This window comes from Neovison vison, chromosome 13 (genome assembly GCF_020171115.1).
Source record: "Neovison vison isolate M4711 chromosome 13, ASM_NN_V1, whole genome shotgun sequence".
In the NCBI taxonomy this organism is placed as follows: domain Eukaryota; kingdom Metazoa; phylum Chordata; class Mammalia; order Carnivora; family Mustelidae; genus Neogale; species Neogale vison.
The window spans coordinates 14,518,574-14,640,469 of NC_058103.1; the positions used below are offsets into that span (position 1 = coordinate 14,518,574).

At 47.6% G+C, this 121,896-nt stretch overlaps 3 protein-coding genes across 5 annotated transcripts; 1 reads left to right on the plus strand and 2 right to left on the minus strand.

Moving 5' to 3' along the window:
* Positions 1-7,304: 7,304 nt before the first annotated feature.
* On the plus strand, positions 7,305-47,839 carry DNAL1 (dynein axonemal light chain 1). The gene is made up of 8 exons (XM_044230055.1): positions 7,305-7,422; positions 14,960-14,998; positions 18,838-18,947; positions 22,411-22,466; positions 23,756-23,811; positions 36,366-36,492; positions 38,436-38,576; positions 42,818-47,839. The coding sequence occupies exons 1-8, from the start codon at positions 7,420-7,422 to the stop codon at positions 42,856-42,858; spliced, it is 573 nt and encodes a 190-aa protein (XP_044085990.1). The 5' UTR covers positions 7,305-7,419; the 3' UTR covers positions 42,859-47,839.
* A 1,943-nt stretch (positions 47,840-49,782) lies between these two features.
* PNMA1 (PNMA family member 1) lies at positions 49,783-51,921 on the minus strand. The gene has a single exon (XM_044231053.1). It carries the CDS (start codon positions 51,670-51,672, stop codon positions 50,611-50,613), a length of 1,062 nt encoding a protein of 353 aa, XP_044086988.1. The 5' UTR covers positions 51,673-51,921; the 3' UTR covers positions 49,783-50,610.
* Positions 51,922-53,140: 1,219 nt separating this feature from the next.
* MIDEAS (mitotic deacetylase associated SANT domain protein) lies at positions 53,141-120,655 on the minus strand. 3 transcript variants are annotated; one of them, XM_044231565.1, is made up of 13 exons: positions 120,483-120,655; positions 74,726-76,418; positions 73,207-73,506; positions 67,105-67,450; positions 65,120-65,186; positions 64,487-64,629; positions 64,279-64,382; positions 63,716-63,791; positions 63,054-63,142; positions 60,565-60,714; positions 59,206-59,418; positions 57,069-57,265; positions 53,141-56,661 (listed from the first exon to the last, which is right to left on the minus strand). In XM_044231565.1, exons 2-13 carry the CDS (start codon positions 76,184-76,186, stop codon positions 56,481-56,483), a joined length of 3,327 nt encoding a protein of 1,108 aa, XP_044087500.1. In that variant the 5' UTR covers positions 76,187-76,418; positions 120,483-120,655; the 3' UTR covers positions 53,141-56,480. The 3 variants fall into 3 exon arrangements, with proteins under 3 accessions (XP_044087500.1, XP_044087502.1, XP_044087503.1); XM_044231567.1 differs by lacking the exon at positions 120,483-120,655 and adding an exon at positions 95,069-95,425; XM_044231568.1 differs by lacking the exon at positions 120,483-120,655 and adding an exon at positions 90,838-90,919.
* Between the last annotated feature and the right edge of the window lie 1,241 nt (positions 120,656-121,896).

Below are 121,896 nucleotides of genomic sequence, written 5' to 3' on the forward strand. Positions count from 1 at the left end.
TTTTCCGAAGCACATAGGAAACTTTTGGCAACAAAATAATTATCTTAGCTTCTGGTCAGATCCTATTGGATTCCCAGACTTTGGAACCCTCCTTTCTTCACTGCCACCCCTTTCTCCCTGAACTTTCCCTACCATATAGGCTTATCCATAGGATCAATCCTAACCTGAAATACGAGAAAGGTGAGAAGTACCTGCCCAACTCTTAATTGCTGGTCTAGCTTTGACCTGTGTTCTGGTTTTGAAGACTGAGCATCTGTATTGCTAAGAGTTCTGTATCCCCTGGGGCGCCGGGGTGGCTCAATGGGTTAAAGCCTCTGCCTTTGGCTCAGGTCATGATCCCAGGATCCTGGGATGGAGCAGCATATTGGGCTGTCTGCTCAGCAGGGAGCCTGCTTCCTCCTCTCTCTCTCTCTCTGCCTGCCTTTCTGCCTACTTGTGATCCATGTCTGTCAAATAAATAAATAAATAAATAAATAAATCTTTTAAAATTTTATCTATTTATCTTTTAAAAACATAATATTTAGGGACGCCTGTGTGTCTCAGTCCTTTAAGCTTCTGCCTTTGGCTGAGGTCATGCTCCCAAGATCTGGGATCAGGTCCCACATCAGGCTCATTGCTCAACAGGGTGCCTGCTTTTGGCTCTGTTTGCTGTCTGCCTACTTGTGTGAGCTCTCTCTCTCTCTCTCTCTGACAAATAAATAAAATCTTTTTTAAAAAGTTAAAAAAAAACCCCAACCGTTAAATTTCATGAGGGAGAAGTAATGGATCCTACAAAATCTAAGTGGGGATTCCAACTTAAGAGAGAGGGCATAAGGGCCTTTCGGGTGTCTTTCAACTCTGAGATTCTCAGAGGTGCTGGATTCCAGAACTTTGGACTTGTTCTTGCATTCTGAGGTTGGACATGACAGTCAGATTAAATTTAACCCTCTTAACTTATTACCCAGTTCCAGTCTTCTCATAGGGCTCATTAGTTACCAACTTGGAGTATATCCTTCCAGAACCATTTTATATGCATGTACATGCAAATATTTGTATGAATGTAAAAAAATATGGTTTTATTTTGTGAGTCCCGGGGCTTTTTCTGGAAAACAAGGACAGTCACGATGTAAATTTTTCTGCATAAAAAAACACATTTTTAATACTTGAGCCAGGCCCCAGGACAATAACGATTATTTCCATAGCGTATACATCTGTAGCGCTGCCTCATCTACACGTTTAAGCTTTAACCTTGGCAGTCTTTCTTAATCCCAGGCAAAAAAATTTCAAGGAAGGAATTTGGCCAAAGGCTATTATTACACGTAGCCTCCTTCAACCAGGTTTAGGGAATTGTGACCCCTGGTGGCCAGGGAGGGACTTTCAAGAAAGAGACCGGCCAGCATTCTGTCAGATCAGTGACTTCTCTTCCTCGCCGCGTGGAGAAGTAGGTTGGGGAGGAGCTCCTGCCTCTTTTAAGCCGTCCCACGACGAGGAACCAAAAGCATGACCGACCCCGGGTCCTCCTAAGTCGCCTCTTTCAGCATTTTGTTGAGCGGCGCCCCAGAGGGACCCGTGGAGGGCCCTCCTGCCCTCCGGAAACGCGGATGTCGCACTGGGACCCTCCGGTCCCGGCGCCGCTCGGCTCTTACCGCGCGGGCTGCCCCGCCCCAACCCCCGGGCTGCCCCGCCCCGCCCCGCCCCGCCCCGCCCCGCCCCGCCCCGCCCCGCTCTGCCCCGCCCCGCCCCGCTCCGGCCAGCAGCGCCTGGGGACCACTGACTCTTCCTCCTGCTGCCGCCCGCCTGCGGGTGTCGTGTCCGAACCAAAGCCGCGAAGATCTGCGAAGATCTCGGGGTCATGTGGAGGGCTGCCCAGGCGGTGCTCGGAACCCCCAGGAAACCCCCTCCTGCCCCGGAGGTCGATGTCCCCATCGACCCTTCACTCCCAGAAGTCCGCGGCCCTGACTGTCACGCCTAAGACTGGGCTGGCCGACGAGCTCCTGCACAGTAAAGTGGACGACTTAGGCCCGAGGGAGCGGACGACCCTGCGGCCGTCGGCCGTCAGCTACCGAGGCCGCCCCTTCCATTCGCTGGCGCACTACGAGGCGGACGGCCGCGGGCGCTTGGACCTGGCCAGGGCCCCGGCTGTGGGCGGCGACTTCACGGGCGTGGAGCCCTTGGGGCTCCGGTGGAGCCTCTCGCCGGTCGGCTGCGAGGATCCCTGCTTCAACCAGGTGCCGAGGGGCGTGGTGAGAAGCCCGCTGGAAGTGGAGGAGACCGTCCACCGCGCGCCGCGGCAGCCGGCGGTGTCGCTGGGCCCGGCGCTGGCCTCCGCTCAGGTGCAGCGCTGGTTCTGCAGCCCCGAGCTGCGCCGTGCTCGGCTGCAGGCCGGCCGCCTGCGGGGCGTCTTCTTGCTGCCCCCGGGTGCGTGAGGTCTTTTCGGCAGAGGGCTGCGCAGGGATTTGGGAAATCGATTTAGGAAAGCTGACTTGCTTTGCTGGCTAGTTTATCTCCAAAAAACCAAAACGAGTGCCTTAATTCCTTGATTTTGTCTCCCTAGAGTCCAGGTGGGACAGTCACTCTCCCAAATGGTGACTGGGATTTAAATTTAATCTGCTCGGGAACCCCTGTTCTGCCAGCTGCCGCTCCCTTTTGGGGTTGCCCTAGGGTTGCCCGCGCTATTCCTTGCGAGCATCTCTGCTATAGTAAGCACAACGCTGCGGTACAGTTTCTAGCCTTAAGTATTTGGTTTACCTCTGTAGTAGGCGGAGCTTTGTGTTCATTTGACTTTTCCAGTTATTCCTTGTAAAAATGACGAGAACAGTGGATCCAGATCTTTCACTGGTATCGGTTCAAGCTCCAACGTAACTGAAATCCTATTACACACATTGTTCACTTTTTTTATATACTGGTTTTACGTTAGGATACAGATGACCCTTTCTTTTTTTTAAGATTTTATTTATTTGACAGACAGAGTAGGCCGAGAGACAGACAGAGAGAAAGGAGGAAGCAGGCTCCCCGCGGAGCAGGAAGCCTGATGCGGGGCTCGATCCCAGCACCCTGAGATCATGACCCCAGCCGAAGGCAGAGGCTTTAACCCACTGAGCCACCCAGACACCCGCAGATGACCTTTTTGTTGTTATTTTCAAACATACTCTGATTGCTTGGAGATCTTCATCATGATGAAGAGACTTCGTTGCTTGTTTCATAGATCAAAGAACAATTTATTTTACAGATGAGGAAAACGGAGGCTTAAAGTGTTTTATCCAAATCACACAGCTAGATGGTGCTAAAATCTGGACGTAGTCTAAAATTCTTTGAGAGCTACACTCACACCGAAAACAGGCTGACTGAATGAGTGAAATAGGTTTTTGTTTTTAAAAAAACTAGTCTGGCTTATTTTCTACTCTTACTCTCAGGATCCTTGGAACAACTAACAATCTTTCAAATGAGAGATTTAAAACATTTCATAGTTGAGGGTGAGTGCCTTTTCTTTTCTTTCTTTTTTTCTAAAGAGTCTAAAAGGTAGTAGCAAGTTTACATACTGGGGATCAAATTGCTGAATTGAAACAAAATTAACAAATTCTCAGTTATTTTAATGTTGTAAACCTGTCGTTGGAAAAATCCATTGCTGGAATAATTGGAGGGCCTATGCGTTATGTCTTTTTCATTGTTTGCTTTAGGCTTTCTAAAAGTAATCTTGAATCCTGAGATGCTTGAGATTTATCTAATTTTAAAAAGAGCAGATGAAGATATGTCGAGTTATCTGAATGTTAAGATAACTATACTGTAAAAACCGCTACCTAAACATATACATCCTGGCTTTCACTTTGGTGACTAGGTGTGCCTTAATTTCTTTCTAGATTTGAAAATTTAGAATGGCCTTTGGCACTGGAATTTTAGATTTCTTAGTTTGGTTTACATTCTAATATTCTTGCCCCTCAATCCATCTTTATAGATTTATCTGGGACTTTTATTGGAATAACACAGAAGAATATATCTGAAAAATACTAGGAGGGAATTGGCTGAGACATTCCTCTCGGAATGGTGAATGAATAACGTAATCTACCACAGGAATGTTGAAAGAGAAATGACATCAACATCAGAAGGAAATAGTTTGACACTTTACTCTCTTTCCACTGTGAGGGAGCAAGAATTTACTGTCCCCTTCAAAGTCCTTCTAGCTGGATTAAGAATAAAATTGACATGAGGCAGATTAATAGGAGAAAATGAAACTTAGCTTTTTATATACAGGGAATCCACACAGACATGGAAATTCCAAAGACAGTCAGGCAAAACGAAGTATATATGTCATCCTGAACTAAGGAGAAAAGGTTTGGGGTCTAGGACTTTGAAGGGAAGGAGTGCAGCTCACAGGGCAATAAGAAGACCAGATGTTTGGAAATTAGATTTTTGCCCTGCCATATGGATGGCACTCAGATAAAATTTATCTCTGGTAGTAAACCTCATTCTGGGAAATACCCCTAATGTAGATTTATCCACATTACTGGGGCTCCTGGGTAGCTTGGCTGGTTAAGGGTCAAACTCTTGATCTCAGCTCAGGTCTTGATCTCAGGGTCATGAGTTCAAGTCCCATGTTGGCCTCCATGCCTGGTGTGGAGCCAAGCCTATCTACAAAACAAAAATTAATTAAATTAAATCTAAATAAATAAATAAATATTCACATTCCAGAATAGAATAATCAGAAAATAATGAAAAATTAATAAATCTAAAAAATAAATCAAATAATTTAAATATTAAATTAAATATTAAACTCCATTAATATTTAAATCAATTGTTTAATTAGATATAAAATATTAAATAATTGAATAGATAAAAATTTATTTTATGTATATATATGTGTATGTGTGTGTATTCACATTCCAGAATAGAATAATGTGAAAATAGAGAAGCAAAGTGTACACCATATTAGTCTTCTCAGGCTACCATAGTAGAATACCACAGACTGGGTGGCTTAAACAACAGAAATTTATTTACTCACAATACAGGAGGCTGAAATTCCAAAATCAAGATGCCAACAGTGTTAGTTTTGGGAGAGGCTTCTCTTGTTGACGTGCAGGTGACCATCTTCTTACTGTGTCCTTGGATGGCCTTTCCTCTGTGAGCACCACTCCTAGCATGTTTATTCCTCTTCTAAGGACGCTAGTTATATTGGATTAGGGCCCCCCTCTTATGGCCTCATTTAACTGAAATTACCTCCTTAAGAGCTCTCTTTCCAAGTACAGTTACAGTGGACTTAGAGCTTCAACATATGAATTTGAGTGGGAGGACACAATTCAATCTGCAGCAAACATTAGATTCTCATCATATTCTTTTAGATATATGTTTGTATAAATGTGTGTACAGTATATAATTTTTTTAGATTTATTAGAGAGAGTGTGTGTGCTCAAGTGGGAGCAGGGGCAGAGAGAGAGGGAGAGGGAAAAAATCCCAAGCTGGCTCCATGCCAGGATGAGATCCACACATCCCCATCCCCCACCCCCCTCCCCACCCAGATCATGACTGGAGTCAAAATGGAGAGTCAGAGGCTTAATGGACTGAGCCATCCAGGCATCCCTGCAGTATATCATTTTTAAGAAGATTAGACCAAGTATTTTGTTTGGTAGCTTGCATTTTAAATTAGGACATCATGACTGCATGTGAATAGATGCATTTCAACAACTTTTTTAAAAAAAGGATTTTATTCATTTATTTGACACAGAGAGAGAGAGCGTGCGGAAGTGAGCAGAGAGTCAGGCAGAGGGAGAAGGAGAAGCAGGCTCCACAGTGAGCAAGGAGCCCAATGTGGGGCTGGATCCCAGGATCCTGGGATCATGACCTGAGCCGAAATCAAGAGTCAGAAGCTTAACTGACTGAGCCACCCAGGAATCCCATTTCAGCAACAATCTTTTTTCTTTTTTTTTTTTTAAAGATTTTATTTATTTACTTGACAGGTCACAAGTAGGCAGAAAGACAGGCAGAGAGAGGAGGAAGCAGGCTCCCTGCTGAGCAGAGAGCCCGATGCTTGGCTGGATCCGAGGACCTGAGATCATGACCTGAGGTGAAGGCAGAGGCTTAACTTACTGAGCCACCCAGGCGCCCCTTTTAGCAACATTTTTTAAAAATATTTTATTTATTTATTTGACACAGAGAGAGATCACAAGTAGGCAGAGAGGCGGGCAGAGAGAGAGAGGAAGCAGGCTCTCTGCTGAGCAGAGAGCCTGATGCGGAATTCGATCCCAGGACCCTGAGATCATGACCTCAGCCAAAGGCAGAGGCTTAACCCATTGAGCCACCCAGGCGCCCCTAGCAACATTCTTAATGGAAGTATATTATTTCATTGTTTGGATGTTTGATAATACCAATTTTTTTTCCTTGACATTTCGGTTATTTTACTTTTTGCTATTAAAACCTTCAACATAAATCTCTGTGCACTTGTCTGATTATTGCTTCAAGATGAAGTCCTAGAAGTCCAACTGCTGGGTCACAGAGGTGCACACGTATTTAAAGCTTTTCATACTATTACCAACAGCTCTCCACAAAGGCTGTGTCAGTTATAAAGAGCAGTGTATATACACAACTGCATTTCTCCACACCCCCAGCAACTCAGTATTTTTACAGTTTTTGTCTAATTTAATCGCAGGAGAGGAAGGGAGGGCATCTCGGTCATCTAAAACCACCGTTTCATGCTTTCATTCGCCTCTGGCTCCATGGAGGAGGTTGGGGAAAGGCAACCGGGGAAATACAGCTGAATTTAGTTTCAGTCATAAAAAGAACAACAAAAAAAGGAATTTAGTTTAGGTCGAACTACAGGTGAATTACAACAGGCGATAAAGACAAGGATGCGGATGAGCAATCTGCAGGAGAAGGGAATTTTTTTTAAGATTTTATTTACTTATTTGACAGAGAGAAATCACAAGTAGACGGAGAGGCAGGCAGAGAGAGAGAAAGAGGGAAGCAAGCTCCCTGCTCAGCAGAAAGCCCGATGCGGGACTCGATCCCAGGACCCTGAGATCATGACCTGAGCCGAAGGCAGCGGCTTAACCCACTGAGCCACCCAGACACCCGGGAAAAGGGAATTTTTAAAGTTATTTACGGGAATGGCAATTTTATAGCGAGGTTTTCAATTTAGGCACGCACGTCACTGCAGAGCGAGTGAAACCGCTTTCGGTAGAAAGCATCTCCTGACCACCCTGCATGGCGAAGCTCTCGCATCCGGCGAGAGCCCAGCAGCCCCGCCGCACATGCTGGGAAGCGAGCAGCTGACCCGCGGGAGGACGCAGGCGGCGGCCGGGCGGTCCCACAATGCCCCGCACGCGCCACCCGGAGGGCGGAGAGAAAGGACCACTGCCGGGGGTGGGATCCACGGAGGCTCCGAGAAGTGCGCACGCGCACTGACCTCGGCGGGCCCTAGCAACCAGAGCAGTGACAGTAGCAACGGCCGGAATGGTGAGTACCCTCTAGGCCTCGTCGTCAAAGAGGAGAGGAGACTGGAGGTGGAAAAGGGTGACTGTGGAGGGTTGAGGGTCGGGGCGCTTCTCGGTCAGCGGAAGGAAGCCGGTCACCGGCGCTAGCTCCTCAGTCAGAGGCCTGAGGGGAAAGAGAAGCCCCCGCACGGGGTGGTCTGGGGCGCGGGCGGCCTGGGGCAGATGGGAGGTTGGTTCGTGTGGAGGGACTCTGACAGAAAGGGAGCGCAAGGAGCAGGAACTTCTCGAAAAAAGAGCGGACTAGAGTGGGAAAGGTGTTGAAGGCGGAGTGCGAATAAGGATTTTTCTGTGCAGAGCAGTCATTTTCCCGCTGGCGAGACGGGGCGCGGGGAGCTGGTTATGAGCGGCGTTTGTGTAACCCCGACTGCCGCGGTGCTCCTTACCTGTGAGGTGCCCGGGTTGTCCTCTGACTGACTGTAAGTGCAGTTATTAGGGAGCACTGTAAAGCCCATTCGGATAGACTGTATTAGGAGATGTTCCTCACGTGTAAGAATGCGTACGTATCGTCGGCTGCAGACTGAGCTTGCTGGAATGCAGATTATGAATTCTTAATGCAGTGCGATTCGGGAATGTGCAATGTCCCACTTGAGGACGGTGCACCTCAAGTGATTCCAAAATTGGAGGGCGTCCCAGCATACCTTGAGAAAGTCTGCTACCTGGGATTTGAAATCTCTCCGTGATCTATCCAATCAAAGACTTTTATGAAGGAGTGATTTTACTTACTGATGCTCCTCAACTCCTCCTTAAAATGTGCAGTGTTGGGACACCTGGGTGGCTCAGTCGGTTAAGCCACTGCCTTCAGCCCCGGTCATGATCCCAGCTTCCTGGGATCAAGTCCCGCATCAGGTTCCTTGCTGGGCAGGGAGCCTGCTTCTCTCTCTGCCTCTGCCTGACACTTTGCCTGCTTGTCTTCTCTCTCTCTCTCTCTGACAAATAAATAAAATCTTTAAAAAAGAGTAAAAGGTTTAAAAAATGTGCAGTGTTGCTTACAGATTTGGTCGTTCCATCTAGCAGTTTGAAAAGGGATGTTGTTGGTTGATTACAGAGTCAAAGCTGTTTAGCAGCGTATGTGATTGTCCTGTCGGGTAGAGGTGTTTATGAAGAATAAGTACAATTGGTTGTCTTCTTTTTGTGATTCCAGTGCTGTGTAAGTGGGCAGAAATTGAGCCCGGGAAATTGAAATGATGACGAAGTCATGCTTGCCTTCCACCACAGGATTAAATACCACTTTTAAAAGTAGTTTTCCCGCACACTCTCCTTACTTTATTCTACAGGCATTTAGCTGAAAACCACTACCAAAGAAAGTAAAAAGTTCTGGAATCCAGGTTTATATTCAGGTGAAGAAATAATCAGCCCTAAACGATTGGAGAGCGTGATCCATGAGAATTACTGAAAATCGTCAAATAGAGACTCAGAACCAGTAATTAGATGAAGCTAGCTAAGGCTGGAAACCGGTAGGTTCAGAGCCTTCCAGAAATCAGGCCAGCATAGTTTTTTTCAATGAACAATATGTTTGCCTCTGGGGCGCCTGCGTGGGTCAGTCACTTAAGCATTTGCCTTCCTCTCAGGTCATGATACCCCTGTCCTGGGATCAAGCCTGCTCTTGTGTTGTTGCTCTCTCTCTCTCTCTCTCTCAAATAAATAAATAAATATCTTTATTTTTTTAAAAACTGCCTTAGCGTCCATTGTCCTTAAATGATTGTATTTCACATCAAAACCCAGATTTATGGGCGCCTGGGTGGCTCAGTGGGTTAAGCCGCTGCCTTCGGCTCAGGTCATGATCTCAGGGTCCTGGGATCGAGTCCCGCATCGGGCTCTCTGCTCAGCAGGGAGCCTGCTTCCCTCTCTCTCTCTCTGCCTGCCTCTCCGTCTACTTGTGATTTCTCTCTGTCAAATAAATAAGTAAAATCTTAAAAAAAAAACAAAAACCCAGATTTATGGCCTATGTAAAAAATCAGAAATATATTTCACCACTGGACACATTTTCACCCTATTTTTGTATTACTAAAATATGATGGTGTTATATAAATGGCAGCCTCTTTACTTTCTTAGTAAAGGGTGTTATTTTCAGTAATGGAGTTTTAATGTTTGGAGAGATCTTGTCCCAAGTCCCACCTGCCAGCTGTTTTCTAATGCCAGAGGTAAGGTTATTCTCTTTATATGGCCAGCTTTACCCATTAAAGATGTCCACTGGTCCTTTAGGCATTTCAGTTTTTGACTTCTATCTATAGGGGAACTAGTAACCTCATAAACCAAACTGTAGACAGCCAGATTGCTTCCAGTTTGAAAGTATTATTAGATGTAACTTTTCAGGATTTTTTTGAAAATTTGCCCAGCAGTGGGACTTCCGAGTCATAGGGCCTCTGCATTCTTAATTTCCCTAGGTATTGTCAGACTGCTATCCAGAAGTCTGCTAGTTTGTTTTATTTTGTTTTGATTTTAAGTATGCTTTACCCCCAACGTGGGTCTTGAACTCAGCACCCTGAGATCAAAAGTTGCATGCTCTGCTGACCAAGTCAGCCAGCCACCCCTGTCTCTCCTAGTTTGTACTTCCTTCAGTACTGCCTGAGAGTTCTACGTTCTCACCAGATTTCTCACCTTTGCCAATCTGAAGATGTATTTTAGTATTCCATTGTTTTACTCTGCATTCCTCTGATTTTCAGTGAGTTCCAGTACCTCATGATATTGTCAGTCATTTGGATTTCAATCTCTTTTTTTATTTTTTTAAAGATTTTATTCTATTTATTTGGCAGACAGATCACAAGTAGGCAGAGAGGCAGGCAGAGAGAGGAGGAAGCAGGCTCCCTGCTGAGCAGAGAGCCCCTATGCGGGCTCGATCCAAGGACACTGAGATCATGACCTGCGCCGAAGGCAGCGGCTTAAACCACTGAGCCACCCAGGTGCCCCTGGATTTCAATTTCTGTTAATTCTCTATTTATATTTGTTTTGCTAACTTTTTCCATTTTTTTTTAAATTTTAGGAGTTCCCTCTATATTCTATATTAGTCTTTTGTTGGTTTTATGTTAAAAATCTCTTCTCCCAGCTTTTCTGTTAACTCTCTCAACAATGTTCTTCACTTGCTGAATTCCATTTGTTCTATTTCTCAGTTTGTTCTATGATATTTCCTATGTAAATGATCATGTGCGTATAGTGTGTTTTATTTCTTCCTTTAAATCATTCCAATGTGTATTTTCTTTTATTATAACATTGATAAAGATCTCTTGTACCATGTTAACAGCAGTGATAGTAGGGATCTTTGATGTATTGGGGATCTTAAAGAGAAGACTTCTAGTGTTATCTTCCCAATTTGCTCTTCTTTCCACGTTATTTAAAATACACATACTTTATACACATAAACACACATCCTGATACCTCTTCCAAATTCAGCGTTTTTGTTTTTGCTTTTGTATTTTCTTTTTCCTTAGTAATTGTCACTTTCTAACATACTATAAAATGTATTTATTTAATATATTATTTACCATGTGTCTCACGCCAGTGGATGTAAGTTACAGAAGGTGGTAATCTTTGTTTTGTTCCTTGATATATCCCAAGCATGTAAAAGTATGTTTGGTATATAATAGACACTTACTGAATATTTGCTGAAATGAATGGATGTCTTCATTAAGCCTGGCGTTTATGATAGCTTTTGGTATGTAGCTTTTATCAAGTAAAGAATTTCCTTATAATTCTTAGTTGAGAGCTTTTAATGTTAGGTGTAGAATTTTTTTTTTTTAAGATTTTATTTATTGAGAAAGAGAGAGAGAGAGAGTGCACAAGCAGGGGGAGTGCCAGAGAGAGGAAGAGGGAGAGGGGGAGGGAGAAGCGGGCTGTGGGAGAGGAAGGGCTCTATCCCAGGGTCCAGGGATCATGACCTGAGGTGAAGGGAGACTCTTGACTGACTGAGCCTCCCAGGTGCCCAGATGTACAACTATTTTATAAAGTACTTTTTCCTCACTTACTGAAATAAATGTGATTTCCCCCCCTTTAATCCATAAATAGATGATTTACATTTATAGGGTTTTTTGATTAAACAATCCTTATGCTCCTGGGATCAGCCATTCTTGACCACGATTATTATTCACCATTGGCTTTGGAGATCTAATGTTATATCTAGGATTTTCAAAGCTGTGTTGAGAAGTAAGGAGGGCCTCTTATCTGGTTATGACATCAAGGTTATTCTAGCCTCATAAAATAAATTGGCAGCTTTCCCTCCTTTTTTGGTTTCTAAAACAACTTGTCTGTTAACAGAGAATACCTGTTCCTTGAAACCTAGTTAGGATTTACTTGTAAAATTATCTAAGCTTGGAGATGTAGGGGAGGAGGATAAGGGTAAATCTCTGGTTATCTTTTTAACATTGCAAATAATTACTGGTCTATTCAGATTTTCTGATTCTTCCTGTGACAGTTTGACACTTTTGTGTTTTTTCTAGAAATGTATTCTTTGTCTAGGTTTTCAAACTACCATATGTTTGCTTATGATATTTTATTTTTAAATCTTTGTGGTATCTGTTATTTCCTCTGATTCTGTTTTTGTCGTACAGCTCTCTTTTTGCTCAGTCAAGCTTGCTAGAGATTTAGGAACCAGATTTTAGTTTTGTTAAGCCTTTTTTCTTCAGGTCTGTTTTTTATTGACTTATTCCTTTGTATTTTCCTTAGCCTTCTTTGTGTTTGCAACGATGTGCTTTTTCAAATATTTCAAATACTTTGCTGTTTTCTGTTTCTTATTTTCTCTTAATTTTTGAATAGATAAATATATTTGAAACTGTAAGTTTCCTTTTAAATGTTATATTCCTAAAAATTTTATATTTCTTCTTTTATCTTTTTTGTAGTTGATAGTTTACATTTTAACCCAAGGATTATTTATTACTATGTCCTTGCTTTCTAAAAAAAAAATCTGTTTAAAAAAAAAATTTATTTGAGAGAGAGCACATGAGTCAGGGGAGGGGCTGAAAGGGAGGGAGAATCTTTTTTTTTTTTTTTTAAGATTTTATTTATTTATTTATTTGACAGAGAGAGATCACAAGTAGGCAGAGAGGCAGGCAGAGAGAGAGGGGGAAGTAGGCTCCCTGCCAAGCAGAGAGCCTGATGTGGGGCTCCATCCCAGGACCATGAGATCATGACCTGAGGCGAAGGCAGAGGCTTAACCCACTGAGCCACCCAGGCGCCCCGGAAGGGAGAATCTTGAGCAGACTCCACGCTGAGCCCAATATGGGGCTCTATCTGTCGACCCTGACTGAGGTCATGACCAGAGCCAAAACTAAGGGTCGGATGCTTAACCTTACTGAGCCACCCAGGCACCCCCTTATGATTTTCATAATAACATTTTCTTTCTTTTTTTTTTTTTTTTAAAGATTTTATTTATTTATTTGACAGAGAGAAATCACAAGTAGATGGAGAGGCAGGCAGAGAGAGAGAGAGAGGAGGAAGCAGTCTCCCTGCTGAGCAGAGAGCCGGATGCGGGACTCGATCCCAGGACCCTGAGATCATGACCTGAGCCGAAGGCAGCGGCTTAACCCACTGAGCCACCCAGGCGCCCCCATAATAACATTTTCTTTTTCGTAGTTTACTTGATTGTAAGATTACAGTATATAATGCATGTGATGAGCAAAATGTGCATTAATCAAATGTTTATGTTATTGGTAAGGTTCTGGTTGATAGTAGGCTTTTAGTAGTTTTTGGCAAGTCAGAAGTTATACTCAGATTTTTTACTGTGTTGTGGGTTTGGGACGGGGGAGGTTGATGTCCCTAATGCCTGTCTTGTTGGAGAGTTAACTGTACTTTTAAACTTTTCCTTTTGTTATTGTTTAGGGTTTTTAAAAAAGATTTTATTTATTTATTTGACAGCCAGAGATAACAAGTAGGCATAGAGGAAGGCAGGCAGAGAGAGAGGAGGAAGCAGGCTCCGCGTGGAGCAGAGAGCCTGACTAAGCCATCTAGGTGCCCCTGGTTAGGATTTTCTCTAAATGAACTCTAGCGGTAATGAAAAGATGTCTTCCTTTTCTCACATTTAAAGTTTTAAGTGTTTGGGCACCTGGGTGGCTCAGTGGGTTAAAGCCTCTGCCTTCGGATAGGGTCATGGTCTTGGGTCCTGGGATCAGGCTCCACATTGGGCTCTCTGCTCAGCAGGGAGCCTGCTTACTCCTCTCCCTGCCTGCCTCTCTGCCTAGTTGTGATCTGTCTGTCAAATAAATAAAATCTTAAAAAAATAAAATAAAATAATTAAGTTTTAAGTGTCATACTAAAATTGAATCTAAGATACTATTGATTATAAGGTGCAACGTTATTTTATGTTTTAAGAAAGAAAAATAAGTAGTTGGAATTGAATCATGACACGTAATTTCTTATCACTTAGAATTTTTATTTTGTGCCTATTGACAATGTTGTTTTTTTTTTTAAGATTTTATTTATTTATTTGACAGAGAGAGATCACAAGTAGGCAGAGAGGCAGGCAGAGAGAGACAGGCAAGCAGGCTCCCTGCCGAGCAGAGAGCCCGATGGGGGGCTCAATCCCAGGACCCTGGGATCAGGCCTCCAGCTGAAGGCAGAGGCTTATCCCACTGAGCCACCCAGGTGCCCCGACAAAGTTCTTTTTTTTTTTTTTTAAAGATTTTATTTATTTATTTGACAGAGAGATCACAAGTAGGCAGAGAGGCAGGCAGAGAGAGAGGAGGAAGCAGGCTCCCCGACGAAAAGAGAGACCGATGCGGAGCTTGATCCCAGGACACTGAGATCATGACCTGAGCCGAAGGCAGAGGCTCAATCCACTGAGCCACCCAGGCACCCCCCCCACAAAGTTCTTTTAAATGTATTTAGGCATGTAGGTTTTTATCCTAAGTCATTATTTGCAAACATAAAAAAGAATATATGTATATAAAATAAATTGCTTAGTATTTTTCTAGATCATCACCACTGCTACCCGACCACAGTAATTGTAGATTGTACCCGGTTGTAAAATGCATCCAAATTTCAAAGATGTTAAAACATAAAAGTTGTTGATTTTAGAATCAATGAAATAAGATATATTTTTTTAATTTTATTTTAAAGATTTTATTTATTTATTTGACACAGAGAGAGATCACAAATAGGCAGAGAGGGAGGGAAGCAGGCTCCCCACTTGAGCAAAGAGCCCAAGGCAGGGCTTGATCCCAGGACCCTGAGATCACGACTGAGCCAAACAAAGGCAGAGGCTTAACCCGATGAGCCACCCAGGTGCCTCATAAGATCTATTTTAATATCAAATGTTGAAAACTGTATCTCTTTTGTAAACCAAGTGGGAGAGAAGTATACGGGCATTACATGATGATTTCCTTAATTTCTCTGAGAGGCATTTAAATAAATCATCCTGATTTGAGGAAATTAAAACACTTCGTTTGCATGTAAGGTCTCAAAGAAAGAAGTTAATCTTTTCAATGGTAGATGCTGAGGCTAATAATCATTGCGTGAAAATTGAATCAACAAATCATACCAATAAAGATACTCTTGTTTCCTTTCCTTTTAAGGCAAAAGCAACAACAATCAAAGAAGCTCTAGCCAGATGGGTGAGTATATGAATTTTTTTTAATTTTTTATTTTTTATAAACATGTAATATGTTTTAATCCCCAGGGTTACAGGTCTGTGAATTGCCAGGTTCACACACTTCACAGCACTCACCATAGCACATACCCTCCTCAATGTCCATAACCCCACCCTCCTCTTCCAACACCCCTCCCCGCTGCAACCCTCAGTTTGTTTTGTGAGATTAAGAGTCACTTATGGTTTGTCTCCCTCCCAATCCCATGAGTGTATGAAATTTTACCTCTTTTAGAAACCATACAAGAATTATTGAATAGTTATTTAAATCTGACAGTCAGCACAAGGAACCTTTGTGGTACTGGAACTATTTAATTGTCTTGACTGTGGCAGTGGGTACATGAACCTATATAGGTGATAAAATTGTATACATTTAATACACACATACAAATGCATTCACACTTGTGTGTAAATGAGTACTACTAAAACTGGGAAAGTCTGATTAAAATCAGTGGATTATATCAATATCAAAATCCTACATGTCCCATCAGTGGGTATATGGATAAAAAACATTGATTATCTACATAGTGGAATATTATTTAGCCACAATAAAGAAGGAAATCCTTCCATTTACAACATGGACAGACCTTGAGTGCATTATGCAAATGACATAAGTCAGACAGAGAAAGACACATACTCTATGATCTCACACCTATGTGAAACCTAAAAAAGCTGAATCCAGAAATGAAGAGTAGAACAGTGATTGCCGGGGATTTGGGTGTGGGGGAAATGGGAGATGTTGGTCAAAGGGTACAAACATCCAGTTATAAGCCAAGTCCTGGGGATCTGATATACGGCATGGTGACTATAGTTAATAATATTGCATTATATACTTGAAAGTTGTGAAGAGAGTGGATCTTAAATTTTCTTAGCAAGCCCCCCCCCAAATTAGGTGATGGATATGTTAGCTAACCTAATTGTGTTAATCATTTCACAGTATATACAGGTATCAGATCATCACCTTAAACTTATAGAATGTTACATGTCAATAACACTGGAAAAAATACTAAGGTATATATTAACATAAGAAAGGAAATTGCCTTATTAAAAACATGAATTAAATATAAACTATAGATATTTTGAATAAATCATTCTATAAAGTTTGAACATTTGTAATTCAGCATCATAAATAGAATTTCCTTAGACTATTGACATAGCTCCTCAATTTCTATGCCCAGTGATAACATTTTTGGTGGATATTATCAATAGTACTTTGTATAATGGATGTCTTTGCTTTTGAGGCTGAGCTTTGAATCAAAGTCTTTCAGGAAAAAGGAAAATCTTTCAGCAGACTTGTGTGTAGGGAAAAGAGGGTGGATAGAATAATGAAATATTTGAATTCTTGTTTTGGTGCTTATAAACTTCTCTGTATTTCACATTTATTTATTTATTTTTTTAAAGATTTTATTTATTTATTTGACAGAGAGAGATCACAAGCAGGCAGAGAGGCAGGCAGAGAGAGAGGGGAGGAAGCAGGCTCCCCGCTGAGCAGAGAGCCCGACGAGGGACTCAATCCCAGGACTCCGAGATCACTACCTGAGCTGAAGGCAGCGGCCCAACCCACTGAGCCACCCAGGCGCCCCTGTACTTCACATTTAAAAATTCATTTCTGGGGGGCGCTTGGGTGGCTCAGATGATTAAGCATCTGCCTTCAGCCCAGGTCATGTTCTCAGGGTCCTGGGATCGAGCCCTGCATCGGGCTCCCTGCTCACCAGGAAGTTTGCTTCCCCTTCTCTCTCTGCCTGCCTCTCTGCCTACTTGTGATCGCTCTCTCTCTCTCTCTCTCGGTCAAATAAACAAATAAAATCTTTAAAAAAAATTTCATTTCTGTTTGGTTAATGAAAAATCTGTTTTCTTAAAGAAGAAAAGTAAATATGGAATAAGCTTAGTATTAGATTTTCCATGAATTAGATTTTAGGACTTAATTTACTTATAATAATAAGTGGTTGCTTTTTTGTTTTGGGTTGTAGGTTCTATTTCTAGATTATATTGTGGCCATAAATCTTTGACTTTAAGATGAATCGAAGACATTAAGCTCGTTCTTTCACTGATTAACCTAACATTTATTCAGGATCTACTATGTATCAGTTTCCATCTCATAACCTACAAATGTATGACACAAAAATAAGTATTGAGTGTATGTGTATTAGATATTTTTCTTTCAATGTACTGTGTTTTTTTTGTTGTTGTTTTTTTAAATTGAGTATTTTCTAGTATTGACATGGTACCATTTGAATTTTAAAAATAAGCCTCTGTATGTCTGATAGTGCACTGTTATAGAAAATGCAGGAGGGAAGCCTGGGTGGCTCAGTTGGTTAAGCAGCTGCCTTCGGCTTGGGTCATGATCCCAGCGTCCTGGGATCGAGTCCCACATCAGGCTCCTTGCTCGGCAGGGAGGCTGCTTCTCCCTCTGCCTCTGCCTGCCTCTCTGTCTGCCTGTGCTCGCTCTCTCTCCCTCTCTCTCTGACAAATAAATAAATAAAATCTTAAAAAAAAAAAAGAAAGAAAGAAAATTCAGGAAAGCAAAGGAAATGGTCCTGCACTTTAGGAGCTTCCTGTTTTGTTGGAGAGAGAGAACTAACTTTAAGTATGGAGGTACTTTGAAAATATTACTAGGCAGCATATATTGGTAATATTAAATTGTGTACATAGTACTGAAAATCTAAGATAGAATTTAGTAGTAAATTATTATAGAGTAAATTATTTTCTTTGACTTCGGATGTGTTGTAAGGATGACATCTTCCCGAATTCTTGGTATTTTGGAGCTCTATCTCAGACTGAACTGTGTGCAGAAAAAACATGAAGAGGGACACCTGGGTGGCTCAGTCAGTAAAGTGTCTGCCTTTGGCTCAGGTCATGATCCTAGGGTCCTGGGATGGAGTCACGGCATCAGATTCCTTGCTTGGCTAGAAGCCTGCTGCTCCCTCTGTCTGCCGCTCCCCCTGCTTTACTCTTTCTCTCTGGCAAATGAATAAATAAAATTAAAAGAAAAAGAAAAAGCAAGATAAGATGACAAAATAGTTGATCTTATAAATCTAAATCTGATATTTAAGAAAAGGGTGCTTAGGGACAAAGAACTCTTCCCAAGAACATGTTGTTATTGCTGTATTTTTCCTTATTGATAGATTTTTAAAGGATTTTTAAAAAATGATTTTGTTTGTTTATTTGTTACAGAGAGAGAGCAAGTACAAGCAGGGGGAGAGGCAGGCAGAGGGAGAAGCAGGCTCCCCACTGAGCAAGGAGCCAGATGGGAACTCGATCCTGGCACCCTGGTATCATGACCTAAGCTGAAGGCAGATGCTTAACTGACTGAGCCATTCAGGTGTCTTGACTCTTAACGGATTTTATTTTATTTTAAAGATTTTATATATTGATTTGTCAGAGATTACAAGCAGGGGGAGCAGCAGGCAGAGGGAGGAAGCAGGCTCCCCTCTGAGCAAGGAACCTGATGTGGGACTGATCCCAGGGTGCTGGGATCATGACCTGAGCTGGAGGCCGATGCTTAACCCACTGAGCCACCCAGGCATCCCAAGGATTTTAAATATTACGGAAATGAAAGTTATTTTCTTTCCTCTTCCCTTCCGCTTGGTTGGGACCTATCAGTAAATTATCTGAACCAGCCATGTAGAAGCCTGGTTGTCAGGGTCAGTTAGTAAATGTCAGTAAGTGAATTGTAAAGAATGCAGAGTTATCAAATTCTAAGAATTGTTTTGAAATAAACTTTGAAAAGCCTTAGGGTAGTCTGTACTTTTTTAGTTCTGTGTTACAATCAGGTTTCACTTTCTTCCAAACTAATTTTTGTCACAGGAAGAGAAAACCAGTCAGAAGCCATCCGAAGCCAAAGAGATTAAGCTTTATGCTCAGATTCCCCCTATAGAGAAGATGGATGCCTCCTTGTCCACACTTGCTAATTGCGAGTAAGTTCTCTTGTCTTTTTTCCCTTTCTTTTCTAAATACACAAACCAGAAAAAAATGTGTTAGTTTCCTATGATCTTCATTTCTCTTTTTTTGTTTGTTTGGTTAATGCAGTTCCCCCTTTGGCAAGGCCAAACATAAGAGATTACTGGTTTATGGGACTACTAATAAAGTAACACTGAACAATGTAGTATTTTTATACAGTAAAATTTGTATAATGTGCCTGGAGAATAGAGGTTTCCTTGTCTCTTGGGAGAAACTACAAAACGCAGTAATACTATTATCTTGGCATAAAATCTAATAATTTCTTTTATAAGATTAGCCAGTCAGCACTATACTTAGCAGAGGACTAAGAGATACTACTGTAAAATTTTTTCAAATTATAAAAATACATTGTAAAACCTCTAGAAAATACAAAAAGCACAAAGGAATGAATTAATATTAACCAAAACGGTCCCACCTTTTGAGAACCAGTATTAGCATTTTGATATAGAGCCTTCTAATTTTTTTTCCTAATTGAGATCAAATTATACTTATTATTTTGTAATTCTATTTTCCCATGACTTTAAGTACCAAATCTATATTAATTCCTCTAAACTTCTTTTCTTTTCTTTTCTTTTTTTTTTTTTTTTTGTTTGAGAGAGAGAGCAGGAGAAGTGGAGAGTCAGAGGGAGAAGCAGACTCCCTGCTGAGCAGGGAGCCCCATACTGGACTTGATCCTAGGACTCATCCTCTTAACTTATTTTCTAAATACTTACATACTTTTTGGCAAGCTTCTGTGGCAAATTTGAGGCAGTTAAACCATGACCCCTTGTGACCATGCTCTCTGGCAGCAATGTCTCTTCTCAGAGCTGTAGAATATTGTAGAAACACCTAGGGTTCTTTCTGCTTTCTCCACCCTGTGTGCTTCGAAGTATAGTGCACTGACCACCAACATAAGAATCTCCTTATACAGGAGATAAGCCCCATCCCAATTTACAGAAACAAAATAGCTACTGATGAGATCTAGGAATCTTTTTTTTTTTTAAGTTTATTCATTTATTTGACAGAGACAATAAAAGAGTGAACACAAGCAGGGGGAGTGGGAGAGGGAGTAGCAGGCTCCACATTGAGCAGGGAGCCTGATGTGGGGCTCGATCCCAGAACCCTGGGATCATGATCTGAGCCGAAGACAGATGCTTAACGACTGAACCACCCAGGCACCCCAATCTGTATTTATAATAAGCAACTTGAGTATCTCTTAGACACATAATTTGTGAACCCATGCATTAGGCTAGTATCTGTCTTTGGAATGAAAGGGAAAAGCAAACATACTTAGTTATTGTATGCAACTTGTCCCTTATGATGATAGCACAGTGTATTATATAAAATTCCATCTTAGATTTTTTTTTTTGCTTCAAAAGCATGATTTCAAAGAGCACTGTTTCAAAATGGTCAGATATCTTTTTATCATAAAGACATCTCAAAGGCAAACATTTGAGAAGGTTTTGTACCTAGTACCAGAGTACTAGGAGGCGGCTTGGAAAGAGTCAGCCTATTCATATTTTTGCTGACAATCTCTTTGGGTAGGTTGCCTAGACACCAATTAAAGAATTCATCCCCAATCACATTCCCACATTTAAAGCACTCCATTTTATACTGGTAGTAGTCAGGAGTTGGGGATTATTGGAAAATATACAGATTTGACCAATAATTTACACTGTATAGTAGTTACTTTTATTAAAAAAAAATGAAGAATTCTTCTTCAAGTCATATCAGAAAGGATAAGACCACATGTTTTAGCGTCAGTTTTGGAGGGGTTTAAATTAGTCCCTGCCCCTTTCTGGCTATGTAATATTAGGCAAATTCCTTAACATCTTTGTACCTCAGTTTACTCATTTGTAAAATACGGGTGATCATAATAGTACTTATTTCACAGGATTGTTGTGATGGTTAAAACAGTTTATGTACTTGGAAGAGTTCTGAGCACAGATTTTGTTCAATAAAATTAGCTTTTATTATATTTTTTGCATAAAGTAAACTAAAATATTAAATGTTTTTGTCAAGAAAGGATGTCTAATGAAAAAAAAGAAAGAAAAGAAGGGATGGCTAAGAATGTGAGGTTATGTCCCTGTACAATATTTTTTTCTTTTATTTTTTTTTCGGTAAGGAGCCTCCACACCCACTGTGGAGCCCAATCCAGGGCTTGAACTCATGACCCTGAGCTCAAGACCTGAGCTGAGATCAACAGTCAGAGGCTCAGCCAACTGAGACATTGAGGCACCCCTAAATTATTTTTTTATATAACTGAGTTATGAGTAGAAAAAATCTAGACAAATATATACAAACCACTAAAAGTAGTTCTTTCTGGGGGAATCTGTGGAGTGGTTAGGATTACATAGGACTTCCTCAGTATTCATTTCCTTTTTTTTTTTTTTCCAATTTATTTATTTTCAGAAAAACAGTATTCATTATTTTTTTCACCACACCCAGTGCTCCATGCAAGCTGTGCCCTCTATAATACCCACCACCTGGTACCCCAACCTCCCACCCCCCCGCCACTTCAAACCCCTCAGATTGTTTTTCAGAGTCCATAGTCTCTCATGGTTCATCCTCAGTATTCATTTCTGAATGATTTAACACACAAGCAAATAAATATCTTCGCACATGCACATATATAGTTCTGCTTTCTTTTTTATTTAAGATTTTATTATTTATTTGAGAGAGCGCATGAGAGGAGAGAGGTCAGCAGAAGAAGCAGACTCCCTGCCAAGCAAGGAGCCCAATGTGGGACTCGATCCTAGGATTCCAGGATCATGACCTGAGCCGAAGGCAGTTGCTTAACCAACTGAGCCACCCAGATACCCTATAGTTCTGCTTTTTATCAAAAGGGATCATATAAAATGTATTGTTCTGCTAGGTGGTTTTTTACTTGAGCGCACATCATGGACATCTTCCCAAGCTGGTATCTGGAGCCCAATTCCATTTGTATTAGTGACAGCATAGTTTTCCATTACCTATCCCTCAGTTGCTAGATGTTTACAGATTTTTCCCCATTTTTTTTTGCTCTTACAATAATACACTAAATAATCTAGCTTATAGATCTGTTGGCATTGGTATTAGCATTGCAGTAGGACGTATTCCTAGAAATGAATTACTGGGTCAAAGAACACATGCATTTAAAAAATTTAATAGGTAACACCAAATTACCTTCAGAAAGTTTTTTTTTAATTTTCTACAATAAATATGATTTAACTTCTGTAATCAGGAAAAAAGTATGAGGATTGATTTCAAAATGAAAGAATACATGCCATGTCTGAGAGGGGAAAAAAAGGATTCAGTGTAAAAAGAAAACATGACTTAAATATTATCTTGTGTGGGCACTTGATGAATTCCTGATACACGATTTATTTATTTATTTATTTGTCTAATATACCACTTAAAATTGTTTTGTATTAATTCAAGTTTTCCTTTGTTCTTTTTAAGGAAGCTTTCACTGTCTACAAACTGCATTGAAAAAATTGCCAACCTCAATGGCTTAAGTAAGTGATCCACAGTAACAGATGGTTCTTGGATTTTCTCGTTATTGGAATAAACATTCCAGAGACACTATGTAATTCCAGAAACTGGCACCTGTTCTAACCACAGTAATTGTCAGATGGCAGCGAGACTATATCCACCATGTGTCTTAAATGTGGTCATCCAAAGAACATTAGAACACGAGATCTGAACATTTTAAAGACATTTTAAAGCTTTTTTAGAGTTACAATTAAATGGAAGAATTAGATTTTTTAATTATATATTTTTCAAATCTGTCTTGTGTTTAATACTTGTAATATTTAAATTTTAATTCCTCACCATCATTGTTTTTGTTGTACTCCTTATCTTTTTATTTTTTTTTAGATTTTCTTTATTATTTGACAGAGAGAGACACAGCGAGAGGGCACACCAGCAGGGGGAGGGGAGAGGAAGAATCAGTCTTCCTGCAGAGAAGGCAGCTGGATGCAGGGCTGGATGTGGGGCTAAATGCAGGGCTGGATCCCAGACCCTAGGATCATGACCTGAGCCAAAGACAGGACATGAGCCACCCAGACACCCCACAAATAAGCTTTTTTTTTTTTTAAAGATTTTATTTTTTTATTTATTTGACAGAGAAAGGGAGATCACAAGTAGGCAGAGAGGCAGGCAGAGAGAGAAGGGGAAGCAGGCTCCCTGCTGAACAGAGAGCCTGATGCGGGATTCGATCCGAGGACCCTGAGATCATGACCTGAGCCGAAGGCAGAGACTTAACCCACTGAGCCACTCAGGTGCCCCACAAATAAGCATTTTTAAAGCAAATCACAATCTAACTCTTTAAATGTTTGAAAGCAAAAGATTTTAAAATACTAAGTCATTTGATTTCACTTTTAATCCTTTGTGGAGTGAAGCGGGCTATACATAGATATGTTCCTATTTTCTAATGTGAGTCCTCATGCTATAGTAGATTTGAAATATATATGCTTCCGAATTTAAAGTTCAAATCTTCTTTACTTATTTTATCCCTGAAGTATTTTTCCTAGCCAGCAATTTAAAACCATGCATTCAAGATAGCTGACCATTTGTAAATTTCATGTTGTCATGATGTGAAATTATAGCTGTAGTGTTTACCTTCAATGATAAGTAAGTTAGTTTCCTACTTGAATACCACTTTTTATTAATACAGCCTTTCTTACTCATTAGATAAGTATATTTATTATATAAAGTTTATTAACACTTCATTATACTAGATTTACAACAGCTGTAATATGATTCTCATAAACAAATAACTGTGGGTTTTTTTTCCCCACTGCAGAAAACTTGAGGATATTGTCTTTAGGAAGAAACAACATAAAGAACTTAAATGGACTGGTAGGTTGTTATTTATTTCTTTAAAAAAGCATGCACTTCTTTCCTTAATATACAAGCAATATTTGTCCATTGTAGAAACTTTACTAAATAGAAAAGCAACTATGAAAGGTACCTATAGATCACTTACAGTTTAAATATTGGTAACTTTTTTTTAAAGATATACTTACTTATTTGAGGGAGACAGAGTGTGCAGGAGGAGGGGCAGAGGGAGATGGAGAGCTGAGGTGGGGCTCAGTCGTGACCCTGAGCACGACCTGAACCAAAACCAAGAGTCGGATGCTTAATTGACTACCCCACCCAGGCACCTCATAAATATTGCTGACATTTTGATTGTCATCTTTCTTGCATTTTTTTCTATTCTTTGATGTAGAAAATGAAACCATACTATACATACTATTTTGGATCTTTTATTTTATTTTATTTTATTTTATTTTTAAAGATTTTATTTATTTATTTGACAGAGAGAGATCACAAGTAGGCAGAGAGGCAGGCAGAGAGAGAGAGAGGAGGAAGCAGGCTCCCTGCTGAGCAGAGAGCCCGATGTGGGACTCGATTCCGGGACCCTGGGACCCCAAGATCATGACCTGAGCCGAAGGCAGCGGCTTTAACCCACCGAGCCACCCAGGCGCCCCAAGGATCTTTTATTTTTTTACTTAATATGTAAAGATGATTTTTTTCATGTTATTCAGTCATTAAACAAACTCATTTAGTATATTTCCTGAATGCCTACTTTAAGCCAGGTGCTGTTCTGGGCATCAGAGATACAGAAAAATATGAAAGGAAGTCCTTGCTCCCCTAGAACTTCTATTACAGTAGAGGGAGGCAGACTAGAAAATATTTGTAGAGTACATAAACAATAGATTATATAATATGGGTGGTGATGAAGGCAATGAAGAAAAACAAAACATACAAAAGCATGGGTGGATGGGAAGTGAGGATGTAAGCTCTAAAGCTGACCAAGGGACTGGTGTTCCAGACTGAGGTGGGAGAGCAAAGGTAGATGTCCTGAAACTGAAGGTAATTGATATGATTGAGTAAGAGCAGAAGAGTTGAATGAGGTGGGGGCAGGGGGAAGTTGTCCTCCCTGAGGTAGGAAGCCAGGAACCAGGCCACATGGAGCCTTATAGGTCATAATAAGATTTTGGATTTTTTTTCCAAATGGCTTGAATAGTCATTGGAGGTTTTTGATCAGAGGATGTAACTTAAGTTGTTCTGTTTTGTTTTTTTCTTTTTTTTAAGATTTTATTTATTTGAGAGATCATGCCTGTGTGCACACATGCAGGGGGAGGGACAGAGGGAGAGGAAGAGAAGCAGACTGCCTGCAGAGTGCAGAGCCTGTCGCAGGGCTTAATCTCCTGACCCTGAAATATGACCTGAGCCGAAATCAAGAGTTGAACACTTAACTCACTGAGCCACCCAGGTGCCCCATAACTCAAGTTTTTAAAATAATTTTCAACCATACCCTTTTTAAATAACAGCGTAATATTCTATTTTATCGATATACCATAATTTAAGTCAGTTACTTATTAGTCATTGTTTCTAGTTTGGAGTTGTTACCATAAATGCTATTATAAATCTCCTTTTAGCTATATTATCACACATATCTGTGAGTAATTCTTTGGATAAAGTCCTTGAAGTGGAATTGCTGCGTCAAGAAGTATAAATTTATTTTAAGCCTTCTATATAACATATTATCAGGTTACCCTTTGGAAAGTTTGAAACAATTTATATTCCTACCAGTAATGTATCAGGGTTCCTATTTCCCCTTACCAAACTTGGGCATTTAAAATTTTTTAAGTTTTTGACACTGTATTTTATTCGTGTATTTATTGGCCATTTGAATTTCCTTGCAAAAATGTTGAGATGAAACAATACTGTAAAACTAGACAGTTTCAGGAATGACAAAGTCAATGTCTTTTTCTTGTATATGTTCCCCAAAAGATAAATTTTTAAATTTGTTTTAGATTTTATGTGTTTATTTTAGACAGAGAGAGAGAGAGAGAGAGAGCATGAGCAGAGGGGATGGGAAGTGAGAGAGGGAGAAGCAGACTCCCCACTGAGCAGGGAGCATGATGGGCTCCACCCCAGGACCCCGGGATCATGACCTGCACTGAAGGCAGATGCTTAGCAACTGAGCCACCCAGGTCCCCCAACAATAATTTTTTTTAAGTGTTTATTGTTAAATAATTTATAAACATTCTGAAATTTTAAAAAAGATTTTATTTTTATTTATTTGTCAGAGAGAGAGAGAAAGAGAAAGCACAAACAGGGGAAGGGCAAGCAGAGGGAGAAACAGGCTCCCCACTGAGCAAGGAGCCTGATAGTGGGGCTCCATCCCAGGACCCTGGGATCATGACCTAAGCCGAAGGCAGGCCCTTAACTGACTGAGCCAAGCAGGCATCCCAACAGTCTGAAATTTTTTATGACTCTGGCCTTCTCCTCTCACTCCCCCAGTAAGTCTAGCTTGTGCTTCCTAAGAACCAGCAGGGATGAATCTACGGAGCTTCTCGACAATAACCTCACCAAACCAGACAGGCTGAAGTGGCCGTCCCCTTGTTGCAGAGGCCACTATAATACCTGAACAGGAGTCAGTGTTCAGAGTTGTGATTTTGGAATTATCTTGAAATGTCTTTACTCACCCACATGAAGTGTTACTAATAAACTTATAAAATATTTGGAAATTCTTAGAGATTACATTTTGGGTTAAATAAAGGTAGTTTTCTCCCTCAAAATAATAACCAGTAGATGAACTGTGTGCTTGCTAGTTGGATATGATAAGTGAAATCCTTTAAAGATCTGTGAAATGAAATTTTTTTGATGTTCTAAATGATTCACAAATGTAAAGGAATTTTTCCTTCTTTCCATTCTTCTGGGCCCTAGATGGTAAAAATGTCAAGTATAGAGACATTATTCATAATGGGTACAATGCTAATTTGTCAACAGAAGTTCAGAATTTAATATATTTCAAGCTAAACATTACTTTGAATTATCTGTAAAGGAAGAGTTTGCAAGTAAACATGCCCCAAATTCTGGGGATTAATATGCCAGATGCTTGATGTTCCCCAGGTTTTTACAGAACACCAGATTCTCAAGCACTGCTATAGTATCTACCTTCTCCCATGAAATATAATATATACCTAGAAACCACAAAGAAATTATGAATACAGGATTAAAGGCATGTATATAGGTATTATCTAGCTGAACCATCACTTGCTTAGATCTCTTTACTTTCCATAGACTTCTATCAATACCACCCAGCAGTTTTCTTCCCAGGGTGTGTGTGTGTGTGTGTGTGTGTGTGCGTGTGTGTGTACATATATGTGTATGTGCATATACTATGTATACATCAAACATTTAACCAATCCACAAGTTATACTACTTATGCATAGATGAAAGGAAAATAAGTGCATAGGGATACAGATGCCAGGCTTCAGGCAGGTTCACGTACTAACTGATTTATTCACCTAGACACACCAGCCTCAAAGCATGAATTCACATAGCTGCCTCTGTAAGTTACAGATGACTAATATGTGAAACCTGGAATGTTAAATCAAAGGAAAGGACTCAGGAAAGCTAACAAGGTACATAGCAAAGCCCATTTGTGTATGTAATCTGGCCTCTACCTCCCTCTCAGATCTCATTCCATGTTACTCTTCATAGTTGGTAATCTACAGCCACTGGTCTGTCTCCTCCTTGAACACACCAGGTCTGTTCCCACCTGAAGACCCCCGTACTTGCTATTTCTACAGCCTTATCAACTCTGTTACTTTGGATTTCTTCATTACTGGCCTTCACACTTCAGCCTGGATGTCTCCTGTGCAGAAGCGTCCCAGCTGCCATATATCTAAAGTTGCCCTCTAGGCAGTAACTCTCACCACTTACAGTTTTCTTCATCTTCCTTGTTATTATCTGAAATTTTCATTTGTTTATTCTCTGTCATGTCACGTGCACACACACACACACACACACACACACACACTTGAGTTCTAAGGAGTACATCAGTTTTGTTTATCGCATGTATGTCAGTGCTGGATACGTGTAGTAGGCACTCTGTAAATATTTACTGAGTGACTCAATATGTTCCTAAGTACAGAAACTATTAGGTTACCTTTTTAATTCTAAGAGTAATATACATTAATTATAAAAAACAAATCAAGCATTTCATTAATACATGAAATACACTTTGAAAGTCTTTCCTCTTTATACCTATAGATATCTGTGTGTGTGTGCGTGTGTATATATATATATATATATATATATATATATATATATATATATATGTTATATATGTTTGTACTGATAATATACAGGCCATATTTTTTCTGCTTTTTCATTCATCAGTATATCAGGGATATCCTTCCATGTCAAGACATGAAGATTTAATGTATTTTTTTAAAGATTTTTTTTTTAAAGATTTTATTTATTTATTTGACAGAGAGAGATCACAAGTAGGCAGAGAGGCAGGCAGAGAGTGAGAGAGGTGGAAGCAGGCTCCCTGCCGAGCAGAGAGCCCGATGCGGGACTTGATCCCAGGACCCTGAGACCATGACCTGAGCCGAAGGCAGCGGCTTAACCCACTGAGCCACCCAGGTGCCCCTAAAGATTTATTTTATTTATTTGAGAGAGAGCTTGTGTTGGAGGAGGGGCGGAGGGAGAGAAGAGGGAAAGAAGCAGACTCCTCAATGAGCATGGAGCCCAATGTGGGGCTCGATCTCAGCCTCGGGATCATGACCTGAGCCAAAATTAAGAGTGGGATGCTTAACCAACTGAGCCACCCAGGCACCCCATTGCATTTTCATTTTCTTTAAGGATTGTGTTTATTTGAGAGAGAGACAGATAGAGATCTCACACAAATTGGGGGTGTGGGGGCAGAGGGAGAAGTAGACTCACGGCTGAGCAGGGAGCCTGACATGGGGCTCAATCCCAGGACTGTGGGATCATGACCTGAGCCCAAGGCAGACACTTAACTGAATCCCCAGTGCATTATTTTTTTTAATAGCTTATAAATAGCTTTTAATAGCTTATAGTTTCACATTTCAGTATATAACAATGCATTTATTCCTTATACTGCTGAGTGTTCATATTATTTGTTTCAGGAAGGGGTATCTTTTTTCTTTTTGCTATTACAAATCATGCTGCTGTGAATATCTTCACACATAACCTTCAACAGTTATTTGAATGTTTATGTAGGCTAGATTGCTGAAGTAGAATGCTGAGAATATTTGTGCATATTTAAATTTTTGGTAGGCACCTCAGATTGCTCTTACAATGCTAGTGCCAGTTTCTACTTCCATCAATGGTGTATGGGAGAGGATTATCCCCTCCACCCTCAATATCATGAGTATTATCCCTGTTTTTAATATGGTAAAATATGATGGGCAAAAATGGAGTACTGTGGTGTTGTTGTTTTTTTCAAAGATTTTATTTATTTATTTGACAGAGATGACAAGTAGGCAGAGCAACAGGCAGAGAGTGAGGGGGAAGCAGGCTCCCTGCTGCACAGAGAGCCCGATGTAGGGTTCGAGGCTCAATCCTAGGACCTCCATCTCAGGATCCTGGGATCATGACCTGAGCCAAAGGCAGAAGCTTAACCCACTGAGCCACGCATGCGCCCCAGACTACTGTGTTGTTTTAATCTGTATTCTCTAGTTCTGATTTTGAATGTCCTCCTATATTTTTGTTATGTATGTTTCCTCTTTTGGAAATTGACCAAATATAGTTTTTACCCATTTTTCTATTGGCTTTATTTTTTTCTTATTGAATTCTAATCACTCTCAATATTTCTAATATCCATTGTTGAGAATAGTATTACTATTATTGTTGTTAACATTTATTATCTATGTAACAGACTCTTTATATGCATTGTCTCCTTTGAAATTCACAAAATGTCCTCATTTTAAGATTTAAAAAAATCCTCATTTCAAGATAAAGACACTCAGTCTTAGGTAGTTATGTGAAGTGCCCAAGTGTAGTGAACAGACACTCTTAAAAACTATTGCTGAGGGCCATCTGGGTGGTTCAGTGGATTAAATATCTGCCTTCCGCTCAGGTCATGATCTCAGGGTCTTGGGATGGAGTCCTGCATTGGGCTCCCTACTCAGCCAGGAGTCTGCTGCTCATGCTGCCTGCTGCTGTCTCTGCTTGTGCTCTCTCTGTCTTTCTCTTTCTCTGACAAATAAATAAATAAAATATTTAAAATAAAACAAAACACTGTTGCTGAGACCAGCAGTTTGTAGTAGCTGTCACAGTCTTCAGTATGGGTTTTTTTTTTTAAAGATTTATTTATTTATTTGACACAGAGAGAGAGAGATCACAAGTAGGCAGAGAGGCAGGCAGAGAGAGAGAGGGAAGCAGGCTCCCTGCTGAGCAGAGAGACCGATCCGGGACTCGATCCCAGGATCCTGAGATCATGACCGGAGCCGAAGGCAGAGGCTTAACCCACTGAGCCACCCAGGCCCCCAGTATATATTTACTTTTTCCCAGCTATTCCATATCTAAGAGTTTTTTTTCATGCTCATGTATATGGCCAAAGATGTTAGATCAAATATATTATTTGCAACATAGCTTGTATAAAAAGCTGTAACACTCTAGGTGTCTGTCAATTGTAGACTAGCTACATTAAATAAATAAATAAATAAATAAATAAATAAATAACATATCAAGGGGAAAATGAGGAAGGACTTACCTTTACATGGTGGGTGGAATAATTTTCAAGGTATATTGTCAAGTGAAAAAATAAGCAATGTGTATATAGATAGAAAGATCGATCTGTATATAATATTTCTGGTGATAGCTGTTACCTCTGCAGAAAGGAAGAGGTATGAGATGTGAAACATTTTTCTTTTTATGCTTTTTTTTTGTAGTTTTCAGGGCTTTTTTGTTTGTTTTGGTTTGTTGTTATTTTGTATGTTACTTTCTATTCAAAAAACAAACTAATGATTCTCTTCTAAAATACAAGCAAATATTTGTTTACTCATGTTTATAACAGCATTATTCACAATAGCCAAAAGATGGAAGCAACCCAAGTGTACTTCAATGGATGAATAGATAAACAAAAAAGAAAATGATGGAAGAGCGGCAGAGGGTAGGAGGAAGAAGGTGGACAGGGTGGAGGAGTTGGCCAAGATAGTCAAATCTAGGCAATCTGATTGCAGGTTCCACACTTCAATTTAATGCAAAGAGTTTTGAGATTTTTTTTTAAGATTTTATTTTTAAGTAATCTCTACAACCAACATGGGGCTCACACCCACCTTCCGAGATCAAGAACTACATGCTTTTACAACTGAGCCAGCCAAGGACCCCAGTTTTCAGAATTATTAAACGTATTTTCTCTTAGTTTGTCCCTTGTCTTTTTACTTTATTTGTAGTAGCCAAGTGGAATTTTAAAATTTGTCAAATCTATTCATCAAACTTTATGACTTCATGTTTTGTATCTTATATAGAAGGTCTTCTAGATTATAAAAATAGTCACATTTTCTTCTAGTACTTCTATAGTTTTTTTAAGTGTAAAATTTTGAAGTTTATATATTTAGTCCATCTGGAGTTTATTTTTATATATTTCATTAGGCAGGTATCAAACCTTGTTTTTTTTTTTCTTTAAATGGTTAGCCATATATTGAAAAAATCTCTTTTTCCCACTGTAAGTGCCACCTACCAAACTCTGTGTATGCATGAGTGGGTTCCTGGATGGCCAACTTTCTATTTGTTGTTTTACTTATATATATACTCCAGCTCCAATATGCTGGTTTAGTTTTCTTTAGCTTTATAATGTATTTTGATATCAGTTTGGATAGGTCCTCTTTCTTTGTTCAAAATGCTTGGCTTTTCTTAAATATTTACTCTCTAAGAGAAACTTGAAAATCAGTTTATCAAGCTCACAAAAATAAATTCCCATTGGAAGTCTTAGAACTACATTGAATTTATAGATTGATTTGGAGAAAATTAATATCTTTTTTTTTTAAGGATTTTATTTATTTATTTGACAGAGATCACAGGTAGTCAGAGAGGCAAGCAGAGAGAGAGGAAGGGAAGCAGGCTGCCTGATGAGCAGAGATCCTAATGCGGGGCTTGATCCCAGGACCCTGGAATCATGACCTGAGCTGAATGCAGAGGCTTTAACGACTGAGCTACCCAGGCACCCGAAAATTGATATCTTTATAATAATGAGACTTCCCTTACAGGCAGATTTATTCAGATTTTTTTATGTCTTTCAGTAGAATTTTAATTTTAGTTCCTGTAAGGCCTGTACACTTCTTACAAAAGTGTATTCCTGGGGCGCCTGGGTGGTTCAGTCGTTAAGCATCTGCCTTCAGCTCGGGTCGTGATATTAGGATCCTGGCATTGAGCCCCACATTGGGCTCCCTGCTCAGCAGGAAGCCTGCTTTTCCTTCTCCCATTCCCCCTGTTTGTGTTCCTTCTCTCCCAGTCTCTCTCTGTCAAATAAATAAATAAAATCTTTAAAAAATGTATTCCTAGGGGCGCCTGGGTGGCTCAGTGGGTTAAAGCCTCTGCCTTTGGCTCAGGTCATGATCCCAGGGTCCTGGGATCGAGTCCCACGTCGGGCTCTCTGCTCAGCAGGGAACCTGCTTCCTCCTCTCTCTCTGCCTCTCTCTCTGCCTGTCTCTCTGCCTCCTTGTGATCACTGTCTGTCAAATAAATAAATAAAAAAAAATCTTTAAAAAAAAATGTATTCCTAGATAATTTATAGTTTTTGTTGCTATGATGAATGAGGTAATTTCTTTCTAATAACTTCCTGTTTATAATATTAAAAGCTATTTTTGGTATATTTATAATCAATTGCCTACAAACAGCTCTTAACTGTTTATGAATCAGATCTTCTTAAAGACTTCTAAGCAAAATTGTTATCTGAATTCATTACTTTATATCAAAAGCAAACACTAATAATCAACATCATCATTTTGTGTGGTCCAAAATGGAGGTTTTTATAGCACTTTATTAAGCCCTTCCCATTCCTACAACTTCCAATGTAATACTATTTATGGAAGACACCTTTTTTAGTTTGTTTGGTTTTCAGTACTTGTAATTTCATACTTTGTTGACCTCAAAGAATCATAAACTTTAATAGCTGAAAGGGATCTAAGAGAACTTCTTGTCCAACCTCCTCATTTCCTTTCCTTTTTAAAAAAATTATTGCAAAATACACAGAACATAAAATTTACCATGGTAAACATTTTTAAAAGTACAGTTCAGTGGTATTAAGTATATTTGTATTATTGTACAACCATCAATGCTATCCATCTCCAAAACTCTTTTCAGCTGGTAAAACTGCACTTCTGTACCCACTGAACAATAACTTCCCTGTCCCCTCCCCTCAGCTCTAAAACCCCATTCTACTTTCTATCTGTGTGAATGTGACTACTATGTGTACCTCATGTAAATGGAATCGTACAGTACTTGTCTTCATGTGACTGGCTTATTTCACTGAGCATAATATCCTATTTATGTGTAGCATGTATCAGAATTTCTTTCCATTTTAGGGATGAATAATATTCTTTTGTATGTATATACCATATTTTGTTTTGTTTATCCATTCATCCATCAATAGATACTTGAGTTGTTTCCACCCTTTGACTCATAAATAATGCTGCTGTGAACATCTGTATCCAAGTATCTCTTCAAAACTCTGCTTCCAGTTCTTTTGGGTGTATGCTCAGAAATGGGAATTCCAGGATGCCTGGGTGGCTCAGCTGGTTAATCGTCTGCCTTCGGCTCAGGTCATGATCCCAGGGTCCTGGGATTGAGTCCTGCATCAGAGTCCTTGCCAAGCAGGGAGCCTGCTTCTCCCTCTGCCCACCACTTACCCTGCTTGTGCTCTCTCTCTCTTTCTGGCAAATAAATAAATAAATCTTAAAAAAAAAAAAGGAATGGGAATTCTAGATCACATATTTTTAATTTTTGGAGGAACCACCAAACTGTTCTGTAGTATAGTAGCTGTACCATTTTACATTCCCACCACTATTGCACAAGGATTCCAATTTCTTTCTATACTCGCCAACACTTGTTATTTTCCATTTGCCTGATAGTAGCCATCCTGATGTGTGTGAAATGATATCTCAATATGCCAACCTCCTTATTTTACAGAGTAAGAAACTAGGAGGAGGAATGATTTGATCACATGCAGAAGCAGATCAGTTTGCTAAGTACCTGTTTACTCAATGTCCGGTTCTCCAAAGAGCCAGTGCACTTAATGACAGATTTCACTGAACTGATCTACACCAGTTTAGCCAGGTTTGCTGGTTCATAGTCACCAGATTGCTTTCCTAAAATCTTATCATTATTACCTACATAAAACTATATAGAAAATTGTGTTTCAACACCCTGAAAATTTTTAAGGTTTGATTTAGTCTTAATATACAGCTGTTTCATCTCAGCTGTGTTTTTGTCAGTCCATCTTTGTAGAATTTAGTTTCATAATTTAGACACTAGTCACTTCTCAAATGATTAGAACACATAAAAACAGTAATATAATTGAGCTGGTTAGCAAATCCTTCCATTTATGGAAGTACAGTAGCGGAATGGATTGAAAATGATTTGGAAGAACTATGCTCTGGGCATCCCAAATCTATACATTTGTGAGTCAATATACATAAGAAACTCTCATTCCGCAAAGTCATATTGCCAAGCAAAGGAAAGTCCTCAAGTGCGCTGCAATTCAGCAGTGGTAAAACAGCTACATCCAGATGGCTGAAAACTAAACTAAAACTTAATTAGTACTTGGATGAATAAAACATCACAGACATCTTCAAAAGTTATCCTAGCTAAAGAAATTTCTACCCTATCTAAAATGAATTGCTGTCATTTATAAGTAGTTGAACACTTTTTCAGCAGATCAGTGAAAGTGTAAATTCAACAAATTGGCTCTTGGAGAACTGATCCAGCTGGCTATGTGAAATTGACTGAGGGTCCTCACTCGCACATGTAAAACAAATTAACTAAGCAGCAGAACCCAGAATTGAGCCTAAATCTTCTAATCCATATTTAGTCAGTGTTTTTCCTGCTACCTCACACTTTCTAAATTGGAGACATGAGATGAATGGAGATGCGGTGAGATGAAAATGTACATTTTCAATTATTTGAAGACTAATTGCCCTCTTCTGAAAGTTAGGCTATATTAGGTCCTTTGGGAGAAGATACCAGAAAACTACTAGAGGAGGGGGTTTGGTTAAATCACAAAGTTCTGATATATGAATGAAGTTGAAAGTTCAAAGTTGAAACTATGATGAATTGTGGGAGTTGGGATGACACACAGACTAATTCAGGCCACTCCCTTCTTGGCTTCCCCCTGCTTCCACCAGTACAGAAAATGCATTAAGGATATTTACTCAGGGTACACTTATTTTCTTTAGGGGTCTTTGAAGGGAAAATTACCAGGACGTAGACCTAGGCCCCACAGTCTAGATGTTACCATGTGGTTGTAGGTAAATTATTTTGGGATAAGAGGGAATTGAGCATATAATTGATCCTGCATAGCACTTTTTTTTTTAGTGGAGGGACAGGCAGAGAGAGAGGGAGAGAGAGAATCCCAAGCAAGCTTCATGCCCAGCATGAAACATGATATGTGACTTGATCTCACAACCCTGAGATCATGACCTGAGCCAAAATCAAGAGTCGGGCACTTAACCGACTGAGCCACCCAGGTTCCCCTCATTTCTTTTTTATAAAGAGAAATAATCATTATATTTGTCTTATGTCTATAAAGGAAGGAAGAGTCTTTGTACCACCATTGATTAATCTAGCATTTGAGATCCAGTGTGATCTTTATACCATAATGGAAAGCCTGTGGGTTTTAAGCTGAATTTTATATATCAAAATAAGAAGAAAAATAATAAAGTAAATTTTGATTATTTTATATAAATAAAGTAAGAGGAATTAATGGATAGTGGATGGTTAGATGGACAGATATGTGATAGGAAAGGGATAGTAGAATGTTAATGGTAGAGTCTGGGTCGTAGATGCATAGATACTTGTTGTAAGATTCTTCCAACTTCTTGTGTTTGAAAGTTTCTGTAGTAAATACTGAAACAAAAAAACCCTGAAATTTAGACCTAGCTTTATTATTTGATAACATTGTGATCTTAGAAAATGCCTTTAAGCTCTCTATAATAGAAATCAAGTAACCTGCTTTGCCTATTTTAAATGTTATAAGGATCAAATAATAAAATGTACAGGGAAATAATTTGAAATCTATACAGTTCAATAAAAGTGATAAAATATTGCTGTTATTTCCCCTTTTGATATTTCAGTAACTATTCTTAGATCAGTTTGAAGAGAGGAAGAAAATGTTGTACTTGCCTTTTTTTTTTTTTTTTTTTGTACTTGCCTTTTTAATGAGAAAAATACTTGCACATTGCCTTCAGCTCTCCTGCTAGTGGCCAGGTGTGTTTCAGTTCACTCTAAAGGCCATTGTCAGAGGAAAAGTAAAAAAAACTTTTCCTCTGTCCCCTTTCTTATAAACAAAGGGGACAGAGGAAAAGTTTTTTTAAAAGCTTGATGTTTAAAAATAAGCTTGTAAACCAAATTGCTTTCTTTTTCAGGAAGCAGTAGGGGACACATTAGAAGAACTATGGATCTCCTACAATTTTATTGAGAAGTTGAAAGGGATCCATGTAATGAAGAAATTGAAGATTCTCTACATGTCTAATAACCTCGTAAAAGACTGGGGTAAGCTGAAGCTGGCTCTTCATTGGCTCTTCTACCTCCTATTTATGGAAAATCGCCCAAATAGAGAACAAGATGCAAAATGGGGACATTTCTTTAAATGCATACAGGGTTCCAGCCTTTCAGCTGAATGTGTAAAATTTACATTTAAATATTTACTTAAAGTGATTATAATTGAATAGATCCTGGTCCTATTCATCATGGAAAAAAATTATTGTCCAAAAGCTGAATGGAATCAGGTTTTTTTTTTTTTTTTTTTTAAAGATTTTATTTGTTTGACACAGAGAGAGAGAGCACAAGCAGAGGGAGCAGCATGCAGAGGGAGAGGGAGAAGCAGGCTCTCCACTGAGCAGGGAACCTGATTCAGGGCTCAATCCCAGGACCCTGCAATCATGACCTGAGCCAAAGGCAGCTGCATAACCAACTGAGCCACTCGGGCATCTTGCAGTAATCGTAAATAAAGTCTTTCTTTCCTAACTTTTGAATGGAATCAGTTTAAATTTAATAATTCTTGGATGGAAGATGTATTTGCCGTCTATATGACTTCGTTTTCTTTTTTTGTTGTTTTCTTTTAAAGATTTTATTTATTTATTTGACAGACAGAGATCACAAGTAGGCAGAGAGTCAGGCAGAGAAGCAGGCTCTGTGCTGAGCAGAGAGCCCGATGCGGGGCTTGATCCCAGGATCCGGGGACCATGACCTGAGCTGAAGGCAGAGGCTTTAACCTACTGAGCCACTCAGGCGCCCTGACTTCGTTTTCTTACGGTGTTATTATTCATTCAGCATTTACTAAAGCCCTGTTCAGTGTTATGGACTGTGCCAGGCTCTTATATTATAGCTATTACAGCTTATAGTTATTATAAGCTAATAATTATAAAACTGTGTAATGAGTTCTTCCATAGGTGTGTGAAGGCAGTGCCTTGAAAATTCAAAGATGAGGGGTACTTGGATGGCTTGTTCAGTTAAGCTCTGGAGTCTTGGTTTCAGCTCAGGTTGTGATCTCATGGTTGTGAGATCAAGCCCTGCAGGGTCCGTGCTCAGCAGGGAGTCTCTTTTAGACTGTCTCCCTCTCCCTCTGCCCTTCCACCCACTCTCTCTATATATTAAATAAATAAATAAATCTTAAAAAGAATAATTCAAAGATGAGGGGCGGCTGGGTGGCTCAGTTGGTTAAACTTCCAATCTTGGGGTCATGGGTTTGAGCCCCACATCAGGCTCCACACTCAAAGGAGAGTCTGCTTGAGATTCTCGGTCTCCCTCTCCCTCTGCTCCCTCCCACACACTCTCTCTTTCTCTCAAATAAATGAATATTTTTTTTTAATTTTTAAAATTATTTATTTATTTATTTATTTATTTTTATTTGACAGACTGAGATCACAAGTAGGCAGAGAGGCAGGAAGAGAGAGAGGAAAGGAAGCAGGCTCCCTGCTGAGCAGAGAGCCCGATGCAGGGCTCGATCCCAGGACCCTGGGATCATGACCTGAGCCGAAGGCAGAGGCTTTAACCCACTGAGCCACCCAAGCGTCCCTCAAATAAAAATAAATAAATCTTTAAAAAAAAAAAAAGAGCTCGAAGATGAGGGAATGGGTAGAGACAAAAGCATTTTGACTTAACCCACACTGATACAGTACAGCATAGAGAAGACCTGTTACTGTCTTTGTGATTCTGAACCTCATCTCCTTTTCTTACCCCATCCTTAGGCTAGGGTAAAGATAGAAGAGGTATGTCTTCTTTTTCCTTCCCTTTCAATAATGTCTTCAGAGAATGACTTCATATGATATAATTTCCCTTACTTTCTTCAAAATCTTAACCAACAAATCATTCTGAATGATTTGTCACACACTGAGGGTTCTGAATAGTCACAAACACATACTAGAGTTCAACCCCCAAAATTGTAACAGGACAACTTGGCATTTTAATATGGAATGTGTTCCTTGTACTTGTAGCTGAATTTGTAAAACTGGCAGAATTACCATGTCTGGAAGACCTGGTGTTTGTAGGCAATCCCTTGGAAGAGAAACATTCTGCTGATGGAAACTGGATTGAAGAGGCCACCAAGAGAGTTCCCAAACTGAAAAAGCTGGATGGTGAGTGACTCTGGGCGAGTTTGGGACAATGCTTTTTGGGTATAAGGATCGAATTTGTGACGTGGAATAATGCAAAGGAACAAAACTAAAAAAGAAATAGCTTGTCCCTAATCTCCAAAGCCATTTCATTCCATAGGAAATTTTACAGTCCAGGGTCGAGCCAGGGTGAGATGAAAACCTTCTAGCATACTGAGACTGGTATAAGGTCATCCCTAGACCAGAAACTTTTAAGAAAGCCGGTCTTGTTCTCAAGTCAGGTATTATTTTGCAGGATAACTAGACATAAGTGGTAAGCAGCCACTTTTTCACAACTGGACCCAAATTGTAGTTTTCGCTCTACCCCCACCCTCTCATTTTAGTGAACCAATATTTAAGATGGGTGTCAATGTTTGTAGATATCCCTGACTGACTGGGTTCAAGTTCCATTTCTCCCACTTAATAGCTTTTTCGTCATCGTGCTAGTTAATTAATTTCACCAAATCTTTTTCTTTTATAAGCTAAAAACTGGAAATGATAATAGTCCCAGACTTCTCTGGATCTTACCTCCTCCCAGGAAGTCAGGCAAGGATCCCAACTGTTCCAGAATCCACAGACTTCTCTCTTTCTGCCAGCCCAGGGAAATAACCTTTCTAATCTAAAGAGAATCATTTAGCCCCCCTTCTTTATTTCCACATCATTCTGCATCTTCTCACAAACTGTCTTCCAGGAATCTTCTTAGGCCTTTCAAAGAGAAAAGCCGGTAAATCTGATGGTCTTTCTCTACTTTCCACATGCACCTGTAGCAGTGATCCAGAGCCAACTAGGCTACCTGATTGAATGGAGAGAAAGAAAAATATTTAGAAGAAACAAATAAGCAATATCCAACTACGTAATCATCATCATCATCATCATCCCACGTACCAAATACATATTTGCCCTATTGTCTTTTTTTTAAATATTTTTAAAAATTTATCTGACAGAGATCACAAGTAGGCAGAGAGGCAGGCAGAGAGAGAGAGAGGAGGAAGCAGGCTCCCTGCCGAGCAGAGAGCCTGATACTGGGCTCGATCCCAGGACCCTGAGATCGTGACCTGAACTGAAGGCAGAGGCTTTAACCCACTGAGCCACCCAGGCGCCTTGCCCTATTGTCTTCAGCACCGTACCCATACTGTAGTCACATCCAAATCAGAAGGACTTGGCTGTCTGTGTTGAGGCTTCCTTGTCCTCAGCCCTTCTCTTCCCTCTTTACCACCCCGCTGCCTTGTCATTCTATCCTTCCTATATTCTTTGTCTCCCCATCGCTCCTCTACTACCTCTTTCAGAGCCTCACTACGCAACCCTTTTATCCACCCCAGCTTACTGCAGTGGTTGTTCTTAAATGGGGCCGCACCCCTATGAAAATAATTGGATATTTTAGAATCTCTGGGGAGAGAGTAAAGAGGTCTCTATTGTTTGAAAATTTTCACAGGTGATTCCGGTGTGCCTCCCTGGAAGATATTTGCTCATCTGTCCTCCAGTTGAGAATTATTGATGTGAAAAGCTCTTAACTATCTATTTTCCTATACCAAAAAGTTTTAGCAGCTTGACTGACATTTAATTGACACACAGTTAACTGCGCATATTTCAAGTGTGTAATTTGTACATTTTGTTATACATATACACCTCTGAAACCATCACCACAATTAAGATAATGTATATATGATGGTCACTATAGTTAATAGTACTGTCTTACTGCAACTTGAAAGTTGCTTAGAGAGTGGTTCTTAAAAGTTCTCACCACAGGGGCGCCTGTGTGGCTTAGTGGGTTAAAGCCTCTGCCTTCGGCTCAGGTCATGATCCCAGGGTCCTAGGATTGAGCCCCACATCGGGCTCTCTGCTTGGTGGGGAGCCTGCTTCCACCTCTCTCTCTCTGCCAGCCTCTCTGCCTACTTGTGATCTCTGTCTGTCAAATAAATAAATAAAATCTTAAAAAAAAAAAAAGTTCTCACCACACACACACACATACACACACACACACACACAGAAGTACTTATGTAAGGGGATGAATGTATTAACTAACATTGTGGTAATGAGTCCATAAAATATATGTATACCAAATCATCACTGTGCCTCTTTGTAATCCCTCCTTCCTGGTCCTTGCCATCATCCCTCCCAAGGCAATCACTGATTGCTTTCTGTCTCTATAGATTAGTTTCAATTTTCTAGAGTTTTATATTAATGGAATCATGCAGAATGTTCTTTTTTTTTTCCTGGGTGCATATGGAGGGGTAAAGTGACAGACTTGTGGAGAGGTACAGGAATAACTGGGAAGAGGCAAACAGGTTTCTAAGATACTGGTAGTGTTCTATTTCCTAAATTGGTGGTGGGTATATAATCATTAGCTTTATTACTCCTTAAATTATTTATATTGCATTTATATGAATGAATATTTCACAATTAAAAAATAAAATTGAAAAAAGGAGGTAGGGATATTAGAGTCTTGAACTTTAGCTTTTTAACATTCACCTTTGGTTGGATTCTAGAAACCATTTAAAGTCATTTGTCTTCTTTCAGGGTTGCATACAGGAAATAAAACCCTTTTCTTAAAAATGGAACAGAACCTCCCATGTAGACCTTGAATAGACCAAGCCACATTGTAGGCTTTTGGACCAAGTATTGACCTCAAGCCAATCCAAACAGCCCCTAGGAGAACCAGCTTAGTCTACCCTAGTAGAATAGACCAGAACAGAGATAGCTACAGCTGCTCATTTGCCTACTTTTGCTTCTCTTCTGTTGCTTATAAGCAGAACTGGGGAATCTTAAAAAGCTAAAATGAAAAGAATAATGCCAAATATTAGTGGGACATGGAGAACTAGAACTCTCAGACCTTGCCAGATGGTGATGTAACTTGGGATAACCACTTTGGAAAACTGGCATTATCTATGAAAGCTCTACATACATATCTGTTATGACCCCACTTTTCCTCCTAGCTATATACCCAAGAGAAAAGGATATATATGTTTACCAAATGACATATATGAGAATGTTCATAGCAGCACTATTTTAATAGCTATCAATTGGAAACAACCCAAATGCCCATCAACAATAGAATAAATTATGACATATTCATACAATGTAATATTAAACAGCAATAAGAAAGAATGAACTACAAATTTCACACAGTATAGATGGGTCATGCAAACATAATGTCGAGTAACAGAAGCCAGACACAGAATGTATATTATGCCATCCTGTTCCTATCAATTTCAAAAACAGGCAAAATAACCTGTGGTGTTGGACATTAGGATAGAATAAGCCTTTTGTGGGGGATAGTGAATGGAAGGGGACCTGAGGAAGTTTTGGCGGTTCTAATAATGTTCTCTACCTAATCTGGTGCTGATTACCAGATGTGTTCACTTTGTGTATATTTATTGATCTGTAATTTGTGTACTTTGGATGTTATACTCCAATAATACGTTCACTCTCCCCCTGCAAAAAGATGCTGTGGGGAGTACAGAGGGATGGAACTCTGCTTGCTGGCATAAACAACATAAATGTTGTTTACAGAAGGATCACAGAGGAAGAGGCAGTGGAATTGGTTTCTTACTAAGGGTGGGGTTTAGATGGAAGGAGAGTTGTGGGACATTCCAAAATGGAGGAACTCTGTCGAACAAGGCTCCAGGGTTAAGGGTGTGCACAGTGAGTTTGGGAGATGGTGAATTGATCAGTTTAGCTGGTGCAGAAGGTGACTGTCTGAGGAGTTAAGACAGAACAGTGGATCGAGGTCAAATTGTGGGCAGGCTTCAAATGCCAGTGCTCAGAGATGGGTGGCCCTTGGCCCAGTGACATCCTGCAGATGTGTCCCCGCCCCCAAATATGTCCCTATTGTTTCATATTTGGGAGAATAATATAAAAATTCAGATTCCTGGCAACACTGGGATTGTATTTTTATTGTGAAAAAATGAAGAATATTTCTTTGTGTTTAACATACAAAGTTTTTACTGTGGATTGGGCTTTATTTTTCTGCCTGGCACCTGTAACCATTTCATGTGCAACTCTATATTTGGGGAGCCATATTCATAAGTACTTATATTAATCCATTTGAGAATTTCCCTGAGGGGCTTTTTGGATAATTTGAAATTAAGATTATTTTATGAAATTATTTTTATTATGGCACACTTCCTAGCATCTCATAGCTTCTCAAGTTAATAGGCAAATATTTTCATTTAGAATTTTAACAGTCTTTTGAGAATGACCAGAAATAATTTTCTTTTTCATTTTAGGTACCCCAGTAATTAAAGAGGATGAGGAAGAAGATAACTAACACCACGTTTTCTGCTTTGTGTTAACTTATTTAAATGTCATAAGAACAACAGATAAGTTTTGTATAATTGTCTATTTTAAAGATTCTGTGTGGGGCAAAAGGTTCTTCAGATAAAACAAATCTCTCATTCCTATCTTTTTTTTAAACCTATTGAGTGTTTCTCCCCCCAAACGGTAACACCAACTTCATACATCCTAGTACTTTTTTTAGAAACTCAAATTCTCAGTTTTTTGTCTTCAGTCCCAGTTATGTACTTATGTGGCCCCGTCTACAAACCTTTTATAGACCAGTCATTTTTAGCAACAAAGAACAACAAATACCGTTCTTTATTCAGCTTGTTTAGGTTTTCTTTTTTTTTTTCAGACCAGTCATTTAAATATGTATACTTAACTTTTGAATCTGTAGACCATCTTTCTTGAAGGTCCATGTCCTTACGACTCAGAAGCACAAATGTGTTATGCCTTTGGTTCAGAAGGCACCACAGTGACAGGAAGGGTTCCTCTTAGAAGAAATACAAAGCAGTCCTAGAACAAAGACTCCCAAAGCTCGATTGGAAAAGCTGTGGTGAAAAAGGAAAAATTAATATCTTGGAGGCCTTATAGCCCGTGTTATATTTACTTATTTGTTTTTCTAAAAAAGTGTGCATTGTCAACTGGAATTTAGCTTGTGTTTGCATGCCTGGCCACTTGAGTCATTGTGCACAGTCAGTCATGCTGTGGTCCGGGTCAGTGGTGAAAATGACGGCCATGATCATTCCTTTGACCACTGCTGTGGTCATGTTATTCATGTGGACCTGACTTTAGGCACACTTTTTGGTTTATAGTCCCTTATATGTTATATAAGGGAATATATGTAAACAGTAGTTATATTTGAATTCCTAGTGTAAATGTTGGCTATTCATATACATCAAAATTTTCTCCAATAACTTTGTTCTGTTGACCCTCATGTTGGGAGAAGTGGTTGCTATAAATAAGGATATAGAACCTAAAAGACTGCATCTGATACCTTTCAGTAGATTAAATTTAGAATCTCAAAATATATTTTTAGAATGTTTCTAAGTTAGACAGCTCTTAAAATGAATTATGTAAGTGATTATGGAGGGAAAAGAGAAGAGATATTTCATTATGGGATCCCAGACAAATGGCAATATTTTTGAAGATTGCCTTCTCTATGAAGCATGGTAGGTGACTTAACCTCAAAATTGCAAAGCAATAGTTGGATACAGAGCTTAGAATTTGTAAGGAAAAAAAAAATCTTTTTGGAAAGTACCAGGTATAGTAGTCAGTAGTCAGTAACCAGAGGAAGTTCATAGCAAGTCATGACTGAATCACAGATTGCAGAAAAGAAGTCAGAGGCGCTCTGCCAAATTGTGCCTAAAGTCCCTCAACCAGAGACTGATTCTTATTTCCCCATTTACTTGTGTAAAATCAGTCAGAGGGGAGAGTCATTTTTTTTAAAAAAGTGATTGCATAGTCCTAGGTTACAGAAAATTTCAGCTATCATTTAAATGTGGGAATTACATGATCTCTCTGAGTCACTCTGATCTAAAGGGACCACTGCTTTGACAATCAATACTAAGTATAAACAGCAAGAGGAAAAATGAGTCCAACACTTTTTTTAGCTTCCTTTTTATCCTTCCTCATAATCTGATAGGAGGAAATCTTTACTCTGGCTTATACATTCAAAGCCTTTGGGTACTTCTTTTGTGAACTGTAGACCATGAGTATTCCCCGTGGTGATGTTTAAGTCCCCCAAACTAGGAGGGAAGACGATCTTCTTCTGTTGTAGTTCAGTTGTAGTTTACACTTCACCCAGTAGGCAAGCTTGAAGCCATTTTACGATTTATGGATATATTTTCAAAAGTTACTCTGGAAGTGAATGTAATAGGAAGGGATGACTTCATATTGAATCTGTAAAATGGCTTACAGTGTTGGTGTGTGGTTTTCTGAATTTTATAATATGGAAACTAATTTTCTCAGCTTCTCCTTGTTTCTTAATGTCTTTAATCACTGGTAGTTCTCAAAGAAATGAAAGGTGCTTTTCTGTGTCCATTTCACACAAAATTCATATTTAGTTTCAGCAAATATTTGAATGACTTCTATGCATCCTTTTCATGGAGTTAAAACCAGAATCCATGCCATTAGAAAATGGAAGATAGGATGTATGAGTACATTCTGAACATTCTCTCCAATCATTCCTTAAATCATCCTTTACTGGCAAATTTAGCTGATATTATATCCCTTTGGTTTATGGATTAGACACTTGACCTACTTGGAATGGCTTTTCTCTGTGCTCCTGGTTTAAAGCATTATGCCATTTTAGTGGCTCATTTAAATTTCTTCTATTCTCATAATGATGGTAGAGCTCTAAAATCAGTTCAGTATTTTAATTTTTCAGAGGTAACTTGATTTTAGTCGACAAAGAATTCAACTTTTCTGTGTTCCCTAACTCTAAGCTTATGGGTATATTACCTGGTCAAGACCTTGAAAGGTTTTTGTGTTCTCTGTTCATAGGATTTTATTCCTTTAAATCAGAGTTTCTCAGTCTTGGCCCTATTAACACGTTGGGTTGGATGATATTGTCCTGTGTATTACAGGATGTTTAACAACATATCTGGCTCCTCCTCACTAGATGCCAGCAGTACCCCCTGCTTAGTTGTAACAACCACAAATGTCTTCAGACATTACCATCTGTCCCTTCTGGCAGGGGCATAGGAGCAAATCTGCCCCTGGTGAAGAACCAGTGCTTTATACTAACATTCCTTTTGTCCAGGGTGCATTATTTTCACTCCATTGTCATATATGCCACCTCAGTTATTATATGCGAGAAGGTGCCGTATTTAATAATCATGGGTGGAACGAAAATGGTCCTTGGTGTTTTTCTCTTTGCTAATGGTCATTTTAATAATTTTCACATAACACTAGAAACTCAGGGCTGGAAGGTTCAACTTATATTTTTCAGCAGGGTCTCAACTTCTATTTCTTAGCACTCTTGCTTTTCTTAGGACAATAATTATTAACCTACCTCTCTATCACTCTAACAGAACTCAACTTTATGGTAGATTTTTCTTTATCTCTAAAGTTGAACTTTCTGAGTGTGCTTTTAGAAAATGGATCATTCTTTAAGTGTTCATTCTTTAAATGTTCCTTCATTGTCCACTAATGCGTAGAATTTTCCAGACTGTAGCAGTCATTAAATACAGAAAAGTATTGTATAAAATTTGGCAAAATTTGGTAATCAGATGTGAAAGTTAGCTGGTGTAGACACCAGTTTTGAATGTGATCAGAGGAATGTCTGATCATGATAGTTGGTCACTAACTCGGTATAGTTATAAGATACTTAAATGTGGTTCTTGTGAGGAAAAAGAAATTTTGGCTTGAATAGACACTTCTTCTTATACCTTTTACCAGTGGTCTGAAGTAGAGTAACAAGGAATAAGAAATGAATCTTAACTGTTGACTTATTCTCAAAATCGGTGATGTGTAAGTGGAATGGAAGATTGTTTATCTCTCTGACCCAGAATCTTCTACCTGGGTTTTTCTTAAGATTAAATGGAAGAAGTGTAAGGTCTAGAAAGGTTGGATTTAATCATTAACTTTTAAAAATTGATGTATGTGGGGGGAGAGGAGTGTCAAAGTATCGATTATATGAGTAGTTAGTGTCTCTCTGACTGCAGTCTGTCAGTTTGTGAAGACCTTACTTTTTAAGTATTGGTAAAGGGAGGAAACTAATTGCTGAACTGAAAGTTATTCTTTAACTGAAATTTATTCCTTTGACACACATTTTCTTTATTTAGGCTGCTTAATGGGTCTGTGCAAAGTTAAATATAAAGCAAGATTCAGTGTAATGGATTTGGTGCTTCTGTCACAGCTAACTTGACCGTATTCCTTTATCTTCACTCCAGCATGCGGTTTGGTTTTTGGTTTTGTAAAACCATAAAATAGGTGCAATAAAAAAAAAAAGGGGGTGTGTTAAAAAAAAAATCACTTAACTTTCAGAAATTCCACATCTAAATCTCTATCCCTGCCTTTTTTAAGCTAATGACTACAAAGGAGGAAAACTGAAAGAAAAAAATTAGACGGAGTCTTACTTTTTTCCTAAACTAAGAAAAATTTTCTCTTGCCACTTGGAGAAGTCATAACTGGATTCTAGTAAATTTCCCATATTGGGCTAAAATAGAGGGGAACCAGCCAACCAAATTCTGATCCAGCAAATTTAACAAGGGAGTGGGGGAGAATGAACTATTTTGCAGTAGATTTGCACTTTAAAATTATAAACTGGATGTTGGTGGAAAGTACTCCGAGAGGGCAGATGGGTGAATACCTAGCCTGCACGTGGATATTGGAGAATCCAACTTTGTCCTTGCTCGTTCTAAGCCCACCTGCGCAGTAGTTGTCTGTTGACATAATCAGAGTCAGGATTTCCCTGTGTCCCTCGTTGGTGTCATCTTCCACATCCACTACATTGACAGTCGTCCCTCTGGGGAATGTGTCAAGTAGAATCCTCTCAGAATAGAAACTTTGTGAGTTATCTTTCCCACATCTAGATTTGCAAAATTAATTTAGATGTTGGTTAAATTAAGTTGTGGCTCATGTTACAAGGGCGGGAAGTTCTTTGCTTCTTGGATCTGTCACAGGGTACCTGCCTCTGAGGTGCTATCACCTAGAGGGATCAGTTCCGTCAGGACTGGTGAGTCAGTAGCTGTGGAGAATTCACATACAGCTAGCTACTTCTCCCAGGGGGTCAGTCGTGATAACGAGCATCATTCCAGAATCTTTGGCTTCTAGAACCGACTCCATTCTGAAGAACATTTTAACATCTATTAATACTTTGGTAATAATCTTTTATATGCAGGAATTTTGTAGCATGACTTTATGACTAAACTTATTGTGTTAAATTATTTAGAAATGTTGAGTTTCTGAGTGTTATTTTGTGAGACATGTTTTAAAATAGTAATAAATTGTGTTATTTTATAAAAAAATAAATTGTATCTTTTTTGGTTATATGACCCATTAGTTTTAGCTAGTACAGAGCAACGACTTCCAATGACATTCAGTTCTGAAGAAATTTGGTCTTTGGATCAAACATTCCACACAGCTTATGTGCGTATGCATGAGAGAAGCGGGGGAGAGATTGACTCATTTCTTTATGCTTTCTTTTCCCCCTATAGTTCACCACCAATGACAGTCTCCTCTCCCAGTTTTCTAAGTCTTCACCATAAGTTCTCTGGGCACCGTTTCAATGATTAGTATCCTGGAAAGAGTGCTTCCCAAGAGAGCAAGTTACTACTGCACGTGACAAGTCCTAGTCTTCTCCTCACTAGTGGTATAGGAGGTTCAGATTGGTTAACAGGCCCCTGATGTGTGGTCGGGAGTGACCTGACATTGGCCAGCCCCTTTGTGATACACAAGAAGTAGGGAAGAGCGTAGGTAGGGCCGTAACATTATATGCTGTCTCAGCATGTATTCTGCACTATCAGCTGAATATAATTTTGGTCTCAGAATGGTACTGTAGTGCAGTTTCTACTTCTTTATTCCACAGTTTTTTGGTTTTAAGGGTGTTTCTTGCTGCTGTCCTCCTTTAAAAAGCAGATTTTAGTTTCTGAGCCTATAAAGAGAAAACTTTAATTCAGATTAGAAACAGCTCATTACTTTTAGTTCATTATTTTCTAGACTAAAGGGTGGATGTCTAGAATCCTGACATGTATACCGTTATATGTATTGTATTAAATATATATGTATGTATATGTAGATATATAATTGTTATATATAATAAAAGAATCCTAAGTGATAACCCTTCTTTCTAAAATTTAGTCAACTCTGCAGCTATAAGAAGGTGTATCCCTATGTACAGACGTAGAAGGATGCCTGCAACATTGGGTGAAAAAAAATGAACTCATTATTTTTGTTATGAATGTAGTATGTGTGGGTGAGAATGTGTGTATATGTGTGGTGGCCGGTTGGTGTGAAGCGGCAGTGGGAGCACATGTGTGTGTATGTGTGGAGAGACGGGAACGTATGGCTGCGGTGGAGACTGCTGCAGTGTATGCATGGGGGTGGGGACGGAGTGCTGGGGGGGGTGGGAGTGGCTGTGTGTGTACAGGTAAGATTCTAAGAAGTAAGTGGGGTGTGTGTACCCAGTGCCATGCCGCCAAGATGATGGGAATGAGTTGGGGAGTGGAGGAATGAGGCAATGTTTGGTGGGGGAAGCGAAGACTCAGTATCTGTTGTGAGGGTCAAATATGTGGAGATCTCTGGAGAGAAGATTGTGAGCGTGGAATAGACCTGACATGGCAGATGAGGACATAAGTGAGTATGCAGAAAAATCTGTTACTTATATCAGTATTAGCCTTTATAAATAATTTTTTGCCTTATGATTGTTAAATAGATTGGCTATAATTTTAAAGCCTTGTTACTAGGGGAAAACCCCACTGAACTCTTATGTTCATGTAACTATTTCTGGATTTATTGGGATCTCAAGACAAAACATCTTCAGTCACTGATTCTCTTCAGTCAAACATGTTTTTAAACTGTCCCTCTTTATACCATTTTCATATAAAAGGGCTGCTATAAATCTGAAACATTCATTTTAAACAGGTATGAAGAATTCCTGTAGCAAAACATTTTTACCTGAAAAGGGACTTAAAAGGGGAGAAAAAGCATTGCTAGATAGCATCCTGAGCCTCATTTCAGGATTTCCTAACATTGTATAGTAAGTTAATATTTCCTTATGTCTATTTAGCCTTTTAACATTTGCCTGGTAGAAAACGTGCAAAGATGGAATACATTAAAAAGTTCTGCAATTTAAACTTACATAGTATGCTATAAAGCTTAAAGATAAAGTAACTGGTTTGTTTGTTTGTTTTAGTGACATGGGGAAGTCTTCCTAAGAGAATATAGAGCTTAATTACAATGAAATTTTGTATACATGTCAGAAAAACAACAGAATTTTTTTTAATTCTTTTATTCATGTACATGTATTTTGATATCTTCAAATTTAGAACACTTAGAATCGGCATGAACAAGAACTACTATTCAATGACAAATATTTGAAATGGGGGAACAGATACTGTAACCGGTTCTTATTAACCTCCCCATGCAATTTATATCTGTATCTTGTACAGAGAAAAATTGATTTACATAATTCTAGAACTGCAGTATTTTTCTAACACCCCATTCCGTAGTCTCAGAATACTCTTCAATTAAACTGATCCAGATGTTTCAAGATGAAAAGTAAGAAATTCGCTTTGTTTGAATAACTAAGTAGCATCTAATTAAGTCACGTTTCTTTCCATTAATGTAAATAAGGAGCAATTTACTGTAAACACAAAAAACTATTCACGGTATTAACAACGGCTCCTGTATTTACTGAACACTTCTCGCGGTTGCCAGGCCCTGCGCTGAACATCTGAACATGCAATTTCACATTTAATTGCCTCAATGGGACGTGTCACGAATTCACATGTTTTTTTACAACTGAAGTTTGCCACAAGGACAGCTTGCACTGAGCTCCTGCAGACAGGTCTGTCCTTGGCACCGCTGCCAGTACCACTCCCTTGGAGCAGCGCAGGGTGCTCACTGGCGAGGCGGTACTAATGTTACACGAATACCCAAGCCTGACTCCCCCCGCCCCCCCCAAAAAACAATAGAACATGGCGAAGTCTTTACAACTAAGAGACACACCTGTAAGACAGCACGGAGACAAGGAAATCGGCTGTGATCTACATCTGCACTACAGCCCCACTCCAGGGCCTCAGAAGTGCCCCTCCAGGCCTAACTGCAGGAGGGCAACCTCAGCCTCCTCCTCCTCCTCCTTAGCCTCCTCCTCCCGGATCTGCACCAGCAGCTGGAAGAGGTTAGGGGCAGGCCCTTCCCCAGCCCCCGTCAGCCACAGCTGCCTACGGATGGCCCCGCTGTGGTTGGCCCCTGCAATGACCTGTTCCAGGCGGGCCTGGTTCACGTTATCTTTATCTATGGCCCCCTTCTCCACCACCTTCTGCAGAAGAGGCTCCAGACGAATGACATAGGCAGACAACTTCTCTCCCGGGTTCTGGTAAGTGTTCAGAAATCTGACCTGCGCATCCCTAGAGCTCTCCACGCTGCCAAACACCTGCTCGAGCGCCTTCAGGCATTCGGCAGTGGTTATGGAAGGGTTGTTAGTCTTGAGGATGCGGATGACATCAGCGGCAGGGCCTCTAAGACTCTCCATCAATCGCCGCCTCTTTTCTAAATCAGACACCTGCCACTCCTCTAAAACCTCATGAGTGTGTTCCAGCCAGGGATCAAAGGTCTCCTCCCCGGGCCCCGGGATGTCCCTCCCCGAGAAGAGCGTCAGCTTCTTGTACCATATGGACTCAACAAGAGGCTGAATAACGTTATCCAAAATATAGTTTAGCATCTCTGCTGGCATATCTGGGCCTGGGGCGGGAGCGGGGTTCTGAAAGCCAAGGACGCGGGCAACATCTTGCACGGTCCACCCCTCTCTCGCTAGGAAGAGGTGCAACCTTTCTAAAAACTCAGCATCGGAAGTCGGGGGTTTAAAGACCACTTTCCAGACCCCTCCTTTCCCCGGCATCTCCCTGGGGATCGCGGCGTAATCGACAGCGCCAGTGAGCTCTAACAAGGCTGCTTTCGCATTCTCTTCCCTCCAAAACATTCTCCCAAGCACTCGATAGGGCACCTGAGGCATCGCAGCCTGGAGGGTCTCTTCGATTTCAGCCTCATCACAGTTCACTGGGATCCCCCAGACCAGCAGGGCTCTCTGGGAGTTCACATCCATCCCCCTGCACCAGTCTTCCAACAGTGTCATCGCCATTTTCCCAATTATCACGGGCCCCAATTCTATAAATACGGATTAGGCTGTGTCTGCCTGGGCTCTAGGACTCAGAACAGCTGCCGATACTCGCCCCAATATGCCCGAGGGAGGCAAGCTTCACGCGATCACAATTAACAAATGACACCAGACTCCTGCTCTTGTCCTTTCGCTGCCCGCCCCCCAAGTCAGTCCGTCGGCTCGTTCTCGGAGCGAATCCTCGGGGAGGCTGAGGCAGTCGGTCACGCGTCCGCCGCCACCTTGCGTCTCCGGTCGGGGTCCGCAGCCGGGGTCTGCACGCGCAGGCAGGGGGTCGCGTCGCGGCGAAGAAGGCGAGGAGCGAGGGCGGGTGGCCAAGGCTGGAACCGCGGGGCTGCAGGGGCGCCGGGGTGTGGCCGCGGGGCGTGGCCGCCTTCTCCCTGCAGCCGGGGCGCCGGGCACCCGCTGCACCTCCCGGGAGACGATCCCGCGGCGTTTGCGGTCGGAGGCCGGCCTTCAGGCGGAGGAGCGGCTGCTTTGCAGACGAAGGCTGTGTTGTCCCCGAAGGAATAGACAGTTCTGAGGTCTCCGCGGCGGCGGCGGCGAGCCCAGCCCGCAAGCGGCTTCCTTGCAGACGCGGTGATGGCTCCAGGCGGCGAGGGCGTCTGAGGACCGAGGACACAGGCCACGCAGCGGACGCGCCAGAAGGACGGGGAAACGACACTGCAGGTGGCGGAGGCAGGGGCGGGCAGGGGCAGCCGTGCGCCGGCTGTAACCGGCTGCGACGGTGTGGCGCAGCTCCGCCACCAGGTCGTCCGACCCGCAGCCCTCGGAGGCGTTCCTGCCGCAGTGGAGGGCGGGGCCGGCTCCCGGAGCGCCTTTCCGCCAGGTCCCGCCCCCGCGGCTGAGCGTAGCCATGGCAACGGCGGCCTTGAGGACGCGAGTTCCGCGCGCTCCCGCGGTTGGCTGGGGTCGAGCGGTTGCCATGGTGCTAGCGAGGCGCTCCGGGCACAGCTTACTCTGAAGGCGCATTTCCTTTTTCACATTTTCCAGAATTTTTTTTTTTTTTTAAACGAAAATTCAGGAGTGGAGTGAAGGTGACGTCCGTCAAAGCAGACTGGCCCACCGCTGCGTAGGAAAAATACCGGCTTCGCTTCTGCCACCTGATTGCCTTCTGCGCGCTCGGTACTTCATCTCCACGAAACTAACCCGTGGAAAGTGTGCCTTGTACATATTTTTGTGTGAGACACTGAGTTGAGACTTTTCCTTGTCTAAAATTTTGTAAAAATACCTGTATCTTTTCCGGAATCTTTGTAGCCAGGCAGACGCTAGCTTGTTGTTTTTCCCGTCCTGGCATCGTTTGACAAAGAGGTGATAAAAGACAATCTTTGTCGTTCAAAACTGTCAAGTAATCCCCTGCAAGCAAAACGGGGACACCCAACCTCAATCCCGGGTGGTGAAAATCTCCCCAAAAGAACACAGAATTCAACTCTGAATTTTTAAAACCTTATTTAATAAAAGGTTTAAAGATACAGAAGAACATTCAAAAGTAAATAAGTTACATAGGTACATTACAATCACATCCGCAAGATTTACTTTAGTGTGTTATTTTTTCTTTTTTATAAAAAGCACACAAAAAATAAAATCTTCAGTCTGGTCTATCACAACTGTACAGCAAAAGAGGTAATATTTATATATATATACACTATTTTAATATGTAACAGTCTTTTTAAAAAAGGGTGCCACAGGCAGCAAACACACAAAAGGCAGTGTCTGATCATTTTTTTCCAAAATAAAAGGAATATACTTATTTATATGCTATTAAAATATTTGTACAATAATTACAGACTGTCAAGGCTGTTCCTGTGCTGTCCCCTCCAAACAAGGCCTTCAACTTAGAGACAAATGAGGGAAAGTTGAAACAGCTGCAAACTGTTAGAGGCAAATATTAACACAGCAAAATATGGGGAGGACATACAATTGTTTTATAAAAATATGCATACTTCCTGTAAACCTAAGGAGTTAGGCTTGCCAGTCTGGTAATAAATACCATTCGAAAAAAGACAGCCCCAGGGAAAATATATTTAAATAGCTGAGGCTTGAGTATGTGTTGTATTCCTCCTTCATCTTAACATCTGGCACATGAGAAGAAAGAGGTCAGGTCACTGAGGCAGTTAAATATAGGGGATCTCTCTAGACATAAGCAACATACAACCGCTGTGTCAGGGGTGGGGGGGTGGCAGAAGGGATGAGGGTGTACCTTAGCTGTGAGGGGGGCTGCTGAAGGCATGGAGGACAGTGCGCTGGAGCACAGTCTCCTTGGGTGGGTAAGAGACCTCAGAAATGGTCTGGAACACAGGCACTAGGTTAGTTTCATGCCCTTAGCTAAGTGTAGATGGAGACTGGAAGATGGATATGGGAGATGGTGTGGGGAGGGCATCAGAAAGCCGGAGCTGTTTGTCATTTAACTTCTTAAAGCCAACAGCTCTGAACAGAAGACAGTAAGAAAAAGAATTAACAAAAGACGAGCCAATTGTGTTCACAGGGAGAAAGCACCATAAAGGATATACCTGTCCCAACTCCTATGGCTGCACCTACTTTGTTCGCAGGTCACTTGGAACAATGGCATCTGCCCGCTACACGTTTTAACTTTCACCAAATATTCTAGATATGACTCCATCATGGAGCATGAGCCCTTCTAAAATACAGTGTCTGGTGGAATTAATATAGAGGTACCAGCTTGATTTTCTCCACCAACATTTACCCAGTCTGGTTTCTATGAGCTTCGAAGAGGAGAATCACTCTAAACGAAGGATGTTTCCTCTTACCATGTGTCTACAGAGGGGCCTGAAACTAAATACTACCGAAATAGAAAAAACCTTGGGAAACATAAGTAGCACTTTGGGGCAAAGCTATGAAGGCACTCTTATTACACAAGTGATTGAGAAGACAGCCTAAATTTGCCACCCTCCTGTTTCCGGAGGGTATACCAGATTTTTGCAGTCTTGGGACCATGAAGCAGCCTTTGGGGGAAATTAACTGGGAACTTGAAGATGTAAGTAGGTAGCTTCCTGGAGTCTGGCAGGGAGAAGAATTTTGTTACTCCCATCGCTGGGGTCCTGAAGAACCATATTAATGCATAAATGAATGCTGAAAAACACCTGTTAGTGCATAGTTTAGAAAGAAACTCCCTCCCCACTCCCTATTAGACAAGGCGCCTTTTGGCTATCTCATAAGGAGAGTGGCAGAATTTTTAGCTCCTTCCTAACCTGCTGACCTGTCATATACTTGCATTCACTTGTAGCTTTTAACACAACTAAGGCTGAATAACAAGATAGAAAAGTAACTCAGCCCTCCTACAGGACTGGCAAGTGCTGGGGCCCCTAGAAACTTCCAGCCCTTCACTTCAGTGACTCCATTCCAAATACGGCTTCAGTCAAGCCAGAAAACAAGGCCAGAATCCTGGCTTCCAGCCAATCCCCTCAGGCAACTTGAAAATACAGCCAGAGAAGAGGTAGCAATTAAGAACTGCCTTTGATCTCCCTTGCTTCTGCTAGTTTTTGTGTGGCTTTGGTGACACCTTACACCTTTCTACCCTCTTTCAGGGCTACTATCACTCCTAATGGCAAGAGCTTCCAGAGCAATGAGGGACCTTAGGGTCTTAGGAATGGGGGGTGGGGTGGATGCCAAGAAGGTGCCTTGTTTTGGGATAAATGCACTTGGGCCTCTGTAAAGCAGGAGGCCCCTGGTCCCTGAGAGGATGTTAAAAATTAAATATTACGAATAAATAAATAGCTCCCAAATGACACAAGTCAAGGAATGAAGGCTCCTGTCCAATCTGGTTAGGAGACCTCCCCCTCCCAGGGAAGGATCCAGAAATCTCCAGCATGAAGGACTGGGGGTTGCACTAGACCAGATGGGATGGGGATAGAGGGGAGCTGCCAAGGGCAGGAAAGAGGCAGGGAAGGAACTCGCACCAAGGGGGAGCAGGCTGGGCCCCAGATAAGCTCCCTTTGCAGCCTCCAGGGCCCAAAGGTGTGAAGCAGGAAGAGTCAAGGTCTATCAAAGAGTTCCCTCCAGCTCAGCCCCGCAGCTTCCACTCTCTGCACCCTTCCTAGCCCCTCCAGAGGAGCGCTGCCCCACCCCCATTCGAGAAACTGTTCAGCCCCAGCAGGCTGCGGGCCAGCAGCAAAGGGACAGGCACCTGTCCTCTGACCTCTAGGCATTCCAGCAGCTTTCCTCCCAGAAGAGGTGGCCTGAGGACTGGGTCACTGGAGCGGCGCAGGCCTGGCCATTGTCATACAGGGGACAGCACGGGTACCAGGCTGAGCTCCCTCTCAGAGAGGGCCGCACACTCCCTCCAGGGGAGTCCCTTTGGCCGGGGGCTTGGGGGCAGGACCTGTGCCGCCTCTGACAGGGAGGGGAACCACCCTGTCTGGCTCTCCATGACAGAAGGGGTGGGGGGTGGGGGGGTGGTGGCGGGGACACACAAAGAGGAACGGAAGAGGAAGAGGCTGCGTGGTGGCCGGCGTGGGTGGCGGCGTCGGCCCTCCCGAGGGGCAGCCCCAGCCGGCAGGGACCTTCGCTGTTCCGCGGTTCCAGGAGAGCGTGAGGACGACTTCTGACCCCGAATGCAAGAGAACTGGATCCTGCAGCCCTGAAGACTGCTCCTGGGCCTTTGATAACTAACAGAGCCGTTTATTTTACTGTCTGGTTCTGCAGAGCAGAGTCCGCGCCGTCTCTCGGCGCTCCCTCTGGCGGCCCCCGGGGGCTGCAGGAGCTCGGGCCAGCCGCGGGGCGCCCTCTCGGCCAGGCCCCCCCACCCCTGGCTGTCAGCCCCGCTCCCCCGCGCCGCTCTCCTCGCGCAGGGCCGGCTGGTGGGGAGAGTTGGCGGCTGCGGTGGCCGCAGCAGCCGCCGCTTCCTTCTCCTTCTGCCTCAGCGCGGCGGCCTTCTTCTCCTGCTCGGCGTGGCTCTTCATGTGGGCGCTGCGGCTCTTCACCTTGTAGAACACCCTGCGGCGGGGCAGGAGGGGCTCAGATCAGAGGGCCGGCCCCACTCCCCGGGACCGCCAGGCCCGACAGCGCCCGTGCACGCGTCTGTTTGTGCAGTGTGCAAATGCGCACCCCACCGGGGCGCCCGGCCCTGCCTGATGGGCTCTGCCTGAGGGGCTCGGGCCACACGGCCCACTCACTGCCACCCCTATTCTAGGGGAGAGGTGGGTTCCTGACTCAGCACCGTCATCCCTCTTCCTCAGAGCCGCCAGGTGACATCACTGCCCTAGAAACCCCCGTTGCCAATCGGAAAGCAAGGCGAGAGCTCCCACTACCTCTGCCCTTTCCCCTGGAAAGCAGCTTTCCCTGCCCTCCCCAGGGGTGGCCACTCTGCTAGGTCCCAGGGGAGGCAGAGCCCACCATCTTACCTGCCACATTTTTTACAAGGGAAAGTGTTCTCTTGATTTTGGGTCTTGTTAAATGTCTCCGGTTTTTTCTTCTTCTCTGAAAACTGTAGTGCCCTCCGTGACTTCCCGGCGCCCTCCCTTGGCTTCTCTGAGGCCTGGCCACCAGCAGACCCAGGGGCATTGGATTCATGGCTCCGGAGGATGAGGACGTCATTGGCCTGGAGAGGATCAGACAAGGACAGGTGAGACTAGGAAAGTGAGTTCCCTGAATTCCAGTATCGCAGGGAACAGAGGGCTCTTGAAGGTCCTGCGCTCCTGCCAAATGGCCTTCTAGAATCTACTTGAATCTTTTCAGTGACAAGGGACTCACCTCTTTTTGGCAGCTGATTCCAGTCTTTGGCCAATTCTTCCCCCCACTGCCCCCCCGCCCAAGGATTTTTAAATTTCTATTTATTTGACAGAGAGAGAGTGAGAGAGGGAATATAAGCAGGGGAAGTGGGAGAGGGAGAAGCAGACCCCCAATGAACAGGAAGCCTGATGTGGGGCTCGATCCCAGGACCCCGGGGATCATGACCTGAGCCCAAGGCAGCCGCTGTAACAGCTGAGCCACCCAGACGCCCCGTGGTCAACTCAATCTTTACAAAGCTGTTGGTACAGCTGTTCTGCGGGACAGCCCTAGCTGCCACAGGACTTCCCCATGCATCTACCTGACGGGGAGGCCTAGATGTCTCCATTAATGATGTCTGCATGTCTGCAGTCATTTAGCCCATTCATTCGTGCCTGAATTCCATAAATGAGATTCAAGTCCACGCGATATGCCAGGTGCTGGGGATACAGAGGTGACAGGAACCCCTGCTCTCCGAGAGTTCACGGCCTAGTGAACGGGACAGACAACAGGAGCCACCGAGGGAAATAACCAAGCAGGCAAGCAGACGATGGAGAGCAGAGGACCGTGGCACAGAGCTGGAGAGGTGCTGCTCAGGACACAGAATCATGGGCTCTGAGTCAGGGAAGCCTCAGATGGCCATCGAGGGTCATGTCTGTGCACGGGCTGACCCTCACAGGGAAGTATTCCCAGAAGTCAGCAAACTCCATGCAGCTTGAGCACAGAGCACAGCTCCCGGAGAAGGAGCGCAGCCAAGTCTCCGAAGGGAGCAGACAGCTGTGAGTCTGCAGTCTGGGCTGAAAGCGCAAGTGTACGACATACTTGTTTTTGTTTTTTTTAAACTCTCACAGTAGTTCCTTAATAGGCCCTTCCCATCCCTACTCTTTGGAGGCACCTCTCCCTGACAAGAACACCTCTGGCTGGTACGTCCTGCTTCTTGGTCTGCGACAGAGTGGACGGGGCCTCATTATGAGAACCACGGGCAAGTTACTCAGCATCTCTGAACCCAGTGTCCTCTATCTATCTTCCAGGTACGGGTTAACACTTTATGGGGTTACCATGAGGAATCAACGAGAAATAATGGGCAGGAAGGCACCATGCGGAGAACACATGTGAGGGGCCGTTCTCATGGTCTCAGCTTGTTCTTGTCAGATGTCCTTGGCAGGGATACAGCTCACTCAGGGGGAGCCTGCCTGACGTACAACTCATAAATGCCTCCCCACCATCCCACACGCCTTTAAGGTCTTCCCACAGCTTTCTTCTTGAGTCTCAGATCCAGATGCAATATAGTATAAAAATTAATAGCAGGGGCGCCTGGGTGGCTCCGTGGGTTAAAGCCTCTGCCTTCGGCTCAGGTCATGATCCCAGGGTCCTGGGATCGAGCCCCACATCAGGCTCTCTGCTCAGCAGGGAGCCTGCTTCCTCCTGTCTCTCTGCCTGCTTGTGATCTCTATCTGTGAAACAAATAAATAAAATCTTTAAGGAAAAAAACTAATAGCAGACTTTGCAGTCAGGCTGCCTACTAGCTGTCTTACCTAGGGGCCTCAATTTCCTCATCTGTAAAATGGGAATAATGACAGTACCTACCACACAGAGTTATGAGGATTAAAGGAATTAAAAGCATAAAGTACTTAGAACATTTCCTGCTGTGGCGATGATGATGATCGATGATCGCCATCACCTTGTTCCTGTTCTGCCCTCCCCCCCACACCCCCGGGCCCAGCTCCAGCCCTCCTCCTGGCGCTGGACTCCCCCAGCGGAGGTCACACTTACCGACTCATTGGCCTGTAGTGTCTGTGTGGCTTTGACAGCCGCCGCCCTCCGGCTTCGCTCTCGCCCCTCTTCCTGCTCTCCCTTCTCCGGGATCTCTGGCACTTCCTCCTCCCCCTCCTTCCTGGTCTCCTTTACTTCCCTCTTGGGCTCCATCCTCTCTTCACTTGGAGACTCTCTTCTGGGAGGAGGCACCCTAGGGAACTTCTGGGAAGTCTACAGGGCACAAGACCAAGGGCAGTGAACCTGGAGCACAGTTACACAGCCGTACTGCCCTGATTCTGACCCAGCCAGAGGCCACTAGCCCCTTATCGTCCTGTTTGCCTGGCCTGGCCTGGCCCTGCCCGGCCTCCTGTGCTACAGAAACTCCATTTCCTGCCCCCACTGGTCTACCTAGGAAGGAGGATGCAGTCTTGAGTCCTGGAGGCCCTCAGGAAGAGACAAAGCCCTTGAGACTGACTTAAAGGCAGGGAAAAGGCAGGCCAGTCCAAGCAAGACACACCCTTCAGCAAGGTGGTCTGGTGGGGCCAGGCAGCAACCTGAGCCGCAATCCTAAAGCACCTCTGTCATGCTTTCGGGACCTGCGCCCACTTTCCACCTGCACAATGGGGACCAAAACAATCTCTCCTTAGTGCAGCATGTCAGCAAGTGCGGACTTTGAACCCCAAGATGATGTCAGGTGGATACATGGCCAGAGAATTAAATAACATTCGCTCTTCAATTTTCTTTCAATCCCAACTGTGTCAAGGACAAAGTTTTGAGTCGGGTCTTAACATGTCTTTTATCCTTCTCCAGATTTCGTTAAACAGAGATCAGGCCCGAGACTCGGAGCCTTGGGAGGTAAGAGTATCTACCCAGAATTTAATAACACTGTTTGATTTTCATTATCTATTTATTTTTAGTGTACCTGCTATGGCAAACAATACTGGTTTTCTATGACTGTGATACAGTGTCTCTCTTCTGAGTAAGAAATGAGTTGATGGAAAGAAAAATATGAAGTAGCAGCACAGGTGGTGTGTGTAGTGACCCAATCAGTAGCAGCGTCGCAAAGCTGGGCAAGAGGGTTAGAGATCTGCCATGAGGGACAGTAAGTCAGGGCTGGTCCAAGTACTGTGGGAAAACTCCTGACATTCTGCACTGACACAATCTATTATTCCCATGACACTGGTAGACAGAGAGGGGAACCTAAAAGGTCCAGGTCCAGTGCCCAGGATATTAGCTCCCTGGGGCGGTCAGGGACACTGCCTTCCTCTCTCTACCCTCCAGGGACTTCCAGAGAGCTTGGCCTCAGGCTCCCAACTCGGCCCCTCGCCCCAGACACAGTCAAGGCTCAAAGCAGCGGAGGCTTGGGAAGGGAGTCACCTTAATATCCACTTCAACCTCTTCCTGGGCCGACTTCTCGTCACTTATATCCACATCCCCGAAGGTTAGCGTCCCATTGCGGCCAATTTTCACCTGCTTCTTGTAGGTGTAATAGAACTCCACGCACTGGGCCACCGTCTTGGTCTGGATCTGGTTGGAAGACAAAACGAGGTCAGAGCTCCTGGTTTAGCTCACGTGCCGGGGGATACTCCAATCCTTCCCATCCACGCGTGACCCCCTCAGCCGCAGCAAATCCTAAACCCAAGAAACCCAGGAAATACAATCATTTCTCCAATGCCTATTCAGAATAAACCACTGACCAATGCTTCAGCACTATTAAAAAAGGGGGGGAAAAAAGGTTAAAAAACAACATGAGGCCATTGGGGGAGACCTGAATAGGAATTGCATATTAGAGAGTATTACTGTATCAGCTTCGATTTCCTAGGTATTATGATGGTATTGTGGTTTTGTGAAAGAATATGCTTATTTATTTATTTATTTATTTATTTTTAAAAAGATTTTATTTATTTATTTGACAGAGAGAAATCACAAGTAGTCGGAGAGGCAGGCAGAGAGAGAGAGGGAAGCAGGCTCCCTGCTGAGCAGAGAGCCCGATGCGGGACTCGATCCCAGGACCCTGAGATCATGACCTGAGCCGAAGGCAGCGGCTTAACCCACTGAGCCACCCAGGCGCCCCTTTTATTTTCATTTTTTAAGAATATCCTTATTTTTAAGTAATATTCGGATCAAGCATCACGATGTCTGTAACTTACTTTTAATGATTAAAACAGAAAAAGAGGGAAAAAAAAACAGAAAAAGAGAAAAGAGAATGTATATAAATTTATGTATTGACAAAAAAAGAGAAAGCAAGCGTGGCAAACAGTAACAACTGGGAAATATAAGAAAGGGGTATGTGGCTGTTCACTGTACTATGTTTTCAATGTTGCTCTAAGTTTGAAATTTTTCAAAATAAAAAGCCAGGGTGAAAACAATCTGGACACCATCCACAGTCAGGGCCAGCCCAGACCTGGCAACACAAACTCCCTTCATTGAGGCGGGCAACGGTATCCTTCCCCCTCGCCCCAGGGAGCAGCAATGGACAGTGAGTCTAGAGAAACGGTCAACGTCCTAAGGCAGAGAGGGACTCAGGGGAGACTAACAAGAAAGCTCTGGAAAACCTGAAAAGGAATCAGAAGGCCCAAGTCTTCCTCCGAACTGAACTCTGCCACTAAACGGCTGTGTAACCTTAGATGAGTCTCTTCAGGTGCAGATGACCTCCAGCGGGCCTCCCAAGCCTCCGAAATCCTAGCACTCCCATCTGGCTCCGGGGGTTAGGTTCTGGAAGGTTTCCCCCACACAGCGGCTGTTTTTCTCTGACTCTGCCCTTTCTGCCCCAGGCTCCCAGACTGCTCCGCCAACTGTGGGGCTGCAGAGGGAGCTGCAAGTCCTGTCCACAGAGCTGCAGGGGTCAGTGACAATCCTCAGTGCCCGAGGAGGAAACAGTTGGGCTCCCATCTCTCAGGAATGGCCGAGTCACGATGTATTAATTAGACCCTGTTTATGCTTTTGCTATCAATTCTCTCTGCTCATCTGTATGACTAACGGTCTGCTCTTTTCATTACAGCATTAGGGGCCCTGCCGTGAATTTCACAGGCACGTACTTCGCAGAAATGTTGCCCAATCCAGGAACGCAGTGTTGCTAAAACCCAGCAAGTTGAACGTCCTCACAACAGGGCCCTGAGGAGAGTTCCTCAGCACCCGGTCCCCAGAGCTGTCCTGGCACAGTGTATAGTTCCAGGAGGAGAGAACATGTTCTTGGAAACTCTCTTGCCTCAGCAGGCCACAAGGCTCAGATTCTGTGAGGCAAGGCTGCTGGAAAGATGCAAGTCCTTGGATTAGCAAAGCTCTCTTCTTCTTCCAGAAGAAGATGGGGAGAGGACAAGAGAAATTCAATCTAGGAAAACTAGGCTTGGCCTCCTCTACCTGCTCAGCTGAGTTACTGGAAGGAAGCCCTGGGTCTGAGAGGAGGTGGGGGCAGTGGCCCCCCAGGTCAGTCACACAGTCCCTTCCCTGCTGGCTTTCAGTTCCCCTCGTTCTTAGGGCGACCTCTCCTCCATATATAATTGGGGCTTCTGAAGTACTCAGCCCCTGTGGGGATGGCTCACGTCTGCCAGCAGCCCTCCTTCTTCTCCTGTTCTCTCCCAGGGAAGTCACTGCCTCAAATCTGACCTCTCTGGGTGGGTCTGTCCACTCAGACCTCCAAGATTCCAGAGCAGGGGACCCTAACCTGAGGGAAGGAGGCCTGGAACCAAGGGGAGGAAAGGCCCAATTGTTCCCCCTTGTTTGGAGAAGTGTCTCTGAGGACACTGAGTGGCATTACCCTCACGGCTTTCTCAGAGGGCCTGGGAAGGGACTGCGGGCCCACCACTGGCAGACAGAACCCCAAATCATGCAGCCAGGTCCGCCCCTAAAACAGAGCCCCAACTTACCAGCTTCTGCACCAGGAAGAAGTCCTTCTTGTAGATAGCAATGCCCTTGTTGAACAGCTTCCTCTCTGCCATCTTCCACTGGTCAGAGCCTGCGGGGCGGAAAGGGAGCCGAGGCAGTGAGCTTGTGGGGCTGTGAGCACCGCAGGGGGCGACCCCAGCTGGCACAGAGGTGTGAGGGCGCCCACCGGTGCTCCCCGGGGGCATTCAGAGCCGGATCCACACCCTGCTATGGTACAGACTGAATGACATAAGCCCGTGGAACCCTCAATGCTTTGCCTGGCCTGGGCAAGATGCACCGTTCAGTGGGGATCGAGGACAGTGGCTGCTGTGCTTATGCCACCGGGTCTAAAGCACAGTGCCCGGCATGGGACGTGGCACTCCAGGGGCTGCCTAAGTTCCAAGCATCTCCTAGACACCTGTCCCGTGCACGTTGCCACAGACTTTTCTGCCTGCACAGGCTCCCACTGGCCCACACCTTTCCCCCTCGGCCTCCAGGGCACAGGAAGCCCCTTGAGAACTACCCAGCTTGGTATCAGTTCCTCTCTTTGGCTCTTGGCTTATCCATCCCCTCACACCCCCACCCCCCGGGCCGTGCCTCAGCGCAGAGCTGCCCCCCCCCCCACAATGCCGGAGACCCCTGGAGGCTGCAAGTCCAGGCCCACCTGTGTAGTGATATGTCGCCAGCGGGTGGTTATGGGGCCGCAGGGGCTTCTTCAGTAGCAGCTTATTCAGCGTTTCCTGAAGGGGAAGTGGGGGGAAAGCTCAGGGCCCTGCAGGTGTCTCGGTGGTCAACGGAGCATCCCAGGTGCCGGGCAGAACTCAGAAGGCCTCTTCAGCCCTCCGAGTGGTAGGGTGGGCCTTTATCCCCCTGACACACACACACTTAGCTGCTGAGGGACAAGGGGTCTGGCGGGATGGCGATGTCATGGGGGCCGGGGTACTCAGGAACTCAGCCATGGGCCTCCTCAGAGGGAACATGCGGTCCCCAGGACAGAGAGCCACAGGTGCAGAAAGCCCTCAGTGACGGTCTGAGGGTGGGGACTCACTGACCCAGAACTGGAGACTGGGGTACGTACACAGGAGGACCCTGTGCTGTGAAGTCTGCGCTCTGGAACTAAGATGGCTTGGTCAGACCCCCTGCCGGCCTCAGATCAGCTGGTCAGCAGACACAGGTCCTGGCCAGCCTCCCCGAGGGGCCCTCCCTCCACCAGGGCCGCTGTCTCACCAGGATGTCTCCCCTGGACTCGTGCAGACAATGCAGTGCCAGCTCCTGGTTGGTGCCAGCCCCAGGGAAAATACTGGAACAGGCGGCAGTCAACAAGTCTTCCACTGGAGCAAGCGTCAGAAGGGAGGAGAAGGAATCAGGTCCCGAGCCCGGCCCACCCACCTGCCCAACAGCCCACCTTCACCTCCCGGTCCCGGGCGCCTCTCACCTTGCCTCTGCTTCTCCCGGCTGCTCTCGAGGTTCTCCCACGGCTGCCACACCAAGTCAGCCTTGTGGGGGTCGGCGGCTGCCAGGGCGCGATCCCTCATCGAGGGGATTTCCGCTTGGAACCGGGAGCCCACATTGATCCGTCTGCAGGGGTGGAAAGGGCAGGGAGTGAGGCCTCGCCTGGCGGTGACCGGGACTGTTTCTCGCTGGGGGGGGGAGAAGGTGCAGGGGTAACTAGCAGAGGCTGAGCACAGTAAGGCCTCAACTGGGTGGCAGGGAATTTGGCTTCTGTGAGGACAGCCTAGCGAAGGGCACCTGGTATGGCCAGAAAGACAAGGCCCAGAGGTTGGAAAGGGGAGAAGCTCCAGGTCTCCAGATACAGAAGTCTCTTGGACTATCCCCCTAATTCTCCTCAGAGATGAAATTCAAACCGAGCTGGTCCTTTCCTTTCCCTGTGACTTCCACAGAGAAGCAGGCTGGACACAGTAAATCCCAGAGGCCACTGCAGAGTCTCAGAGACCCGCTCAGCCCTCTGCGGGCCCCACACGACCCTCCTCTTCCTCACAGGGCCCGCATGCGCTGGATCCCTCTCGGCCACCCTCATGCCACAGGCCAGAGAAAGGGCTGCACTTACGGCTCGATGCTCACTGGGGTGGCCTCCCCCATCACAGAGAGGACAGGTGGGGTGACTTCAGCGCTATCTATGGGACAAAAGGCACGTTGGTGAATGGTCCCCTCCTCCCTTGAGCAAGCACCCCCCACCCCCACCCTACATGGCTGCTCTGTTTGCGAAGAGCCACAGCAGTGACTCAGAGAGACTCACTCTAGGAAACCAGGCACCCTGCATCCTGGCTCCTCAGCCCGCGACTGTGACGGCTACCTGTGACTCTGCCACACATGCGGCTGCTTCTGCTTTCACGCCTGCTGAAAGGGGCTATTACTACCCACCCCCCAGGGTTAACGGGAGGGCTGAGTAAGTCACGTGCAGAGCCGCACCCTCGATAAATATTAGCTATTATTACTACTACGACTCCCACCCCACCCCGAGCTGGGTCCCTGCCCCAGGAGCTCCCGCACTACAGAATTAACTCCGGCCTTAGGCCGTACTTGCTCTAGTCAAGGGGCTGAAACTTCTGGCACACTAGCACGGTGGTGAAGGGGATCCCTGTTTCACACTCAACTCCTCCCTTCCATCCTGGATTCTCTGCCTCAGTTTCTCCTGAGCTAATCTTAGGTCCCACAGGATCCAGACACTCCCTTGCTCTGAAACCCAAACCCTGGCTGACTCCCCTCTGCAGCCTGAGATAAACCCCGAACTCCTCACTCTGCTGGCTCACGCAGTCCCCTTCCGTCGATGCCTCCCACCAGCCCCTCGCCTGGACCCCGGATCCAGTAGACCGCTTACTGTCGGCTCTCACTGCTCTGCCTGCACAAGCCACCTCCAGGGCTTGGTATCGCTCATTTCCTCACCCTGGTGGACCCTCCCCATCCCCTTCCCACTTGAAGCTCAGCTCTAGCCCCACCCTCTCTTAAAGGCTGTCTTAAGACCCCAGGCTCGGGAGCTCAGGGTCTGCTTCACTCGCCGGCTGCTGCTCCCACTCTGCTCCCCAATGACCCTGTACTCCCTTTAGAACAGACCATGCTGTCCCATGCACTGCTGGAGCCTTCACAGGCCCAGTTCAACGCTTTACACCCAAGTACTCAATAAACACTCCTGGATGGACAGGAGACCTCTCGATGCCTCCAGTCTGGTCTCTACAGTGACTTCTTCCTGCATAACCCAGACAGGGAGAGAAGCTTTGAAGCTTGGAGGGTATGTGAGAGGGAAGGAGGTCAGCCAGCCCAGGGTCAGCCATTTCTCACGCACAGACACCAGGGGGCACCAGAGAGCTAGGCCAAGGGCGGTCAGGGTTGGAGGTTAACATCATGACTGCGTGGCTTCACCCCTCCACCTCAGGTAGCCTTTACTCCCACTTAATCCTCCACCACCGCTAAGGGGCAGGATTATCCCATTTTTCAGAGGAAATGGAGCCTTTCATGGAGAGGGAAACACTCTTCAACAATTCACCATCCAGGCCAGCCAAAATGTCTGCTCTACGTCAAAACTACTGTTTGAGAGAGCCCGGAGACAAGATCTACCAGACGGTAAGCGCATACGGGATGCTCCAGGTATGATGTTAAGTGCTTTACATCTGTTAATGCATACGAACCTCCCCACAACCCTGCGAGGTGGCTATTAGTTTGAAACCAGGAAACTGCTATTTGTGGGTAGGAGCTGAGATTGGCAATTTCATCATCAAGCAAATACTACTAGTATCTTCAATTAAATACGGAAGAAACTGAAGCTGAGAGGGTTTGAACAACTTGCACGAATAACAGTAAATGGTAGAACCGGGATCTGAACCTGCACAGTTGGGCTTACACCTGCCTCCCACACCCCTGCCTGTTCTTGAACCAGGACAGTCTCCTTTTCCTCTCAGAGAAGGGACTGGAACCCCTTTGCCCGCAGCGTTTTAGCCCAATCTCCAGCAGCCCTATAAACAGAGTCTCATCCCTGCCCGCTGCCCTCCCCACGCCCATTCCCTGCCCCCATGGCCCCTGATGGGGGGTGTCACTCACTCGACCGGAGCAGGGTGCGATGGGCACTCTTTGGCGTGATGGGAGGAGGGGCTGGGATGCTGCTGGTTGACATGATGGCATTGAAATAGAGGCCGGAGCCCTCCCGCACAGGGCTGAGGATGGGGGGAGGCGTATAGGGAGGCAGCTCAAAGCTCCGCTCAGAGGGGTGGTCGGCGAGGCGGACAGGAGAGCGCAGGTGGCTCTGGTACGGGGTGATGTTGGAGTAGACGGGAGGGGCAATGAAGGTGCCCGCCTTGGTGGGGATGATCAGGGGCTCAGGCCGTGGCCGCTGCTTTGGTTTCCGCACTGAAGTGTCCCCTTCCAGCTTGACATTCATGTCCTCAGCCTGGAGACGGAAACAGAACCAAAATGGCTCAGCCTCCTAGGTGCTGGGAAAACTGAAGACTTGACCACTACTTGTCAGTCTCACCTCTGGAACTTCGTCTGCTCGCTACACCCACCAAGGCAAGCCTGAGACAGGGAACAGGTCCAAAAATCCCTTTACGGTCTCCTCTAGGCTAGGGGTCAGCACACTGTTTCAGTAAAGGGCCAGAAAGTAAATTTCGGCTTGTGGGCTACATGTCCATCCCCGTCACATAGCCTTCTTCTCCCCCTCCTCCCCACGCTTTCCAAATAATCCTTTTAAAATGTAAAGTCCATTCTTAGGTCTGGATGTGGCCCACACGCTCTGGTTTGCAACCCCTGATGTAAATATACCACTGGACAGGGAGCTGTAGTAGTTAAGGTCCAGGCCCCACAGCTGGATTGTTTGGAATGGGATCTACCTCTTTTACTTACACCAAAAACTTCTTAACTTCTCCGTGCATCAACATTTTTAACACGGGAATAATAATTACCTACCAAATGGGTTAGCAAAGAAAATGAAATGAATTAACACTTGGAAATCATAGAGAACAGCACCTGATATATAGTAATTACTCAATAAATACGAGCTGCTATCAAGCTCTGTATTATTTTATTTTTTTTTAAGATTTTTATTATTTATTTGACAGAGAGAGATCACAAATAGGCAGAGAGGCAGGCAGAGAGAGGGAGGAGGAAGCAGGCTCCCCGCTGAGCAGAGAGCCCAATGCGGGACTCGATCCCAGGACCCCGAGATCATGACCTGAGCCAAAGGCAGCGGCTTAACCCACTGAGCCACCCAGGCGCCCTCAAGCTCTGTATTAGATGGAGGTGCCTGCTATGTGCCAAGACCTGAGCCGGGGACGGGCCACCAAATGAACAAGACAGTCCTGTCCTCATAGTATCAGTCCCATCACCACAGACTAGCCCATGGTTAGCGCTCTGAGGTTCCACTTCTCCCTGCTCAGTAGGCCTCATGGGTCTTCAGACAGAATAGAGGGTAGGGCTGTAAGGGAACAGAGACCTTTCTCTGTTCCATCCCTATCCTCTCAGGAGAATGGAACCCTGTGAGGATGAGCAACATCCACATCGTGTCCCTGGGTGCAGGGCTGGCCAAGAGGTGAGGCTGGGTCACAGTGGCCCAGGAGGCCTGGGAACAGCAGCCTTTCTCCCCCTCCCAGGGTCCAGCCCACAACCCCTTTCAGCAGAGGGCCTTGATGGTTCATGAAGTCTTGGCCATGGCCTTTACCCATCTGTGCCCTTTTCTTTTCTTGCCCTTCTTTTCTTCTTCTACTAGGAAGAAATGAAATGTTTCAGTCTTCCTCCCTTAGGGGAACAAGATGATTACACAGAAAAAAATGCGGCAGAACCGAAGGCCCCCAAACTTGCTAGACAAGAAACCCAACATGAACTCAGCTAGCTGTATTGATTTGTTAACTCTGTAATAAGGGAAATGGAATTAAACTAATATCTGACAATATTTTTGGTATTAATTTTGTAGATGTGATAGTAGTATTGAGGTTATATGGAAAGAAGGCAGGCAGGGGGAGGAAGGGAGAAGCAAGGAAAGGAAGGGAGAAAGCTTATGTATAGTGTACTTCAGATACAAACCTAAGTATTTATGAATGCAATGATATGGTGTTTCGGATTTGTTTAAAACAAAAAATCTAGTGGCAGAAGAAGTGGAGGTACAAATTTTAAAAAAGGATGTCTGTATTCTGAAAACCGTTAAAGCCAGGGGGTGACCAAATACTGAGGTTCATTTTACCATCCTCTACACTTTTGTGCAACACTGAAAATATCTATAATGCAAGGAAAAATAAATAACTAAGTAAACAATAACAATAAATAAATACCTAAACAGACCTCCTCCTAAAGCCTGGTGAAGTGAAAGTACCCACAGGTGGGGGTTCAAGAGATCCAAATTCCAGGGCTAGCTCTGTCATTTCTTGGCTGTATGAACTTAGGTAACTTCTCGTATTTTCTGGACCTACTTCCTCATCTGTGAAATGGGCATGTGGAGCTGTGCAGCTGCTCAGGCTCCTTCCAATCATCCTCAGGACAAGCTAAGGCCTGTAGCCTCCAACCTCTATCACAACCAGGGAGTAGAGACTGAGCTGCCCATGATAATCTTAGAGCTCCCTTTTCTGTTATGGAAGACAGGCTTATAGGCCAAATCTCCAGCGGAGAACTAAAAAATCCTTGCCCAAGAAAGAGAGCCTGATAAACCCCCAGGCCTTGGACGGGGACTCCAAAAGGCTAACTCCTCAGAATAAAGGTGACTCAGAAATACACTCATCATCACATGGAATAATGTTTAACTTAAAATCATCTCATCTCAGGATGCCTAGGTGGCTCAGTCGGTTAAGCCGCTACCTTCAGCTCAGGTCATAATCCCAAGGTCTTGGGATCGAGTCCCACATCGGGCTCGTTCCTTAGTAGGAAGCCTGCTTCTCTCTCTGCCTCTGCCTGCCACTCTGTCTGCTTGTGTGTTCTCTCTCTCTCTGACAAGTAAATAAATAAAATCTTTTTTAAAAAATCATTATCATCTCGATCAGTGATTAAATTAAATAATTCAGGATTGCTAATGCCCTTTGCTATGGTTCAGATGCAAAGCTAAATCCTCTCTAGAAGACAAGAACGTCATCCACAGTCTTTAATTACCTCAACAATTTTTCATATTGTCTGACATGCAATTAAAACTAACCAGATCTGTAAGAGAACAAAATGTGATTTAAAAACAAGAAGTAACAGGCATTTAAGAAAAAAAAAAAACAAGAAGAAACATAACAGAAGGAGACCCACGAGGATCCCATTAATGGAGTTATCAGACATAAACTCTAAGAAAACTATGCTTAAATTATGCAATAGAATAAAAGTTTGAAAATTTCATTGAAGAACTAGAAATGCTACAAATGAACCAAACAGAAATTCAGTAACTAAAAAAAATTACTAAAAATAAGAACTCGATGAGTGGGCTTAACAACATATTAGATACAGCTAAAGAGAGAATGGGTGAACTGAAAGTCCAGAGTAAGAGAAAAGTGGAAAATACAGAAAAAAAGTGCATGACAGACAAAATAGGGGATATGGTGAAAGGCTCCAACAAATGTGTCAATGGAGTTCCAGAAGGAGAGAAGAGAAAAAATGGGGGTAGACAAAGTATTTAAGAAGGACTAAAAACTCTAAACAGGATAAACGCAAAGCAAATCAGTATTTAGGTCTAACAGCAAAAGTGCTGAAAAGCAATGACAAAAACAAAAACAACAACAAAAAAAAACACTTAAAAACAGGAAGATAAGGGGCGCCTGGGTGGCTCAGTGGGTTAAGCCGCTGCCTTCGGCTCAGGTCATGATCCCAGTGGGATCGAGTCCCACATCAGGCTCTCTGCTGAGCAGAGAGCCTGCTTTCCAATCTCTTTCTCTCTCTCTCTCTCTCTGCCTGCCTCTCTGCCTACTTGTGATCTCTCTCTGTCAAATAAATAAATAAAATCTTTAAAAAAAAAAAAACAGGAAAATAAAATGACACCTTATATTCAAAGAAACAACAAAATGGTTTATGGTGATTTCCTAATACTGTAACTAAAACAAAGTCTAAAGACAAAAGAATGATATTAAATGCCAAGAGAAAGTAACTACCAGGGGCGCCTGGGTGGCTCAGTGGGTTAAAGCCTCTGCTTTCGGCTCAGGTCATGATCCCAGGGTCCTGGGATGGAGCCCCACATTGGGCTCTCTGCTCAGCAGGGAGCCTGCTTCCTCCTCTCTCTCTGCCTCTCTGCCTACTTGTGATCTCTGTCTGTCAAGTAAATAAATAAAATCTTGAAAAAAAAAAAAAAAGGAAAGTAACTACCAGCACAGAATTCTCCACCCAGCAAAGTTATCCTCCTCCTCTCTTGATAGCTCTCTAATAAATAAATCAATCTTAAAAAAAATAAACATTTTCAGACAATCAAAGACTAATAAATTTCATCATGAACAGACTCGCACTGAAGGAAATACTTAGGGGCGTTCTTCAAACAGCACATAAATGATCTGAGCTAGAAGCCTGGAGATATGAGAAGAAATGAAATGCAACAAATTGCTAAGTCTTTCAGTAAATCTAAAATCTGAACAAAACAATGTTATCACTGAGGAATGTATAGAACTGTTGAATCACAAGATTGTACAGATGAAACTAAAATAACACTGTATGTTAATTATATAGGAATTAAAGTTAAAAACTTAATAAGAACAATGATGTTATAATACCCTGGTGATGTTAAAATGTTTAGAGAATGAAAATACACGTTAATAATTCTACAAGTTAGAGACTGGTGAAAAATGGAGTTAAAAGTGTTGTAAGAACTTTGCATTGTTCTGGAAGAGGTAAAATACTAATTTATATTAGATTTCAATAAGCCAAGAATGCATGTTTTACACTGCAGTAGTTCTTTTCAACCAGAAAATTAAGCCCTAATGTCATGAGGCATTCACTATACGTAATGACTTAGCTTGCTTATGCATCTGGAATGGTACTAGCTTTGTGCCATCTGAGAAGGTAGTCATTCAAATTCCTTTTTGTGGGACTTAGTTCTCTCACATGAATCTAGGAAAGAAAGGCTGCCCAGATAATTACTAAAAGAGTAATGAATAAAGAAGAGTAATAATTAAGTAAATAAATAAGAATAATAAACAAGTATATAACTAATAAATTGAGAGGGAAAATGGAGTAACAAACCCAATCAAGCCAAACAGGGTGAGGGGGTGTGGGGGAAAGGAACAGAAAAGGCAATATGGGATAAATCAGAAGGCAAACAGTAGGGGCGCCTGGGTGGCTCAGTGGGTTCAAGCCTCAGGTCATGATCCCAGGATCCTGGGATCAAGCCCCACATTGGGCTCTCTGTTCAGCAGGGAGCCTGCTTCCCACCCCCCTCTCTGCCTGCCTCTCTGCCTACTTGTGATCTCTGGCTGTCAAACAAATAAATAAAATCTTTAAAGGAAAAAAAAAAAAGAAGGCAGATTTAAACCCAAGTATTTCTGTAGTTATGTTAAAGTAAACTACAGCAATGCTCTAAAAGACAAAGGTTGTCAGGACAAATAATAACAAACCCCAATTATAGACCACTTGAAAGATACACCTTAAGCATAAGGCTACAGAAGGACTAAAAATAAATTGATGGAAAAGGTACACATCTCATCCATTCCCTCTCCCTGCAACACTAATCAAAAGAAAGCTACTGTTTCACAAAATAGACTTTAAGAGGCAAAAAGATTATGAAAGCTAAATAGAAGCATTTCCTTATGATGAAGTATCTAATCCACTTCTAAATGAGTATGCAACTAATAACACAGTATCAAAATGTATAAAACAAATGCTGACAGAAAAGATGAGACAGATAAAACCTCAATCTTAGTGAGACTTTAACACACATATGTTGGTACTGACAGAACAAGTGAACATCTCTGCATCCCAGTGCCTAGCACAAAACCTGACCCATATTAGAAATTTTGCTAACCTGTAGTGAGATTCACACATCCTAGATTTTCCTGGGCAGTCTTAATTTTAAGTATAAAACTGTCCAACTGTCTCCCATAAATGCATTTATCTGTCAGTTTGGTTTGGAAAATATAAATAGTATCTCCACAGGTTGCTTGAATCCCTCCTGTATTGCCATGTTCTCCTTTTTCCCACAGGGTATTAGGTCCCCAGGAGCACACAGGTACTAGAGGTAAAGGGGTTTCCATGGGGAGCTTCTCATACCTGAGCTGGGGCATCAGCCCCCGGGATACGGGTGGACCGCCTGCGGGTGACGATGACGGACGGCTTGTGTTCAGTGGGGTTCTGTTCAAGACCCTTCCCGTCCTCGTCAACACCTCCAGCTTGGGCCGCCTCAGTTGGGTCCACAGTCCGCACAGGCACAGAGACTGGGATGATGAGCGGTACCATCCCGCTGTCCTCTCGTGCTCGCTTGGCAGCTAAGGAAGGCTCAGAAAACTCCACCCCACACTTGGTAGTTGAAGCCAACACACTTTTCCGCTTCTCCTCAGAGCCACTGGCATCCTGGAGGAGAGGGAGGTTAAGGTTTAGAAGGTAAGTCCTAGACCTCTAGTCGCCACTGGATTCAGGAACTCAGACACCCACAATGGTTCATTCCCATGAACCATAGCATTTGATGCTATGATGGTTCCCATGAAAACCGATGGTTTTCACAGTCTTTCCCTGAATACCTTTTCTCTCACCACATTCCCAAATACTCCCTATAACCTCCCTTCTGTCAGGACTTCCTGCCTGCCAAGGGGGTGCCCAGATGGCCATCTCAAGCCACAAGTGGCTTACAGACTGTTTTGTTTCATCTGCATGGGGCATGGCACAAGAAACAGTATTTAAATTCAAAACGTATCTCTGCAAAAGAAAGTAACCAAGGAACATGTTACCTCGCAATGGTGGTCTTTGTACCTTTTCCCCATTGGCAAGTGGCTGGAGGGAAGTCAAATTCTACAGCCTCTGCCGAGTCAGCCTGGCCCAAAGGCATGGGGAAAAGCGGAAGGAGGAGTATGGGGGGAGGGCTGAAACCCCTAGGGAAGGAAGGTGCAAACACTGCCTTTGGAGCCAGATACTAGGCTTTTATCTTAGCTTTGTGCCCTTTGTAGAACTCCCAAAGCCTACAGGTTCTTTCCATCTCCGTCAATGAAATAATCCCTGGGCCTCAGCTTCTTTAGCAACAAAACAGGATAATGGCACCATCCGTCCCAGGGTTTGATGACAAACCATTTGTGATCAAGCATAAGAAAGTGCAAGTACAAGAGAGGAGCTCAGATTCGGTTCATTCTTCTTCCCTTCTTGTGGCCATTTCTTTTAAATCCACCCGATTTCAGCAAAATTTACATAAAACAAAATGCACCTATTTTTAATTAGTTTGAAGCATTCTGACAAGTATAATCATCTGTGTAACCACTGCCACATTCTTCTTTTAGTACACAGGATCTGGCGATGGTTTCACCTGCCCCTATTCCCAGTCCTTCATGTGGCAACCCACAACGGCACGTGGCACCTTCCTGCCTGTGGACTACACCTGTGCAGACACTTCCTCTCTCCTTCAGGTCGGGATGTACCCACGTAGAGACTCTGCACGCAGGGAGCTCAGAACTCCCAAAGCCTACAGGTTCTTTCCGTCTCCGTCAATGAAGGGAATACACTGCCCTGCGGGCTGCCCTGGCCCCAGACACGGCTCCCCATGCCCTGTGCCAGGCCAGGCCCGCCCCCCCCGTGCCACTCTCACCTTTGCGTTCTGCAGTGAGGCCAGCTCCACTGCCTTCTGGGCCAAGGTCAGCAAATTGGCCTCCTGCGACGCCCGGCGCCTCCGTCGAGTGCTCTGGATCACCCCACCCCGTAGCACCTGCCCACAGTCCCCCGTGCCCAGGGCCCGCACGCCCTCCTCACTGCCCATGGCGGGAGCCTCCCGCTCCCGACCGTTGGGTGCCAGTCTCTCCCCGTCCGACAGCAGCTGCGACTCCCTCAGCTCCAGCGGGAATCCTAGAGCTTCAGGATGCGGCTGCCCCAGGGGCCCAGGCGGCGGCTGCTGTGGGGGCCAGTGATGCAGGAACAGGTTGCTGGTGGGCTCCTGTCCAGGCTGGGTGCCAGCCACATCCAGGGGGGCAGAAGGCAGGACGCCCTCCTTTGAGAGGCGGCGGGAGCGCCGGGGGAAGGCGATCTGGGACTGAGGTAGCACAGGCTGTGGGGCTGACTCCTGCAGGAGGGCCTTGCGCAGTTCTGGGTTCATGTCAGGGTTCGGGGGGAAGGGGTAGGGCGCCATGCTGTGGTGAGCCAGGTGCGACTGCCCCAGCGGCCCGGCCGGCTGCAGCCCAAAGTCCTGGGGCTGCTGCGAGGGGGGCTGCTGCATGGGATAGAAGTTCTCGAAGAGCGGCATCTGCGGGAGGGCGGCCTGCGGCGCCGGCGGCTGCTGCTGCTGCTGCTTCTGCGGCGGGAAAGCCGCCACCGGATTGGGGGGCGGTGGGCCCTGCCGGAAGACCTGCCGGTTCACCTGGTGGCCGAACGCCAGCTGGAAGGGTTGCAGGGGCAGTGTCTGGTTTGGGGGCTTCTTGGCCACATGGAAAGAGTTCAGGGGCGCCTGGGGCCGCCCGACCTCCAGCTGCACCTTCTGCGGCATCATCGGCCGCACGGCATTTCCGTAGCGGTCCAGCTGCGGCCCCGCTCCTTTGTCCCGCTTCAGCGCCTCGGGGTGGCTGTAGTACGTAGAGACCCCCATGCCGGGGTGGGGGCTCCCCTTGGGTCCACTGTAGAGAGGCAGGCTGTGGCGGTTCCACGTCGTGGGGGGCGGAGGCTGGCCCGGCTGCTGCTGCCAGCCGCTGTCGCTGACGCCCCCGCCGCCTCCGCGCTCGGGGCCCCGCCCCGGAGCCATCACGGAGTTGGGCCACTTGACCGAGCCCACCTGCTGGGACAGCATGGCCGCCGTGGTCCGCTCGGGACCATACACCACGGAGTTCAGCAGCGCCAGGCTGTTGGGAGGGGGCAGCTCCACAGGCTGGGAGACCGGGGCCGCCCCTGCCGGGCCCTCGTGCCCGAAGTAAGGCTCCTCCTTCACTCTGGTGGACTGTGGAGGGGCGGGGGGCTGCTGTGGGGCCTGCAGGGGGGGGGGCTGCTCCTTGGGAGCTGGTTCCTGGTCCCCAAAGAGGCAACGCTTCCGCTTGTTCTGAGCCTTGGGCTGAGCCTGGAGGTTCATGGTGTGGCCAACCGGGCCCTGGCAGTGAGCCCTACTTCACCAGTTGCCCATCCCCTGTGGGAAGGTCCTGCTGGAAGCCCAGCTCTTGTCAGGGAGCCAGTGGGGGCAGAGCGGGAGAGGGGTGAGGCCAGGCACGGGGAGATAGCAGGTCGGCTCTTCCTTGCGCTTGGCAGAGAGGTTCTTGGGCTCGGCTACTCTGCCCAGTTCATGATGTTCCACAGGGCCCTGGAGCCTGCAGACAGAAAAGCGATAGCGTCAGTCACAGCCTCCCAGGATGCCCCAGATGTCAGCACAAGTATGAGGGAGGGGCCCACGCTCACAGAGCAGCCCTGGCGAGGCAGGAGCCGGGGCCTCCGGTGGGAACAACCAGAAGGCAGTGCTTTGTGACCCTCCTTGTCCCACCAACAGCATTTGGGTGTATAATCTGTACACGACACAAAGGTATCTACCAGGGAAAAAGCGGGACTGAGATCTAGTCGGATCCCCTACAGCCACGACGGAAAAAGGGGCAACAAAGGCCTTCTCACAGGCCAGGTCTGGCTGCCCATAGGCTGAGCATGTCTGTCCACACAGTAGCTTCCCCAGCAGACCCAGGAGTTCTATCCACACCATGCCTCCTGCGACGCTCCAAGAATATCTCAGACACAGGAAGTGGAGACAACAGGGGTCATTCCTAACTACGTGGCTCCAGGGTGGGGAGCCCACCAGGTCCTTGGAGAGCCCAGGGCCCAGGGCTAGCTCCCAGTCCTTTGCACCGAGGCATGCAGGTGAGGCCCTAGAAAGGTAGGTGCAGTTCTAGCCCCACCCCTGGGAGGAGCTGCTGGGTGGGACTGCTGTGTCCAGTCTTTCCCAAAACAGCACAGAACCTGTTTTGCAGCCCTGGCTGGCTGGAGGCAGGATCCAGCCTGGTACCTGGTCAGCAATCCTCACCGACCCTCCTCCACCGTCAAAGAGCTCCTAGCGTCCTGGGCAAAGGACTGGGGCCCACTACGATTCCGAGAGGATGCAGACTGCTAGGACTTAGGTCTGAAATGTTTTTCTGTGACATGGTGTGACTTTAAAGTGTTCATGGTGTCTGTGTTTATTTTCTAACTTCATAAAAACAAAAACAAAACAAAACAAAAAACCCAAAGCAGGTTGCTCTATTTATGCTGCTATAGGACAGCCCAAATCAAGACCAGTATTTTATAACTTACATGTATTTTTATCACCTACATGTATACCTTGCATGTATTTCCAAAGCTCTGTCTTTCGTCAGAGGGCTTCTTCCCCCACCAACCCCCACCCCCGGAAGCTGGTGAAGGTGGGCGCTACTCAGCCTACCTCCTCCCAAAGCCGCTAAGATTCTGGTCCTGAGCCAGTCAGGCCAGGAGGCAAGGGGAGGGAGAGGAGGGGAGCTCAGGAAGCCCCAGGGAATGAGCCTGCAGGTCCAGACCAACCTCAGACCTCAGACCCTACAAGCTCCAGGTCCTAGTTAGTAGTCCCAGGAGTTCCCGGGAAACCAGCGCAGCCAAGGAGGGCCGTGGCTGGGAGTAAGGGCCGGCTCTCTCGGTGCAAAGCCCCCTATCAGCCGTTCCCAGGCTTCCGCAGCTCCCCAGCCCTTCCCCTCCCGGAGCTGCAGTGACTCACTCCAGCGCCCCCCCCCCACTGCCTTTCACTTTCCCCAGCACCCAGAAGGGGAGGGACTTCCTCCTCCATTTCCTTCCTCAGCTCTGGGCCCCGCAGTAAGCAGACAGCGCTTCCTGCCAGCACCCTCTTCGACTTCACTTATGGAAATCGGGGAGGGGTAGGGAGAGACTAGGTGGGCATCCAAGCCCCCCTGGCCCTGGCAGCAGGGGGACAATTTGCACAAGCAGGCAGTGCAGAGGACCATGGAAACCACCTTTAGAACAAACCCCTTTCTGTTGCCTTTAAATTCTCATTCCCTGACAGCCAACCTGACTCAGACCAGAGACCCCCAAAGCCAGCGACCCCCTCCCCCATGAAAATAATCCTGGGTGGCTGGGTGAAGATGCAGACTGGGACTGTTGGTGACAGGCGTCAAGCTCGGCCTCTCCAATCAGCGTGAGCAAATGAGACGGGGCTGCAGAAGCCAGACAGAGGAAGGAAGAACGTGCCAGAGGGGAGAGGGAGGGCGCCGAGGGGGAGCTGGCCAATCCACGTGCCTCAGGGGCCCCCCCCAGCCCCTCAGGTGCTCACGTGCACTCCTGCTTCCCCTGCCCTCCAGGCACAGGCTGCCCCCCCTTCCCCAGATACAGCCCCGTTGCCTTTGATGAGCTGCAGCACTAGCTCATGGGCTTGGGGACTGGAAGAAGGGAAGGCCCACGTGACAGATGAGCTTGTGTGCACGTGTGAGCGTGTACACCTGGTTACCCTGGAGGGTAACCCAGGCACGTAGCACGGGGTGGGGGGTGGGGGGGGCGGATGGCCACTTGGGAGCCCAGGGGGGAGGGTGAGTTCTGCAGGCTGGGTTGAGTGAGATGGAGGCCAAGGCTGTGCATGGAGCTCAAGGCAGGGCTGCATGGGGGCCTAGGGCCCTGGGCCCCATGCTGGCTCACCAGCTGCTTGGTCAGGCTGGTCACCCTCCCATCCTCCGCCCTGCATGTCAAGAAGCACCCGCAGTAGGTTTCTAAAACTGGCCTGGGACCTTGCTTAGAAGAAACCAAGGCAGCAGATTCTGGGGAGGCTGAATCACCCCAGAAGCTTCTGCAGAGGCCTTTCTGTCCCCACACACTGGCAGGCTAAGAGTGCCAAGAGCACACGCAAACCTACAACCCTCAGAGAAGGCAGGTCCTGATCTGGGGGGGATAAGAAGACCGAAAGATGGGGCACCTGGGTGGCTCAGGGGGTTAAGCCACTGCCTTCGGCTCAGGTCATGGTCTCAGGGTCCTGGGATCGAGTCCCGCATCGGGCTCTCTGCTCAGCGGGGAGCCTGCTTCCTCCTCTCTCTCTCTGCCTGCCTCTCTGCCTGCCTCTCTGCCTACTTGTGATCTCTCTCTGTCAAATAAATAAATAAAAAATCTTTTAAAAAAAAAGAAGACCGAAAGATGCCTTGGAACCCTAGAGGAAGGAGGGGAGGACCCACACCAAGGCAGCAGGGCTCCAAGGATGGTGGTGGCTGTGGCAGCAGCAGCAGGGCACCTGTGCCAGGCCTGTTCTAAGCGCTTTGCATAGGTTTAGTTTCCACGACAGCATTGTACGGCAGCATGAAGGCCAAGCATGAAGCATTGCTATTTTAACCTCCATTTTACAGATGAACTAGTTGAGGCTCAGGGGGGCTAAGTAACCTGAACCTAGGTCTGTCTGCCTCCCAGACCAAGCTCTTCTTTTTTGTCCCTACGACATGCCACAAAGACACCAGGTCCCTCTCTGCATCCCCCCTTCCACAGCATGCACCCCACCATCTCAGGGCAAGGACTTCTGGACACAGATACACCTCCTCACTGACAGGCCCCTCACCCCTGCCCAAACCGTTGGCAGGTAAACCTCTTTTATTTCTACCCCATACAGCTGAGGCCCTCAGTCCTACAGAAAGGGAAGGAAGAAATGGGGCTTCACCACAGAAGGGCCACCCACAAGGAGGCCTGAGACGGCCACTTCAGTCTAGTCCTCTGGGCCTGGACTCTCCAACCCCTGCAAACTCACCCCTGCCTCGGGTCTACTTGCTGCTGGTGGGGCTTCCAGCTCTCATACCCTACTTGAACCTCACAGCCTGCAACTCTGGGCAAGACCAAGCCACTTCCTCTTGTTTCCTGTGCCCCAACCCCACTTCTCTGTTCCTCAGGTGGAAGTCAGCCTGGCCTTCCTCCCAGTGAGGAAGAGGAAGGAAGCCATCTTTTCCGAAGGCTACTGACCTATGGGCCAATTCCCTGAAGGTACAGGGAAGGGGGTGTAGTAATGAGGAACTTCTGCACTGGCTCTCCCCCTCCCCCGGGACCAGCTGCAGGGTCTCTAACAGCGGATGCAGGAACACTGCAAAAGGAAACCCACAGTCACCGAGGGGCCCCAGACATTGCAAGCCACTTATCAGTCTGTTCGACTGTCTGTCCCAGCTCTAGTCCCTCTCCCTTCCTCTGGGCACCTCACTGCTCTAGCCCATCTCTGACCAGAGATGCCCCCAGGCTGAAGACAAGGCAAGAAGAGTCTGTTATCAATGACCGGGGACCCATGACGCTTTCAGGAGATCTGTGGTGGAAAACACTTTCTCTGTGCGGAAAAAAGCAACATGCACCAAGAAAAGGAAACAGTGCTAAACCCGCATTCGTGTTTTGCAGACACACGAGGGAAGGCGCTGGAAGGGTGTTTGGGCGCCCTGTGCTGATGGTGAGACCATAACCTCCAGAGACGGCAGCTAGAACATATGCAGCTCCCCGAGCGTCCTGACAGCCCTGACACACGCCCAGCCCTCAGCGGGGGGGGGGGGGGGGGGGGGGGTGCACTGCGGCCAGGCCATGACCACCAGGACACCAGAGCCATCCACAAGCCTGAGACACCGAGTGTGGCCATCTGAGAGATGAAACCAGTGTGACTCAAGGTGACACAGGCCAGGAAGGAGATGCTTCACCTGGTCCCACAGCAGCTGCAGGAGCTCAGCTCTGCCCCAGATACGGCGGCTGACGGGAGGACCCTCCTGGCCCTTCTCCCTAAAGCTTCGAGCTCCTGCTCTTACAACCTGGGCCACTCCCAGCCCCACTAACTCAGCGCTGGGAGCACGGAGAGTCAGAGCTCACGCATCCCCAACCAAGACAGTACACACCTATTTATGGCATCTAGCAAATCCCTAGGCCAGCCAATTCCCAGAGCACCAGAGAGGCTATGTCAGGACAAAGTCTAAACTCCCCATCCTGCCCACAAGACCCGCAGACTTTGGCTCCCGCCACATCCACCTGCCACGCTTGGGCTCTCCTTCAGTGCTGTTCCTGCTCTGCTTCCAGGTCTTTGGCAAGGCAGAACCTCGGCCCCTGACACCCTCCCAACCCTTTCATCTGGCCAGGTCCTACTCGTCCTTCAGGTCTGAGACACTGTTTCCTGTGGGAAACCCTCCCTCACCCCAGGGCTGAGCCAGGAGCTTCCTTATGCACCCACAACACCTCCCAGCCACCTCCCCGTCCCATACCACACTTAGCACACAAAACTCCAGAGACCTGTATCTTCGTCCCCAGTAGAGCAAGCTCCACGGAGCAGAGTTTGCAGACCATTGTACCTTGACACTTGACTTGTACCTGCCCGACGGGATGCTCATTCAAGACTGCGCCCAAGGTGAGTCAGAGCTCTGCCTGGCCAGGGGCACCACTCATGGCCAGCATGTCCACCCTGGGCTCCCACCCAGGCCCTGGCTCCCAGTCTCTCTCCCCGATGCACAACAGAGATCTCCATGACCCTTAGATGAAGTGAAAAGCCCATCCGAACTCCATCCCACCGCATCCCATCAGCTGCTGCCCCACACCGCGGGCAGGCCACCTGGAAAAGTGCCAGCCCCCCTGTTGCCCTGTCTGATTTTTTCTTCCCCCATGGCCTCCCACCCTTGCTTTGACCATAGCCAGAAACATGTGGATCTGTTTACCTTGTGCCCTGACAAGGCTGGGCTGGGCCTCGAGACACCAAGGTGTCTGGCTAGAGTGCCAGGAGCAGTGAGGAGGGGCCCTCCGTGGCCCAGCGGGCCCTCCAGCCCACGCTCCTATCCTGGAAAGTTCTCTCTCAGGTACTCTGGGGTCTGTGGCTACCACGAGACTAGGCAAGTGGCCTGGAACCGTCATCCTGGGCTAGCTAGAGTTGCCTGGGCCCTAGATAACCCCCTTCCTCTGGCCACAGTGCAATCATCAGCCATGCTGGGTTCCAGCCCGCTCCCCAACTTTAACTAGAAGTTCCCACCAGGCTAAAGGGCCCCCTGTCTCCAAACCACTGACACATACGTCCTGTTCATAAGCAGTCTGCTTACCGGTAAGGAAGGACACACCAGCAACAGGGACAAGGACCTAACTCTGACAAGTATCACTTCCCCTGGGGAGGGGGTCAGGGGGTGAGAAAACAGGTCCTGTATGATCCACGCGTTCCCAGATTAGCACTTCTCTGGACCCAGCTTCAGCTCAGAAATGCAGAGCCCAGGGTCCCAGGGATCTGAGCCATCAAGCGGGTGAGAAGGTTCAGCCAGGGTTCCAGCTGGCTACAGTCGGAGCTGTGACAGTAAAAATGTCAATGCCGAGATGCCTTTGAAGGGATGTGTGTGAGAGAGGAATCCTTTGCCTTACGAGGCACTCTCGGGGCTTCATGCAGACACCTACCCTCACTGTTCCTCTGCTCCACCACCAGCAAGCACCCTCAGGTAGTCTATAGGCAGCCAGAATGTCCAAAAGAAGCTACGAGAGTGAGGTCTATTTTATAGGGGGGAAGCAGAGAGAAAAGAGAGTCCCAGGAAGAGCCTGGAAAAGATCAAATCTCCAGCCCCAGCTTCTGCCCACACAGAAGGGACTGGCTGCCTCCCTCTGAGGCAAGGGCCACCAACAATCACAGGCAGCCTAGGAAAATCCCTTCCAGCAGGATTTGCCAGCAGGTAAAAGCTGGCAGGTTTTGGCTCTATCCAGAAGAGATAGAGCAAATATGAAATCTCTGTACCCTAAGGGACTCGCACCCCCAGAGGCTGCTCCAACCTCTATCTCCCCTTCGGAAAGGCCAGGCTGGCTCCTCAGCAGGTCTAGGGCAGGGCTCTTTGCAATCTGTGCCTAAGCCTCAGGGCTAGACTCTGCCCCAGGCCAAGACACAGAGGAGCTGTGTCACAGGGGCCTCCTTAAACAGGGCCTGACCCTGCCTACCGAACAGCTCCCCCTCCCCACTGCAAACACACACACACACACACACACACACACACCCTTGCAGCCCTCCAGCTCTGGGGAGACACAGGAGACACAGCACGGTCCCTAGCCGCACAGAGTTCCCAGACCAATGGAGGAGACCCACAGAAACACACTCTGATTATAACCCACAGTGGCCCATGCAGGGGCGAGAAATACGGGAACAGGTGACCTGCGTAGAGTTCCCTGACTCAGCCTTGGCCAGAGCTGTTCCCTCCACCCGGAAGCCTTGCCTCCAAGCTGACTGTCCACCTCCTGCCGGCAGCCTCTGGCACACACAGTTCCCATCCTTTCTGAATCTTCACGCTCTTACTCCGTATTAATCATTTTCCCATAGTACTATTTCACTCTCTCTGTTTTTGCCCCAAGACTGGGAGAACCAGGGCCTGGAGGCCGTGTGGCCCAATGGCGAGTGTCGTGGACTGGTTACCCAAGTCACACATGTCTGGTCCAGAAGCTGCAGCTCCCTGGTTCCTGCCTCTGAAGAATTTAGGAGCTTTGGGCAGTCCATGGGGGCAGTGGAGGGAACAAGGGAGGACAAACACCTTTGTAACCAGCCACTGCGACATGAAGTATTAGCCACCAGCACTGACCACATGCCCTGTATGTGTTGAGTACTGCTTACTTGTGTAACCACTATTCCCACCTGAGAGATGAGAAATGGCTGGATCTGAAAACAACTTGTTCCAGGTCAGAGCCTGAGGACACGGTGAGGAGACAGGGTTCAAATCCAAGTCCACAGACTCCAAACCAGATCTCTCTCTATCACACCCTGCTGCCCACCTGTGCTGAGCAGTGATTCTCAAACCTATCCTAAGAGATGGATTTATGAGTCCGGTGAGGAGTGGGGGGTGGAAAGCTGCAAAGCTCCACAGGCAGCCCTGGTGGTAGCCGCGTGCTGGAGCAGGGGACAGACGACAGGGTTGGGGAAGGGCGTAAGATGCTTTCCAAGGACCCACTGCTCCTTCCTCCCCAAAGGAGCCGACTGCCAGAGGGCCATATCCTGCCCAGGAGATGAGCGGAATCCCACGGAGCCCTGGGTGGACTCTGCTCTCAGTCAGCCCTGGGGCCGACCATGGCTCTGAGACGGCCAGGGCCCCCACCCCCATGAGCACCACTGTCTACTGCGCACTTACTATCTGTCAGGCACGGTGCCAAACATCTCATTGAACCCTCACTCCTCCCAGTCTCATTTTGGAGTCAGGAATGATACACTCGGAAATCCCTATTTAATGCAAAAGAAGACAGGAACAGAGTAACAGAAAAACAAACAAAAAGACATTAAGACAGACATCAACAGCAGAATGGCAGACATAAACTCTACCCTATCGATAATTATTTTAAATGTAAATAGATTAAACACTCCAATTAAAAGGGAGAGGTGGGGAAAATGGGTTAAAAAATAAAAAAAGAAACCACGGATCCAACTATAAGCTTGTTTTTGTTTGTTTTTTTGTTTTTTTAAATTTATTTGACAGAGATCACAAGTAGGCAGAGAGGCAGGCAGAGAGAGAGGGGGAAGCAGGCTCCCCTCTGAGCAGAGAGCCCAAAGCGGGGCTCGATCCCAGGACCCTGGGATCATGACCTGAGCCGAAAGCAGAGGCTTTAACCCACTGAGCCACCCAGGTGCCCCCAACTATATGCTGTTTACAAAAGACACACACTTTAGATTCAAGGACGCAAACAGGGTGAAAGTAAACGGATGGGAAAAGACCACATGAAGGGTAACCAAAGAGAGCTGGACAAGTCATGCTAATATTATGCTAACAGACTTCAAGACAAAAATTCTTCCTGGAGGGGCGTCTGGGTGGTTCAGTGGGTTAAGCCTCTGTCTTCAGCTCAGGTTGGGCTGGCTCTCTGCTCCGCGGGGAGCCTGCTTCCTCCTCCCTCCCTCTCTGCCTGCCTGCTCTGCCTACTTGTGATCTCTCTCCCCGTCAAATAAATAAATAAAATATTAAAAAACAAAAAAAATTCTTCCTAGAGACAAAGAAGGGCCTCTTAGAATGATAAAAGCATCCACCCCTCAAGAGAATATCACAATTAAAAACATATAGCACTTAACAACAGAGTCCCCAATAGACGTAAGGCAAAAATTATCAGCATGGGTGGGAGAAACAGACAATCCAACAGTAATATCCAGAGACTTCAATAATGGTCCACTTTGACTAACGGACCAAACAACTAACCAGAAGATCAACAAGGAACATAAGACTTCAACACCAAGAAGCAACTAGATCTATACAGATACCTACAGAACATTCCACCCAACAACACAGAAGACACATTCTTCTCAGGAACACATGGAATATTCTCTAGGACAGATCCTAAATTAGCCTATAAAACATGTCTCAATAAATTCAAAAGAAGTGAAACCATTCGAAGCATGTCCTCCAATCAAAATGAAACAGAATTAAAAATCAACAACAGAAGGAAATTTGGGGAATTTACAGGAAATGAAGGTTCTAAGAACTTGTCAGGTTGTCCCAGCCCAGAAAGGCCACTCCCTCAGATCATGGACTCTGCACCTTCTGCACAATCCTAGGAAGCTGCAGATCTCAGATTTTTGCAAACGCCTGCGTAACCCTTCTTCCATCATCCCCCGTACCAGACACACACTGAACCTGACCCCAAGCTTGACCCCAGAATCCAAACAGCCGTGGGAGGGAGAGGCCTGTGGGGCTGTAACAGCTTATTAGGCAGCTGCCTCTCCCTAGAGGGGAGGTGGGGAAGGCCACAGGCAAATATTTTCACTCCCCCTGCCAGTCTACAGAATATCCAAAAGAAGGAAGCAAACATTTACAGAGCACTTCCCCCACACCAGCCACCTGACATACCCTAATCCATGCTTACAAACTTCCCATCTAAGCATCAATATTATTGTCTCCATTCTAGACAAAAACCAAGGTTCTGCTGCTAAAGTGGCAGAAGCATGATTCAGGTCTCTGTTGCCTGCCTTCAGAGTCCCTGGTCTTTCCATCATTCTTCCAGAAAACTCTCAACTGCATGCTTGTTGGCTTCAGAAGGCATGCCACACGTGAGAACCCCAGAACCCCACAAAACGGGCTGTGGACCCTCCCCTTCCTCATGCTCCCTCCCAGCTGCTGCTTTTCCTGGGAGCACTTCCAAGTAGAGCACAGTCTCTAACACTCCCACCAAGAAATCATCCCAACCCGGGTCTGTCAGACACAGGCTCCTCGCAAGACGGGGTATTGGTAAAAATCCCTAGGGGACTTTTACCGGGGGACTGTGAGGGAACAGCAGAGGTGAGGCAGGAGCCTTAGGGTCGGGAGGATCTCGCTCACCGGAGTAAGAGCCTCCACACCACAGAGAGAAAGCTGGCCGGTGCCTCTCTTCAGAGCCAACCAGCCAAGCCGGACCCAGCTGAGGAAGCTGAACAGATTCCAAACATGAAAGGATGCCAATGCTCACGGAGTCCATTCCTCGTTCCACAGAGCAGCAGAGAGGGAAAGAAATTAGCTTGCGGATGCACAGCCAGGAGCAGAGCAGGGCCCAGAACCCAGAACTCCATTAACAAGGCTTCGTGCCTCCACTCAGGCAAGCCACACCTTTTGGCAAGAGACTGGGCAGGGCCTGGAGCCAATCCCAACGTCTCACACACACACACACACACACACACACACACACTTCTCCTTTCCCACCACCAGCATCTCTACCCTTTCTTGAGGGTGCCACTGTGTGCCAGGACAGTGCTAAGCGCTCTCCACCCATGACGTGGTTTAATCTTCAAAACAAGGTACGCATTAGTACTCTCCCCCCTTTTCCAAAGAGGAACCTGAAGATCCAAGGGGTCCAGCCACTTGCCCGAGGCCATGGGAGTAAAGAGGGGAGGCTGGGACTGGAACCCACGGCCCATTCTGCAAAATTCCTTCCCAGGAAGCTTCAGGCTCAGCCTCCTGCTTGGTAGCTGGGACCTGGTGGCAGCCTCTGGACGGCTCACGTCTTCTCCCTGGAGAGCAGCTTCGGCGGGTCTGAACACCACCAGGGTGTTCTGCAAGCGTGGCTGGGCAAGGGTGCTGGCTGACAGAGGCATGGGAAGTGAGCGCCTTTGAAAATGAAGAGACTACTGGTGATCACCACCACAGGGGACAGTCTGTGGAAGTCCCAACACCTTCTGCTGAGGAGGAAGCCACACCCCTCCCACACTCCCCAACCCCACACCCACGGCGGGGCAAACAGCTCTTTACACATAAAGCCTTGACTGTCCTCTGTTTGTCAGACAACCCAAACCCTCATGGGGCCCAGGCTCCCGTCCCTTCCTCTGGCCACCGGAGTCTGGGTCAGGTCAACTCCGTGACTGGGTTCCCACTGGTAACAATCCCCCCTCCCCCACCCAGGGCTTTGACTATCAGCCCCAGCAAAGCAACTCGCCTCCTGCATAGGCCTCTCTGGAGGCTTCCTCTCAAGAACCTGAATTCCTAAATAAGAGCTATTCATTGCACATCCTGATTAAAGGAGACAGAGAGTGTCTGCCCACACCAAAGGTCACTGGTCCACAGCTCTATTTCATGACAAATAACACTGAAGCCCTACAAGGTGAAGTGACGCGCCCAAGGACACACGGCTGATTACTTGGGTAGACAGGTGTGGTCAGGGCCTCGCAGGTGGATGCTCTCACACCCAGCACTTCCCGGCAGGGCCAGGTCCTTGACGTTTGGCTCATGTCCTTCTCGGGAGGGAGGTGGAACGGGGTGACTAGCATGTGGTGTCTGTATCAGCCCGGGGTCTCCTGTGTGGTCAGCTCCAGAAGGCGCCAACACCTACCCGGTGGCCTAGAGCAGGCAGCAAGGAGGGCTGTCTCGCTGGTTTGGAACAAGAGTGGGGATAATACGGCTCCCCAGGACCTGCTAGTGTCCGAGAAGCACAGAGCCTTGCTGCAGTGGGGGGTCAGCAAAGCGGCCTGGGCCTCCCGGAGGAGCTAGGACGTGGGCACGGAGCCGCCCGCCTCACTGGCCCGGCCAGCCAGTCGGAGCCTCGCCCTTTCTCAGGCCCCGGTCAAGATCCAGGTCCTCTGCCAAATGCTCACACATTCCTTGCGTTTCTTCAGTCTCCGAGCAGCTGCTGCAGGGCCTTTTTTCCTGTGTTGATTTATTCTTTATTGTTCCTGAAATACACCCAGAGGCCTTTGGCACCAGCCACCAGCGGCGCATCCAGCCCAGGCCCCAAGTACACACCGACCAGGTTCTCTGAGAGCCGGGCCGACCTGCTGGGATGATGGACGCTAGGGTCAGACCCAACAGCCAGGAAGGGAGACCCAAGATTCCACCCATCCCTGGCCTACGGTCCTAGAACTGATCTCAGGGCGGACTACAGAGGCTGGGATGTCTAGGGAGGAGGCAACACTTGGAAAGTCTCGGGGAGACCCACGCTAAGGCTTTCCACTCTTCCCATGCATGAGGGACTCCCCCTGCAACCCTCCAGATCAGGGACAGCTGACCCTTAGGTGTCTGCTGCATCCACAGGAGGGCCTTTGTGGCTTGGGCTGGGCTTCTGACTGCCCTCGGACATGTTCGGAGAGGGAGGCCTCAGAGGGGTCTTCCGTGCCCTTCCCAGTCCAAAATATCTTCCCTCATCAGTGGTCTAAAGGTGCCTGAATTCCTACCATCAGCACTTCATTCCAAAGCTCAAAGCACTGCTCCCTGTGCGCGTGCAAACAGCCCAGGTAATGTGCGCCGCACGGCTAAAAGAGCCAGGGCCTTGGGGTCTGACAAAATGTATCCCAGCTTCTCCAATCACCAGCCTCTCTGTGGGTCTCAGTTTCCCTATCAGGAAATGGGCACAATATCCTTGCCTCCTAGTTACCATGCTGATGAGGGTAACAGGTACATGGAGACATGTACATGTGCATGACACAAAGCAGAGGCTCAGTGAATGTGCTTTCCTTTCCTTCTGCTGGGCAGGAGAGCCATCGTTATCAGTCTTCAACACCCTGGGAGGACATGACTGGTCTGATGCTCTCGGTCCCGCAGCTGCTTGAGCACAGGGCCAGCCCGCCTGAGCAGACAAGGAGCTGAGCGGTCCCAGCATTCGTGTCGGGCTCTGCAGGCACGCAGGGCATCTGCCCTAGGGACCCAGGAGGGGCACACCCAGCACAGGCCCCTCCTGGGCTCCGCTGTGCCAGCAGGGCCTGTAGGGACATGGTGAGACACGAGTCCCCGGATGATACCGGGCAGAGCTTCCAGGCCCGTCACGGAGCCTCCACACCCCGCTGGGCTCATTCGAAGAAAAGCAGTAAGAGGCAAAGTACCATCACCGGAGGGAAGCTGGGGAGAGGGGTGGCCAGAGCAAGTATGAGCAGGGAGGCCAAAGGCACCCGGCCTGCAGCTAGCCAGTAAGCCTGCCCCCGGGGCGACCACAGTCAATGTCCTACAAGTCCAAGTGCCTGCCGGTTATTTTTGGCACCTCTTCTGCCCAAAGCCAGCAAGGAAAGGCAGCTGCTAGCAATATGGAAGGGGTGTTTATGCTTCAGCGTGCGAGCACTGAGGCAGGAACACAAAGAGCGCAGCGGCCACTGCACAGGGGAGGCCTTGGCCCCTTTCTTCCTCTCCTGACTGTCCCTATGAGGTCCCATCTGCCTGTCACATAGCTGACATAACATGGGTACTTCTGCTTTCACTCAGATCCAGTCTCCCAACCACCAAAGTCTCTCACACACACGCAGAAACACACGCAGGCACGCACACACACGCACACACACATGCACACACACACGCACACACAGACAAATAAATAACTAGGGAGCCAGCTGGGGACTGAGCCACGCCCAAGAGCTGGAGACAACTCCTCTGGGCAGCCCTCCCACCTTCCAAACCAGGAGGGGCAGGAACTAGGGGCAGGACGCTGGAGCAGCTCCTCTTTCCAATGGCCTCAGGTGACAGTGGACACGGAGGCGAATCTCAAGGCACTCACTGTCTCTGCACTTCCCCATCTGAGAACAAAGGAGTGGGACTGGATGTCCCAGAGTGTCTTCCAGCTCTGGGATGACTCCTGGGAGCAGGGGAGCCCAGGATCGTGCGTGACCCAGGCCCGCTGGGCAGGTCAGACCCAGCAAGGTCACGTGGAAAGGAGACTCCGGGCAGCAGTCAGGTACATTCCCCAGGAGCTGCCAGGAGGCTGGGAGGGGGAGGGGCAGGACCAGGAAAAGGAGGAAGAGGCTGCAGGCGAGGCGGTGGAGATAGGAGAAGGAAGTGGGGGGAAAAGCCAGGCTAGGAGCACTCTCAAGAGTTGCCAGTTATCACTTAAGCTTTTCTGAGCCCCTTTTTGAGCTCTGGGGCCCTCCCCGACAAGGACCTGGCAAATTCTGTCAACAGCAGGCTGGGCTGGGCCTCTGTCTGTCCAACTGCTGGAAAAAGCTGGGAACTGAAATCCCTCACCGTTTTCCTTCCTCTCTGGACCCCATTTCCCCAGAGAAGTTGGGCAGCCTCACAGGGAACCCCCTTCTGGCTGCAAGCCAGGTAGACGTTCCCCACTTCAAGCTCTGGCCTGGTCAAATCTTGCCCTGGCTGTTCCCCTCCCCCCTTCCTGAGACTCCTGGAGGAAGAAGCACTGCCTGGAAAAAATAACCCACAAGCTCCCTGCGGCTGGAGAGAAAGGCAGAGGGAACAGGGAGCACCTTCCCCAGCTGGCCACAGCACTGGGCTCTGTTCCAGAAAGAGCAAGGGCAAGAAGGGCTGCCCGGGAAGCCTCGGGCTCCCAGCCCCCCTCCTCCCTACCAACCCAGCAAACCACAGCCCGTAATTGTGTCCCTCAGGGAGACCCGCCACCCCCACCCCAGCAAAAACCCACCTCTTTTCTGACATGTGGCAACTTTCTTCTTATATAATACCTCGGTGTCTCCCCCTCCCCTGCTATTTCAGTCGGTGAAAGAGTATCTCAACTGGTCAAAGAGCCCAAGAGCCCTTTAGAGGGCAACTCCCACCCTCTGCTCCACCCAAACCTCCACTGAGGTCACACTGGGAGGCTTCAGGTGAAGCAAAGACAAGGGGACTTTTTCCATGGCTGAGAAAGCAGCCTTCCTCCCTCCCACGTGAGCAGTTCAGCCTGAGGCCTGGGCGGGTAGGTTCCCGAGAGCACAATCTGATCTCTGGGAAGTTGAGCCCTTAACTCTGGGCTGCAGGGACAGAATCCCTTGCAAAAGCGCAGAGGCACCAGAATCTGGGCCTGTCTAGGTGAGAGGATCACACAGCTGTACCCTGGGCCTGGGGACTTAGAAAAGGAGCTTCATTCACACATGCCCCAATGCCCTGCAGGAGGGCCCTCCAACCACAGCAGGACACGCTTCATTTCCTTTTCCCTGGGAAGAGTAAAAGGCAAACGGCTGAACTTGGGAGGGACCAAGGGAAATGACAGCCCCCATCTGCTGAGTACCTACTATGCACCCCTCCGCCTGCAAGATCTTGTTTCACCTGCCCAGCAATCCTACAAAGTACTAGGATCATCCCCATTTTACAGGTAAGGAAACTGAGGCTCAGGAAGTTTAGCAAGGCCCAAAGCCACACAGGAAGTAGAGAAGCTGGAGTGGGAACCCCAGGGTCTGCCCAGTCCTTGTTCCCGTGCACCTACTGGGATTCCTTCGTAGTCACCGCCCCGGTTACTGTCCACACACCATCCAGGAATGGCGTCCCAAGTGTGGGGGCGGAAGTGGGTGTGGACAAGCTTTGCCTGATGGCTCTGGAATTTGAACTGATGCTCCCCCCCCCAACTGTTATCACTCCCAAGTGTGTGGCTGTGAGAGACCCCATAAGCGTGCACGTGCTGGGGTGGAGGGAGGGGCAATCTGGATTCAAGGCAGCCGTTTCCAACACCAAATTTATGCTGTAATGCTTCTGATTCATAAAATGAGCTCACAGTCTCAGGGTATCCTGAATGCTGCCTCGAATGCAAATGAAAGATCCCTTTAGTAAGACCTGGGGATTACGGCACACTCCGCCTAGCTCCAGCCTTGGTGTGCAAATTCAGCCCCACAGCGTCACGGCTCCATGGGGCAGCAGCAACCTCTCCAACGGAATGCAACCCCTGGCTGCATTTCCTGCAGCCGCTGGTGTGTCAGGGAAGAACGGAGCCGCCGCCCCCCACACACCCCGGCTGCTTCAGTACCCATACACACGCGCACGCACACAAAAAGGATGCCAGTTTGGCCCAGGCAAAGGAAATGCCCAGGTTAGCAGATTCCCAGGCAGGAGGCTTCCCACTTTTACCCCGAGGTCCCGCCGGGGTCAGAACGACCAGACACATTCTCCAGCTCTCCGGAAGGCCAGCTGTAGTGTGGGACCAAGGAACTGGGCTCACCAGCACCAGACTCACTCGTGGAGTGACCCCTCCTGAAACCAACGGTGCGGTATGAATCCCAGCAGCGGCCAGACTCACGGGGCCCGCTCCATGCCACTCCACATTTTTCTGCCGGAGATCTTTCAACCATTTGTTCAGCTAACATGTACTAAATACCTACCAGAAGCCAGGCATTGTGAGAACACGGGACAAATACCAGGGCAGAGGTGAGGGTGATGCTGAGACGTACTTTGGGCCTTTCACGTATAGACGCCTCACTGCAACTATGCGACGGAGGCTGGGAGACTCCTCTGAGTTTATGTTTTGAGCACCAGAGTACGGTATATACACAAATGACTACATAAGGCGGAAATGAGTGTTCGGTAGAAGGCTGAGGCGTCGCCAAAGAAGTACCATTTGAAACAGGCCTGAAAGGATCCACAGGATTCTTCCAGCTGCTTGTGGTCATCCCCACTCCTCTGTGAGCAAGGCTTCCTTCTGGGAGACCCAGCGGCAGGAGAGGGGCCCTCAAGGCCAGATTCCCAGACTGGACCGTTCCCCTTCTAAGACATTCTGCCCCAGGTGCCTGCCCCCGGCCACCACCCCCCTCCCACTACTCTCTTCTCCTGGCTCCACAGGGCAGCCCTTCCCTGGGTTCTGCAGGCACTGGGCGGCCCTTAACTGAATCTGGAGCTGCATACTGCCTTATTCTCCCTCCATTTATTAAAAGTAGCAGCCCACAGGGCTAAACAATTCGGTTACTTTTAAATCCTGTATTTAAAAATTGAACTCATCCTCATGGGCATTCCAGGACACCCTTTCCTAAGGTAAGGGGAGACTTCGGCCTGGCACTTGGAAAAGTCACAGCGGGCAGTGGGCAGACTGTCCCAGAGCAAGCTGTATGGTGGTACGGGGAGGGGGGGGCACCCTCTAGGTTCTTCACCCCCTTGTCCCCTAGGCTTTACAGAGATCAGAGTAAGCAGCCAGAGGCCAATACAATTCGAATGGAGACTGAGCCAGGACCATGCAATGAGATGGTTTATCACAGTAATTGAATGTTTACACCCCTCTTATTCACTGTCCAGAGCAGGAGGAAAAAAAGGACCCATAAATTCTCAACCTAGGAAGGTTTCTCCTTTCCCCCTCTGTCCCGAAGCCATCCAACTGCCTATGGAAAGGGTGCATTTCTCTATTTCTCCGGTATGTGCCACACCATCTCTGGGGGGCTCTGGAGCAGGACAGGTGGTTCTCCCTCCTCCCCCTGGGCTCCACAGGGGAGGACAGGCTTCTCCTCAGAGCTGCTGTCCCTCCACCTTCACCAGGCCTCCAGGCTCCGTCCTGAAGCTGCAGGGACAAGGAGAGGCCAGCCCTCCAGACCTCCACAGGCTAGGCTCCCCCTGCTGGAGCAAGCCGGACCTCCCCTCCCCCCCAGCCACAACTGCCAACAGGGATCCCCTGCACACACGTGCCACGGCGGCCTCCATAGTCAGCCTCGGCCAGGCAGCTCTCCTCCCATCCCACCGGCCGGGCTCCGCAGGCGGGCACACGGCTCCGATGTGGGACGGTGGAAGCAGGAAGTAGCCAACAAAGTTGTTACCAACAAAGTTTTAAGTGGGGCGAGTAACTTCCCCTTTCATCTTTCCAGCAGCTTGCTCTGGAGGCTGGGCCGGAGTACCCAGTGGCCTCCACTTTGGCCGGACGCAGGTACTTCCTCCAGGTCTGCCTTCTTCGGGGCTGAGGCCTGAACATGGGAGGGCGGCACCAGGCCCTAAGCCAAAGGCTTGGGTGGGGGCCCTGCAAGGGGGCAACCTGGTGCACACGCTCCCGCTCCCGTCAGCGTGGCTGGGGAGGGTAGGACTACCTCCACCATGCCGGCCATGTGCAGGGTCCAGACAAAACCCGGGCCCCCGAGATCCGGACGGGCACCCACAAACACAGCACGCGGCGAGGCGCGCGGAGAGCTAGCAGGCCGCAGAGGCGCGGGCGTGCGGGGGCGGCCGAGAAGGATGACAGGTCTGAGGTGCGCCAGCAGCGCCGGGGAGCGCGGGGTGAGGCCAGCCGGCCCGCGCGAAGCGCTCCCCTTGGGCCCCTGCCGCTCTTGTCCCAGCTCCCTGCCGCCCCTGCACGTCCGTCCCCCACAATCCCGGCGCGGGCACGGTTTCCACGTCCACTTTGCCGTGCACGCTGGCAGGACCCGGGTCAGGGGCTCCCGCGCCAAGTTCCCGCAGCTCGCGCGAGCCCCTCCCGACTCCTCCGGGGCCTGGGTTCGGTCCCGCAAGCCGGTCCCCGCGGACACCACGTTTCTCTCCGGCGGAGCAAGAGCCGGATTCCCGACTCGCCGCCGCCGCCGCCCCGGCGGGCCAGGCGGCTCCGAAGGGTTTTCCTGCCGGGGCCGCGCCCGGGTGGGCGGGGGCCGCGCGCGAGCTGCGTAGCTGCACAAACACGGCGGGCTGGCGGGGCACACGCAGCGGCGGGCTGGAGGTGCGGGCCGCGGAGGCGCGGGCTGCGGGGCGGCGAACGCACGTACACACGCACACCCCGCCCCGGCGGCCCAGGCCGCAGAAGTTGACGCACCGCACCCCCCGCAGCCCCGCGCCCCCGCTCCCGGCCGCGCCTGCACAGCTGCAGCCGGCGCGCCCGGCCGCCACCGCCTGCGCGCAGCCCCGGGTCGCTGGGCCGCCGCCGCCGCCAGGGCGGGCTGCGCCTCGCCGCGTGCAGGCCTCGGCAGCCCGCCGGGCACCCCACTTACCTCGTTCCAGCCCAAGCTGCAGCATCGGCCGTCCCCCTTCCGCCGCGGGCCGCCGCCTTCGGTCGCCTCCCAGGTTCCAGCCGCCTGCACGCACTCCCGGATTTTAAAAACAAACAGGCGCCTCCGCCTCCCCGCCGCGCTCGCAGGGCTTCCGCCAGCCCGCGCCTCCCAAGGCTGGGAAGTTTGCTGGCGGGTCCCGGGCGGGACGCGCGGGCTGTCACCCCTCGCTTGCGGCGCAGGAGCCTCGGCGCACCCCGCTCCCGCGGTGTCTGCCTCGCGATCGTTCTCCCTCCCTCCGTGTCACCCCCAGTCCTGCGATGCAGTGTCAGGATTGCACTGCTCTGACTCATCGGTTGAGCTCACAGCTTGAAAAAAAAAAAAGAGAGAGAGAGAGAGAGAGGGTGAGAGGCAACAGCGCAGGAGGAGGACTCTGGCGTGCTACAAAGGATTGCACAACTCCGGGCTGGGAGCGCGGAGCGCCCAGCGGCCGGCCGGCGCGCGCGGCACGGCGGCGAGCAGGAACCAGCTCCACCACTCCATCAGCACAACTGTCTCGGGTCGGCCGCACAGCCAGCAGGCCTGGCGCCGCCCACTTCCTGCGACCAAATAAGGCCGGAGAAGGCGTCTTTAAACCTCGGGCGGCTGGCGGGGCTGGGGATTTCCAGCAGACCTCACCTCCACTGCCGAGCGGGTCGCCCTCCTCCCTCAGCCCAGGCCGGCGCCCCCGATGGCTTTGCTGGAACCAACAGGCCACGCGGCCCGTTCCTTTCACACCAAGGTCAGAAGGAGACGGTGACGAAATGCTTGGAAACCCATCGGTCCTGCCAGGAAAGTGTGTATGTGATGTTGGGGAGGACACAAGTCGCTTTCTTTCCACAAAGAGCACTCTGGTTTTGGATCCGGTAAATCGTACACAATCCTCTCTAAGGCACTTCATTAAGTTTCCCCAAGTTTCACTTTTGGCATCCTAGTGGTGTAAAGGTTATTGAGAAACGTCCCAGCCCCCATAAAAGACCAGTTACTGAGGTGATGAAAAGCTCCTGGGTTTAATTCTAGCCACTGAGGGCAGAGTTGGGGCAGCTTTTCACTCTAGGCCCACATTTCCCCTCCCTTCCCTTCTAACCTCCCTCCCCCACCCCAAACCCCCTGCCTCTTCTGGCCTGGCTGCCAGGAAGATGGGGAACATTTCTGCTCCCGGAGGTTCTCTTTGGCGCCCACATTCAGTGAAGCTCCAGGGCCAAGAGAAAGTCCAGGGGAGGTTCTTTCCATTTGTTTTGGTTTTTTTTGTTTTTCCCAAAGAGATGGGTCAGAAGGAGGTTTGCCTCTGAAGGAAGAAAACACTGTGTCCTGGCGGCGGCCTTCCCCTGGGCCCAGTCCTGAGAAGCAAGTGCATCTCTTGCTTTCTCAGGGAGCAGGGGAGAGGCAGTGGAATGGGATCCTCACAGACCCTCCGAGCCTGCAGGGTTGCCTCTGGGGACGAGATGACAGAGACCCAGCCTTGCTCCCGAGGAGGAGCACCATCGTCTAGTCCTGTTCCATGCCTCTGCCGACCGGAGCACCTCACCCAGGAGGAAAAGGGCTTACTGCACCAGAACAGAACACATATGGCAAAAGAAGGACAACCTAAAACAGTCTCATCTTCAAAACAGCCATCATTATGCCAGGGCACTGGACCAGATGACCTCTTAAAACTCCCTTCTGGTTTAAAATCCAGGATTCCGTGATTGTAAAAAGTGAATGGAGGAGCCAGGGAAACCACCTTCAACAAAGAAAAGCCCAGGCTCTGGGATTTAGCATCTCCTATGACAGTATTGTTTCTGGCAATTCTTAAAGCATGTCCCCACACAGAGCCTACTTAACAACCCTATATATGTGTGAGTTTTATCTCCCTGGTTTTATGGATGAGCACACGGAGGTTCAGATAGGTTAAGGGACTTGCGCAAGATCACAGGACAAGTCAATCATCTGTCACTTCTCTGTTCCTCTTCCCAGCTCCCCCAGAGGAAGGCGGTGAACAGCTGGGGGACTGGGGTGCTGAGGCATGCAGGCCCGGTCCCCCAAGTAGAGGCTAGATTCTCAGGACTCCTAGGCAGAGGTTCGGTGTAAAGCCTTTTCGTTTTTTTCCATTTGTCTGATTTCTTCATTCCCACTGACACCTCATCCAAGTGAGGGAAGCAAAAGCAAAGCCACTTGGTGTCCAGTGCCTGCTGCTGCCAGGTTTCCTCTGCAGGCCTCTGGCCAACCAGTCCTCCCCACCCCCACCACCGGGCCTAACCCTGAAATCTGGCCTCAAGCCAGCCCTGGAGCAAGCCCCTGAGAGCCAAGGCAGACCAGCCCAGGGATGTTCCCAACCAACCAGAAAACCCAGCTGGGAAGCACATTCCTGGAAGAACTTGCCACGGTGGAGCCAGGGCCCAAGCTCCAGGAAACGAATGGGAGCCACTCCAGAGGGCACTCCTCACGCAGCAGCCTCGTCGGGCCAGGACTTCCTCCTGTCCCATGTGGGGTAGCTGGGCCTGGCCCAGGGAGCAGCACGAGGAGCAGGGGAAGGCGGCAGGGGGTGTGTGGGAAACAGAAGTCATTGACCCGGAGTAGTCCCGCTCATCTTGCAACAGCACATCCCTTCACCCCAACTCAACCTCCAGACTCAGGCCCTTTCAGAAAGAAGAGAGGAAGAAGAGGGGCATGTGTGCGTCAAAGGGAGGAGGGCTCAAGATGGCAACCGATGCCCCCTCCTCAGGAGAAGCGCGCCTCCCATGGGCGGGCAGACAAGGATGTGTAGAGACAGCTGCAGCGCTTCCGAGAAAGCCCTGGAGGTCAGTTCTGCTGCAGATATGACAGTGCAGAATCACTGACATGTGAAGTGAAAGTTTTGGTTTTAGAAGCTCTAGTCTCTGGGGCAGCCAACAAAGGGTGCCCTTTGGAGAGGGGGGAAAAAAGGTGTTCCAGGGACCTTCCCCCCAGAGCAAGCTTTTCTCGACCTTTACAAACTGCAGGGAAGAGAGGAGCGCAGAGCTCCAGTGCCCAGGGAGTGTGTCTGCTGAGAGACACTCCAGGAGGCAAAGTACCCTTGACAGGCTTCCAAATTCTGTGTCCTGATGAGGGCAGAAAATGGCCTTAGAGAGGCTTTCTGGGACTGTACCAGCTCTCTGGACTTGGCCCCAAGTGACCATCAGCAGTGTCCACTTCTGGGACAACCCGAGACCATTAAAAAGCTGCCGAGGGTGAATTCTGTGGTATTGAATTACATTCCAATAAAGGTGTTATTAAGAGGGGGGAAAAAAGCTTCCACGGAAGCTAGGTCCTCCCTACCCACCCACCCACCTCTATTAAGTAACTGCTGCCCTCAGTTACTATTTAAACAGGGGTTTTCTCCCCGCCTCCAACCCCACCAAGCCCCAGGCCTGCATTCCTGCCCTTTTCCCATTGTCCCTTCTCTGTCAGGATCTTTCCATGGAGGCCGGCACAGATGGTGTGCTTCACCGAATAAGAGAAGCGACCTGTACTGGAGCCTAGGGAATCGAGGAAAAAATACGGTTGGGAAAATCACAAATCGACGATGCTGGGTTCCTTGTGTCCCTATTGTCCTTTCCTTGGCAGAATAAAGGTTCCGCCTCTAAGACCTCATTTACCTACGGTTTCAACAGAAGAAAAGAGAGGTTTTGGAAAAAACAGTCACCAGGACAGAGTCTTGGTCCTGCCTGTCGCTAACGCCCTGTGTGCTCTCAGGGAAGTTGACCCCGCTGAGCCTCACTTTTGGGGCCCGCAGCAGATGTACTGAATTTGTTACAGAGACAATAAGAGAACACACACCTTCTAGGGGCCTGGAGAATTCCAAGGGCAAAACACTGCTTTATGACGGTATCTTGCTAGGTACATTTAAGGGATTACAACTGTTCCTCTTTTTACTGTTTTAGCCTACATCCCCTTCTCCTAAAACTAGCTTCTTCCTTTCAACCTAGCCCAGGCAAGATATTTTTTCCCCTGAAGACCCCTGGGTCCATCCCCCATGAGCCTCAGGGTGACCCTCTGCTGGGCTCGTCCCAGATTCTTTTCAACCCTGACATCTGGGTGTCCTTCCAAGGCCCCCGTCCCAGTCTCTCTTCATGTCCTTTCCCTACACTTCCTCCCCAGTGGCACCCACCAGCCGTGCCTTCTCCTCACCACTTTTTGTCATGTCCTTTCTGAGAGGGCAGGGAGCTCAAAACCACCCCAGCCAGTAAGTGAAGCCATCGTGTGCTAAGAAGTCCCTGCACTGTTTTCTCTTCTACCCATGAAAGCTCCATTCACATTTACTTCACCTGTTCTGGGGCAGGGCCATGTCTGCCACACCAGGCCCCAGCTGTCCGCATCCTTTCCCCCACCTACCCTCGCCTCCACCTCCCTCTCTTGCAGGCCCCGGACGATGTGCTTAGTGCCTTTGTCAGGTCTGAGAGGGAGCTTCTGCAGATGTCCCCAGTTGCTGCTGTCACTCTGGGAGCGATGTCTGGCTGGGTGTAGGGGGAAGAACAAAACAGGTGTGGCTGCCAGGGAGGGCCAGCCAGCAGGGCCACGGGGACAGAAGCACCCTTTCTTCACAGAGCCAAGGCTGCCAGCTTCCCAAAGGCCTCCTTTCAGCACAGTTCCATGCCCCCTGCGGAACCAGCCCCAGACAGACTCCAGTCACTGGCTGTTCGCTGGAGCTCAGCTTCCCTACCTTGTGGCCATGGGCCAGGAGGAACTCCCACAAGATCGAGTGTGTGCAGTGGGGCATGCTTCAAAACATTATTCTTGGGGCGCTTGGGTGGCTCAGTGGGTTAAAGCCTCTGTCTTTGGCTCAGGTCATGATCCCAGGGTGCTGGGATCCAGCCCCGCATGGCAGCGGGCTCTCTGATCAGTGGGGAGCCTGCTTCCCTTCCTCTCTCTCTGCCTGCCTCTCTGCCTACTTGAGATCTGTCTTTCAAATAAATACAATCTTTAAAAGTAAATAAATAAACAAATAAGTAAAACATTATTCTTAGGGGTGCCTGGGTTGTTCAGTAGGTTAAAGCCTCTATCTTCAGCTCAGGTCATGATCCCAGGGTCCTGGGATTGAGCCCTGCTTCTGGTTCTCTGCTCGGTGGGGAGCCTGCTCCCCCCTCCCTCTCTGCCTGCCTCTCTGCCTACTTGTGATCTCTTTCAAATAAATAAATAAAATCTTCAAAAAAAAAAAAAAAAGAACATTATCCTTAAATGAAAACAAATACTGATAGGTCATGGACTAGAACCCCATATTTGTGTTCATGGGAGTACACAGGTTAAGAGCCAAAGCTGAGACGTTAAGTCCAAATATTGGCTCACGCTAGCTTGAGGACCTTGAGCAAGTTATTTAACCGCTTGGTTTTCTCATCTGCAAAATGGAGACAAGATCTTCACAGCATATGGCACACGTGAAGTCTTTTGTAAGTGTTGGTTACCATTTTTTGTCATCTCCTGATTCATCCCCCTTGCGTCTCGTCTTGCACGCTTACCATCCTCACGGCCATCAGAGCGATCACATCCCTTTTCAGGAGTTCCCAGCATTCTTCCACAAAAGGCTGAGCCCGTTAGCCAAACTGTTAGGTGCGGACACTTTGGACATGACCAGCTCTGTCCTACGCCCCAGCCCCAAGGCCACATAACCAAACAAGCTGAAGTTCCTCAAGAGACCTGCTTGCTCACACATGCTCCTCCTCCCCCACCTTCATCCACAGGTAAACCCCACACCCCTAGTCTCCCATCAGACTTGAGCTCAATGGCAACTCCCCCAGGAAGCCTTCCTTGACCTCTCCAAACAGAGGAAGCCCACTGGAGTTTATACCCCTGGAGCTCTCCTGGACCTCCTTCATCAGACTGGGGGACCATCCCCCAGCCACTGTGTTAGTCACTAAGAAGAGATCAAAGCTGCCCCCTATTCAAAGGGAGCCTTTGCTGGTAGAGTGCACTAGAGCCAATGATTGAATAGGGGGTGGGGCAAGGGGGTGGGTCAGAAAGTTCAGCCCCCTCATCTCAAGGTGGAACCCATGCTGTGATGGTTCAAGTCACACCCCTGAGATCCCCGTAGGGTCTCGCTGAAGCTAGCCAGCAGCTGCAGTAGGGCCTTCTTGCATTCTTTCACAGTAGGTCCTCCCCAGCTCTAGCCTGCTTCCTTCATCCCTTTTCCCTGAGAGCACTTCCTAAGTCAATCCCAAGCACCCCTCACTGCCTCTGTCCCTGCTCCTAAACTAACTGAGCTACCTCCTTACTAGTGTTAGAGAGAACAGTCTAGATGCCAGTCACCTTGTATCCCTGGCACCCACACATAGTGGTGCCCAGGAAATTCTTGTTGATAAATGCACAAGTAATACATGAGAAAATCTGAGGTAAGCAATCACATGTAGCATTATTATTATTATCACTGTTTTCATAACTATTTCTCCCATTCCAAATGCACGTTTAACCTCTCTGAGATCAGGATGCACCCCACAATCAACAGAGCATGCCATGGTTTAATCAACAGCATTTTCTCTTTCTTAGTTGAACATAAAATACAACTCTACCAGGGTGGCGCAGTTGATTAAGTGTCCGGCTTTTGGTTTCGGGTGCAGGTTGTGATCTCGGGGTCATGATCTCGGGGTTGTGAGATTGAACCCCGTGTCAGGCTCTGTTCTCAGTGCGGAGTCCACTTGGGACTCTCCCTCCCTCTGCCCCTCCCCCTGCTCTCTCTCCTTCTCTCAAATAAATAAACAAATCTTTTTTAAAATTAGAAAAATAAAAATCAGGATTTCTGGTTTGTCATGAAAAAAAATTGGAACACTGGCCACCCTCCCTGTCAGAGGTGGGGAAGAGTAGCTACCTGAGGGGAGTAGCACTAGGAGAGACCAGGAGCACCACAGGAGCAGCCCTGTTGTGGGACGCCCACACCCCAATTGTCCACTGCTTCCTTGACCACTTATCATCTCACCTGTGCTGTTAGAGATGGGGATGGGGCCTTGGAGTGGGTGATCCTTAGATCAGATGAACCCCAATGCCCTCTCCAGCCCTAACATTCTATGTAGCTCCTCCCAGAACCTCCCCTGTAGCCCCCTACAAGGAGGTCACTTCAGGAGCCTATACTGGAACCACTCAGGTAAGCCCCACCTCTCACCTACCTCCCCTCTGACGTCCATCACTGGGCCCCCAGGGTCTGTCCCTCTCCCTCCCTTCCCCTCCCTCCACACCCAGAGCACCAGTCCTAGCCAGTGAGCGGCTGAGCCAGGCAGGTGTGAAGTCCGGTTAGCCCAGGCCAAGGGTGCTCCCCCCACCAGGAGGGAGACAGGCAGGACAGTGCGTCCCTCGTCCCTCGTCTCTCCCCAGGAGAGTAGTTTAAGGAGACAGATGGAAGTGGGGAGGTTCTGCAGACACCGAGGACAAACACAGTTTGACACATGAGGAAACACAAACAGTAAATCATCTGGACGAAGAATGTACAGTCTCAGCAGCAATCTAAGATATGCAAATTAGAACCCCATTAAGGACCCATTATGGCCTCAAGTCCACGTGAAAATAAGTAAATAAATTAAACCAGAAGGCTGCTGATGGCAGGGCCATCCGGAAACAGCCGCCCCAACACTGCTGTGCCACTCTAAACCATTCAGACCTTTCTAGAATGTGATTTGGCACTGTGTTGCGGGAGTTGACGACTTTGACCAGGTAGTTACCATTGGGAGACCAGTTTCCATGAAAATAATCTCCAATACCCTCCCAAAGGAGTTTTTACAAACGATACTCATGGCACCTATATATAGACCACCACCACCCCCAAACTGAAATCCATTCAGAATGAAACCTGAAAGGGATCGGCACGTGGAAACAATCTGATGAAACCATTTGATCTCGCTCTGTGACAAAATCAGCACAAAGGAACAGGACAGGCGGACTTACAAGGACTTACAAACGTGGTTAAAACATCCACAGGAGCATCAGCAGCAATCAGAAGAGAATCCTGACAGCACAAATTCCTAAGGTGTAATGTTTACTCTAACTGGAAATGGTTTAAATAACAATGACGATGATGATAAAAACGCCAGGGCCATTGAATACGATTTCCTGACCCTAAAGATACCCCGCCCAGCTCCCAGGAAGCCGGGGAGCTCCAACTCCTGGCCTGAGGAGGGAGCAAGAAGGAATGGGAGCCAGGAGAGACAGGACTTAGGGCAGGAGGATGCCCCCAGAGCTTCCCTTAGCAGGAGGGCTCAGGAAGATACCTCCCGCTAAAGAAACAGAGTTACACAAATCAACCCACACCATTTAACCTCTAACGTCCTGGGTGCTGGATCTCGCTGCTGCATTTTCGCTCTCAATTTTACTAATACCTTATTTCAGCAACTTCAGAGGTGACACCAGGGCTCTCTGTGGGCTAGCCTAGGAACCCAACCACCATTTATAGCATTGTTTCTATGGAAATGTGTTTCAAGCTTCAAGAAATCTAGCTGCTGACAGCCCTGGGGCACGCACGTGGTCTCTAAATTAGGGAACTGAGACGAGCAGGGACTGCTGGGTCCTGGGCTCAGAAGACAGCTTGTTACTTAGACTGTGCCGCACACCACCAGCAAGGATCCCATGAGAGCAGGCTGGAGGTCGCTGTACGGGGTGGGATGGGGCTGCGGCCATCTAGAAATATTCCAGGAAAGCTCACAGATATCTCCCCCTCCCCCGCTGCCTCCAAACACATCACGGAAAATATGAAATTGGCCTCAGTGCCCCTCCCGAGTGTCCCGATGAGCCCCCTGAGCCCACAGGCTTTCCAACTCATTCCTGACCCTGGCCAACATCTAGCCACAAGGGCTCACTTCAGTCTGATCTCAGAACAAAGAAACTCCAAACCTTTGACAGTTCTGGAATTTGGCTTCTGCAGATAGGTGCTCGAGATAACCAGGGCCCCAGCAGGGCCCCGACATCTCTCCACACATGCACCGCTGCTGCCATGGTCTGTTCTAGCAGGTCCGACCTGCCTGCACAAGGTCTGCCCGGGGCTCTCCAGCTCTCACCCGCCTGAGGACTCCACGAACAACACTGGGAAGACTCCCTTGCTGCCCCGAACCACAGCGGCCACAGGGAAAGGATGATCAAGCGTCCTCTGCAGAGACACTCCACATGTCCAGAAAGTGCCCCATTAAGAAGAAAAGTCTACACACACATGGGGAGGCAGGGACCGGCACGGGGTGAACGGTGAGAAGCCTATTCCCCAGGCATCCCAAGGTTCTGAGATGCCAGAGACAGGAGAAAGTGGTCAGAAGAGGGTCAGCTGCTCGGCCACAAGGCCACACCTCCAGCTGCAAGTCTGAGCGGAGCTCATGGCGAGACGGGGGTTCAGAGGGAGCCTGACTGCTAAGCAGGTAGACGCAGACCGGGTAAATGTGGGGGGCTTTCCGAGGCTAACCATGAAGGGCAACTCAAAGTTTCAATCCTATAATAAATATGTACAATACTGCAAACACCCAAGATGCTAACTCACTAGGGCTCTACCTGGGTTAGGCAGGGCCGCAGGAGGTCAGTGTGCAAAGCACATGCTTGCTCACCGCTGCCTACCGGAGCTACACAAGAGAGCAACAGGAGGCTGCCTCCCTCTGCCTGGAGGTAAGTGGGCGGCTCAGAGCTGAGCCTCAGGGCCACACGTACTCAAAGGGCTGGTTCCCTGCAAAACCAGGTGTGAGCAGTCATCTGGGGCTCTGAGGCCACTTGGAGGTCACCTGCACCAGGCAGAGTCCGAGCTGCGAGGCTAGCAGTTGTACAGTTAGCCAGCCGGTGAGGTCAGGCCTTCCGTCAGGAAAAGACTCAGTTAGCCAATCTGAATTCTCCAGCCCCTGCAGTGCAGGCGGCTGATAAGACCCAACAGTTCTGTCTTCCCAGTGGTAACAGATGGGAGGCTGGAGGTCCCTCCCCCTGGCCTTCCCACCCTGATCCAAAGTCTTTGATACGTTAAGGTCTTCTTTTTAAAAAAGTGTATCAAGTGTATATTAAGCAATTTCAAACACACAAAATATTCATGGCCACTTACTTCACCTAAACCCAGTATTTACCTTATGCCGATTTATGCTACGGCCGGTGTAATCAGCTTTTAGTCACTCAAGTGTATGTGTAACTTTGCCTGCTAAGACAGAAACCACTTTGTCACCAAAATCCATCAACATTTCCCTATGAATCAGTATCATCTTCCTATTAATTTCATAACAGCACAGTATGTCACCGGATTTAGGTATCATGAACTCATGAATTATAAAGCCATGTGGGAACATTTAGGCTGTTTACAGTTTACTGCTATTTTAAACAATGTAGCTATAAATATCTTTATCCATACAGTTAGCTCTTTTCCTCTTCAGAATTATTTCCTTAGAATAAATTCCCAAGAGGGGCACCTGGGTGGCTCAGTGGGTTAAGAGTCTGTCTGCAGCTCAGGTCATGATCCCGGGATTCTGGGATCAAGCCCGCATTGGGCTCCCGGCTCACCAAGAGATTCTGCTCCTCCCTCTCCCTCTGCTCCTCCCCCAAGTTGTGCGTGTGCTCTCTCTCTCTCTCTCTCACTCTCTCTCTCAAATAAATAGATAATCTTAAAAAGAAAGAAAGAAAGAAATTCCCAAGAGTAATGCTGATAGGTAATTAACATTTTTTAATAACTTCAAGTTCTACATTTTATTTTTTTTATTTTTTTTTTATTTTTTAGAGATTTTATTTATTTATTTGACAGAGAGAAATCACAAGTAGATGGAGAGGCAGGCAGAGAGAGAGACGGAAGCAGGCTCCCTGCTGAGCAGAGAGCCTGATGCGGGACTCGATCCCAGGACCCTGAGATCATGACTTGAGCCGAAGGCAGCGGCTTAACCCACTGAGCCTCCCAGGCGCCCTCAAGTTCTACATTTTAAAAAAGATTTACATATATATATATATATATATATATATATATCTGTGTCAGTTACCGGGATTGCCTATTTTCCAAGGTAGTTTTCTCGACCATACTTCCCAATCCTACCAATCAAGGTTTACTCTTTTTTTTTTTTTAAAGATTTTATTTATTTATTTGATAGACAGAGGTTACAAGTAGGCAGAGAGGCAGGCAGAGAAAGAGAGGAAGCGAAGCAGAATCCCGGCCAAGCAGAGAGCCCGATTCGGGGCTCAATCCCAGGACCCTGGGATCATGACCTGAGCCGAAGGCAGAGGCTTTAACCCACTGAGCCACCCAGGCACTCCCAAGGTCTACTCTTAAAACCCACTTTCCCTAAGTCCCCATTGGGTCTGGCATCTGAAGCACACATCCTATGACTGAATGGATTTCGGAGGAACTCAGCTGATTTTCTATGGAGGGATAAAGAAGGAGGACAGAGAGATGTGGGTAGAGAGGCAGAGGACTTGGAGGGATACCAGGGGGTAGTGTGCCCCATGGAGGCAGAAACAAAGGCAAATCCCACAGGCTGTCCCTTCCAAAACAAGGACATCAAACCTATCCCACCACCTAAGCCCACCAAACACACCTGCATGGGTTCCTAAAGATCTTAGCAATGCTATGTGCTTCTAAGTTCTGGAAACATACTCTGCAAGCAACATAAGCCACACATTCACCACTAGTCAAGGAGGCCCACACATGTGTGGGCTCCGCCCTAAGCGTGGTTCAACTTTAAGAAAACAAGTCTACCCCCACAGCCATGACAGGAAGATGCTTCTTGTCAGTACTCCCTAAGTGGCATGCAGACCCCAGATGACTATTTAATACCAGGAATGCCCTGGATAATAGTCAGGTTCCATGGTGATGGACCATAGAGACACCACCTGCCAGACTGCTCACAGGCTTGTGGGATTTCTGAGCAGGGAAGGACCACATGCAGTCCAAGCCTCTCAAAGGTGCTGCCTTTAAACCAGCTCCTCGTCGATGCCCCCTCAGAGCCCTCCTCAGGGTGAGCAGGACCCAGGTGCTAGGCTTGGGGGTCCTAAGTCCCCTTCCCACCCTCACTGGGGCCTACCTGGCAGGCTCAGAGAAACAGCAAAGCCACCAAGGCCGTGGCTCCGAAAGGTGCCAAGGGAGGGCTGCCGTGCCGACAAAGAGTTCATCCACCCGTGCGTCCACCTGGTCCATATTGGGTCCTGGGCCTGCCCATGGCTCCCTCCTGTCCCTGCAGGCTACCCTTCCGGGCCCATCATGGGACACCTACAGTGTGACAGGCACAGTTCTGCCCCAGGGAAGAGACAGGCCCCTCCAGTGGTAAGTTCTGTGGCAGAGACGCTAGGGCGGAGGCTCAGGAAGGTGGCAGGGAAGCAGGTGACTTCCGGTGGCTCCTGTGGGCGGCTGCCAGGAGGAAAAAGGCAGGGAGGGCATTCCAGGGAGAGGGAGCAACCACACATCAGACGCAGAGGAGCCGAAGTGCACTGAGCCCCAGAGAGAACACAGGCCATGCAGGGGAAGAGGCAGGAAGGTGCACAGGGCCCTCAAAGAGGGCCTTGTGCGCCCTTCTGAGGGCTGTAAGCCTTTTCCCGAAGGACCTGGGCAGCTCACGGAGGTTTGTAAGAGGGGGGATGTGAGCAAAGCCATGTTTTAGTAAAATAACCAGGTCCTTCAAGATTTCGTCTACATTTCAGTGCTGCTTTTAACATGATTTCACGTCACGGGGGCAAAAACAAGTCAGTAGAAGTTGTGCCAGAGTCCGGGCCAGGAACACACCTGCTTATCCCTCTCGAGGACCTTCGTGACCCCACATGGGCGACCACGCCTCACCTTGGGAATGGCCTCCAGTCCAGACTGTAAGAAGCTCGCCCATGACGCACACCCGGCTTCACCGAGGCAGCAGCTCCCACTTGCAGGTACCGGGGGAAAGACTCTCGCAAGGCTGCCAGTCCCCCCCCCCCCCCCCCCCCCCGCCTGAGTCCCATTAAGTTCAAAAGCACATTCCTCTTTTTCAAGGAAATTAAATCCTTTGTCTAAGGCGATTGGGAATGAACGATCAAGACTTCTGGCAGGGTGCCCTTGCTGCAGACCCCGAGGACTAGAGGGTAAGAAGGCAGGCAGCGCTCACCTAACCGAACGCACTCTTGTTGTGGAATTTGACTGTAGACGCTGACAACCCCAGGCAGACAAGTTCTAGCTCCTTGAGCTTTCCCTCTCAGTCAGCATGCTGAGTAGAACATCTCAATGAGGTTGACATCTTCAGAACTGGAGAGATGCCCAGTCCCGCTGTCTTGGACAGCTGGGGCACCGGGACCTCAGTCCTGCCACAGACCAAGCCTGAAGCCAGACCTCTAGCCTCTAGTCTGAAAAGCAAGGTAGGATGCCTCACCCCCACACCCCGCGCCTCATGGCCCGGAGAGTCTCGCCCAACTCCAGAGGAGAAAGAGAATTCAAGCTGTTAGCTAGAGAGAGCCAAGCCTTGGACTCCGTCCTCAGAAGGCAGTGATAAAGTTTTCCGAGTGGAATCAAATGTGCGGGGAGGATCCAGATGCCGGGGTGACCTGTCTTTTCCACTGGAATCTTTCAGACTCCAGAGCTCTCTGGAGCATGTAAGAATCCTGCTGTTTAGCTGGAGGCTAAAGGACTCAGAAAAATGTCAAAAAGAGATTACGATCAAGATGTAGATACGTTCAGTAGCCTAAGGGGGGGATGCTAGGTCTCCGCCTCCCCGGTCCACTTTCAGGCATGCCCCCCCCCCACCCCTGGTGGGAGGCAGAGCTCCACCTGCTGCGGGGTGATGGCACCTCAACCTCCACGGCCTCATCTTCATCAACCCCCCCCCGCCCGCCCCCCTCCCCACCCCCCCGCATTGAGATCACGGGCCTGTGACCTAAGCTGGACAACCAGATGCTTGGCCTGGGTTCTGCCTCTGCCGCAAGTTCAGAAGTCCTTCTGGAGGGGGCAGCAGCATCCAGGGCTGAGATGCAAGGTCAGTGGCGTTAGCATCTTGGTTCTAGACACCCAAGGCCCCACAGTCCTGACGGAAGTCCGAGCCCTTGTTGTTCAGGCTCTCAGGGAGCCACCGTGTATCGTCCCGATGCATTCCTTTTCTCCTTAATTTAGCCAGACTACCCTACCATGTCCTTTTACCTCCACAGTGGTTCCTCTGGCCCCCAAGATACCACCTACACTCAAACTTCTATCTTACCTTCTGTGAAGGCAGTCTCACTTAAATACCCACACATCTGAGAGGACTACAGCCACCTAAGTGTCGCAAATATGGGCAAATGCCATAAATGCTGGCTCTCACAACCTCTCTGTCCCTGATTCTACTGGTTGGGGCATTACTATCAGAAATGAATGGCATTGGGGCCCCTGGGTGGCTCAGTGGGTTAAAGCCTCCGCCTTCCGCTCAGGTCATGATCCCAGTGTCCTGGGATCGAACCCTGCATCAGGTTCTCCGCTGAGCAGAGAGCCTGCTTCCCCCCACCCCCCGCCTCGTCTGCCTCTCTGCCTACTTGTGATCTCTGTCAAATAAATAAATAAAATCTTAAAAAAAAAAAAAAAAGAAAGAAATGAATGGCATTAACACCGAAAAGAAATAATATAAAATTTAATTTAATTTAATTTAATTTTAAAAAAAAGAAATGAAAGGCATTGCCTCTCCATGGGACTCTTCCCTATTTCTCCACCAACTCAGGGAAAGGTGGACATAGAGCCAGGAAACCCGGCTTCTACAGCTTGCACATGCCACTGCAACCCTGGGGCAGGTGATACTGGCAACACCTATTTCACAGGGAGGTGAAAGTAAAGGAGAAGCCCCCAGTGCAAAGCCTCCTAATTCCTAGATCAATCGTTCTTTTTGGTCCTCTCTTTCTTGACGTGCCCAGTGATCAACAGCTGATCAATTTCAGCTCCGTGTAATAAATACTTGCGGAGAGTTTCCATGTGCCGCCCGCCATACTAGGTGCACAAAATCACAGTCCCGTTTTCGTAAAACACAAAGTTGTCCCCCCGCTTCAGCATGACACCATGCTCTCCTGGGGTTCTTCCTTCCCCACCGTTCTTTCCTTCCCAGTCTCTACTGCTGATTCCTTCACACGGCACCTCTTTTTTTTTTTTTTTTTAAGATTTTATTTATTTATTTGACAGAGAGAGAGATCACAAGTAGACAGAAAGGCAGGCAGAGGGGTGGGGGGAAGCGGGCTCCCTGCTTAGCAGGGAGCCCGATGCGGGGCTCGATCCCAGGACCCTGAGATCATGACCTGAGCCGAAGACAGAGGCTTAACTCACTGAGACACCCAGGCGCCCCCACACTGTACCTCTTAAATGGTGATGCCCTCACCTTCTACTGTTTGCTCTTCACGGGTCAAGTCATCAGCTTCCCTATCTCCAACCACCATCTATGTTCTGGGATCCCCAAATGTCTGCTCCAGGAGGTCTGATAGAGAGGTTGAAGGGAGATAATCAAGTTTGTTTGGAACTTGTCTTGAAGCTGCAGCTACACAGTAAGTCATTTTTAAAAAATATGTATTTAATGGGGCGCCTGGGTGGCTCAATGGGTTAAAGCCTCTGCCTTCAGCTCAGGTCATGATCCCAGGGTCCTGGGACTGAGCCCCACATCAGGCTCTCTCCTCAGCAGGGAGTCTGCTTCCCCCTCTTTGCCTGACTCTCTACCTACCTGTGATCTCTCTCTCTGTCAAATAAATAAATAAAATCTTTAATAAAAAAATAATAAATCAATCTCTCTCTCTCTCTCTTTCACACACACACACACACACACACACTCACACACAGTCCTCTGCAGCTCCCAGGGCTCTCACAGTAAGATCCAAACCTCTTACCCAACACAAACAGCTGGCATGAGCCCCGGCCTCTGCCTGCCCCGTTCAGCACTCTCTCCCACCAGTGCTCCCTCACACTCGGCTGCTTGCGGTTCCCAGAGCGACCCATGTCGTGTCATGCCTCCACTCCACCGGCCTGAGCTGCTCCCCGTGTCAAGAATACCCTGATTCTGGACACCTGGGTGGCTCAGTTGGTTGAACAACGGCCTTCAGCTCAGGTCATGATCCTAGAGTCCTGAGATCGAGTCCCGCATCGGGCTCCCAGCTCCACAGGGAGTCTGCTTCTCCCTCTGACCTTCTCACTCATGCTCTCTCTCACTGTCTCTCTCTCAAATAAATAAATAAAATCTTTAAAAAAAAAAAAAAAGAATATCCTGATTCTCTTTGCCACCTGGTGGACACCTACTCGTTTCTTAGAACTCCACTCAAAATCAACTTCTCCTTCATTCATTCCACAGCGTTCACCAAGCACAGGCACCATGCAAGGTCCTGAGGCCACTGTGGACCCTTCTTAACACTCCTGTCTCCTCTGGCCTGGCAGAAGTGACCACAGACCCCCGAACACCGTCACACTGATGTCCATGCCACTAACTGTCCTTGGCTTTTGCTCATGTCTGTCTCCCTCACAGACCACAAGTACCTTGAAGGGGGAGGCTGAATCCTGATCTTTGTATCTCCAGGATCTAGCCCAGAGCACACAGTAGGGATTCAATAAATGCATGTCGCATGAGCGAATGACAAGGAATAAGAACGCGAGGGAAAGTACCCTGTAAACCATGCTGGGCAGGGTTCCCACTGCGGCTCTGGCTGGTTTCTTTTTCTCTGTCCTTGGGCAAGTCAGATCCTAAATGCCAGCTGGGTGGCTCAGCAGAGCCTCCCTGGGGAAATGGTAGAGGAAATTCTGAGCTTTCCACCACGTCTAGGGCAAGTGGAAGTGGGGTTGGGGAGTGGCTGTTGGCTCCTAAGTTGTCACAGAACACCTGCTCTTGGGAAGCCACAGAGGAAGTGGACACGGACTTGTGGAAGATCCCGCTCAGGCCCCTTACGGAGGCTGCCACAGGGAGACTGGGGAGGGACAGAGGAGAGCAGACAGAGGACTAGTGCTTCAGGGCAGAGAAAAGTGTGTTCCTGGGCCTTCTCCTGGGTCTCTCAGGAGACGACTGGGATCTTTCAGGAACTAGGAGGATTTCTCCATTTCCTCAATGTAGCCCAACCCACGTCCTACACTCAGAAAATACCCAGTAATCACTGGCCAGCTGGGCCTGGTTAGGAGTTTTTAGGGACTCAAAAGTTGACAGCAATTAAGATCAATGAAGTCTGTAATGAGATGATACAATGGTAAGAAGCCTACTAAAAAACTATCCCACTCTCTTCTTAAAGACCTCCCCCTACACCTCCCTTGTTTGTTGTTGTTTGTAAGTTTCTTCTTTCTATTTTTTATTTTTTATTTATTAAGACTTTATTTATTTGAGTGTGAGCAAGAGAGAGAGAGCATGAGAGCGGGGCAGAGGGAGAGGGAAAAGCAGACTCCCCGCCAAGCAGGGAGCCTGATGCAGGAGCTCAGTCCCGGCGTTGAATCACGACCTGAGCGGAAGGCAGACACTTAACCAACTAAGCCACCCAGGTCCCCCAAGTTTCTTCTTTTTAAATCTTTGTGTACTGCCCTAAGGAAACTGAAGAGATCGAGTTCTTGGCTCACAAACAGACATGAGGGAACTAATGATTACAGTGACTGAGATAATCCATGCAGGATGGCAAAAGGAAATGGAATGTGGAATTTGTGTCCCAACCCTTCACTCCACAGCTGTGTGATCTCAGAGAAGACACTTTCCCTCTCTGAAATGGCATTAAAGATGATTTACTACAAGTGCCCTTCCCGGCTTTAAATGCTTAACCTCAGGATTCTCTGAGATGCTGTTACCACAGTTACTGTAAATCGGGAGCTGGATGAAAACAATCCCTGAGGTCCTAGTCAACTCTAAAAGGGGATTCTTGGGGCACCTGGGTAGCTCAGTGGGTTAAAGCCTGTGCCTTCAGCTCAGGTCATGATCCCAGGGTCCTGGGATCGAGCCCCGCGTCAGGCTCTCTGCTCAGTAGGGAGCCTGCTTCCCCATCTCTCTGCCTACGTGTGATCTCTCTGTCAAATAAATAAATGAAATCTTTAATTAATTAATTAATTAATTTTTAAAAGGGGATTGTTCAGGGCACCTGGCAGGCTCAGCTGGTGGAGCAGGCAACTCTTGATCTCGGGGTTGTGGGTTCAAGCCTCCCATTCGGTGCAGCGATTACTTAAAAATAAAATCTTAGACAAATAAAAGCTGATTACTTAGGGAAACCACAGATTCTAGAAATGATTGCTTTATTAAATGCAGTTTAGGCATAACTTATCAGAAATAGTTTTCTATGTATATCACAGTTTCACTCATGTATGTTGTTCAAGAATTTTCAATTCAAAGTCCACTTGACATATGAACTGCAACATTGTGTGTCCTGGAGAAAGACAGGAAGCAGACCAAGTGCTCTTCAGTAAGAAACTAGTTACATAAGTGATGGCATTTTCCTACAGAGGAATACAATCTAGCCAGTGGAAAACACGAGGCAGCTCTAAATGCACTGTTATAGGATAACCGACAAGATACATTAAGTGAAAAACACAGAATGCAGAACCCTGTGTACAGTATGCCAGAATTTTGCTTACATATTCAGATTTTCTTGTCTGTAAAGGCTACCTCTGGAAGCATGGCTGAAAAATGACAAATCATAGTTGCCTAAGACAGGGACACTGACGGATTGAAGAAATGGGAACATTAGAGAAAGGGAATTTTATTTTTTGAAAATTTCATGTTATCAGATCATTCAGTATTTTCTTATGGCTTCTGCTTTGTTATCTTTCTTAAGAAGGTCTTCCTTCCCTCACGGTTAAAAATAGGTATTTTTCTAATTCTACTGCATTTGTATATGTGGGCATAATATGTAATCTCCTATCTAATGTTGAAATGACTTTTGAGACTTACTTTATACTATATAATTTATCTCTTTTGAAATTTGAACCTTATTTAAATATTACCTTTTCAATAGGAAATGGGAGGGGGAGAATCTATCAGATTTTATTTTTAAATAAAACAATATTTGGGGGGCCCTGGGTGGCTCAGTGGGTTGGGCCTCTGCCTTCGGCTCAGGTCATGATCTCAGGGTCCTGGGATCGAGCCCCGTATCAGACTCTCTGCTCAGCAGGGAGCCTGCTTCCCTCTCTCTGTCTGCTGCTCTGCCTACTTGTGATATCTCTCTCTGGCAAATAAATAAATAAAATCTTTAAAAAAGAAAAAAGAAGTCTATGAGCCATTTTTCATTAAAAAAATATATATATATATATACATGGGGGCCACCCGGCGGGCTCAGTTAGTAGAGCATGTGACTCTTGATCTTGGGGTTGTGAGTTTGAGCCCCAGGCTGGGTGTAGAGATTACTTAAAAATAAAATCTTTAAGGGGTGCCTGGGTGGCTCAGCCTCTGAGCGTCTGCCTTCGGCTCAGGTCATGGGGGTCCCAGGGTCCTGGGATCAAGCCCTGCATTGGGCTCCCTGCTCAGAGGGACACCTGCTTCTCCCTCTCCCACTCCCCCTGCTTCTGTTCCCTCTCTCGCTGTGTCTCTCTCTGCCAAATAAATAAATAAAATCTTTAAGAAAAAAAATCTTTAAAAAAATAAAAGAAAAAATAATATTTTCAGGAATCTATTTTATAGGGTACATTTTATGGTATGCGAATTATATCTCAACTATGTCTCAATTCAAAAAGAAAACAATCTAGCTTATATGGCAAAATTGAGAATAACAGCATGAGAACTGGCCTGGTCAAGGCCAACGTTAGGGTTTAGCCAGAATCTCCCAGAGACTCGGTGTTCTAGTTTAGCCTACCTTTGTAGGTTCAGTGCCTCTTTGGGCGAAACAAAGCTACAACGAACCAGGAAGCACCTTTGTCTTCCTCCAAAGTCTTGCCTGAGAGTTGCCCTACCTCCTATCAGACTGGTTCCCTTGGCAGAACAGGCCAACACAGATGACAAAGGCTCTCCCGGGGGAGCTGGTGCTCAGGTATAGGACATTGTGGGGCAGGTCAACCAGGCTCAAATCAGTGTGGAAGCTGGACAGATACTATCCGGCGGCCCTGGGGAAGTGGGGCTGGAAATGGAACAGAATGGTGACATCCAAAGCCAGGAGGCGCCAGGAGGAGGGAAGGCTAGGTGAACATTCAGAATACAGCCCGAGAACCACGGTCCTCGGAGCCTGGAGTGGCTGTGCGTGTCTACACACAAAGCACACAGGACAGCACAGCTATTGCCATTTTATCATCATCATCACTGTCGTCATCACCATCATCTTCATCATCACCACCAAATACTTACTGGAACTCGCTATGAGTTAGGGCCCCCGGCCTGGAGATACCAATGCACTTAAAATAGGGACGTCCAGTTTGGTTGAAAAATGGTAACAGTGTCAGAGCCTGGGTGGCTCAGTGGGTTAAAGCCTCTGCCTTCAGCTCAGGTCATGATCCTAGGGTCCTGGGATCCAGCCCTACATCGGGCTCTCTGCTCGGCAGGAGCCTGCTTCCCCTCTCTCTCTGCCTGCCTCTCTGCCTACTTGTGATCTCTGTCTGTCAAATAAATAAATAAAATCTTTTTTAAAAAATGGTAACAGTGATCCACCCAAAGTCATATTAAGAAGCTGGATGACGGTGGGGTGCCTGGGTGGCTTAACTCACTCAGTTGGTTGAGTGTCCAACTCTCAACTTCCGCTCAGGGTATGATCTCACCGTTCTGAGATAGAGCCCAGGGTCAAGCTCCACACTTAGCATGGAGTCTGCATGTCTCGCTCCCTCTGCTCCTCCCCTATCTCATGCTCCTACTCTCTCTCTCTCAGAAAAATAAATAAATAAAATATCTTAAAAGAAAAAAAGAAGCTGGGGCGCCTGGGTGGCTCAGTGGGTTACAGCCTCTGCCTTCGGCTCAGGTCATGATTCCAGGGTCCTGAGATCGAGCCCCGCATCAGGCTCTCTGCTCAGCAGGGAGCCTGCTTCCTCCTTTCTCTCTACTTGTGATCTCTGTCTGTCAATTAAATAAAAAAAAAAAAAGAAGAAGAAGCTGAATGAAGTGTATGATTAAAGCCCAGAGGAGGGGCACCTGGGTGGCTCAGTGGGTTAAAGCCTCGGCCTTTGGCTCAGGTCATGATCTCAGGGTCCTGGGATCGAGTCCCGCATCGGGCTCTCTGCTCAGCAGGGAGCCTGCTTCCCTCTCTCACTCTCTGCCTGCCTCTCTGTCTACTTGTGATCTCTGTCTGTCAAATAAACAAATAAAATCTTTAAAAAAAAAAAAAAAAAGCCCAGAGGAAATGTTAAAAATCCTTTAGTCCAGGTTTTTAGGTTTTTCTTAGGTACAGGATCCCAGTGAATGTTAGCACAGGATGGGATGGGGAAGTTCTTAAAGAGGAGAACAGAACCGGGCTGGAGGGAAAGCAAGACCAAGCCAAGCAGAACAGAAGAAAAAGGCATTCCAGGCTTCTGGGGAAGCAAGAGAGGCAGGAATGCTTGCCACCGGCAGTTTGGACAAACACACAGAGTGGGTCACTGGGTCAGTGAAGAGGGTGAGGGCAGGAGAGCGGCAGAGGCCAGACCCCTGTGTGGAAGGCCCTGAACGCAAGCCTAGAAGTTTGATCCTTACCGTGCAGACAGCAGGGAGCCATTGAAGGTTGCTGAGCAAGAGGGTGACCCTTGCAACCAGGCATTTTAAGTGACATTACAGAGAGCCCTTTATCCCAGGCTTATGCAAAGCCCTGTGTATATTTCAAGTAGCACTCGATACAGAAAGTCATAAAGCAAAGCCCTGTGTCATGTAGACGAGGGGAAAAAAAAGTAGTTTAAGGGTCTCAGAAAGAGATGCTTCAGGGAGTGTGAGAAATGAAGGCGCGAACATTTTAAAGAAGGAAATGAATGTGCAGCACTGACCCGCCAGGCATCTGGTAAACTGCGGCACTTTCTTCAGAGTCTGGCATGCCCTCTTTCAGCTGATGGGGTGTTCTGCCTCCTTTTTTGGAGGTTAGCTGTGGTGTCAAAACACTGGATTGTGGTGTAGGGAGTGAGGCAGTTGGGAGGAGGCAGATGAACAGAGATAGAACTTTCAGGCCTGGGGAGCGTAAAAGGCCTTCCCTCGGAGACCACCGTCTCGCAGGGGACTTTTCCTTCTGCCTCTGTCAGTGGCATTTTGGGGCGTTTGAGAGAGTTGCCGAGTTTACTAGTTACCTCCAATGGTTTCTCCTCTTGAAACAAAATGATGTGTAAACTCTGTCAGGTTCTGAATCATGCTTTTTCAATATTGTTCCTAGTGGCGCACCGCGAGGCAGGAGGGCTGCTGCGGGCGGGGCGGGGGGGGGTGTAGCCGGGCATGAACTGGGCAGCAACTTTGGGCCACTAATCAGCATTTATGTAAGGTGGGAGAGGAAGTCAGGATCGTTTCTGGTCTCGCCCTGGGCTGGGTACAACTGCAGGCAAAGCTCTCTGAACGCTGAGGCAAAACTGGGCAAGCCAAGAGAAGGGCCTGAGTTAGGCACAAAAACTAGCCAGGCTGAACTGAAGATGCAGGCAGACAACGGCTGCTGGTGGGGCCACAACTCCAGGGAATCTCCTTCCTTCTTTCTCTGGCCTTTACAAGGGGGAGGGGGTCCCTCCGCTCCACTCTTCTGCCTACACTACTGGAGGGCCTTTAGGCACCTTGAGGCTCTGCAGGTTCTAAATGAACACCAAGTACCTCGAACTCAGAGCTGTCTTTTCTTGGAGGTCCTAAGGGAATGCTCCCCTCCTCTCCCCCTCAAGGCTAGTGCCGGACACCAGTAGGTCAGGGAACGCAGCTGACAGTCAAGTTCAGGAAAAACCCAAATGGACCCGGAACAGGAGGCTGTGCAGCTCAGGAACTCCTACCATAGCGGTGTTTTGCTCTAAACCTCATTCCCCTGTGGCTGCTGGGCCTGTATATTCCAGACTTCCTAGAAACGTGCTCATTTCACATGTTTTTCCTCGAGTCTCTGGAAGCACATAGGTGACTGCCAGGGACTATGCACTAATATTTTGCTTTGGCAAACTGTCACTATGCCCATGACACACAGTTGGCACAAGCCTGCAAAACGGCATTTTTCTCCTCCAGGTGAAACTCAGTTACTGGGCTGGGGAGAAGGCCAGGCATGGGGAGCTCCAGGGTGCCAGGGCTATCTGTTCCTGCCACTCTGAGCTGAGAGGCTGCCCAAGCACTGGGAGAGGGTATCACAGAGTCACAGAGCAGCCCCGTGGTGCAAGGCTGAATGCTGTCCCAAGAGAATCTTTCACCGAGGCCACTCTGTTCTAGGAGAGAGCAGGGGTGCTTCTAGGGGTGGGAGCAGAAGGACCCTCCTATATCCTGTACATGCTTTTTTTTTTTTTTAATTTATTTATTTGTCAGAGAGAGAGGGAGAGAGAGCGAGCACAGGCAGACAGAGAGGCAGGCAGAGGCAGAGGGAGAAGCAGGCTCCCTGCCGAGCAAGGAGCCCGATGTGGGACTGATCCCAGGATGCTGGGATCATGACCTGAGCCGAAGGCAGCTGCTTAACCAACTGAGCCACCCAGGCGTCCCCTGTACATGCTTTTTGATTGTGTTTTCAATCCCTCGACGACGACTACCGTTAGCCGTATCTTAGCCACATCGGAGGCCCGTGGAGGAGAACCTGTTTGCCTTCTTTCCACACTTGCAGGCTTGGCTCTCTCCCTGCGGCATACAAGCTCAGCGGGTAGGAGGACCCCCACCCTTCTCTGTGCTGTAGGCCTGACTCAGGAAATGGGCCTGGGGCCCTCCTGGACAAAGTGTACTTGAGTCACGCCTCTGGGAGGAGGGGGTGTCACGCCCCGCCCCATCCTGTCCTCCCCAGTCACCATCCCCGACACCCAGTCTCCAAGCCCCAGCACTCTTCCCTTTGCCCAGAACACAATAAAGGAATTAGGACCCACCTACTAAGTTTCTGCAGCTGACACCAAGGCTCAAAGTCTAACTCGCCAGCTCAGTCACACAAGTCTGACGTGTCCTCTTTGCAACCAGGCCCCACTCCAAACACCGTGCAATTTTGCTAATTCAAACTGCTTTCCCGTTTAGGGAGGTTGATAGCCATCTCCCATCTCCTTTTCCTGCTGACGTCATCCCACATTTTCTACAGACACAAATAAGGGTACAGTCCTTGGGATAGTTTTTAGGCTGCCTAAGTTGGGAGTGCAGGGATCCTACCCTCCTGGGTCTCCTTCACTTCTCCGATGTTCGGCAAGTTGTCTGAGGTTAAGGGAGAGGCCAGGAAATAAATCACCTAGCTAAGGTGAAAGGCCAGAAAGAACTTGGTGACTTGCTGCTCAAGCCCAGATCTGTCCCGGGCATTTGCAATGCAAATCTGCGTTTTGTTCGCAGCCACCACGTCTTGCACAATAGCCTGTGTATAAACATCCACGCCAACAATGCCTGACTGTGCAATCACGCTGTAATTACAGGCCGGCAGGAAGCTGCTGCTAGCAAGGAGCTGCACCATCCAACCTCTAGACGTCCCACGTCCGGAGTCTCCACCGCACCGACCGACACTCCAGCAGACCCCGACGCGCCCCGCCCGCCGGCCGCAGCTGCTCCGCTCGCAGCCTCCCAAGCCAGGGAGCCCCGGCGCACCGCCCCCCACCACCACCAACACCTCCCGCCCAGTCTGCCAGCGCCGAGCTGCTCTGTGGGGATGTCATAAACTTCTCGGATGGTCTTTAAAAAGCCGTGCGCCACGAGGCTACCGAGGGCGGCGGGAAGCACCAGCAAAGTTCGCAAGCAGCACCCTGCAGCCCTGGCAGTTTTAGAAAACAGAAGAGAGCGAGATGCCAGAGTGCACTGGAAGCGGGTTTCGGAGTTTTATATAGAAAACACTCACATATGTACGTGGGTGTGCTGACAGTTTTTATGGCTAAATTGCAAAGTGTTAGGCCTTAGGGATTACTGTCAGGTTCGGGACGCGGTGTGGGAGGAGGAAGGGTGGGGGGAGTCGGGAGGGATCTGTTGAAAGGGGGCTTGGGGCCCATCCTGGTTTTGCTTTTGGGAAATGCGTACGGTTGTTTTCCCAAACGTCCGAGTCGCTCTGCTCTTCGTCACTGCAGGGCCGAGCGAAGAAAAGTGGGGGGAAAGTTCCTTTAACTTCCTTCCTGCAACCTCACCGAGGGCTACGAAGAGGAAGAGCACGTTTCCCTGGGAAGCACGGGGCAGGGCTGGGGCGGGCGGCTGAGCCCAGCCGGTGCGGATGCGGGACGCCGGGCAGAGGACCAGCCCCGCACGCAGGCCGCGGGCAGCCCCTCCCTGCACCCCTCCTCTCCCAAACGGCGCCCGGAGAGGCCCGGCTGCAGGGCCCACTGTTTCAAGCCCCGCGGCAAACCGGCGACAGCAGGGGAGCAGCCCGGGGCCCGGATCTCGGCCGCCTAGCGCCCCCCAGCCCCCCGCCGTGCCGCGCCGCCCGCACCCTAGCGCCCAGCGCAGCCGGCCCAACCCGGCCCCCCACAACCCCGCCCGCCGGACCAAGCCCCGGCACCCGCCCCCCCCCACTGCGTTTCCGAGCCCCACGCCGGCGCCCCGGCGGCCGAAGGGGCGCCCAGCCCGCGGCTCACCTGCGCGCTGGATCCCGGGGCCGCTCAGAGGGGCGCGGGGCGCAGGCGAGCGTAGCCCGCAGACTCAAACTTTGTTGCTCTCGGGACGGCGCAGTCGTCACTTCCTCGCGGAGCCGGCGGCGCGGCCCGGGCGTGTGACCCAGCAGCTCGCGCGGTGGCGCGCCGGGCCCTGCAGCCGCCCGCCCCCGGCTCTGCGCGCCCGGGTTCCCCGGAGGCGCCGACTCCCCGGCTCCGCGGGCCCACGGCTGCGGGGGGCAGCGGGCGGTCGTCCTCCGAGGCTGCAGCCCTCGGGGTCCTTGACGCGCGGAAGAAACGCGACCGAACCTGTTTCTCAAACCTGGGTCTGGAAAGTGGTGTTGGAATTCCGGGACCCCGGCGAGCTGGGGGTTCCAGGCGAAACACACCCAACCCCACAGACAAAAGGGTGGGGGAGGAGGAAGAGAAAGTTTTTCAGTTTCGCGTTGAGGCTAGAAGGTCAAGTCAGAAAGCGAAGTGCTCTGTGTTTTGCCAAAGAATGCCTAAGCTGGGCCTTAAAACCCGGGTTTCCTCTCCCACGTTCCCTCCAAAGGTCCGCACGCTTGTCCTTCGTCATTTCCACGGGTTCTAAGCGCGCAGGACGTTTACCATTTATCACACTTCAGGGGGGCTGTTCCAGCGTCCAAGTTGGCGCTGCAAAATGGTTTCTGTTCTCATCCTCCCCCGCGACTTCCACCTCTTCCTTTACACTCAATTCTCAGAAGATCTCTTTGGGGCCTGATGCATTCCGTGTTTCATCGCGGGCCAAAAGCGCCTTAGAGGGTTGGGGTGGAGCCCTGAGAAGAGGAGCTTCAGGCAGTAGTAGTCTTGACATTTATTCCGGCCCAAAATAAATTCGCTCGCTGTATTCAAACCTGCAAGCAAAAAACCACCTTTTTGGTTTCTGATAAACAGCAACAAAGTAGTTAAACGGCAGTCTGTAGGGAAGAATTCTCTCCTGTAAAGCTGGAGAGAAAACTGGGTTAGCCTTTGCTGTGGTTTAAAAAAAAAAAAAAAAAACTCGGACATTTGAAACTGCAGTGGAGGGCTTTCATAACAGAAACATTAGCTTCATTGTAGCTTGTTGTGGAAAACAGGGAGCTTTTTAAAGGTGGTTCAAAAGCATCCCTTAGGGCTCAACAATTTTTCCTTTTTCTCCAAATAACTGCTTCTACTAGCACTTTGGCCGGATCACAGAACCTCCCGTTCTAATGCTTCATCTTTTTGCATGGCTTTGTCCAGAAAGATAGATGTGAAACTGGTGGAAAATGACAAGTGGGAATTGATCCCCGGGTCTGTGTTAATACCTAGTGGGAAGCCACAAATGCAGACTCGCCCAAAGATGGGGAGTATAGGGGGATGCCTGGGTGGCTCAGTGGGTTAAGTGTCTGCCACCTGC

Bases quoted from the DNA above. Each gene is read 5' to 3' on its own strand.
- DNAL1 (XM_044230055.1), top strand. The intron at 18,948-22,410 runs GTAAGTTCTCTT...GTTCTTTTTAAG, and splicing joins TCCACACTTGCTAATTGCGA to GAAGCTTTCACTGTCTACAA. The intron at 23,812-36,365 runs GTAGGTTGTTAT...TTTCTTTTTCAG, and splicing joins TAAAGAACTTAAATGGACTG to GAAGCAGTAGGGGACACATT.
- PNMA1 (XM_044231053.1), bottom strand. From the start codon at position 51,672: ATGGCGATGACACTGTTGGAAGACTGGTGCAGGGGGATGGATGTGAAC.
- MIDEAS (XM_044231565.1), bottom strand. From the start codon at position 76,186: ATGAACCTCCAGGCTCAGCCCAAGGCTCAGAACAAGCGGAAGCGTTGC. The intron at 63,792-64,278 runs GTGAGACAGCGG...CTTCCCCTTCAG, and splicing joins AGTCCAGGGGAGACATCCTG to GAAACGCTGAATAAGCTGCT. The intron at 60,715-63,053 runs GTAAGTTGGGGC...TCTTCCAACCAG, and splicing joins TCTTCCTGGTGCAGAAGCTG to ATCCAGACCAAGACGGTGGC.